This window comes from Mirounga angustirostris, unplaced genomic scaffold (assembly GCF_029215605.1).
Source record: "Mirounga angustirostris isolate CCGP_5_RB_7025 unplaced genomic scaffold, mMirAng1.0.hap1 SCAF_6, whole genome shotgun sequence".
Taxonomy (NCBI): Eukaryota; Metazoa; Chordata; class Mammalia; order Carnivora; family Phocidae; genus Mirounga; species Mirounga angustirostris.
In genome coordinates, this window is record NW_026991714.1 from 1,765,402 (window position 1) to 1,871,180 (window position 105,779).

At 59.1% G+C, this 105,779-nt stretch overlaps 7 protein-coding genes and 2 long non-coding RNA genes across 18 annotated transcripts; 5 read left to right on the forward strand and 4 right to left on the reverse strand.

Moving 5' to 3' along the window:
* Positions 1–11,407: 11,407 nt before the first annotated feature.
* Positions 11,408–17,071, reverse strand: SSR2 (signal sequence receptor subunit 2). Of its 2 annotated transcripts, none has more exons than XM_045876609.3 (6): positions 16,941–17,071; positions 16,341–16,495; positions 15,268–15,366; positions 14,316–14,424; positions 12,539–12,616; positions 11,408–11,952 (listed from the first exon to the last, which is right to left on the reverse strand). In XM_045876609.3, the coding sequence occupies exons 2-6, from the start codon at positions 16,493–16,495 to the stop codon at positions 11,842–11,844; spliced, it is 552 nt and encodes a 183-aa protein (XP_045732565.1). In that variant the 5' UTR covers positions 16,941–17,071; the 3' UTR covers positions 11,408–11,841. The 2 variants fall into 2 exon arrangements, with proteins under 2 accessions (XP_045732565.1, XP_064449805.1); XM_064593735.1 differs by having other exon boundaries at positions 16,341–16,565; positions 16,941–17,063.
* A 5,308-nt stretch (positions 17,072–22,379) lies between these two features.
* On the forward strand, positions 22,380–30,032 carry LOC123845791 (uncharacterized). 7 transcript variants are annotated; one of them, XR_010412124.1, is made up of 5 exons: positions 23,402–23,842; positions 23,964–25,633; positions 26,089–26,406; positions 27,420–27,546; positions 29,168–30,029. It is a non-coding gene; the product is annotated as an uncharacterized LOC123845791 (long non-coding RNA). The 7 variants fall into 7 exon arrangements; XR_010412127.1 differs by having other exon boundaries at positions 27,468–27,546; positions 29,168–30,028; XR_010412125.1 differs by lacking the exon at positions 29,168–30,029 and having other exon boundaries at positions 23,964–24,136; positions 24,692–25,633.
* Positions 30,033–30,374: 342 nt separating this feature from the next.
* On the reverse strand, positions 30,375–43,986 carry UBQLN4 (ubiquilin 4). Of its 2 annotated transcripts, XM_045876612.3 has the most exons (11): positions 43,788–43,980; positions 42,190–42,341; positions 41,540–41,757; positions 40,717–40,979; positions 39,063–39,221; positions 35,220–35,445; positions 34,088–34,227; positions 33,552–33,635; positions 33,310–33,425; positions 32,937–33,123; positions 30,375–31,982 (listed from the first exon to the last, which is right to left on the reverse strand). In XM_045876612.3, exons 1-11 carry the CDS (start codon positions 43,893–43,895, stop codon positions 31,830–31,832), a joined length of 1,806 nt encoding a protein of 601 aa, XP_045732568.1. In that variant the 5' UTR covers positions 43,896–43,980; the 3' UTR covers positions 30,375–31,829. The 2 variants fall into 2 exon arrangements, with proteins under 2 accessions (XP_045732568.1, XP_064449790.1); XM_064593720.1 differs by lacking the exon at positions 39,063–39,221 and having other exon boundaries at positions 43,788–43,986.
* A 705-nt stretch (positions 43,987–44,691) lies between these two features.
* LAMTOR2 (late endosomal/lysosomal adaptor, MAPK and MTOR activator 2) lies at positions 44,692–47,465 on the forward strand. Its single transcript, XM_045876614.3, has 4 exons — positions 44,692–44,899; positions 45,083–45,245; positions 46,977–47,066; positions 47,276–47,465. The coding sequence occupies exons 1-4, from the start codon at positions 44,832–44,834 to the stop codon at positions 47,330–47,332; spliced, it is 378 nt and encodes a 125-aa protein (XP_045732570.1). The 5' UTR covers positions 44,692–44,831; the 3' UTR covers positions 47,333–47,465.
* Positions 47,466–47,596: 131 nt separating this feature from the next.
* Positions 47,597–55,249, forward strand: RAB25 (RAB25, member RAS oncogene family). Of its 2 annotated transcripts, none has more exons than XM_045876038.3 (5): positions 47,597–48,863; positions 51,578–51,773; positions 52,955–53,148; positions 53,742–53,822; positions 54,214–55,249. In XM_045876038.3, exons 1-5 carry the CDS (start codon positions 48,821–48,823, stop codon positions 54,339–54,341), a joined length of 642 nt encoding a protein of 213 aa, XP_045731994.1. In that variant the 5' UTR covers positions 47,597–48,820; the 3' UTR covers positions 54,342–55,249. The 2 variants fall into 2 exon arrangements, with proteins under 2 accessions (XP_045731994.1, XP_064449804.1); XM_064593734.1 differs by having other exon boundaries at positions 48,618–48,863; positions 51,578–51,752.
* A 4,031-nt stretch (positions 55,250–59,280) lies between these two features.
* MEX3A (mex-3 RNA binding family member A) lies at positions 59,281–65,558 on the reverse strand. The gene is made up of 2 exons (XM_045876039.3): positions 64,623–65,558; positions 59,281–61,039 (listed from the first exon to the last, which is right to left on the reverse strand). Exons 1-2 carry the CDS (start codon positions 65,074–65,076, stop codon positions 59,934–59,936), a joined length of 1,560 nt encoding a protein of 519 aa, XP_045731995.1. The 5' UTR covers positions 65,077–65,558; the 3' UTR covers positions 59,281–59,933.
* An 815-nt stretch (positions 65,559–66,373) lies between these two features.
* On the reverse strand, positions 66,374–74,085 carry LOC123845264 (uncharacterized). The gene is made up of 4 exons (XR_006791015.3): positions 73,952–74,085; positions 71,319–71,418; positions 70,424–70,550; positions 66,374–67,324 (listed from the first exon to the last, which is right to left on the reverse strand). It is a non-coding gene; the product is annotated as an uncharacterized LOC123845264 (long non-coding RNA).
* A 13,492-nt stretch (positions 74,086–87,577) lies between these two features.
* LMNA (lamin A/C) lies at positions 87,578–103,882 on the forward strand. Its single transcript, XM_045876616.3, has 12 exons — positions 87,578–88,393; positions 98,286–98,442; positions 99,706–99,831; positions 100,076–100,246; positions 100,353–100,478; positions 100,878–101,098; positions 101,195–101,417; positions 101,698–101,805; positions 101,917–102,036; positions 102,412–102,501; positions 103,172–103,441; positions 103,690–103,882. The coding sequence occupies exons 1-12, from the start codon at positions 88,038–88,040 to the stop codon at positions 103,714–103,716; spliced, it is 1,995 nt and encodes a 664-aa protein (XP_045732572.1). The 5' UTR covers positions 87,578–88,037; the 3' UTR covers positions 103,717–103,882.
* Positions 88,400–98,278, forward strand: LOC129045865 (uncharacterized). Its single transcript, XM_054507859.2, has one exon. The coding sequence runs from the start codon at positions 95,411–95,413 to the stop codon at positions 96,662–96,664; it is 1,254 nt and encodes a 417-aa protein (XP_054363834.1). The 5' UTR covers positions 88,400–95,410; the 3' UTR covers positions 96,665–98,278.
* Positions 103,883–105,779: the final 1,897 nt, after the last annotated feature.

Here is a 105,779-nt window from a genome sequence, read left to right on the forward strand (position 1 = left end):
CTGACACCCTTTATGGGTCAATGAAACCCAGAGTGGGAGGTAGAGGCAATATGGCCCCACTCCGTACCTTCCCCTCCACGGCCTCCCCCACCTGCCCCAGAGACTGGAGGGACGCTGAGGGGAGCCACACTTTGAAAAGCAGGGTCATCCTCCCCAAAGGCCCGAGAGAGGCGGGGTTCAGACTCCCCAGGGAGGGCCCAGGGCCCAGGTGTCCTCCACTCCTGGCATCCCTGCCCAACCACTGTCTCCTGGGTCTGGGACTTGAGGGAAGGAGGGGCAGGGGGTCCCCTAGGGGTTACCTGCTCAGTGGGTCCTGGAGCTCCCTGCCTGGCCCCCAGCTATGTCTTTTGAACGGGTTGTGGTTGTGGCCATGGGCACGGAAAGCCCCTGACCTTCGGAGGGGTACAGCATGGAAGCCATCTCCCTTCTCCGTTTTCCCCTCCGCCTCCTCCTCCTCGTCTTCCTCCAGCTGCTCTCTGGACTCGACCACAGACAGGCAGCGGGGAGTGTGGCCTTGGGGCACCAGGTCTCCACCTGCGAGGAACACCTCCGGGACGTCTCCGTTCATGGGAGGCACACGCAGGCCAGTCTGAGTCAAGAAGACAGAGGGGGTGAGAGGCGTTCTAGAACCCTGGAACTGGGCCGTGTCACAGGCAGCCTCCCTTCCCTGAGGTGCGGAACAGGAGCATGGCTGCCCCAGAGCCCAGAGGAGCAACCAGCTTTGCTGACTCCCGGGGCAGTGCTCTTTCCAGGGCATGAGGACATCCTCATTCACCCGTGATTCTTCCACGTCCTGAGCACCGGTTCAGCAGACAACCCAGCCAAGCAGAGAGAGACAGATACCGTTCCTGTCCTCAAGGAATTCACAGTCTGTGTGCATGTGTGCACTCGTGTGTGCGTGTGCGTCTGTGTGTGTGAGTGCATGTCTGTGCGTGTGCGTGTCTGTGCGTGTCTGTGCGTGTGGGTGCGTGTCTGTGTGTGTGCGGGTGCGTGTCTGTGCGTGTCTGTGTGCGTGTGTCTGTGTGCGCGTGTCTGTGTGTGTGCGTGCGTGTCTGTGTGTGCATGCGTGTCTGTGCGTGTGCGTGTCTGTGCGTGCGTGTCTGCGTGTGCGTGCGTGTCTGTGCGTGTGCGTGTGTGTGTCTGTGAGTGTGCGTGCGTGTCTGTGTGCGTGTGCGTGCGCGTCTGTGTGTGTGCGTGTGTGCGTGCGTGTCTGCGTGTGCGTGTCTGTGTGCGCGGGTGCGTGTCTGTGTGTGTGCGTGCGTGTCTGTGTGCGTGTGCGTGCGTGTCTGTGCGTGTGTGCGTGCGGAGACAAAAGCCCAAATCACAAATGACTACGCGGCCGGAGTGCCCAGGGCCACAGGGAAGATGCACAGAAGGCTGCGTGCTGTCGAAGGACCGAGCGCGCAGCCAGTTGGAAAACTCAGTAAATGGCTCCCGGAGGAAGCGAGCGGCCCTTGAGGGGTCCAGAGGGCTGAGTGGTTAGCATCTGGCCAAGCTGGGGAGGGAGGGGCTAGGCAGACGGAGCAGCAGGGAGGAAAGTTCACGAGAGAGTATTCTGGTTTCTCCCTTGCAAGGCCGGTCATAGGGGAAGGAACAGAGCCGGAAGCCCTCCCTCCAGAAGCAGAGAGAAGGGCACCACCCTTCGCCACATTGAAATCTCTTCTCTCCCCCGCGCGGGCACTGTTCTCGCTGCCCAGCGCTCCCGGCAGCCCTCGGGCCTTCCTCAGTGTGTCTCGGAGTTAAGAACCCTCAGGAGCTCTTCAAGTTGAAAATGAGAAGCCCCACTTCAGAATGAAGTACCAAATACCGAGCACCGAGGTGGTGGAGGGGCGGGCGGGACGGCTCCTTTCCTGCGGGCCTCTGCCCTGCTCGCTCCTAGGCCCTGTCCCTGTAGGCCTCCTGCTGGAAGGAGTCTCCCAGGGCTCCCCCAGCTACAGAGCTGTTGGGAGGGCCTGGGAGGACCAGGAAGCGGTGAGCCAGAGTCCCCCCCCCGCCCCAGGCTCCCTGTGAGGGCGCCGAGCCTCCCCCAGGTCATCTTACTCCCCTGCATCCACACCAGAAGTCCGATGGTTGGAAAGTTGTTCCTTCAAGCTATTCTTCTGACTGTCACCACAACCTGTCCTCAGGCCTCACCCCAGCCAGCACCGCAGAGAGGCGCCTGTGCCGACCCCAGCCACCCAAAGCAAGGAAGGGGGTGAGCGCTCTGGCCCGTGCAGATGTACCTGCGGCCCCACCAATGGCTCTGGGGACAGACAGGGAGAGGCCTGGGCAGCTGGACCATGCTCCTCACGCCCGGGAGCCATGTAGGGGGCCAGCCGCCAGGACAGGTCTGCTCTCTCTGTGTCCACAAACGTGGCCTGGTGCATCTGATGTGCTGGCTAGAAATGGGATGTGCAGCTCCACAGCGAGTGGGATGCCCTCCGAGGGCCAGAGCCTCAGCCTGCCATCCAGTGGTCTCCAGAGCTGATATTCGGGGGCAGGAGGGGGACATGCCCAGAAAGTATTGTGAGAGGCTGGGGTGGAGGCGAGAGGAGGACCCAGGGTGCTCACTGGGGACAGAGAAGCAGAGGTTGGAAACGGGACAGAGACCTCACAAAAGGGGCAGACGGGCTGGAGTTACCAGCCCCAGCTTCCATCTGCTTTTCCTGCCCCAGCGGGGTCTGTGGGGCTGGATTTGGTGGGAAGCCTTTCCTCCCCTCCACCCTGGGGGATGCCACCTGCTGGAGCGGGTGCTTGCTTCCTGGCCTGGTGGACAGAGAGTTCTGGTCCTGAAATCCCGCCCGTCTTCCTCCAGGTCAGGCCAAATGGAATCTGGCCTCTTCTGGGAGACCCACCTTTTCCTAGCACCTGCTCGTTCATTCCTGGCCTCCGCCCTCTGTGCAAATGGAACCAGTGGGGCTCCTTCTCCCTCCTATCTTCTTCCGTTTCTCTCCATTTGTCCTGTTCTCTCAACTCCACCCCTCCACGCCACAATGCTAATAATTTCTATTCTGTCCTTCGAAGAGATGAGGTGTAGCGAGGCGAGCTCAACCCCTCCCAGAGATACTCCTCCTCCACTCTTGGAACCGCAAGCTGGCCCCGTGGGGCATTCACCCCTCTGCTCCACCAGCTCCCGCCAGGCGCCTCCCGTCTCCCTCGGCCTCCTGAGCTCAGGACATGGTGCAGGGCAGTGGCCAGGGCTGGCTCTCATACAATGGTTTTATTTAGCCCCCAAATGAGGTCCCATCATGTCACATCACTGCTTCTGCGGAGCAGAGATAGGAGGTTCTGAAATAGATCTGGGGTCAGATGCTCGAGAGGAAGGCATGAGAGGAAAGCAGGAAGGGGCTCTAAGAAGCCATTCTTGTCTCTGGATGGAACAGTTTCCCCACCAGCACACACCATCAGCGTCTCCTGCCCCTGCTCTGAGTGGGTGCCGTCCACCGACCGCACTGGTCATCAGTGGTTTGCTGGGCACACCGGGGTGCTGGGGTGGGAGCACGCAGTACTTTAACAGAGAGAGAGACCTCCGTTATTCCAAAGTCTGACACTGGGGCGCCTGGGTTGCTCAGTCGGTGAAGCATCTGCCTTCGGCTCAGGTCATGGTCCCGGGGTCCTGGGATCGAGCCCCACGTCAGGCTCCCTGCTCAGCGGGGACTCTGCTTCTCCCTCTGCCTCTGCCCCTCCCCCCTGCTCATGCTCTCTCTCTTGCTCTCTCTCACACTCTCATTCACAAGCGTTCTCTCTCTCTCTCTCTCGAAGAAATAAAAAAAATCTTAAAAAAAAAAAGTCTGAGACTATAATCTCCTGAGGGTGCTCGAGTGGCACCGAAGCTCATCGGGCTGGCCAGCTCTGCCACTTTCGTGAGCCACATGACCCTGGGGACCTACCTGCTCAGCACTTTCGAGCTTCAGAACCATCTGTAAAATGGGAACGATACTGACCCTGCCAGGCTGCTGAGACTCAATGATAACATCATACAGAACGTGACCGACCGTGTGCTCGGCACATGCTAGGTGCTTCCTAAATGCTCGGCCTTGTTTTTATTTAGAGCACAGAGAAGGCCAGACATGGAGAGATGGGGAGCTGGGGACTGGAAGGCCCAGGACAAAAGCAGGAATCAGCATCATAGGATGGACGCCCACACCTCTCTCTTAGAAAAAGGACAGCATGAAGAACTCGGGGCCGACGGTAACACAGCATGATGGGGACTCATGGCCATGAACGACCTCCGATGGAAAGGACAGCAGGTGGCCGGCATCTGGAGCGAGAAGGGCCGGTGGACCCTCGGAGAGAAGGGTGGGGCTGGGTGGTCTGGTCACGGGAGGCGGCGGCCGGCGGACTCTGTGGGCCAAATCTGTCCTGCCATCTTTTTTAAATGGCTGGGGGAAAAAATCCAAAGAAGAACGCTACTTTGTGACACAAAAATTCTATGAAATTCAAATTTCAGTGTTCATAAATAAAGGCTGTTTTGGGACACAGCCATGCTCATTCACTTACATATGGTCTGCGGCCGTGTCTGCATTACGACAGCGAAGTTGTAGCTGCGACAAAGACCATCTGCCCACAAAGCCTAAAATATTTATTATCTGGGTCTTTACAGAAAAAGTTTGCAGACTCCTGATTTAGAGCAACTGGGTCTCCAAATCTCAGGAAGGATGAGAAAGAGACCAAAGAGAGATGTTGAGGCTCAGTGCACACTAAGCAGGCACTGGGCCACAAGCCCGGGGGCAGGGGCGCTGAAGTCCCCAAGTCCAGCGCATTTCCGAAATAGCACCCGGAGCCTGCAGGGGAGGAGCTAACCCGCACCGAGCGCCTACATTACCTGTGGGATCCTCATAGCCGGCTCTTGAAATACATCATCATCCCCATTTTCCACATGAAGAAACAGGTAGCACAGAGAGGGAGAGTGACCTTCTCAAGGTCACAGGGCTGTGGGGGGAGCAGGTGTGTCACACTATAGAGCCAGATTTCTTTCCTAACGTGGAAGGCAAGCTCCCAAAGAGAGCAAGCGCCTAGCTTTGAAAGAAATCTGGAGACACTGGTATTCACGGCCCCCCATGTCTGCCCCTTCACCGACCCAGCCAAAGAAAGGAAGCAATTAGATGGGGGTCCCGGAGAAATCAACTTTGTCCTTTCTACTTCCTCTGTTATCTTAGAAATCTGAGGTGGGGGGCAGGCGGGGCTTCTGCTAAAACCGCGGCCCGCATCTACCCCGCTAGGCAAAGCGGACTGCGGGCAAGCCTGGCGGGCCCTTTCACAGCCTGGGGGGCTTCCTGGGTCTGGCCCTGGGGTCCTGAGTCTCCCAAAGGGGGCAGTCATAAGGAAGACCCCCAAAAGAACCAGATAGTAAAGCATGGGAAGGAAGGGAGAGCCAGATGTCCTGGTCTGCTGGGTTCTCCCAGCCCTGGGGGGACAGGGTCATGGAAAACCCTTTGATGGTTCAAAATTTAACCTGCCGGCTTGTTCTCCACTGGCCAGTAAACCATTAATCCAGCAGTGTCCTCAGATGGGGCCGGAGCTGGGCTTCTCCCAGCCTCAGATCAAGAAAGCCCCAGTAACCACAGTTGCTTCCTGCCCTGCTCCCCAGACACCCCGCTCCATGGCAGGTCGCGAACACCCCCCTCCCCGGACGGACTGTCTCTCAGTGTAAGGCGCATGAGAGTTCACTATGGTGTCCTTTCTGCCGCCAGAGAGTAGTATCCCAATTCCCAAAGGCCAAAGGCCAAGGGTGTATGCAGAGGGCTTTCGTTCATTCAGCGGACATTGCTTTGGCACCTACAGGGGGTCAGGCTGGAGAGGGGGACCTAGCAGGGTCTATGCACAAATACGGGCACCGTCCCTTACTGGGACAGGGGCAAGACAGGCAAAAGCCGTCTATCTGCCCACATCAGCTTCCAGGCTGCTTTTTTTTTTATTTAAAAGTTTTTTTTTAAGATTTTATTTATTTGAGAGGGAGAAGAGAGCACATCAGTGGGAGGGGGGAGGGGCAGAAAGAATCTCCATCCCAGGACCCCAAGATCATGACCTGAGCTGAAGGGAGACACTTAACTGCCTGAGCCCCCCAGGCGCCGCCCCCCAGGTTGATTCTGAGAGGCACCCACCTGCTTACAGGACCCACAGGGCAGAGTTATCGATTTTATTGTTAGGACTTAATTCCGGAAGTCCAAAGCCAGAGAGCCGGCATCCACAGCCCCGGAAGGTAAGCACACCCCCCTCTCCTTAAGACAGCAGTCAGGCATCTACTCAAACACCTGCCCTAAATCAACCCCCCTGCCGCCGATATGCTGAGCTCACGAATCAGTCAGGAATTGTGCGGCTTTGGGCCTCCAAAGTTGACCACTTTTTCTGTTTAATTGGTTTGCAAACTGAAGCCAGGGGCCCACCCTCTTCCTTCCCACTGGGCCTGTGAACGCATCCTACCAGGGGCTCGCGTGACTGGAGAGCCTGGGGCAGGGCCCAGCAGTCCTCGTCCACCTCCGGCGCATTTGCTCCTTGGCATGCATTCAGGGTGCTGTGCCAGAGGGTGGGGCAAGAGAGGGTCTGAGGTTCAGAGGGACACACCTGAGAAGACTTTGGCCACTGCGTCCCAGGGAATTAACCCATCACATCTCAGGGGACAGCCACAGTGGGAGGTGGACTGGAATCTGGGAGTCCCTAGCTCTCAGGTGTGAGTTGGTGGCCCCTGAAATCTCACAATGGATGCCCAAGGATACAGGGAACCGTGTTAGGCCCTGGAGGGAGGGGACCCTGGATAAATGAGGATTTCGGGGCTTCACACTGCACCACCCAGCCTCCCGTACCTCCTGAGTAAGAAAAGGAGACCAGTCAACACCGTAATGGATTTTGGTGTCAGATGGACTTGCGTCTGAACCCCGCTGCTGCCATGTTCTTCTTAGTTGTCTGGCCTTATTTAACTTCTCCAAACCCCATCTTCAGTGCAGGGATGACAGCATATCAGCCCCACCAAATCGTAAGGATTAAGAACGTACATAGAGGGTTTGGCACCACTTGTCATACAAGTAGTAGGTGTGAACTGTTGGCCGCATGTGAGACCCCTATTTACACACTTGCACCCACCCCCAAACACACAATGTTCTCTGATTGAAAATGGGAGCTGAATGCAGGAGCCTGGTGGAGAAGCCACACATGGCCACTTCCTGGTGTTGAGGGGCTCTTGAAGGGCTCTGCCCCCAGGGGGCTCCGGTTCCTGGGGTGAGGACCCAGGGAAAGGGAAGAGGGAAACTCACCGGGCCTGGGAGGTGTCCCAAGGATGGGGGCCCTGCTCCTGCTCTCGGCTGCTGGCTTCCGTACAGGGTAGAGTCCCGCTTCAGGGAGCCCCTCTAAGAACCCAGTCCAGCACCTCAGTGGGGGCGCCTCTGTTGGTCCTTTTCAGGTTACTGCTCATGGTCCAAAAGTTTGCATAGGAGGGGGGGCGCTCCTTCCAACCCAGACCAGCTGCCTCTTCAACTGCTCCAGCCCTTCCCTTCCCCGCCCTACTTCAAACACCCCAGAGGTGCTGTGCCCAGGCCTTTAACCCCTTGGGTGCCGTGGCAGGTCCCGAGGATCCCTGGGTCCCCGGTCCTCAGCACTCCCTGAAGAAAGCAAGGGGCGGCCGCCGGACTCAGGCCCACGTGGAAACAGGGAGAGGAAGCCAAGCTGGGGTTGCCCTGAGACTATGTGGGCACCTTCCCCCTCCCTCCAGCAGGAGAGGGAGTGCTGAGGAGGGGAGAAAGAGGGCATCCCAGGGAAGGCCCACAGCTGGAAACCTACTTGACAACAGGGTCCTCCTGGGGCCAGGGAGGACCTTGGCCCACTCTCAAATTTGGCTGCAAAACTGCTGTTGGTCCCTTTAAGAGGCAGCTTCCAGGGGGGAAGGGCGATTACCAGCCACTGGGAGCCTGGAGGGCGGGCTTCTGCCGGGCTCCCCAGGGCACGGGCTCCCCCACCCCTGTCCCATCACAGCTTGGGGGGGCTGAGTCCCCTCATGGCAGAGGACGTCCTGACCTAACGGCCCTCCCTGCCCTCCTCCTCTCAGGCCCTGTGGCCTGGTGGCCAAGGGCACGTTGCTGTCGAGGACCGTGGCTGGCTCTGCGGGCTCCCCAGGCCGGGGCCTCAGAGCCCCCTGGCAACCTGTCCGTACAGCGGGGACCTGGGGTGACATGTGTGCCCGCGGTGGGACAGGAACGCTGGGCCCACAGCCCTTGTGCAGGAGACATGCCCCTGCCGATCGCTGGGGATCCGAACAAGCCCTGCTCCCAGGGTCTCTCCTGAGCGGGGAAACCAGACGACTGAGTTAGACGACCCACAGTCCGTGGAACCGGCTCCAGAATTCTTCGTCTAGGTGACAGGACAGCGCTGCCACACGTGGAAACCGCGCCCTTTCCTGCTGGCTCGGCCCCAAACCACAGGAGCCACCGGGGCTGTTTCTCACTTCACAAGAACACGTTTAAGGGTAGGGGGTCCTCGGGGATCCTCTTGTTAAACAACCTGCATCCAGAGGAGGACACAGGCTCTGAGGCGGGCGGGCTGTCACAGGGTGAGTCCCAGAGGACCCAGGGGATTAGGCCTTGCCGCTTCCCATCCTGTCGGCTTCTTGGGAATTCCTAGACCCGGGCCCACGGACTTTCTGCAGCCAGAGTCCCAGGGCCTAGTATGTGAAGTGGGTGGAAATCTGGACACCTGGCTCCTCCTGGCACCAGGGCGGGGGTGTGGTGAGCCGGTGCCAGGAGGATAGAGGGCTGGTTTGCGGGGTGGGGAGAGAGGGCTGGTTGGTCGGGGCGGGGGGGAGAGGGCTGGTTTGCGGGGGGGGGGGAGAGGGCTAGTTTGCGGGGGGGGGAGAGAGGGCTGGTTGGTCAGGGGGGGGAGAGAGGGCTGGTTTGCGGGGGGGGGAGAGAGGGCTGGTTGGTTGGGGGGGGGAGAGGGCTGGTTTGCGGGGGGGGAAGAGAGGGCTGGTTGGTCGGGGGGGGGAGAGGGCTGGTTTGCGGGGGGGGGAGAGAGGGCTGGTTTGTCGGGGGGGAGGGAGGGCTGGTTTGCGGGGGGGGGAGAGGGCTAGTTTGCGGGGGGGGGAGAGAGGGCTGGTTGGTCAGGGGGGGGAGAGAGGGCTGGTTGGTCGGGGGGGGAGAGAGGGCTGGTTTGCGGGGGGGGGAGAGAGGGCTGGTTTGTCGGGGGGGAGGGAGGGCTGGTTTGCGGGGGGGGGAGAGGGCTAGTTTGCGGGGGGGGGGAGAGAGGGCTGGTTGGTTGGGGGGGGGAGAGGGCTGGTTTGCGGGGTGGGGAGAGAGGGCTGGTTTGCGGGGTGGGGAGAGAGGGCTGGTTTGCGGGGTGGGGAGAGAGGGCTGGTTTGCGGGGTGGGGAGAGAGGGCTGGTTTGCGGGGTGGGGAGAGAGGGCTGGTTTGCGGGGTGGGGAGAGAGGGCTGGTTTGCGGGGTGGGGAGAGAGGGCTGGTTTGCGGGGTGGGGAGAGAGGGCTGGTTTGCGGGGTGGGGAGAGAGGGCTGGTTTGCGGGGTGGGGAGAGAGGGCTGGTTTGCGGGGGCGGGGAGAGGGCTGGTTTGCGGGGGGGGGGGGACCTGGAACACGGTGATGGCTGGGTCCCTATCTGTACAGCCTGCGGATCACACCTCCCCAGGGTGGTCTCCATGAGGGTGGAGAAGTGCTGTCTGCAGGTCCTCTCCTGTTAGATTTCTTCGAGAAGTTCAAAGGGCTCAGTCCTACAGCCAACTATCCCTGCTAAGTCTGTCTGTAGGTTTCATGGGCTCTTCCAGCCTCCAGTCCGGAGGCTCACATTCCATCCTGACTCCAGGGAACCTGATCTCTCCAGATGAAGTGTCTGGCTTTGGCCTTTGTTCAAGGGGCCTGTGACACTCACTGCTTCCACAGTGCTTTCCTCGTCACCTGTGTCAGACCTGGGTCCCCCCTGCCTCCTCCATCCCTAAGGGCCAGGAGAAGAAGTGCTGAGTTCTCCAGGAAGATGGCCCCAACTGTTGGGAAAGGAGTACCTCCTCGTGTTCAGGCTGGGGAGGAACCTCCCGTGGCACCTTCCAGAGTGAGGAACTCTGTCCAGGCCTCTAAACCACAACCCCTCCCACCACAGGTGAAGTCTTCACTGTTTTCAGCGGAGACTGCACGGACAGAAAGCAGTGTGTTCCCTCCTCCAAACACTAGCATTCTAGTGCTAGGAGGCATGATGCCCGTCCAACCAGCCCCCTGCTCCTTCCCTGCCCTTCTCAACCTCAAGCTTCTGACCTCTTGCTTTCCCCCACTCTCCTAAGTCCCAGGTCTCCCCCAGAACACAACGAACAAAGCCAACATATCGTCCTCGCCCTCTGACCTGGCCAGTCCTGGGGTGTCCGAGCCGCAGCCCCCGAAGGAGGGAGGTGAGCTGGTGGAGGGCTACTCCATTGGGAGCCTCCCTTTGTCTCCACGTCCTTTTCATCCTTCCTGGGGCCCCAGCTCTGTGTGCTGGGCCCAGGAAAGGTTAAACCGGTTGGGCAGTCTCCCCCCCACACCCCCAATAGCATCTAAACTGGGCAACTTGGTGGCAGGAACAAAGCGGGTGTTTGTTGGGCTTCCCTCCTGCCTGGGAGGCTGTTCTCAGACCACGGCATTCCTGGCTTGGACGGAGTCAGCTCACAGCGGCTTCTCCCGGCTGCCGCAGCCAGAACCACGGCCTTTCCACAGGCCATGCCGAGGGCACAGCTCAGGGGCTGCAGGTGCTCGGGAATTAAAATGAATTCAAGTTAAGAAAAGCTAGTTCCGGTGGCACCTGGGTGGCTCAGGAGTTAAGCGTCTGCCTTCGGCTCAGGTCATGATCCCAGGGTCCTGGGATCGAGCCCCGCATCAGGCTTCCTGCTCTGCAGGAGGCCTGCTTCTCCCTCTCCCACTCCCCCTGCTTGTGTTCTCTCTCGTTGTGTATCTCGCTCTGTCAAATAAAAATCTTTAAAAAGAAAAAAGAAAAGCTAGTTCTTGGGGGAGCCCAGTGGGCTCAGTCAGGGAGCATGCAACTCTTGATCTCAGGGTCATGAATTCGAGCCGCACCTCGGGTGTGGAGATTACTTAAATAAAGGCAAAAAAAAAAAGCTAATTCTTAGAGAAAGGGCTAGAACCAGGCGTCAGGAGGTAGCTTTTTCAAGGTCAGTGAGTACATCAGGGCAGAAGGTCTCGTGGGGCATGAGGACCTTCCTTCCTCTCATCCTTCGTCCTCCTGCTGTGGGGAGAGGCTCACAGGCAAGGAAGGGTCAGGGTGATATGAGCTGAGTAGAGAGAGCAGAGAGGGAAGTAAGGGATGGAAGCAAAGGCGTTCAGGGGGGCAGACGTCTCTGCGCAAACAGGACCACAACACCTACAACAAGGAGGCGGGAAGTCAGCTCACTTGCCCGGGAGCTGGGGAGCCCAGGGCCTGAGCTCACCCAGGTGACGAGAAGGCAGATAAGTCAGCGTGGCATCTGTTTTTATTAGAAAACCCCATCTGGTCAGCACTCCCCCGACCCAGAACAGAGACTGGGTAGCCTCTGAGAGTCCCTCAGCCTTCATCTGATCTTCCAGCCTCTTCCGAGAGGGGAGGGCAGGGATGGGGGTCGAGTTGGGCAGTCTCTCGGCAGTCTCCCGAGCGCCCCCTCCTGCGCACCTCCGAGTTCACACTGCAGCGCTGCAGCGGGCACCAAAGGGCCCTCGAGGCTCGTTGCTAGAGGCATTCCTGCCTGTATGGCTTCAGGACGGACTCCGAGGCCTGGTCCTTCACTCTGGTTGAGAGCAGGCAGGATCCAGAAGGTGGCAGGGGCTAGGGGATGAGAGACCGCACTTGAGAGACCCTCTGGAGTCTGGAAAGCACCTGGATCTCCTGGGCGGGGAGGGCCGAGGAAACCCCTCAGTTCTTCTTGGTCTTGGGAGTGTCGTACTTCCGCTTGCTGGAGTACCACAGCAGCAGGGGGATGCCGATGGACGGCAGCGTCATGACTCCGAAGGCCGCCCAGTCCAGCTGTGGAGGACAACAGAGGCCCTGCTTACAAGTCTGGATGAGGGCACGGGAGGGCCGGGAAGGAGGCGGGCACCGAGAGAGGGAGCAGCGCAGCCCAAACGTTCAGCAGAACCTCAGCACAAAGGCCCCTCTGGCCGCTCCCGACAGAAGGGCTCTCTCCACACCAACCTATCTTCCAAGCTATGGTGCCCAAGGCCTCACCTGACCTGACCCAGACTGGAAGAGAATCTTCTCTAGCCCACCATGGTGTTCCCACTCAACCTTCCCAGCACTCTGCAACTCTCCGAATCTAAGCACATATTCTTTTAAACCTCAAAACAGACCCAGGACTCCAAAATGGGGCTCGACTCAGGGCTGCGTAGAGAAAAAGGGCAGTTTTTTGGTTCTGGCCATCATGATCTCATGGCCAAAAATCTCTAATCATGGGTAAATCAGGACATTTAGTGGCAGTCTGTGTCAGACCTGAAAGAACAGATATGGTAAGAACCAACAAACTAAACAAATCTTCTAAGGAGACCAACAACTCCCACAACCAAAAGCGTGTGCTCATCCCAGGGGAAGAGAAAGAGGACACTGCAGAGCTTACAAAATGCGGGGAGAATCTCCTATCAAACTCCCGCTGAGCCAGGATTCCTCCCTGTCCAGGGGCGCTGGTAAAGCCAATCTGAAAGGAAGACAAAAAAGGCATTAAGGCAAATCCAAGTCCTTCTCATGTGAGAAAGGGCAGTCCTGACCGACCCAATCCGAAGCATGACATTCTCGGATCCCAAAGGCGCGAGAGCTTCCAGAAGATGCGGGAAAATAAAGAGCTGCATGATTCTCAGTGTGTTGTCGAGGAGTCAGTCGGGAGCCAGGAGACACATGATGAGCTTTTTCTCAACAAGGCAGGCCAGGCATGCAGCTGAAGTTAAACCAAATCCTCTTTGTTCACCTCAGGCTCTGGAAGAGTGGCTCACACCCCTGACCCCTCTGCAGGACGAGGTGTGTGATGGAAGGACTTGCCCTTGGCAACGGCTGCCCTGTTCCTCCAGTGGAAATGCTCTTCCATACCTCACCAACTGACAGGAGGGTCCAACGACCGAAGGAGCATTTGCGAAAGCACGGAGCCCCACCCAGCGCACACAGGAGAGGAGGGGCCAGGGCCGCAGCATTCCGCCCTGGAGAGCAGGCCGAGAGCTGCAGCCCTCTGCAAACAGCCTCGCTCAGAAGTGGCAGCCGAGCCTTTGATTTTGTGTCTCTTAACCTATCAAATACCAGGTGGAACCAGAGTCCTAAAGCTGCTTCTGAAAGCAGAAAGGACACAAGATGTGAAAACCGAACTAGGATTACAAGAATATGGTTCCATGTGGTTTGTAAAAAAAAATTCACAAAGGGCAGTGAATGTCAGAGACTCTAAGATTTCTTTAAGCCCTACGGTTGACCTGTTGAGTGTTTTCCCTGCTGTGCATTCACTATGCAGCCTTCAGCCCACTTTAACATCTTGTCAGAGGCCTTCATAAACTCACGGCCAGAGTCCCCATCTTCTTGGTAGTCCCCAGATCCTAGCACACTATCGGGGCTCAATAAGTGTCTGCTGACCTGTTTGACAACCGATCAAAGGATTGTTTACTACCGATTTTCTATTATATGTGAGAGAGAGAGACATCGAAGACAAAGTCCCCGGCCTCAAGGAGTTTATGATTAAACTGGGAGGGGGAGTGGGTAAAGACCTACACATAAAAAAAAGCGGTACTGAGATAGCACACAGTTAAATTGAGTGAAGGAGGCCGTCAGGGCTCTAGAAACTTCTATGCAGTCAGCAAACGCTTGCTGAGAGAGCAAGGACAAAACTGTGGGGTGTAAAAGCAAAAACAGAAACAAGGGCATGCAGTCCAAAGCTGGGTCTTGAGAGAAGAGGGAGAAAGAATGAGAATTGGGGGGGGGGGGTTGGAAGGGGCTCGGCCTCCTGAGGGTGGAATGTGCCGGAAAGCTGGAGACAGAGAACAGCTACATGACCAGAGCATCTGCGGCAAGAGCTGTCCAAGCAAGGGAAAGACGGACACAGTGGAGACTGGGAATGAGCGCAGAAGATGGGAGGGAGGGGCATGGGCGACCACACACTGCGTGGCAAGCTGCATGGTCCAGATTAAAAGCAAAGCGGGAGGGAGGATGAGGAGGGGAGGCTATGGTTCTCCTCTCCCAACATCTCAACTGCTTCATTCTGGATCTTTACAATTTGAAACCTCCTTCCTTCCTAAGGGCAGCACCTCAGCTTCTGGTCCTTCTTACCGTCCTCAGAATTTAGTGGTTGCCCTGGAGAGTTTCTGCAAGTTTTCAAAGGCAAGCAGATCTAGGCCCATCCAGCTAAGGTTTGGGCAACTTACCACGACGGGCCCATCCTCCTGGGCCAGGTAAGTAACAGTTGCCGAGGTAAAGTTGAAATAGCCGGCCTTGAGCGGGCGCAGGACCACGGTGTGGGAGACGTTGCTAGCGCTGGCCCGACAGTCAAGGAAGCAAGAAGCAGCAGCTGAAGTTGAAACATCCTTTCAACGTGTGGACTAGATGCACCGTTCACAAAAAGGCTGGCCCACACGTGTGATTTCATGCCTGCAATCCTCTGCGGGAATAATAAATACAGACCTTTCTCTAAGCCTGAAATGTGGGGTATAATAGGATGTCTTCCCAGCCAAATGTAAGGGGTCTCGGAGACACTCAATACACAGGTTCATGCTGTATTCAGTCCTTGGTTTCTGAAGTCAACTTTCAAAGCAACACATATGATGGATGAAAAATCATTCTCACAGAAACTCATTGACTAACTGAAGGAAGACTGAAAATACAAAATAAAAACAAAAAAACCGAAAGAGAACACTTATCCTCCTTGGTAAATCTAAATACTTTCATTCACCGGGGGTGGGGGGTGGGGGGGGTGGGGAGTTAATCTAATTCCACTTGGGAAATAACTGGTGGATGCCGATAAGACACCCACTGAATGAGAAATGTCTTTAGGAGGCCACCTGGGGCCTCCGTGCTAGCAGCCAACCGACTTTCTTCTAAAAGCAGCTTAAATACCCTCGTCCAGCTACAAACGGCCTCCTAAGTGTCTACCTTGTCCCCATACAGTATGTTGTAGTGCCTTATAACCTGAACTCAAGGACCCTCCTTCCTCAGGTCTACCCTCAATCACGCTTGATTTTCTACTGTCCCATCTTTTCTGGAGAGGACACAAAGAACGGCCACACGTAGCCAGACTATGTGAAGTGACGTTGCTGATTCGTTGGCAATGTGTCCGCGTCTTCCCCAACACCAGCCTTCACCACCCAGCGTCAAGGATACGGGGCAATCCGGTCCCATTTGACATTGAGCATTCCGGAGACAATGCCAAAGTCCTCCGGAGGGAAGGAATCATCAGATAACTCCACGTCTAACGCAGCGCTGCAAAATGGAGAGACAAAAGAGGTAAGTAAGTAACGGATACAGAAGTGAAGTAATCAACTGGGGGCGCCTGGCCGGCTCAGTTGGAGGAGCACAGGATTCTTGATCTTGGGGCTCTGAGTTCGAGCCCCTCACTGGGTGGAGAGATTACTTAAAAATAAAATCTTAAGAGAAAAGGTAATAGGCAATTACATCTGCCTGCTTATCCTAAAAAATCAGAACTACAAAAGACAGATGTGAGTCACACAGTAACTTGGGTTGGTTGTACTGAAGAATCAAGGTCTAGGACTGGGTTCTCTGGCTAAGAAGCACCAAGGAAGGGCGCCTGGGTGGCTCAGTTGGTTAAGCGACTGCCTTCGGCTCAGGTCATGATCCTGGAGTCCCTGGATCGAGTCCCGCATCGGGCTCCCTGCTCGGCGAGGAGCCTGCTTCTCCCTCTGACCCTCTCCCCTCTCATGTACTCTCTCTCATTCTCGCTCTCTCAAATAAATAAATAAATCTTAAAAAAAAAAAAAAAAAGCAGCACCAAGGAAGGAATGGGCCCACATTCTCTCTTGCCCCAATTTCTGCGTCTATGTGTGTATATACGTGTGTATATATGTACTCGCTTCCTTCAGACAAGCAAGACACGTATGGAAGAGAGAATTAAGGCAAATAAAATTAAAGAAAGGCAACACACATGCTTACAGGCTAACGAAAGAAAGGAAGCTGAAACCTGCAAGCCCGGAGGTAAGGAAAGATCGGGTCTCATCTTCCTCCCGTTTCACCCTCCTTCTTGCTTCTTCTCCCCTCAGAAACTCTCCCAGCTCCCAAAAGTGGAAGACGGTTTCTGGGAGCTTAGGTGAAGCAGGTCCAGGAGAGCGTTCCCTCGCTCCTGACACCTGGTGCTGCGTGTTCCCCAAAGGTCTCCGTCCCCAGCTGGGAAGTCAAAGAACTTCAAAAGGGCGCAAGCTGCAGCCCCTGGGCCGCCTCACCTCGAGCCGACATTGTAGATGCTGTACTGTAAGGTCAGGTCTCGCCCCTCCACGGCGTATCTGTTCAGCAGTGACTTGGAGGCCAGCAGCCGCGCTCCGTCCTCGGCATGACCGACAGCAAACAGGGCCAACAACACCGATACCAGCAGCCTCATCTTCGGGGGAAACGCCGAGCGGGCGGCAACTCAGGCACGCAGGGCACCGCAATCTTCCCGGCAGCGCCCCCTTACCGAGCCCGGCAAAACTCAGCGTCACCACAGCAGCAGCCCCTCCTCCTCAGCCAGCAGGGCGGACCCACGCGCCGGGATCTCCCACCTGTCCGCCCCGCCGCCCTCTTCCCGTCGCGGGGCCGTCCCTCGCACAGGCCTCCTCCTCCGCCCAGCCCCCCGGGGCCCTCCCCACGCAGCCTGCCCGCGCCCCACCCCTCCGGGCCGCCACAGCCCTTCCGTGGGTCCCTCCGGGGCTCAGCCCGCTCGGCCCTCCCCTTCTCGCCAGGAGGACACGTCCCCCGCCGGCGCGCCCCCCTCGTCCCCGCGCGGCCGGGCGGCCCCTCCGCCGCCGGGCGCCACCCCGCCCGCGCCCCCACGGCTCGGCGCTCACCGTGCGCACCCCACGGGCCTTTCGGGGGCCACCGAGACCGGAAGAGAGCGTCAGCGGCCCAGGGGCCGGAAGTGAGCTGCGGTCGGAAGCCCCGGTGCTCCGCGCGATGGCTCCCGGGAGTTGTAGTTCCCGGCCAGGCCCCGCGGCTGGCTCTGCGGCGCCGGCGCGCGCTCTGGGCCCGAGAGCGCCTGCGCTACCGCGTGCGGCCGCCCGGGCAGGGGCCCTGCAGGCTGGGCCCGCGGTCCGCGGCGTCCAGTGCGCCGCCGGCGAACTGCGAACCGCGGGAGAGCCCCTCCTCTCGGGCTGCCGCCATCCTTCCCGCTTCCAGGCGACAGACGTGGTGCTCCCCGCACCCAGGAAGTCGCCAAGCCCCGAGCGTCTCTGAGACGCCCTTCGCCGTGCCGGCTCTCACCGCCTCGGCCCGTGCTCGCCACCGATGCTGCGTTCGCTGCGGGGCGCGCCCTGCACTCTTCCGTCAGCTGCCGGGCAGATGCCCCCAGCAGCGTTCGGAAAAGGCTGCCTGTGGGGTTCTGCCCTCGAGAATCGGGTCTCCGGTGTGCCGCGCACCGGCAGGTGTCACTTGCGTAAGGCCTCGGGTCTCCGGTCTGTACGAGGAGGTGATACGGCACTCTCCGAGTGGCGGAGGGCAGGCCAGCGCATGTGTGTGACACTGAGCGCGTCGCCCGGCTCAGGTACGAGCTCGCCGAAGGCCAGCCGTCAGCGTTGCTGTTGTTCGTCTGCCTTGCGGCGCCTCTTCGCTCCGCACGCACTGACCGTGCGCCTTTTGTGCCGGCACGTTCCAGGTGGTGAGGCGCAGTGCCGGGGAGGACGGAGGAGATTTCTCCTTGCTGGGACTTCGCGTTCTCGTGGAATGACACCCGTTTCCTGTATTTGTCCTAGCAGGCCCTGCGTTCCGCACCTCCCAGACCAGAGCTCCTTGAGGACAGGTGGTCTGTTTGCATTGCCAGCGCCATGCCTGAGCACGTGGTGGGGACTCCGGGAGCGAATGACAGCTCGTCTACACACAGCCTCCAGTCTGCTGCTCTCTTCTTCTCCAGCCCATGGCTCAGGGCCGCGTGGCAGTCTCATCCCTTGGCTTTGCCAGACTACATTGCTCTTTCACAGTACTGGACTTCAATATGCTTTGTCCCAGTTGTTTCTGGCCTGAAAAAGCCACCTTAATGATTAGATGCTATTTGTCCAGCGCACACTCACCCAAAGGCCCTACAGTGCTGCTGAGCGCAAAGGAGGTGCTCAAAAGTACTTGCTGATCGTGGGAATTTTATTCCTTTCCAAAGCATTGTTTTCATAGCAACTTCTCCAGGCTTGGAAAGATACGAAGTGGTTCTCAGACTCAGCTGCACGCAAAAGGCCTATATCTTCAGCACACACAGTCTAGATACCCTACCAAGAGCCACTCAGGATTCAGGAGAGAAATGTCTCCAGCCTTACTTTGCCCGTCTATGCCCCGACCCTCTGCCTCTGCCCCTTCCAGCTGAGTCCCTTGTTCACTCACTGATACACTGAGCATCCATTTTGGGGGGCACTTGTCATGCACCAGGTGCTGCAATAGTCATTGTGGGAGATACAGAGATAGGGTATGGTGTCTGCCCTCAAGACTTTAGAACCTAGTGATGGGGTGAGATACACTCATGGCCATAGTGAAAAGGCAAATGGAATGTCACGCACCCTTTAAAACACACACACACACACCCCAGCGGCTCGCATTGTCCATGGAATCACATCTCTTTGTCTGACAGTCAAAGCCCTCACTGTCATCCCTACCACTCTCTGCTTTAGCCAAACAGACCACTCCCTCTTGCCCACTTTCTCGCTTTCAGACTTTTGAGTGCAAGTTACTGAGTCAACAATCGCTTTTATTGACTTCTTACTATCACCAGCCCTATGCTAGTTTCCAAGAGAACAAACATATATAATACGCACTTGGAAGAGTTTGAAATGGCGGGGGGCTGGCGGGGATGGGGGACAGATAAACAGATTCATGACGCTGTCCTAAGTGTTCTGAGAGAGGTTAGTATGTAAAGGCCCTGGTCTGCCTTTACATTCTCTTCATTGTCTTTTTGATAAATAAGGGTTCTTCATTTTAATTGTAATGTTCTCTAAAAAAGCAGTTGATACTGCCTGAGAAATCCTGCCTCTGGGTGCTTTGGGTGCACATGTGGACTGCGGACATTTGGGAAGGAAATAGACACCAGGACATTTGGGAAGGAAATAGAACATGACACCTACATCCACCACCGTCAGTGGTGAGCACTGTTCACTAAAGGGACATATATCCAAGTGAGTCTGCTTCACAAACCCCTTGGAATTATAGATTGCTTTTTCCTTTCTTTCTGTAGAACCAGAGAGAACCTTGGAAAATGCTGTGTTAACAGACCATTTCACCCCCAGCACCCTGACACATCCCACTGTGGATGGGAGAGTCTCAGACAAGGCCTGGGTTGGTGAAGACACATCGTCTCTGTCTACAGTCTCCCTATTAGAATCTATTCTGATTAGAGAGAGATTTCAACAATCAATTGCTAAGGGAAATGTTTCTGTTGAAAGACTTTCAAACAAATATGGTTGCTTCCTGCCATCCTCAAAGGAACCCCAAACCAAGAGATTGGGTAGAACCTTGCTAGGCGTGCAGGGAACCGTGTGCCAGGAACAGAGACATGCAGGGCCAGTGTGAGCTGCTCACTGCTTTCCTGCCCTGTTCCCCCAGATAGTCACAACAGAGCCCAGTCTGCCCACTGGCCTCTCTTTCGGGATCTGTAACAAGAAGGCAACCAAGATAGTGTGTGGCTAAGCTGACAAGGAAATGGCTGGCTGCTTTTTGGCTGGTGGCTAGGCGGGCACCCGGGAAGAGCCTCACTGCCAAATCGAGGAGGCTCTGATGGGCATAAGCTAGCTGGAGGGGCATTCTGTAAGAGGTTATGGATTAAAAAGATCATACCACTTTTCAAGAAGCATCCAGAATCACAGCAATGACAGCAAATTCGCAACATTTTTCTTTTTTAGATTCATTTTTTTTTTATTGTGGTAAATATATATCTAACGTGGGATTCGCCATTTTAACCATTTAAAATATATTCAATAGCATTAAGGACATTCACATTGTTTGTTATAGAACCATCATCACCATCTCTCTCCAGAAATTTTTCAACTTCTCAAACTGAAACTCCATATCCACTAAACAATAATGCCCGTCCCCATCTCCCCACCAGCCCTGGCAACCACTACTCTACATCCTGTTTCTATGAATTTGACTACTTTAGGTACTTCATGGAAGTGGAATCACACAATAAACTCATTTTACACAAATAATTCATGCTGATATTCTCAGTGAAACAAAATCAAATACAGAAACAGTGAGTCTAAATGTCTGCATGCAAATTTAGATACCCAAGAAATGTTGACTACCTTATTTTTCTGTAATCAAACCTAGTTTCTGTTTCCAGCCCTTTTTCCATAGAGTAGCAGCAACTTAATCTCTGTTAATGCAGGGACTCCCCGGTCATTTTCTTCAGAGCAGTCTCTAATTTTCTAGAGGGCTCCCGATGTGCCAGATGCATGGTGCTTGGTTATCAATACTTTTTTTTTCCTCTTAGCTATGGGATGTCCTTAGGAATCATCAGGAGAGGTTTTTTTTAAGATTTTATTTTTTTTTAAGTACACATTTCTTTGCCATCTAGTGTTTTATTTTATTTATTTATTTATTTATTTTTTAAGATTTTATTTATTTATTTGAGAGAGAGAGAATGAGAGACAGACAGCACGAGAGGGAAGAGGGTCAGAGGGAGAAGCAGACCCCTCGCTGAGCAGGGAGCCCGATGTGGGACTCGATCCCGGGACTCCAGGATCATGACCTGAGCGGAAGGCAGTCGCTTAACCAACTGAGCCACCCAGGCGCCCTTATTTTATTTTTTTAAAAGGATTTTATTTATTTAAACAGAGAGAGAGCAAACACAAGCAGGGGGAGCCACAGAGGCAGAGGGAGAAGCAGGCTCTCCACTGAGCAGGGAGCCCAATGTGGGGCTCAATCCCAGGAGCCGGAGATCATGACCTGAGCAGAAGGCAGACACTTAACCAACTGAACCACCCAGGTGTCCCTTATTTATTTATTTTAGAGGAGGAGGGGAGAGAAAGAAGAGGGGCAGAGGGAGGAGAGAAACCCAAGCAGGCCCCAAGCTGAGCGTGGAGCCTGATGTGGGACTGGATCTCACCACCCTGAGATCATGACCTGAGCCCAAATCAAATCACTTAACTGACTGGCCCACCCAGGTGCCCCCTGGTTATCAATACTTTTCCTTTCTGGCATCCATTAAGCCATACGATCCTGTCTGCTCTCGGGCTATGGGTTCCATCGGAGCCCAGTCACACCCCCTCAGCCTTATCCAAGGGCTCCCCAGGCATAGTGACCCTCCCCCCTTTCCCTCCCTCTACTTCAGAGACTTGGTTGGTCTCTCCAAGCCCATCACTTCTTCCTTGCTACTCAAGGGCAGTCCTCAGTTCTGCAAGCCGGGCTGAGACTGGGATGAGCAGGAATCTTGAAGCTTGTCTTAGGCCCCCTGCCTGGGCACACCCCAGTGCTGGCCAAGAACAAGAACATTTTCTTCCATAATCACAGTAACATCATTGCACCCACGAAGTTTGACACTGACATAATATTCTATTTTCTGATGTAGAGTCCATATTCAATTTTCTCCAAAATGCCCTCTATGACTTTCAAAGAGAATCTAGGGTCCTACGAAGGGTTACATATCGCAGCATTGCATTTGAGGGAGAGGGGCCCAGGCAGCTCCGGCTCTTGGCACAAACTAAGTCTTTGGATCCCTTGAAAATCTCAGACAAACCTGGCACCTGAAGTTCTCAGTGGACTGTTTTCCGCTTCTTGCCAAATGCTCCTCCAGCACATGTGGATTCCAAGGTGGATTCTGGAGTCTGCATCTGCCTCGTCTTGAAGCCTTTTGAGGGTTTGCGCTATTTTTGGAATTGGACCACAGTCTCTCTAGTTAAGCCTGGTCTTCCTTCTGCTCACCCTGGTAGGTAGGGGTTGGGGAGTGAGCATTTCCAGCCTCCTCCTGCTGAGAAGTGAAGCAGGGCATGTACCCGCATGCCCTCTCAGCCCCACAGAGGAGCACCCCGCCAACCCCTGGGCCTGGAACCCCACCCTCCTATTGCTACAACAACCACTTCTGTGAGGTCATGGAGGCTAAAGAATTGTGAGCGTGTAGTGGGCGGGGAGCGGACACGCCGGAGGCTCATCACATTAGTGATCAGAGAACTTTATGATCCTGAAGAAGAAAGAGAATGTGTCTTTATCTTCCATCCTCAAAGTAAGGGGGCAGGCAGGCGCACAGGCAGGACAAGGCCACTGACCCTGCCGTCCCGCTCGGCGTGAGCTGCTCCCTCCTGACTGGCTCCTTCTCTCCCCCAGGAGACCAAAGAAGCTTGGAGAGCCCCAGGGGCAGAAGATCCCTCCTTTAACACCTTTGCTGTACGCTTGACACCCATCCACAGCTTGGCTGATGACCTCGGCTACCAAGGGAGCCAGGAGCCGGCCAGTGTGAGTGCCCCCCACCCTGCACCCCCCTCCCCTGGGGTCCCGCACCCCCTGCTCGACCACCACATGGGCAATTTCCCTCAGTACTTCCCCCAGGATGTCCTGTGGCAACCTTCCATATCTTCTCTACATCCTTCCAATTCACATCTTCACTAAACATGGCTCAAACTTACGGCTTCCAGAATAAAATACCAACAGCGATAGTAAGCACAGCTTACCTATGCGGCTCTGTGAGGTAGATACTATTATTATCCCTGTTTTCAGATAAAGAAACTGAGGCACAGGCGAGTGAAATAACTCTGCCAAGATGACATGCGTCAGAAGCAGACATGCCAGGTGCCCAGCTGTGTGTCCGACCCCAACCCCCCCACAACTGCTCCCAGTTCATGACCCCCTGTTTACCAGTCCTCCAGGGCTTCCTTTCAACATTTCTGGGCTGGAAACACAGCTGGTAGAGGGCCTTAGCTGTTCGTTGATTGGAGGGGGGGTCTGTCTGTGTCAGCGGTCACTGACACAGTAAATTGCTCACATTTGAAGTGCAGTTGGCCGAGCTGACACGTACTCGGGAGACCACCACGATCACAACAGACGTATCTGTCACCCCCAAGCAGGAACAGCCAGGGTTTCCAGAACAGATCCCTTAGCGGGCCAGGATCTGCCTTTCAGAAGGAGTCTGTATTTACCCACGGTATCTGCGTTCGGATCATCCTGCGTTCAGCATCTGCCTGAGCGCAGAGCGCAGGGGCTGTTTGGGGACTTCCCTGTGGTCCCCTGCGGGGGGGGCAGGCCTTGCTGCCCGGCCCGAGCCTTCCCTCTGACCTCACTTGCCCGCTCAGACGCGAAGTCCCGTGCGTCGCGGGATGGGTCAGTGGAGAGCACGCTTCATTCCTCGCTCTCGGATTCCCCAAGGGGCAAGACCCCGGAGGCGGAAGCGGAGCCCGAGGAAGGACGAGGTGAAGGAGGAGGACGAGGGCGGCAGGGCCGGGCGCGCGGGCTGCCCCCGGCCTGGCGGGCGCGCGGGCGGCGGCTCAAGGAGCGCCCCAGCGCCCCGGGGAGCAGCCCCAGCTCGCTCACGTCCCGGACCGGGGCTTCGCGCCGGAGCCCGGCCGCCTCCCGCCAGTTTGTGTGCGGCGCGGGGGCCGGGGCCGGGCGCGCCGGGGTCGGAGGGAACCGCCAGCGGCCCGGCTAGGCCGACGCGCAGCGCGGGCAGGGGGCTCCGGGGGCGCGCCCAGGAGAGGCGGGGCCCGGAGCCAGGAGCGCCCAGACGACAATCCTTCGTAAATAAAGCCCAGTCTCTTTTTGAGGTTGGCAAGTCCCAGCCCCATGATGGCAGGTTTGTCTCCGGATTGACGGATTGGAAGATGGATGGGTTGATCTGGGGGGACATGCACCCATTTTCTTCCTCCCCTCCCCGCATATGTCTCTGAGCCCTTCCTCATCCTTTGCATCTCTAGGGCCGAGGCCTTGGGACCCTGGGGGCCTGCAGCTCCGAGAAGGGAAAGAGCAAAGGGCCCCACGCGGGGGTGGGGGTGGACCGTTCTTCAGCCCCTCAACCCTCCGAAGCTCTGCGCTCTGCCGAGGACTCACAGCCCAAAGCAAAGCTTGTGGGCTCCCCACTTAGCAAATGGTAAGATGGGAGCAAAAGCTGTTTGCCCGCGTGGGGCTGCAACCAAACCCGCCTGGCCTCCTTCCTCCGCCTGAGTGAGGGGAGAGGGGCCTTGGCCTCCAGGACCCCGGACCCTGCCCCTGCCCCTGCCCCACCCGCTGCTAGCAGGAGGGCAGCTGTGCCGGGGGCAAATGGGGAAGTACAGATGGGCAAGGTGGGGCTCCCTGCAGGTGGCTGAGACGGGGGCTCGCAGGGGAAGGGCAGCGAGGGCGCAGGAACCGCGGGAAGAAGGCTGAGCAGGGCTGTGGCCTCAGGGGGTCCAGTGAGCTCTGTAGCAAGAGCAGCCCCACAAACCCAGTGGCGCTTTTGAGGCCTATTAATCACTGCGAGCTGCCCAGGGTTGGGGGGTGGGTGCCTTCCCCAGCAGGGCAGCCCCCTGTTGATGGAGGGTCCCTGCTGTGAGCTGTTAGCAAGCCCCCCGGAAGGAGCTGGGGGTCGGTGTGCGGCGGGAACAGGGCCCCGCCCAGGTGCCATCCCAGCAGCTCTGATAATTCACTGAGATTTGTTGTTTCCCAGGGCATACTTAATTTTGTAAATGCCCCGTGCATGCTTGAAAAGTGTATTACAGCAATGTGCCTAAAAATAAAAACACAAATAAGGGAGAAAGGACAGCTCTTCCTCCAGAAGGATGGCCACTGACAACACAGGAGGAGTGGGGGGTGTGGGAAACCCCAGCGCAAGCCGGTCGTGAGTGCTGCAGCCGGACCTGCGATCGGGAGCGGAATTATGGATGGATATTTGAGAAACAGGATATCTGCATAGTCTCAAAGCCTCTCCCTCAAGATATTTATTAATTGCAGAGGTAAAATGATACCTTTACAGCGGGATACCCAGCAGGCACCACACCCTTTTCACCAAGTTGTCAAGGCCACAGGAACTCATCGTGAGACACTCGGACGTCGCATCCCCTGCCACGATGTGCTGGAAAGACCCACTGCTTCTGGGGCGTGCTCGTTACAATGCATGACCATCTACCCATGAGAGGACTTCAGACAAACCCGGACTGAGGGACATCATCTAAAGTAATTGAGCGGTACTCTTCAGAATGCCGAGGCTCTACGAGCCTCAGAAGGACCGAGGACTGTCACACGCTATCACACGACAGCCCAGTATTCCGGACTGGATCCTCCAACAGGAAAAGGCTGTCAGTGGACAAAGTGGCAACATTCAAATAACGTGTCTGTAGTTGAGCTAACGTGGTCACACCCATGTTAATCAGTTTGTTAATGGTACTCGTGGTTACGCAAAATACTGACAGTGGAGGAAGCTGGGTGAAGAATGTATGGAGACTGCACTACTTTTGCCAATCCCCTGTAAGCCCCAGCTCCTTCAAAATAAAACTTTGAATAAATGCTCAGTTTAAGAACTTACAGTAACCACTGCTCAGGTTGAGAAATGGGACATTATTATCACTCGTGTGTCTTCCTTCCGAATCACAACTTCTGACTTCTCATACAGGTAACTACTGTGATGACCTTGGTGATAATTACTTCCTTGCTTTGCATAATGGATTTCCCTTCTAGACAGCCGTCCTTAAAAAGTAAAGTTTAATTTTGGGGCCCCTGGGTGGCTCTGTGAATTAAGCGACAGACTCTTGATTTCGGCTCAGGTCATGACCTCAGGGTCCTGAGATGGAGCCCTGTGCTCAGCAGGGAGTCGGCTTGGGATTCTCTCTCCCTCTCCCACTGCCCCTCTCCCTGCTCGAACTCTCTTTCTCAATCAATCAAATCTTTAAAAAAAAGTAAAGTTTAATTTTGCCTGTTTTAGAATTTTATATATGTGAAATCATACAGCATATTCTTTTTTACGCCCCCACCCCGTTTGCTTTGTTGTGTTTTTTATTTCATTAATTAAAAACTTTTTTATTGTGGTAAAATACACAACTTAACATTTACCATCTTACCCATTTTAAGGGCTCACTTCAGGGGTACTAAACATTCACACTGTTGAACGACGACCGTCCCCGTCCGCCTCCCGAACGCTTCATCCTGCAAAACTGAAACTCCATCCCCATCGAACACGAACTCCCCGTTCCTCCTGCCCCAGCCCTGGCGGCCACCACCTGCTTTCTGTCTCTGCGGGTCTGACGATTCTGAGTGCCTCATAGCATCATATAGTGTTTGTCTTTATTGTGACTGGTTATTTCACTCAGTGTAATGTCCTCGAAGCTCATCCATGTTGTAGCACGTGGTGGAATTTCCTTCCTTCTCAAGGCTGAGCAATATCCCATGGTGAGTCTCTACTACATTTGGCTCATCCATTCATCCATCGGTGGACAGCTGGGTTGCTTCACGTTTTAGCTCTTGTGAATAATACCACTATGAATATGGGTGTACAAATATCTCTTTAAGAAAAGAAAAAAAAATTAAGGCGCCCTGAAAAAAAAAATCTGTATCTTAGAATTAATGATATATGTTAGTCCTTATTGTTATTGTTTCTCTGCCTACGGCTATCAATTACAGAGAGCAGTGTATTCAGATCTATGATTGAGGTTTTTTCCAATTCTCTTTGTAGTGCTCTCAATTTTTTCTTTTTTCTTTTATTTTTTTTTAAAGATTTTATTTATTTATTTGACAGAGAGAGACAGCGAGAGAGGGAACACAAGCAGGGGGAGTGGGAGAGGGAGAAGCAGGCTTCCCACTGAGCAAGGAGCCCAAAGTGGGGCTCGATCCCAGGACCCTGGGATCATGACCTGAGCCAAAGGCAGACGCTCAATGACTGAGCCACCCAGGTGCCCCTCTTTATATATATATATAAAATATATGTGTCTCTCTCTGTCAAATAAATAAATAAAATCTTAAAAAAAAAAAGACTTACTTATTTGATAGAGACACAGTTAGAGAAGGAACACAAGCAGGGGCAGAGGGAGAGGGAGAAGCAGGCTTCCCGCTGAGCAGAGAGCCTAATGTGGGGCTTGATCCCAGGACCCTGGGATCATGACCTGAGTCGAAGGCAGTTGCTTAACGTCTGAGCCACCCAGAGGCCCCTTATGCACACTTTCTATTCTGTGTATTCTCTCTCTTGTCTTAAATAAACTTTTTATTGTGAACAATTTTAGATTTATAAAAAAAACTGTTACAGTGAAGAGTGTTCCTATATACCCCACACCCATTTTTAACACCTTACATTACCATAGCACATCTGTTACAGTGAATTAATTGCTACTGATACATTATTATTAAGTAAAGTCCGTACTTCATTTAGATTTCTTTAGTTTTTAGCTAGTATCTTTTTTCTGTTCCAGGCTCCCATCCCAGATGCTACGTTACATTTGATTGTCCCGTCTCCTTAGGCTCCTCTTGACTGTGACAGTTCCTCAGACGTTCCTTGTTTCTGATGACCTTGACAGTTCTGAGGAGTGCGCAGATGGGGTATGCATGGTGTTGTCCTCGTGCTTAGACGGGGGTCGTGCATTTGGGGAAGAAGAGAACAGAGGTCAAATGCTGTTTTTATCACATCATCTCGAGTACATGCTTTCAACCTGATTTATTGTTGACCTTGCCCCCAGGCTGAGGTCGTGTCCCCTCTCTAAAGTCACCCCCGCCCCCCGCCCCCTTTCCAGACTCTGGAAGGGAAGCCTGTGCAGCCCACACCTGAGGGGTGGGGAGTTATGCTATGCCTCCTTTAGGCAGAATATTGACATAAGTTGTTTAGAATTTTTCTGCACACATCTGTCTTTTTTCACCCATGTTTTATTCACTTATTTATTCGTATCAGTAGCTTCATGGGCATGTACTTTACACTCTGGGTTATAATTCTACGCCACACTATTTGTTGGTCACGTTGTTCCAGCTTTGGCCATTGGGAGGTCCTTCAGGGGCTCCTGTGTCCCTCATGCCATGGCCCAGTCACTGTGGGTCTTCCCTTCCTACGGGAGGCTCCTCCCTCCTCTAGCACAACTCCTGTCCCGGCATCAGCCGCTCCTCCAAGGAGCCCTGGGTGCCTTCACTGGAGAATAGAGTTAGAGACCAAGGCCTGGGCACCAGGTGCGCATGAAGCCACCAACTGCCCCGAGGGCCCCCTCTCCACGGGGAGCAAGGACGGACGTGTGCTAACTCGGGCATCTACAGATATTTCCATCTGCATCTGAATTAAGCTAAACACGAGTTCATGCTGATGTCTCCACCTCAAATCCATTAGGACGTGGGTCATTCTAGCCTCATCCCCTCGCTTGTCTATAACTCCGGCTCCCACAGTGAGAACCACGCTCCCCTGGGGACCCACCATTTACTTAGTTGTTCAGTTCTAGCTCCGTCTATTGTGGTATCAGGATTGTTAACAAGACATCCATGGGACACGTCCCAGCCAGAGCACAGCGCTAGGTTTCCTTTGTCTTTGCTTTTACAAATTCCACTCATTTCCGAGTAGCCTGAGTCCGCATCTATGCCTCCTCCGTGAGGTGATTGCATACATTTATAATAGACTTAGATCCTCTGGTTACATTCTACCTCCCGTCCCGGGGTCCTCTGACTTCCCAGATGGCATGTGTGTTTCCAGTTTGCATACCCTAGGGTTTCCTCTGCTGGAAAGTTCTATGGGTTTTGGCAAGTGCACGGTGTCACAGATCCACCAGGGCAGGATCGTGCACGATCGCTTCCCCATCCTGAAAAATCTCCTGGACTTTTTTTTTTTTTTTGTCTTGCTTTTGAGTCCTCACTTTATTTTTCTCCCTCTAGTTGTTTGGTGGGTACACATTGTGCTTATTTGCTGGGTGGGAAAACTTCCATCCTGGGGGCGCCTGGTGGCTCAGTCGGTGAAGTGTCTGCCTTCGGCTCAGGTCATGATCCTGGGGTCCTGGGATCGAGCCCTGTGTCGGGCTCCCTGCTCAGCGGGGAGTCTGCTTCTCCCTCTCCCTCTGCCCACTCTCCACTTGGTCTTTCTGCCATCGTGCCACATCTCGTTTGGTAGTTCCTGGTCTCTGCTGAAACTTCCAAGTTGAGTCTTTAGCTTGAAATGCTAAGCAGCCATTTTCGTCTCTGTCTGTAATTCCAGCCGACGGAATTGCCGTGGGTCCATCCATTGTCCCTCGTTCCTGCTTGGTCTTGCGGGCAGTGCCTTATCTTGTCGGTGCTTCATTCACTTTTACTGTGGTTGACGTTATGTTCCTGGAGATTTCTGCTGCTTCTACCTAGCATCTGGAGACGCCAGCCATCTGGGATCGTCTTATTCCAGGTCTGAGGCTTGAGAACTTCCGGGCCACCCAGAATGGTGCTCCACTGCAGAATCCGTGACTGGTTTGTTCCCAATTCATCCTTCAGGGCCCTGGACCAAGTGCTGGATCTTTACCAGCATCCTCAGACCCCCTTCCTGTCCCCCTAGCTCCAGTCCTTCCAGGCTCTCCAAGCACAACTCAGCCCCTTGGCCATGTTTTCCTGGACAGAAGCCCTGGGTCTGAGGCAGCGTTTCGGGCCTTCCCACCCCCTTGCACTCCGCACCTGTCTTGTTGGCCCTTTGATGCTTTTCCGGTATTTTCTGTTTTTCACCCAGCTTTTAAAACTCGTAGTGAGGGGCGCCTGGGTGGCGTCTGCCTTCGGCTCAGGTCATGGTCCCAGGGTCCTGGGATAGAGCCCCACATCGGGCTCCCTGCTCAGCGGGGAGCCTGCTTCTCCCTCTGCCACTCCCCCTGCTTTTGTGCTCTCTCAAATAAATAAATAAAATCTTGAAAAAAAGAAGTGTAGTGAAAGTGCTGGTGTGGGACGTCCAGTCCACGTTACCCGAAGTGGGGCCTCTCACTGACGGCTCCATCCTGTTGCACGGTGGCCTCGTCTGTAACCTCATGCACGGGACAACCCATCACTAGACTTCCCTCAGTTCACACGAGCCGTGGGACGCGCCGGCCAGGCTTGGTCTTGGAGCTCAAGACCAAAAGCTCCTAGACTTCACTTGCAGAAGGTCTGGACTGCAAGGCTCTCCTGTGTTTTGACCTTTTTCCCTGAGGTGAGGGGAGAACAGTCTTGCCATCGCATCAGAGGGAGGAAGGACCTTTCTACACTCCTCTCCGCCGGGAGCGGGGGATGGGGACTGGCGCTGCGCAGCCCTTCCCGGCTCTGAGCCCCCGACTGAGTTCCACCAGCTCTCCCTTCACCTCTGCCCACTGAACCCAACTGCCACTTCCTCCAGATCCCACTTTATAAAAACCCCCTCGAACCAAGTTGTCGTCAGCCAGCCTCCTCTCCCCCAGAAAACAAACTCCAAGACATCAAAGACCACGTCATTTATTTACAAAGGCCAGTGTGGACTTCGGGGAGTGGGGGAGCCACACAGACATCCTCTCTGGACTGCTCGGGGCCCTTTCCCATCTGGAGAAGATTCTGCTGCTCTCCCTTCCGCACGCTCGGCCGTGGGAACTCCGAGCAGCCGGCCTACGCAGCGGAGAGAAGAGCCTTCTCTGCGCTCCAACAGAGCGACGTCCAACTCCAGATCAAAGGCATGGCTGCCGCCCTCTCCTTTCCTTCCTCAAATAGGCCTGGAAGAAACAGTGAAGACTCCAAAGGCCAGGGACTGCAGGGGAGAGACTGCTGTACTACCCCCAACAGCAAGGAGGGGAGGGGTGGGAGGGGTGCTGCTCACAGCCCTGACAGCTTTGGGAGGGGCAACCGCACTACCCTCGGGTACCCGAGGGGCCTGGCTGGCTGGCCGGCCTGTATGTATTCTCGCCCCAGACTGGCCCTTTCGCCCACTCCTCTGTGGTGGGAGAGAGCTCGGAACCAGCAATCAACAAAGAACCCACCCTCCTGTGCAACTCACGGAGCATGTGTGTGTGCTTCCCCAGCACACACACCCCCTGCTGAGACAGACCCCAAGCCCTTCATGTCTTTTGAGGGGGGCTCAAACCAGTGGTACCTGGGGACACCAGCAGGTCCTGGCCCCGGAGCCGGTAGGACCCCTGTGAGCCCCTTCCTGCAGCTCCAGTTTGTGAGCATCTCTAGGCCTTCTCTGCCAGGCCTGAGCCTGCGCGCTCCCGCCTAAAACAGCTACTAGGGCTTCCGTTCCCCAAGTGTCAATTCCAACTTCTGAGCCTTTGACTTGGGTCCTTCTCCCCCTTCCCTTCCTCTAGCAAATCTCCATGGAGCTGGTCCGGGGCTTGTTAGTTCCTTGTACAGAGAGGGCGGTCGCCTCCCCCTTTAGAGAGGGAGGACAGGCATCTCCTCTCTCGGGACATCCCAACAAAGCCTGGATGAAGGGACCAGGACAGGGGGTGAGGAGGAAAAGGCAGCCTGTCCCCTGCCCCTCCCTCCGGGTGTGTGACCCCAGCTCGGATCAGGCTGCCGGTGGGAGGAGGGGGCGGAGAGAAGGAAGAGTCCCCACAAGGAACCATACAAGCCAAACCCTAGGCCCCGGAGGAACACCCCGTCCCCGCAGAGCAGATGGCAGTCCCCCTGCCAACCCCACGCCACCACCGGGATGTCTGCAGGCTGGCGGCAGGGCCAGGAGCTGGGGCCGGCCCACGACGCTGGAAAACGGCTCACGCAGCCCCGCTCAAGCGGGACCCGGATAGAAGACTCTGTAAGAGATGTGCAAGTAAACCCACAATTCTCAGAGCTCCGGGGCCAGGCCCGCGGCCCTGAAGCCAGCCTGCTGTCTGGAGGGACAGGGAGAAGATGGGGACGGCAGGCACAGAGGGAGGGGGCAGGCGGGTGGTGCGGCCGGGCGGTTAGGAGAGCTGCGAGCCCAGGAGTCTCTCGATGGCCGCGTTGACGTCCCCTCCGGTAGCAATGAGGGCCTGCAGGTTGGCCTCACGGTTGATGAAGCCCATGGAGTGGAGCTGGTCCAGCTGCTGCTGGAACCTCACTTCTGGCGTCTGCACCTGGAGGGACAGGCCTTGTGAGGTGGGGGGGGGAACCCCCCCCCGGGGCCCAGTCGAATCTGAGGTGTGCGGCCGAGGGAAGGGGAGCAGTAGGTCTTCTCGCACATCCTCAGGGTCAACCAGTGGGCAGGGCGGGGTGAGCTGCCAACAGGGGCCAAGGAGGCTGCTCCCCAGGCCACGAAACGACCGTGTAACAGAAGGGGGGTACGTCTTTCCGGACATTTCAAACAGATCAGCCCATGCTCCTAACTCTTTCCATCAGCGCTCTGGACGTGTTCGTGGCACTCTGGGAGCCGAACACTCTGCAGTCAGGAAGACGCACGCTCTACATGTGCTCTGGCCCCGGCCGTGTCCACACACGGAGCCATGAGAGAGGCCAGAGAAAGGTGAAGGGCCTCGCCTGAGGTCTACCCTACTCCTCAGCCAACGCCCTGGCCTTGCCTTTGTGGTCCAGGGCTCTAGGGACCCCATGCCCCAGGACACTCCTCCCCAGCCTCAGAGCCACAGGGCTTCAGTTTCCAGGAGCCCTACGATACCAGCACCAGGGCCGGGGCACGGTGGCTGAGGCGCACATTCCGGAGCCACATGCCGGGGCTGGGATCTCGGCTCCGTTACCGACTTACTGGCTGGGGGACTCTGAGCGAGGCACTTCACCTCTCTGCGCCTCCCTTTTCCCCTTACGACAGAGATGCAGCTCGCTGACAAGGCGTGGTGAGGCTCAGCGCGAACGCGCGCTCCCACGGAGCACTCAGAGCGGTGCCTGGCAGCCAGTGGGACGGTCACTGTTCCCAGCCCCACTCCACGGCTGTGGAAACGGAACTTGGGGATGGCGGCAACCCCCGCAAGGCCAGCAAGTGGCCGCCTAGGACCCGAGGAGCGCGGGGCTGGCTGACCCCGAGCGCTCCGCTGTCTCCATTCTGCTGCTCGGCCCCCTGCGCCGGCCGCCCCGCGTACCTGTGAGCTCCCACCGCCAGCCAACAGCTGGACCATCTGCTGCATGAGCTGCTGCTGGGCACCGGAGGCCCCTGCTGGAGGAGACGTGGCAGGGGGTGCCGGCGAGGAGGTGGGGGCCTCGGGCGCGGCCCCGGTGTTGCTGCCTGCCGGGGGTGCCGGGGTCCGGGACATCCCAAAGGAGCCAAGGCTGCAGGCAGGAGAGACCAAGAGGTGGGAGGCAGCCTCTGAGAAACGGACGGGCGCGTGAGGTGCAGAAGGAAGAGCGGAGGGAGGAGAGCAGACCCTCGGACACACAGTGGCAGCGGGGAGCGCCAGGGGAGGGGGTTGGGAGGAGGAACCCACACCTCGCTGCCCCCCCCCCGGCCCCCCTCACCTGGGTACCAGCCCAGGGGCCTCGGTCTGCAGGGTCTGCAGGCCCTGCTGGATCTGCAGCAGGGCCTGCATGGCGCGGGGGTTGGTGAGGACAGAGAGGGACTCCGGGTTCTGCATCTGGCGGGAAACAGGCACAGGAAGGCGGTGGGAGGTGGCAGGATGCGGGAGGCCACCCAAGCCCGAGGCCAGAGCTCTGCCCTGCCCTTCAACCCCCCCAGCCGCCACTCCTGGCCCCTCACGCACCTGCTGGAGGAAGATGGGGAGCTGAAGGCGCAGCTGCTCCTGGAGCTGGGGGTTCCCCGCAAAGAGCGGCACATTCACCATCATCTGCAGGGGGGAGGGCAGCAGGGGAGGCCTGGGCCCGCCCTCCCCAAGAATCGCCCCCCAGCACCCTCACCACTGCGGGAAGTGTGGGTCTCGGGGTCCCCCGGAGGCCGACGTGGGGCAGCGGGAGGAGATGGAGCCACACTCCGGGCCGCGAGCCAGGGCACCCAGCCCCACCCTGGTGCTGGCAGCAGTTCTGCAAGTTCACGGTGCTCACGCTGCGCCAGCCGCCTTCTGCGCACTTTCCTCGTATGCACTCCCGGAGCCCGCACAACTCCGTGAGGGAGGAGCCACCGCCATGAGCACTCACAGCAAACAAACCAGGAGGGAGGCTCGTAAAGGGCTTAGCTCAGAGGCGGTGGGCCTAAGACGCCCGCCCCGCGGTCTGGCTCGGGACTGACCTGACCAGCGCCAGTCACCGCCCCCAGCGCGCCCCCCTGGAGGCAGCTCCGTACCTGAGCAGCGAAGTCGGGGTTCTGGGCCAGCGTCTGCATCATGCTGCGCATGTAGGGAGCTGAAATCACATTCTGCATCAGCTGGGGGTTTTCCGAGATCTGCTGGAGGAGGGCCTGCATCTCTGGGCTGTTGAACACCCCTGGCACAAGGAGGAAAACAACGGAACAGGAGAAAAGGGGTCCAGATGGAAACCAGATGCTGCCCTTCCGTCTCCCTGCTTGCGACGCTGGGTGGTGACGCAGTTCAGAACGGCAGCGATAACACGGCCCCCAGTACAGGGGTGTGCATCCCTTTCCCTGCTGCGGCTGGGACCTGGGTCTCGGCCACGCCCCCGGCTGTCCCTGACACAGGCTCCGGTCCCCCGGACTCGCGGTTAGCAGACCTGTGCCTAGTGGCAGAGGCCCTTTCCTCAAACCAGATCTCGCTCAAAAACCAAGTATGCCAACGGTCTGCTCAGAGCCTGGCAGGAGGGCTGGAGCCCCTCCCACTCTGTCCTTCCTTCTCCTGGGGCTGGTCCAGACACCCCAGGACTGGAGCACAATTTTAAAGCCATGGATCAGGTTCAAACCCCTGATTTTACAAATAAGGGAGCTGAAGCACAAGGAGGGGAAGGGACTTTTGGATCAAGGTGCGCCCCCCACCCCCCCAGCCCAGGGCAGAGAAATCAGGGCATCTACTAAAGACACCCCCAGGGTCATATGTACGGCCACAGTCCAGATTCATGGGGCATCCCCAAGGATTTGCAGTGCATAACCCCCACTTCTGTCCATGGCAGATCTGCACATGCCTCTCCCCCAGCCTCATACCTGCCTGCCCCAGGTGTGCCCCGAGTCCTCCCCCACCTGCTCCTCCCCAGTCTGACCCACTGATGATGCTGGATGGTTCCAGCAGGGCCGCAGGAGCTTAGGAGGTGGGCCTGCTTTATTCGTGAGCCATTACCCAGGCTGCTCCCAGGGGCAGGAAACACAGCCCACACCACCCCGCAGCCTCCGAGGCTGCAGAGCCCCCTCTGTGGCCTCAACACAGTCTCACCTGTCTGCAATATTCTGGAGCAGTGTGAGCCCCATTCAGTCCTGGGGCAGAGGGACCACCCTGGTGACCCCACTAAGCTCCTTCCACCCTAGGACATACCTGACCCCAGGCTAGCCGCATTGATCCCAAAGGGGTTCGAGACTGTCGGGTGCACCTGGCTGGTCCCCGATCCTCCGGTGCCCTCCCCCCCGGACCCGGGGGCCTGGGAGGTAGGGGGCGAGGGGCTCCAGGGGTTAGGGAGGGGCTCTCGGTTCTCAGTCCGCAGAGGCTGGGAGGATGAGCTGTCGGAGTTCCCGGCCAGGGAAGAGAAGGGATTGTTGCCAAACTGGGAGGAGGGAAAGGTTCTGGGTTAAGGACTGAAACAAAGCAGGGGTAAGGGCCAGGCCCTCTGTGTCCTCTCACCTAACAGCCTCCCCTCCCTGGCAAAGGGACAGGGGCCTCAGACCCCGGAGGGCAGCTCAAAACGGGCAGCGCCCCCCTCATCCTGCAGGGTGGGAACTGGCCAGTGCTGGCCACCCGGTCACAACACCCCTCAGGCAGCTGGAAACTTCCCGCCTCCCCCGGCGCCTCTAAACATTCAGTCTCTAGTCTCCTCTGTGCCCTGTGGGACTTGATGTGCACCCTTCCCGCTGTGTAGCGACGTATTTGTCTTCCTTAGCTCTCAAGGGGCAGAGACAAGGTCCCCTTTGCACCCCTCCCCTGACATTAGAATAAGTGATCGTTGGCTTGGTGGGAGCCTGCTCTGTCTCAGCCCTGATCTGCCTCTAGGCTTCCCCTTTTCCAGCCATCTTGGTCCAGCACCCACTCCCCACCACCCGCCCCCCAGGTGCCCTAAGTGGCATTCTGTCCACCGAGGCGCACACAGCCGAGCCCCTCAGTGGAGCACATCTCTGGCTGAGCATGCCCTCCCTCCGCTGCTTCCCCCACACGGTCTCCTCCTCCTCAGTCTCCTTCCTGCAGCTAAACAGGCCCCCTCGGCTGTGTCACCCACCTCGGGGTCTGTACCCCATCACATAGTGTGCTGCCCGAGGCAGCCCCGAAAGTTCCTCCCTCCAGATCCACCGCACCCAGGAAGGAGCTCTGTGCAGGGGTGGGCTTGCTGACGGAGTCCACACCCTGTGCCCCTGCTCAGGCTCCCTCTCCTGAGGTCCCGGGTGGCCCTCACCTAAGCAGGAGGTACCTGAGCAGCCTCAGCCGCTCCTCACCACGGGGCTTCCTGCTTACTCAAAGTGGGTCGCGGGGACCAGAGCTCACCCAGGACCCTGCGGCCCTGCACTGCGCTTCTTCCACCTGACCAGATGCCTGCTGACAACAGGCCAGCAGGCCAGGGTCCGCACGCCACAGCCTCAGGTGCTGTCCCTGCTTCCGATGTCCTGCCTGGTGACTCGCCCTGCACCCACCACCGCTGGGTTCTGGGCCCCGTTGTTTCCGGCATGCTCTCTGGACCGAACCTCTTTCTGACCTCCCTCTAGCAATGACAGCAGCCATTTATTGAGCACCTACTATGTGCCTGGCACATTTATTCTAATGTTTACAGTAGCCCTCCAAGATACCAGTTCTCAAAGTGTGGTCCTGGGACCCCTGCAAGGCTTAGCACTGTTTTTGTAGTTCTGAGGTGCTATGTGCTTTTTTTCACTTTTGTTGTCTTCATCAGTGTTCAATGGCCTTTTCCAGAGGCTACATGACATGTGACATTGCAACGGACCGAACGCAGAAGCCGAGCTGCGAGTCCAGCCGTTGTGCAGTAAAGAAGTCTGCAAACATTAAAACAAGGCCACTGTCTGCTCAAGTTTTGTTTAGGAAAATGAAGTTATTTTTTAAAAGAACATGCTGTTTATGTGAACGTGTAGCTGATTTACTCTGATTTTAAGATGAATTAATAAACATTCCTTATGTTTCTCAGTCTTAATTTCAGATGCAGTGAATATTGATAGATCTAACCCACAGAAACAAAAGCTCTTTGGGGTCCTCAGTAATTCTTAAGCGTCTAAGGTGGTCCTGAGGCCAAAATGATCAAGAACTGCTGCTTTAATACGTTGCCTCAAGTCTGAAAACATGGAAGCTAAGACTCAGAAAGGTGGAGCAACTCACTTAAACCCATACCACTAAAAATGGTGGCCAGGGATCTGAACCCCAGTTTGCTGACGCCAAATCTCCCTTCTTCCAACTGTTCCAGTGGTTCCTACAGCCTAGTGTGGATCAGAATTAGCCAGAGGGCTTATTAGAAGCCCTTCGCAGCTACTGGATTTTTTTTAACCAGGTGCATGCATTACTTTGATGTATATTTTTAATTAAATACTTAAAAATAATTTAAAATAAATAAGTTCCTTTTTTCTTTATATAACTTTTTATTAAAATAAATTCTTTCAGGGGCGCCTGGGTGGTTCAGTCGGTTAAGCATCTGCCTTCGGCTCAGGTCATGATCCCGGGGCCCTGGGATGGAGCCCCGCGTCAGGCTCCCTGCTCAGTGGGAGTCTGCTTCTCCCTCTGACCCTCCTCCCTCTCGTACTCTCTCTCACTCTCTCAAATAAATAAAATCTTTAAAAAAATTCTTTAAAAAACTCATAGTTGAACCCTATAAGCACTTTCTAAAATTTGAAAGAGCAATGCCAAGAATAACCAAGAAGATGTTGGAAAATAAGGTGGGGGGTTTACTCTACCAGGTACCCAGACTTAATTAAGAAAATGTGGTATCACCGTAGGGACAGACAAACAGACCAGTGGAACTTGTAGAGTCAGCAAGACACACACTTATTTGTGGAGATTTGCTGTAGGCCAGAGACAGCATGAGCAAGGAAATCTGTCGGGATAGCATGAACCACTCAGGATATGGGGCTTTTCTCTTCCACCAGGAAAAAGTAACATGAGACCCCACCCTCCCACCCGGGCACTATTTGGGGGGTGTGTTCAGTGTGACCTTTCTGAAGCCATATTATTCTCCAATAAAACATTTTTTAAACGTTTTGAAAAAGCAAGTTAAAAATTATATGAACAGCAGGCTACCACTTCTATGAGGTTTAAAAATATGCAAATCAATGCTCTAAGTTATTTATGGATACGAACACAGGCCATAAAAGAATTGAAATGGTAAATACCCACTTAAGGGTGCTGGTTCTCTCTGGAGAGCGAAAGGGGTAAAATGGGGCAGGGAACACGTGAAGGCTGCGATTCTATCTGTAACGTCTTGTTTGCAAGTATTAAACATGTCCAGGAAACTCTAAAAAATACTAACATTAGTTATCTCTGGGGTGGAAAAGAGGTGGCTGGGAGATGGAAATAAAAGGATTCCTTTTGTTTACTTTGCATAACTTGGGAACTTTGAAGTGTGTAAATGTATAATGTATTCAGTATACGTTAAACTTAAAAAAAGAGCCAAAAAGCACCGAGGCTCCACGTACGGCAACGCGTTAGGGCAATGTGGATACAAAAGGATGCCGTCTTTTTGTCTGTACTTTTTATGTGGTTGGAAGAATTCATAAGGCACTTTCAAAAGTGCAACTTCCCAAGCCTGATTCCAGAGACTGAATCAATAAATAGCTCAAAGGAGGGGCCCGGGATTATCGACAAGCCCCCTGGGTGATGCTGATGCAGGTGATCCGTGGACTGCACTTGAGACACACTGTGCTGGGGTCGACTGTCTCCCTCCAGATCTGCCCCACCACCTTTGAGCCCCTGGTGCACGAGGCTGTCAGATCCCTTGGACGCTATGCCCCACCCCTCCCCTCGTCTCCAGGGAATTCTGCTACCTTCTGCCCTACTGTCTCCCCCACAGGCAGAGCTGGGCCATCCCTGCCTCTGCCGTGAGAACTGCTTCTAGCCAAGGCCCACTCTCGCAGGGCTAGATCAGAAAGGAGGAGCGGACAGCACCCCAGGCTTGCCTGAGTCTGGGGGAGGGACTCCTGAGCCCCAGCAGCCCTCCCACAGCCTGGCCCCCGGCCCCACCTGTTCCCGGGCAGCACTGAACATCGGCTCCTGGATGTCTGTGTACATGCGGCGGAGGGCATTATACCCCCCAGGGATGCTCTCCAGGTTGCTCAGGGCCCGGTCCTGGTTCCGCATCATTTCTTGCATCATGGCTGGATTCCGAGCCAGTTCCATGGTCTGGTAGAGAAGGGAGAGACAGGAAGAACCCTGGAAACTGGGGGGTACCAAGCTTGGACAAGGGTGGGCCCTGAGGAGGGGGTCTGCATCGGGACTAGGGGCCAGGGCCCAGGAACCACCCCACAGAGGCAGCGGGTCAGCTAAGTTGGACTTCCTTCTGCTACAGCCACCTTGGCTCCAGCCCTGCCTCCCTGTGGGTATCCGGCTTTCTGTATTGTGGTACAGTGATCCCGGACAGGGTGAGGGCCACAGCTCCCCTTCCTCGGGTTCAGGAGGCCCAGGTGTCAGGGAGCAAAAGGAAACCGAGTAAGAAAGGACATGAGAAGGAAGAGGAGGCAGCAGAGGAGATCAACATCTATTGAGCGCCTACGACATACAGACACCAGGCAAAGCCATGTGCACAACTGAAGTCATGGGATCCCCACAATACTTGTCCCAAGGAGGTACTTCTGTCCCTATACTGCGGATGAGAAAATAGGCTGAGACTCCCTGGGGACCCGGAGCCAGTGAGCGGTGAAGCCAGGTTTCGAGGCCAGGTGGGTCTGTCTGCCCAAGATCATACTGTGGTTCCTGGCAGATGGCCACAAGTCGGGGAGGGGAGGCATTCAAGCCAGCACAGCGCTGCCAACACTCTCTAACCCCGGCCCAAGGTCTCTGGCCCAGCCAGAGCATGGGGGCTTTCTCTCTGGAGCCAACAGCTCAGTGTCAGTAAGGGCCGGCCCGCGTCAGCCCCAGGGGACAAGCCCCCACGACACACATGACCGCATAGCTCCTGCCTGTCCGTGCCCGACTGGGGACGCCTTCCCAGTCCTTACTCCCAAGTCCGCTCTGCACTTGCGTCTCTGAAACACCTTTATGTCTAAGGTGGGACCTGACTCCTCACCCCGTGACTCCTGCCCTCACTGTTTGCCAAGGGACCTCCGCACGCCAGGCACCGCTCTGGACAGTGAAGAAAACACTTGCAGATCCTCGCGCTGAAGGAACTGATCTTCCGATGAGCCCGGCCCCGGTGCCCACAGCCCTGCTGCCCTCGTCTTTCCCTGGCCCCCCCTGCCCTGGGCCATAAGACGCAGCTCCTGAAGGCCAACACGGAACTGCCTCTGCGGGGTCTCCGTCAGCCACCGGCCCTGCCCAGCCCCAGGCTCCCCAAGCGCCCCCCGGCCTTTGCACCTGCGGTCCCTCAGCCCTGAACGCTCTCCCCTTTTTCCTCCTCTGGGTCTCAGGGCAGGGTCGGGAGCCCCTCTCTGTGCCCCCGGGGGACCCTGCGACTATATGATAGCACCAACCCCACTGCATTACAGCTGCGTGCCTACGAGTCCCACTTCCCTTTGAGACCCGAAGTTCCCGGAAAGCCAGACCGACACCCCCAGCGTTCACAGCACGGCTGCTGGGTGAGCAAGTACACACACAAGCCGACGCAGGACAAGGCGGCCCGGCCGGTGCCCTCCGGGTTTGTGTCCTGCCCGCCCCCACACCGACCTTCTCTCACACCTACCTGCCTCATGAGCTCCGGGTTGTTGAGCATGTGGCTGATCTCAGGGTTCCGCTCCATCAGCTGCTGCATCTGGGGGTTGGCCATGATCATGTGGCGCATCAGGTCGGGGTTAGACATCATGTCCTGGACCAGGGGGTTCTCCATGATCTGCGACAGCATCTCGGGGTTGGACATCAGCTGCCTCTGCATCCGCTGCTGCAGCTCCATAAAGTTGGCAGAGCCCAGGCCCAGGCTGCCCAGGCCCAGGATGCCCCCAAAGCCAGCTGCGGGGAGGGGCCGGGGTCACAGTGGGCCACAAGCCCCTGCCCCCACCTGGCCACAGCCACTGCGCTCAGGTCTCCCTGAGGAGCCTCGCCTGCTTCTCTCCCCTCCCCTCCCAATCCCTCCCCCGGCCCCAGCCCTGCCCCACTGCAGATGGGAGCCCAGTGGACCGAGACCTCTCTGGAGGCAGAGGCTGAGAGCCGGGCACAGCACAGAGAGGGTGACCAGTGGGGGGCTGCTCAATCAGCAGTAAATATTCCCCAGCTAGCTGCTGCTGGACCCCCCTTGTCCCCAAACTCCAACATCCTCACCCTGCGTTCTCCACATCCCCAACCCCATTCCGCCCCTCCCTCTGAACGCTCATCCACGCTCCCCTCCTCGGGGAGGCCCTGGTAGACTGGCCTCCTCCCCTGCTTTGCCCAAGCACCAGTGTCTGGAACGCCATGTCCAGGGGTCCCCATCCCCATCCGACCAGAAGCAGGGGCCACGTTTCTGCCTCCTCTTGGCTCTCCCCGCCTCCCTAGCCCCAGACAGGACGGTGCCCTCCTCCCTGAGGGCTTACAGAGTATGGATGCAGTAGCACTGGGGGGTCCCTCCCCAGCCCCCGGGGAGGGACCCCCCCCACTGCTCCTCCGGCTGCCGCTGCCGGCATCTGAAGTGGTACTGCCCGAGGTGGAGGGCTGGGCAGGGGTGGCAGGCGAAGCGGGCGTGGTGGAGGGTGCTGAGGCAGGGTCTGGAGTGGAGGGAGAAGAAGCAGTGGCGGCAGCTGGATCTGGAGCCCTGAGGACAGAGGAAGAAAGTCCTGGCTGAAGTGAACAGGAAAGGGAAGACACGCAGTTCCTTTAGGTGCAGCCCCTGCCCTACCGAGTAAGCCAACTCCGAAGGCACCCACAGGCGGGGCTGGGTGGGGAAATCGGGCGGAGGCAGGCGGCGCTGGGTGGGGAACTCGGGCGGAGGCAGGCGGCGCTGGGTGGGGAACTCGGGCGGAGGCCGAGCAAGGACCACCTGCCTGCAGGGCGTTCTGGGAGAGGCAGGTGAGGTTCCTTTCCCCTGTAGGGGAGATGGTTGGGCTGCCTGGCAATCCCTGAGAGCCACCTTCCTGGGTGCTGGCGTGGCCCTCCGCATGCAGGTGAGCGACAGGTGAGAAAGCAAGGACCAGATGGGGAAGACAGGCCCAGTCAGCAGCTGGATCTGCTCCTCTCCTGGACTTACTTCTGAGGGGTCTTGATGACCAGATGGACAGTGAGCCCATCCTTGATCCCATGCTGGTTCAGTGTGTCCCCGTCCTTGAGGATCTTGCCTGCGAAGATCAGGACCAGCTGATCCTGCTGAGCCTTAAACCTCCTGGAGATCTCCTCTTTGAACTGTGGTCAAGAGGCAGAGGTCACTGCAGAGCCTCCCTGGGCTCCACCCACCAGGGACCCTACCTCTGGTCTGGGAAGTCCCTCTGCAGTCTAGACCCCATCCATCCAGTGGCACTGAGCAGCTCCCTTGTTAACCAAAGAGATGGACCAGTGACAGGCTCCTGTCTCGGCTCAACCCCAGGGTCTCCCAGCCTAGAAGGCCCAGCCAGTTCTCCAGACTCCCTCCTCGGTCCCTCCCTCCAGCTCCCCAGGACAAGGGCGCTGCCTGTGGCTCTCTCTGTCCCAACTCCTTCAGCAGCCTTGGACCCAGGCCTGTCTCTCTTCAGCCTTCGGTTCTAGACTCCAGGTTTCTCTGCCTTCCAGCCTTTTCGTAACAACGACAACACACAGACTCCAAAATATCTCTAACAGCAGCAACTACTCAGGAGTTAAGAGTCTCAGTCCCGTGAGATAGATATGAATTATCATCTCCACTTTCAGGATGAGAAAACTGAGGATCAGAGCAGTTACGTGACTTGCCCTGGGCGGACTGGAATTCAGGTCTCGACACCAAAGCCCCAGTTCTTGACCCAACACACGGCCTCTCAGCCAAAGCTGGTTTCAGATTGAGCTCTGCAGGGCAGAGGATGTAAGTTCTGGAATGCAGTCATTTTGTATGGGGGGAGGGGGGGCATGAATGCACTAAAGACTGGCTTGGGGAGATTCAGACTCCCCAAATCCATCAGCTCTCCCCGCAAACCCAAACAAACCAAAACAGGACACTCTCAGTAAAGAGTGCACTTGCTAAGCCAAGGCAGCTTCCAGATCTCCTCCTTCCCACCAGATGGCCTATCTTAAGCCCCGCCCCGCCTATGAGAAATTCTGGAGCTGCCACGGGGGGGGGGGGGGGGCGCCGAACACAGGCAGTGCTCCCTCATTCACTCGTCCAACACACTTTTATTGAGCACCTACTGCACACCGTAAGTCCCGGAGGGGCCGAGGGCCCACTGTAACCGCCTCGATTTGAAAAGGTAGGACGGATACGGGCCGAGGGAAACGCTCGTCCAGCGCCCCGCGCCCCAGCACTCGGGGGCGCCCCCCGCCCGCTCCCCTGGCGCAGCACCGAGGCCGGAGGCCGCCGGGCCGCGGCCCCTCGAATCCCCGACCAGTCCTCGGGGCGCACGCCGCCCTCAGACCCCGAGTCCTTCCCCTCCCCGGTGCAAGGTGCCCCCTCCCAGCTCTCCGCCACGCCCCCAACCCAGGCCACACGGCGAGCCCCGGCCTCGAGTCCGCCGCACGCGCCGCGCCGGCCGGAGCCCCTCGCAGGACGCCCCCCGCCCCGCTCCTCCCCTCCCTCCCCTCCGAGATCCCGCGGGGCCCCCACCCTCCCCGCCCGCCGCCCCACCGCCTCGGAGCCACCCCTCTCTCCGCAGACCCCTCCTCCGCCACCCCCGCCGCTCGTACTACCTCCTTGACGGAGGCTCGGTCGCAGATCACAATTTCCTCCTTGTCCTTGGGGGTCTTGACGGTGACCCGAATGGGGGGCCTGGCCTCGGCCGCGCTCGGCTCCGCCATGCCGCCGCCGCCACCCGGCCGCCCGCCAGCCCGCCCCGGCTCCTCCTCCTCCCCCCCGCCCGGCCGCCCGCCCGGCCGGCTCTGCTCCGGCCTCCGCCCCTCCGCCCTCCCCTGCCCTGCCCTCCCCTCCCCTCCCCTCCCCGCGGCCGCGCCGCCCCCCGGACCAACTGCGCCCACAGCGCCCCGGGCGGCCTGGGGGGGGCACTGCAGCCGGGGCGGGGCGGGCTCCCCGAGACGGCCCGCCGCCGGTCCTGGCCCGCCGCCTCCGCGGTGACTCCCGCTCCGGGACAGAACGCCGCGCCCCTGTCGCCGCCGCCTTGTCCTGGTTCCCGGGCCTCTCCCGACTCGGAGGCTGACCCCCCCACGTCTGGACGTCCACCCAAGGTCTCACCTCTAGGACTGACTATGCCCCCGGAGGTCGTGGCCTGCTCGGAGTCTACTAAGTACGGCTCCAGAGGCCTTTCTGAGCCTTGGTCTCCTGTCACAGGGTCGTGCCTAACGTAGGGAACTGCTCTGAAAAGTAACCAAACGTGTGCCTGACAAATACCGGGATTTCTTTTTTCAGTTTCTGGTCGTGGACTGTCAGGCGGGCATACTCACTCTTCTCTCCCCGAGGTGGCGGGGAGGGGAGTGGGTTGTTAAACGCCCTTCCAGTCCTGCCCCTATCCTTTCGCTCCCGCTCTTTAACCCCCCAACGACCACGTGGTTCCCCGGGAAAGGCGAACTACAGTTCCCAGGGTGCGCCGCGAGGCCACGCGGAACTACAACTCCCGGCGCCCCGCGCGGCGGGGCGGTGTTGCGTCGCCCCCCCAGAGCGCCGGGACCTCCGGGTCGCGCGGAGTTCCGGAGCGGCGGGGAGCTCGGGAAGGTGCCCGCGGAGGCCGCGGGAGGCAGCTCGGGGCCTGGCGCGGAAGCCCGGGCCCGGGAGCCGCAGGCATGCTGCGTCCCAAGGCTTTGACCCAGGTGCTGAGCCAGGCTAACACCGGAGGTGTCCAGAGCACGCTGTGAGTGCGGCCGAGGAGGCGAGCCCGTGGCGCGCTGGGGAAGGGTCTCGGGGAGGGAGGAGGGCAGAGGGGCCGCGGCCGGCGGGAAGGGCCGCGCTCTGCCCAGACCCCTGCTTTCTGGAAGCGCCCCGGCGTTTTCTCGCCGCCCCCAGCACGTCCCTGTCTCCTACCGCCGCTCGCCAGGCTGCTGAATAACGAGGGCTCTCTGCTGGCCTACTCCGGTTACGGGGACACGGACGCCCGGGTCACCGCGGCTATCGCCAGCAACATCTGGGCCGCCTACGACCGCAACGGGAACCAAGCGTTTAACGAAGACAATCTCAAATTCATCCTCATGGACTGCATGGTATGGAGAGGGGAGCCACTCCCTCTGTCCCCCAAGGGGATCCCCATGGGGCTTCCTGGACCCCACTCTGGATGGTTGGAGGGGCAGGGACAGGATCTCTGCGGGCTACCAAGAGTCGGTCTGCTGCAGCATTGTGGTAGGCAGGGCCCTATGCAGCAAGTGGTGATGAGGAGGGGGCTGGGGACCCAGTGTCTGCCTGGGCTTCTGGCCTCAGCTGGCCACTTGTCATTCGTGGAGTCCTAGGTAAGTCACTTGAGCTCTCTGAACTTCCTGACCGCATCTCCAGCGTGGGAACAGTAATACCGCCCAACAGGAGTGCACGCACACAGGCTTGTCATGAAGATCACACGGAAGGATGTAAACTGTACAGTGTTGTCACCCCGGGTCACAGGCTCACAGAAGCACAGCGGAGTCTCCAGATCCTCGGCCCGTCCCTTCAGTTTGCAGAAGAGGGAGCTGCAGCCCAGAAAGGGGAAGTAGCCGTTAGACTGTGAATTTCCGGGAAACAGAAAGGGTCTCACTCACCTTTGTATTTGTTCGGCCAACACATGTTTAGGTCTGTGCAGTGTTCTCAAGGATTAGGGAAAAACTAGCAAACAGGACCAAAACTGCCGCCTTAACTTCTCACAGAAGCTTATGGTTTTATGTGTGCTGTAAAATATATATGTAAGTCAAAACACTAGGATGTGAGATATTGAAAATGTTATGCGAAACGGAAGTGAGGTGGAGCACATATCAGGGACAGTCTCACTGAAAAGGTGACATTTCATTAAAGATCTGAAGGAAGTTGGCCAGCCATATGGCCGTCTAGGGGAAGAGCATTTCTGGCAGAACAGCAAGTGCAAAGGCCCTGAGGCTGATGTAGTTGGAGCAGCATGGGAATAGGGGAGATGAGTAGGAGGTGAGGCCAGAGAGGGAGGGAGTGCAGCACCTGGCTCCCAGCACACAGCAAATGCCCAATGAAAGTTCGCTGAACCAAACTGAAAAGGCCCAAGTGTGAACTTTTCCCAGAGGATTTCCACTGTAACGGGGCTGCCTACATCATCCTCATCCCATGCCCAACCAGGGATGCCATTTCAGTTCAGTTGATGACTCCTGCTGGGTGCCTAACCTAGAGTGGGTGCTGTAGGGCACTAGCTTTCCAACGTCTTGTCCACACCCCAGCCAAAGAAATAGCTGTTAAGTCAGAGCCCACACCCCCCCCCAACTAAAACAAACATGCAGTGCACTCCGTTTCTCTTCTTTTTCATACTGACCCACCTCCTCAATTGATGGAACCCTAGAGTCAGAACTGCAATTTGAAAAACTTTACCATGGGAAAAGAGAATTATGCATTAGGTTAATTGCTCCCACACTCCTTAGAGGGTCTTTGGGGTGAACCCGTAATAATAATATCACCCATTTGGACGGCCCTCTGCAGTTTCAAAACTCCGTCCTGTGTACTGGCATCCTCACCAACTGGGATGAGGCAGGGGTCACAGAGAAACCAAGTTTCTGCGAGGTTGAGTTTCCCGGGGGAGGTTGGTTAGCAGGGGGCTGTGCTGACCCTGGAATCTGAGCTCAGGACCCCACGTCCAGGGCTGTGGCCAGAGCCCCTCGTCTGAAGCCCCTGCCATGCCCAGGGCATGGAAGGAAGAAGATGATAGTCTCCCTGAAGAGGAGCCCTTGGGGAAAGAGAGGGCTAAGGGTGCCAAGCGGAACACTACATCCCACGATATCACCCCCCACCAGGAGGGCCGTGTTGCCATCACCCGGGTGGCCAACCTTCTGCTGTGTATGTACGCCAAGGAGACGGTGGGCTTCGGAATGCTCAAGGCCAAGGTGTGTATGTACCCGTTCCTCTGACTGTGGGCCCAGCCTTTGTGCTCTTCACTGTCCACTCCTACCCCACCACCTTCTTGGAGTCTGCGGTGAGCCGACTCCCAGGAGTGGGTGGGGGCTGGGTGCTCAGCAGCGGGCGTCCGGCCTGGATTGGGGATCCCTCTAGTGGCAGATCCTGTGTGGGCCTGATTTCTCCTCCCCTCTTGCAGGCCCAGGCCTTGGTGCAGTACCTGGAGGAACCCCTTACCCAAGTAGCTGCCTCATAATGAGCCTTGGCTGAAGCTGGGGTCAAAAAAGATAAATGACCATTTGGAGGGGCAGGGCCCCCTGGGGAAGCCTTTCCAGGTGGTGGGGGGAAGGTGAGACTTTGTTTTTTCCAAGAATAAACTTGAACTCCTATCTTGCGTGATGACTGATTTCTTGAATGGGAGGAGCCGAAGGAGGTGGAACAGAGTGAGGACTGCTCAGGAGAGACTCCTGAGGGCCCACCTCTCCCCTTGCCCTCTGACAGCTGGGGCGCCTCAGCAACATGACCATCTCGGCCCTGCCCCTCTGAACGGTTCAGCCACCTGATGGGCACACGTTTGGGAGCGACCTCAGAGAAGCAGCAGGCTGCTGGGGGTGCTGCTGGGGGTCCTGTTGGACAGCAAGAATATAGGGCCCTGCAAGGCCAGTGTCGTTCAGTCCCAACTTTGGGGGGGTGCCTTTTCTGCCCTTGGGGTTGGAAGAGTGCGCACTAGCCACCTACCAGGGCCACCCCACGCTCACACCCTCCGGATCTTGAAGCGCTTTGCAGGCGGTATGGCTTTACCGTGAGACCACCGATCCCAGGGAGGGGGTGTCAGAGGGCCTCAGAGGCATCTCCAGATTCTGCCCTGCGCTCAAACTCCTCCCCCACCCATCTCTCTGCTTACCCTGGGTCCTTAGAGCAGGTGTGGACAGGGAACTACCAGCCCCTAGCCCAGTGCCCAAGGAAGGGACCATCCCAGGGGAGAGAGAGGTAGGCGGCGAGTTTCAGCTCCACCCAGGGTGAGGAACACCGCCCATCCCAGGCCCTGGGCTGTCGGGAGGGGCAGACGTTTCTGTGTCCACAACACCGCTCCCAGAATTCTGCACTGCAGCAAGGTGATGGGCACCCATCAGCCCCAGCCCCTCGCCCCAGCAGCCCTTCCCCTGGTGCCCCCAATCACCCCCCACCAGAGCCTCTGAAGGAAAAGCAGGAGGCCAAGCAGGTTTCTGCTCCCTGAGAGGCTATTTCTCACTCACTGGTGGCTGCCCAGGTAGGTTCCTGGTCCCAGGAGCCCTAGCACCGTGCACTCAGTCCTCAGCTGGCTCTCTGAAGGTCCTGTGCCTGTCCCAGCTCCACCCCCCCCCCCGTGTCCCCCCCCCACCAGCCTGCCCGCCCGCCCCGCGGGAGCACCGGCTGAGAGCAGACACTCAACCTGCCTAACCTGTCTGACGTCATCATCTCTCCACCCACCTGGGCCCCAGGTCTCCACCACCTGCTCTTCCTGTTCTCAGCTTCCGTCCTCTTGGCTTCCTTGCAGCACCCCCACCAGCTAGAGCTGAGCCTCCCAGGCCCTGCCTAACCTCAAGTGGGCCCTCAAGCCCTCTGCCTGCAGAAGTTTCTTTACCCCCAATGAGAGGAGCGGCGGATCCAGGTCTGGAGAGCTGAGAGTAGAGGGTACTGAGCCAACGCGTACACCTGTCACCTCCGTCCCTGAAGCCACTCGTACCCTCCATGCGGAGCCAGGATGGGGAACAGAGCCGAGGAAGATTATAACTTTGTCTTCAAGGGTGAGTTGGGGTCCATAAAGAGAGAGACCGTCAGAGCCAGAGGGCACCCCTCCTGTCTTTTTACCTGTTACCAGGACTGTCCCCGGGTCCATCATTCCCTTGGAGAAGAAAGCAAGCTGCAGGGAGTGGGGGAGGGTCTGGTTACTGGGGCAAAAGTTCTGGAGCTGCTGGAGTGCTCTACTCCTGCAGATAATGATGTTGATCACTCCCCGGTGGGGCCCAAGTTAGACCCCTCTGCTCCATTTGCAAAGGAAGCCCACATCCCTAGGAATTGTCAAGCGCGCAGTGCGAGAGATGGAGGTAAGACTTCAGAGAGGACTTCCCTCCTGAGAAGAGAGGGAATAACCTTGAGAGGAAAAAGCCCTGTTTCTGGGTGGATGTGCAGGAAAGAAGAGAAAGGAGAGCTCTGTCCATTTCGGGGTGAAGACAGGGAAGATGTAATAGATCGAGAGCAGGGTCTTATAGAACCTGGAAGACTCTGAGGGCTGGGGCCTTGTCTGCTGTCCCTTGGCAGCCCCTTTGGGCCCACATACCAGTCACAGGGTTGGCTTGGCTGCTCCTGGAAGTATGCATACATCTTTCCTGCTCCTTGCCCTCAGCCCCTGCATGGGACCCCTGTAGACCCCAGCCCCCGTGCACCCCCACCTCCACGTCTCCTTCAGGGCAGGGTGGACTGCAGAGCTGTGATTCCCAGTGCAGCCACCCCTCCCCACTGCCTCTCCCCGCCTAAGCCCCGCCCTCACTGGGGCTGGGACTCAGGCCACTCCGGTTGTGGAACCAGTACTCTGGGCCTCTGTCCAGGAAGGGGAGGCTGGGGCGGCCCTGTTACTAGTAGCTGCCCTTGCCCAAGCCCTTCTTTGTGCCAGCCCCGAGCTCGTGAGTCTCCATAATGACCCCAAAACGCATGTCTCCTTTTGCAAGCGTAGTGGTCAGGAGCCAGATCTCAGCTCTCTCGATTACCAGTTCGTGCAGGTTGGGGTCTCCAGAAGCAGACGCTGAGAAGTTTGGGGTATAAGGTGTCTATTCTGGCGGAAGGAAGGGAGAGGAGACACAGGGAGAAGCCAAACTGCATCACAGGGTCACAGAGCCTTGGCAAAGGGCGGCGGGTGCTGTCCTGTCCTCACCTCGCGTCGGCCCCAGCTGCGGGCAGCCCCGGAGAGGCAGGGCGAGCTGAGGGAGCGGGGAGCTGGGGGCTCGTCCTTCCTCGAAGGCGGATCAGGGTGGCACACCTCTGTGTTTGCGAAGCCAGCCATGCTGTCTGGTACCAGCCGCTTCTCCACCAAGTGTCTGTTTTTCTCGCCTCTAAAAATGGGATGGTGGTGATCGTGGTACTTGCCTCCTGGCGCTGTGGTGGGGGTCAGAGTCAATACGTGGAAGGCTTTCAGGACGGTGCCTGGCACGTAGTAGGTGCTCAACCACTGTTGACACCTAGTGTCTCCGTTTTACAGACTGACAAATGGTCACAAAGTCAGTACTCAAGCCCAAGTCTCTGGGCCTCCAAAGCCCTTGCCCTGAGCACCTTCTGGGCGTGAAGGCAGGGCTAGGGGCCCAGCCACTGGCAGCGGTGAGCCGGGATGAGGGTCTCGGCAGGGGGGAGGCAGGAATACACACACACCCACGCCCACACTGCTCCCAGCTCCTTCCTTCCCTGCACACCTTCCAGGGGGCTTTATAGATTTTATAACAAGAAAACTGAAACCTAGAAAAGCTAAGCTGCTTGTTCAAGGTCACTAGCCGAGTGAGAGGCCAAGTGGGGACCAGCGCCCAGAATATGTGGCTCCCAGGGCGCCAGCCTAGGGGTCCTCCTGTAATCCTGGGTGTTCGCTCAGGGTTGTGCAATTTGTGGGTCGTCCTTGCATCAGCCCCCCCCTCCCTACTCACCTGTGGTGGGTAAAGCTGGGCCCTGGATGCTGCGCACCAGCCCAGAGGCTCTTCACGCCCCCCACCCCCCATAGATCCCAGTCCTGGAAACCTGGCCATGAAAGAACTGACCTGCCAACAACTATCAGCCTGGGTGATATCTCGTTTACTTCTTGCAACAATCCAAAAAATAGTATTGTTACTCCCATATTTCATGTGAAAACGCATGTCAGGGTAGGCCTGTCCAACACTCAGCCCCGTGTTAACTGTCCCTCCTTGGGGACAGCTGGATCCTAACTTCTTACCCCCCTGAACTTTCCCCCCTCCCCAGATGCGTCACTTGCCAAATGTTCTCCCTGCATTTGTGTTCGCGTGGCGGCTTCCTGCCTGCATGCATGCGTGCACACATACACACGCACGCGCACACACGCATGCACATACACACACGCACACATGCATGCAGACACACATGCATGCATGCACATACACACGCACGCGTGCACGCACACCGAGCCTCCTCGTCCAGACAGGCACAATGCTGTCACGTGGCCTGGTCCAGAAACATGTGCCCTCCCCAGACCTACACCCCGTCCACATCCACACACCCTGCCAACCTCGTAGCCCTCAACCCTGACACCGTAAACAGCCCGCGGATGGCGCCCCATCCCAAGTGCAGGCTGCCCAGACCAAGAACGCTGTTAGGCCTGCAGCCCCAACTCTTGGCCCCTCACCTGGGCAGTCTGGAAGCCTCTGCCAGGAGGCCGGGCTCCTCCCTCAGTTTCCTGGGCTCAGCTCCTGCTCCCGATGGGTGCCCCCCGCCCCCCCAGCTCAGCCCCATCTCTCCTCTCCTGCAGTGGTGCTGATCGGCGAGTCAGGCGTGGGGAAGACCAATCTGCTGTCCCGGTTCACGCGGAACGAGTTCAGCCACGACAGCCGCACCACCATCGGGGTTGAGTTCTCCACCCGCACGGTCATGCTGGGCACGGCCGCTGTCAAGGCTCAGATCTGGGACACGGCTGGCCTGGAGCGGTACCGAGCCATCACCTCCGCGTGAGCCCGGGGCCGGGGGGCACTGGGGAAGCTGGGGAGTGCCTCCGGAGGAGAGGCCGCTGGGCCGTGTGCTCCCTGGGTGGAGCCCAGGACTCCGTGGCCCGGTGAGCCCCAGGGGCTGTGAGCCCCATGGCCTGAGGCCAGATGTGGTAGTACCAGCTGCTAGGGGGACAAGCAGCAGCTGCAGGACCACTTCCCAAGCCTTTGCTACGTGTCCGGGGGGTATGAGGCACTTTCCGTCGAGCATGTGGTGTAATCCTCAAAGTACCGTAGGACTAAGATGTTATAATTAATTCCTGCTTAATACAAGCACCCGAGGCTCAAGGAGGTGATGCCAGGGGGACCCAGGATGGGGGAGGCTGTGGGATCGAGAGTGGCCCCACTTCTGCTTTGCACTTGGTATCCTTTGCCATTTCACCACACACCTGAAGGGCTGGCCCCCGAGCCGCATCTTACTCAGAGGAGGCCGAGGCCACGCCAAACCCAGTCAGCGGCGGGCCAGATGTGAGGAAGGTGGTCTGCGGGTGTGACGGGGGACGGCAGCTGCCGAGGGGCGGCAAGCAGGAGTTCAGGGCTCAGTCACACACACTCTCAGCACTCTTGGACTGTTCACCGGAGCTCTTACGAGCCTCGGCTGACACATCGATAGAATGGGAGGAATCAGACAGCACAGTGTGAAGAAGCCCCACCTACTGCCAGGAGCGAGGCTGGGTGCTTGCAGGGATGGCCTCAGAGGGTCAGCTCGGGGACTGCTGCGTGGGGTGGGCATTTAGCTGGTCCTAGCAAGACATGACCATGGGACAGAAGAGGGCACCATGGCCCAGGAGCCACGTGAGGAACATGCCATGGAAGGTGGGCATCCCGGAGGCCGAGTTGACCGGGGCCCAGGTGCACATGGGTGGACAGCAAGGGCTAATATCAGAACAAAAGACCCAAGGAAGCCGTGGCTAGGAAGGCGGGAGGAGCCAGTGGTTTCAGAGAAGGTGGGGCTGCTTTGGACGCCCCCCCTGCACCCCCCCTACCCCCCAGCTGTACCAGTAGCCCCGGAGGGCTCAACTTCAGGCCCAGAGCCTGGAGTTGCCCTGGCCAGATGTGGGCCCCTGGACCTGAGCTTCATGTTTCTCCATCTCCGGTACTCACCTCTGACCTTGCCTCTGTCGCCCCCCCAACCCCCCACCCAGGTACTATCGTGGTGCGGTGGGGGCCCTGCTGGTGTTTGACCTAACTAAGCACCAGACCTATGCCGTGGTGGAGCGCTGGCTGAAGGAGCTCTATGACCACGCCGAGGCCACGATCGTGGTCATGCTCGTGGGCAACAAGAGTGACCTCCAGCAGGCCCGGGAGGTACCCACTGAAGAGGCCCGAATGTTTGCCGGTGAGAGCCCACCACCACCCCGTCCGGCCCCTCCAGCCTGCCCTGGGCGCTCCAGCTCCCGCCGCCCCAGCCCCAGCTCCTGCCCTGGGGCCCCAGCCTGGACCTCCTCCATGGGGACCCCGACCTGCATCGCTTCTTCCTCGGAGTCTCCCAGCCCTCCTTTTGTCACCCTGTGTCCCTCATCATGTCCCACCACTTGCCCTAAGATTGTCTTTTTGGCCAATTATTTGTCGTTGCCTTTAAGGCAGGCCATTCCGTGATGCTCAGAGATCTGGGGTGCGGCAGGTGTGCCCCCCTGACCTTCTCTGGTCATGCTCCCCCAGGAGGCCTCTGGGGTCAGAGGCAGCAAGATGCAGTGGTTATGGGTATGGGCTCTGTTGTCCCAGGGCCTCACACCCCCTGGCCAGTCCCTTGTTCGGTCTCTCTGTGCTGCTGGGCTTCAGCTTCCTCCTGGGCGAAAAAGGGATCATAGTCAAATCTACCTCACAGGTGGTTTCAGGCATGAAATGAGCTATACGTGCCAAGGGGTTAGCACATTGCAAATGTACACGGTAAACATTAGGTAAATATTATTGTGTTTCCCTTCCTGCCAGAAAACAATGGGCTGCTATTCCTGGAGACCTCAGCCCTGGATTCCACCAATGTCGAGCTGGCCTTCGAGACTGTCCTCAAAGGTTAGAGCCCCTGCCTCCATCTGGGCAGCCCCATTCCATCCCTGAGGCTCTTGTGGGGGTAGGAATGCAGACAGCCAGCCCTTGCCTACCCCAGATGATTCCTTGGCCCCTGTGTGGGCCCCCAGCCTCCTCAGAGCCTCCCCAGTGCCCCCTCCCCACTCCGAGACTGAGGCTTGGGAAGGAACCAGAAGGTCACACTTCCCAGGTAGCTAAGCGTTAGCCCTTCTCCACCCAGGTAAGTAGAAGGGACGCAGATGCCCAAACTCCACTTCCTCCCAGCAAAGTCTCCTTGAAGTGTGGTCACACCCATGCTCGGTGAGTCCGCGCCTTGTGTGTAGGTGGCGTGGGCTCTCGGTCCTCTGACCCCGTCACTGCCCTCCGTTCCCCTCAGAGATCTTCAGCAAAGTGTCCAAGCAGAGGCAGAACAGTAGCCGGACCAACGCCATCACTCTGGGCAGTGCCCAGGCTGGGCAGGAGCCGGGCCCTGGCAAGAAGAGGGCCTGTTGCATCAGCCTCTGACCCTGGCTAGCGCCCGCCCTGCCCCCACTGGCTTTTTGGTGCCCCACTCCCACCCCAGCTCCAGGACCTCTGCCTGTCCTGTGGTTCCAGATGTCAGAGTGGTCCCATGGAGCTCCAAGATCTCCCCGATCCCCCCGCCCATTTCTCTATTACCTGTCGTCCCCCCACCCCAGCCACACAGATTTGGCCTTCAAATAAAGCTGTGTTTTGTACCAATGGCAGGCCAGCCTGCTGCCTGCCATCCGTGCCTCCCCTTCACCTCTGGCCCCTCTGAGCTGGTGTTCCCCTCCCCGCCCCCCATCCTCCCCACCATACCCACTGTCCCCCAGGGCCAGCTGCCTCTGGAGTCCTGTGGTCTGGGGACAGTGCCAAGGGGGAGGGAGGGGCCCAGGCTTCCCTCTGCCAACCCCCAGGGCAGGTGGGGGAGGGAGGACAGCGTGGCCAAGAGGGGGTATCTGGAAGGAGAGACAAAGGAAATCACCCTCAGGCACCATCTGGTGCCTAGGGCCCTGGTGCCAAGAACTGAGGTCACTCCAATGCCAGGGGTGAGGGGAGGAGGCAGGGGGAGGTGTCGGAGAGAAGGGGGAGTCAGGGCCAGCCCTGTCTGTGTGTGCCTGGGAGGTGGGAGGTCGAAGCCTCCTACCCAGTTTGTGGCCTGAACCCCAGGGGGTGTGGGGTGTAGGGACGGACTGAATCTGGTGGGACGAGTGCGGAAGGTCTCCCAGCACACAGCCCTGGAGCTGGCTGGCCAGGGCAGGGTCTCCCACACCGGGCCTGGGCCTGCCGGGCCCCTGCTCTGAGGGACAGGCTGCACCCACACCCCCACCCCAGGAAGACTAGGTGGTAAATGGGGAGGAAAGGAGGGGACTGAAGGCCTGGAGACTCAAGTACGGAGCTGTGGAGAGCAGGTGGGAGCCGGCGTTTCCGGCAAGGGGGCAGGGCCCCCACAAGACTCCCCCCCACCACTCACAATACCCGGGTGGTCCCCTCCTCACTCGCCCCACCACAGGTCAGACCCACATGCAGAGAAAGAGGCCAGAGCCTTAATTAATAATACTTTTAATAAAATTAAGTTCTTAATAGCACATTTAATACATTAACCCTCCCCCTTCTTGGTTTCTCTGCATTTTGTGCAACATCACTTTGACTTGATTATTCATGGGTCCGTTTTGTTTCCCGCCTTTATCTTGCTTTTGAAATATTTTTCCTTGGTGGATTTGTACGTGTCTTCACTAGATGCCTCAAATTAAGTCTGACCACAATCCTACTCTACTTTCTACAGTGGAGAGACCATCCCCCTGCCCCAGGGCTGTCTCCCCTCCCACCCTACCCCACCCGCACCCTCCAGCGGGAAAGGGGAAGCCCTCCCCACCCCAGACTCTACCTTCCCAAACTAGCGGGGTTTCTAGGACAAAAAGAGCAGGGGGAATCTCCCTAGGTGGGGTGAGAAGAGTAAACTGGGGAGAGGGAGATGTGTTTGGGGCCTAGGGCCAGGGAGGGCCACGCCAGAGTCTCAGGTGTGAAGATGCAGGCTCCCCGTGCTCCCCGGGACAGGAGGGCGGCTGGCCCTGAGCTAGGGCTGGTAGAAGGCAAGTGCTAGAAAACATTAGGTGATTTCTCACATGCAAAAGCCATGCTCCCCAGTTTTCTGTGGGGAGGGTGATGTGCCCCCAGGCCAGGGCACCCTGGGTGGCCCCTACACGAACACTTAGAGCTGGAGGGGAGCTGAAGCACAGGACTAGGGGAGCGTCCCCCCAAGTCCCTTCTGCCCGCCCCCTGCCTTCGCACCCCAGAGGGGCCGTTCTCCCAGGCCTTCAAGGACAGTATCTCCGCTGTACCCCAGGGGGTGGGAAGTCATTCTTGGAGTCTAACTTCTGAGACAATAAAGCCTGGAGAGCACATGCAGCAGGAAAGAGACATGACTGAGATTATTAATCCCACCAGGGCCACGGAGGCCAAAAGCTAAGTGGGATACTGGGTGGGAATGAGGACAGAGGACTGAACCCCAGTCCTCGTGAAGCTCTGAGAACGTGGGAAGTGTGTGCGTGTCTGTGTCTAGAATGACCTACCAGGCTCCTGAATCAATCCCTCATGGGGTGGATTGAGGTTACACTTCAAGAAGGACTTCCTCGGGCCTGGGAGAAGCAGGCCCGGGAGGGTCTGAGCTGAGCAGTCTCCACCCTCCCTGAGAGCCCCAAGAGGACACAGCACTTTGGAGTAAGGACTGCTCTGCAGAGACCTGGGGACGGACTGGGTGGCAGGCCCCCAGGGGCAAGGGCACAGGGGAGGGTGCAGGTGAATGCGCTCACCTTCTCCGCTGCCCTGGCCTGGCTCCCATGTGGTTGAAATGATCAATGTCCATCTTTCAAAGACCCTGGGGACTGAGCCCCTTATCTGTTTGTCCTACAATTTAAAAACCCAAGGATTCTCAGAATCAACCCCAGCAGACTGGAAGCTCCAACCTCATCTAGCAACCTGCTCCCACCCTGGTATCTGGAGATGGGGGATTCCTCACATGCAGGGTGGACTTGACCGCTTCCCTCATCTACTTTCCTTTTCGTTACAACTTTTATACATTCTACTGGACCCAGGGGCCCTCGATGCTACTAAACTTTAAGCTATCTGAATATCATCTACTAAGTAACTAGTAATTCTTTCTTTTTCTCTAGGATTATATGAAATAAATTTGAATTATTATTATTATTAATAATTATTATTTTGTAGTATTCTTTTCTTTTAAACCCCTCGGTTTCTTTCTTTTTCTTCTCTCTCTCTCTCTCTCTCTCATTTTTGGTTAAACAAAACAAAACAAAACAAAACTATTTCTCTTAAATCTCGCACCTCTCTGAGGGTTCCCGCAGGCCTGCTAGGCCTCAGCTCTGGACTTCCCCTCCCCACTCGCCCCTGGGACAGGGCAGGGGAAGGGGGGGGCAGCCCAGGATCCTCAGTCCAAGCGCGTCTTCCTTTCTTGTTAATCCTTCTTTGTTTGGCTCTGCCGGCTCCCCGGAGGGGGAGGGGAGAGGGGAGGGGGCCCATGGAGTGAAATCCAATCTACTAGCGGGGGCCCCAGAGGGACCAGGTTCCCCCAGCCCCCCATCTCCACCACATATCCCAGGATGCTCCCCACGAAAAGCAAATGACATTCCTCCCCAAAAAAAAGTGGGGGAAAAAAGGAACGTAAACCCGAACATATATTAAAAACACTTTTTTTTTTAAGATTTAACTCTGAATACAAATGTATTTTTTTTCTTCTTCTCTCCCTACATATATTCTAAACCTTCTAAAGTTTTTTTATTTTTTTTAAGGATCACTTTATCATAAAATAAAATATCCTTTTCATATAATAAATTACCTAATAAAAAGTCTTTTTTTCATATTAGCCCAGGTTCTTTGCTACATTTATACGGTAATAAACGCCTTTATTAAAATAGAATATTAAATTATAAAGAACTGCTTTTTTTTTTTTTTTGCTATTTTTGTTTTGTCTCCTCTGTGTTGTTCGCCTATCTCGCTCCCTCTCGCGCTCTTTCTCTCCTCTGTTTTGTCTCTCACTATGTGTGTTTTGCGTTGGTTTCTAGGTTCGGCTCAGTTAGTAAGGGGGGGACTGAATTTTCTGAGCCCCCTAGCCTAACAGTCTTCTGCCTTTGTGGGTAAGAAGTGGAGAGGGGGAGGGGGATCAACAGACGGACACCCCTTCTTCCCACCCCCCTCCCCACCCTCGGCGAGGCGACCGAGGGCGCCCATTTGGTTTGGTTTCTATTGTACAGACATCTCAGGATGGCTCACATTGGCGGGAAGGAGGGAAGTTGTCACAGGCCACTTTCCTGACTGTGACCTCCTTCCTCTCCCCTCCCTGGCTGGTGGTCTGGAGGGGTAGGCTGAGGAGAGGTGAGTGAATTCACAACAGGAGGAAGGAGAGGAGGAAATCCCCCCTGTACCCCCATCCCTGCACCCCCTCTCCGTCAGATAGAATGGGACTCCCGAGCGTAAGTGCTCAGAGATCACCCAGAACAGTCCCACCCCACTATATACAAGGATCTCCCGGGACCCCCAGGGACCCCCATCCCCCACCCTCTCCTGGCCCGGCCAGCGGAACCAGGAGGGTGGGAGGCTGGTGGCAGCCCCAGGTGAGCCTTGGGAAGCAGTGGAGGAGGGGTGCCAGGCCTGTTAGCAATCCCGGACCGGACGCTGCTGCACGCCAATCCCACCTGACCCAGCACTGAGCTCTCTCTGAAAACCCAGCCTCTCTCCTCAACCACAATGGTTGGGACAGAGACTTCATGATTTGCTCGCTAATAGGGGTTTGGGTCAGGTCCAGAGAGGGGGCACAGGGCGTGGGAGCTGCAGGGGAGGGCAGCCTCCTGTCCACCAGCCTCTCCACCTGCCTCAGGCTCCTTCCTGCCCCTTCAACAGCAGATACGCTACCCTGCCTCTCCTCCGCCTGCCGCCAGAAGACCCAGCCCAAGAATTGTTCCCTAAATACAATGCCCAAAGATGGTAGAGGCAGAGGTTTGACCCTTGATGTACTCCAGTATTAGTCCCCTCCTCAAATTTTCACTGAGAATGGGGATACATTCCATCAAAAATTCGAGGTGTTTCTTTGGAGGAGTGGGGAGGGCCTCCAGATGCCAGAAGAGGAATTAAGGAGGGGGTCATCCAAATGCTCTTCTCCCCTACTTCTCCCCAGGGGGACGGTGAGCCCAAAGCTGGACTAGAAGGGGCAGGAGGGAGGGGGAGAAGGGAAGAAAGAGACAGAGGAGGACAGAGCTGGGAGTGACAGCCATCAGGGGGAAGCAAAGAGGAGAGCTGGTGGAAAGAGCAAAGGGGAGAGGAGGGCCCGACCAGAGGGAAGATGGGGAGGAGAGGGTGAGGGGCAGCCGGAGGGGCCGAGAGGAGCTCCATCTCCAGACCCCTCCACCCAGCTCTGTGGGGAGATGAGCTCTGAGCCCTTTATGGATTGACATGCTTCCCCACCCCCCCAACCCCAGGGAATCTGTGCAGACTTCTGAAAGGGCCCCAACTCCCTTAGACCACTGGAAACCCTGGAGCAGATGCCCAACCAGGCTATGGTGGTGGTGGTGGGGGGGGGTCCAAAGGGTCAGGTGAGGAGGTCAAAGATCAGGGCCAGAGAGGGCTCGAGGGTTGGAAAGAGCATCTCTAGATAGGGATGGTAATTCTCCCCCTCCCTTTCCCCGATCCCCTCCACAGAGGAAGGGGTAGTGGGACGCAGATGGGGGGGTGGACCGAGGGGGTCAGGATGCCTTAAGGGCCACCTCTGGCAAAACAAAAGTTCCTCGTAGCTGCTTCCAGATTGAAGGGTGTGTTGAGGTATCAGAGTTGTAACTCTAGTAAAATTTCCTGCCTGGCCCCCTCCCAACCTTTCCAGGACGGGGTGACCAGAGGCTCTGAAGGTGGCCCAGCCCCCACCCCCCCACCCCCGCCACCGTCGCCTCCCCTCCCCCTCCCCATGGATCGAGTGTCTCTAAGCACCTTGCCCTCAGATCACTGATTTCCAAAAGGCCCCAGTGGAAAACAGATCCAGGGCGCCCCCCCCACCCCCGGGGAGGGAGCCAGGAGGCCGGGGCAGGGGGCTTAGGAGAATATTCGGATGGCTTGCGTGGCCGTGATGTGGCAGACGGGACACTCCGGGTCGGTCCTCTCGCAGATGCGCACTGCACACTCCATGCAGAACAGGTTGTGTCCGCAGGGCACGAGGGCGGCCGTCACCTCGCTCTCGAAGCACACCATGCAGTCCCGCCCGCCGCCGGGGCTCCGCAGGCCGCCCCCCAGTTTGGAGAAGCCCTGCAGCGGCTCTCCCGGCGGGCGTCTGGGCAGTCCGGCCAGCTCAGGCCCCGCCGAGGCAGCGGGAGAGCGGTGCGCCCCCGGCGGCGCGGCGCGGGCCTTGGCGGACGAGGACGACGACGAGGCGGCGGCGGCGAAGAGCACCGAGGTGGGCGCGGCGTTCTCCTGGCCCGCCCAGAGCGGGGGGCTGGTCTCGGCCACGCCGTAGTACACGTCCTGCTTGCCCACGCCGTAGCCCGGGAACAGGTAGCCGCCGTAGCCGAAGTCCCCGCCCTGCTCGCCCAGGCGCGGGGCCTCGAAGCCGGAGTCCACGGCGCACTCGCCGATGCACCCCAGGCTGTTCTGGCGGAAGGTGGAGAGCGGCTTGCAGCCGGGCGGGTGCACCCGCCAGGCCTCCGAGTAGCGGCTGTCCAGGCCGGCGTCGGGGCTCCCCGCCAGGAAGTCGTTCTCGTTGTTGTACTCGAGGATCTTGCCCGTGCGCACCGCGATGTGCGTCTCGATCTCCTCGCGCGCGCGCTCCACGTTCCCCGGCGCACCCGTGATCTCGAACACCGGGTCGCGGTCGCGGCTCGGCGTGATGATGTACGTGTTGGTCTGCTGCTGGATGCGCTTGATGGTTGCCCCCTTGGGGCCCACCACCAGCCCCACCACGCGGTAGGGGACCCGCACGCGGATGGTCACCTGGCCGGGCAGGGCAGGAGCCACGCCAAAGGCGGCGCCCGACTTGTTGCGCGAGGCGCGGATCATGGAGAAGTGCTCGGCCGCCGAGATGATTTCGCGTCGGGCTGTGGCCACGTCCTCCCGCCGCCCGGTCACCATGAACACGGGCTCCTCGCCGCGCACCGGCGTCTTGATGTACGTGTTGGTCTTGGCCCTCAGAGCCTTAATCTTGCAGCCTGGGATGGGGTGGGGGGGGAGTGGAGAGAGAAGGAAACTCACAGGGCAAGGTCTGCGCTGGGGCCAGTCAGCTCCCGATCGCTACTCAGAGACGCCAGCCGCGGGAGCGAACGCACCCTGCCTCCAACAGTCCGCTCTCCGATCTCCCCAACGTCAACCACAGATTTCCAAATGTGCCAGCCTTTCGTCCGGTTCCATGCAGGCCCCTCCCAATTCAATCACTCCCTGAAACCAGAAAATAACCACTGACCCTCCCAGACAAGCTGCTAACCTCAAATCGACCAACTTCTCCCACCCATGCGCCCTTTCCTCAATTTCTCTACTGATTCCTGGCCACTCACAAACTTCCAGATCACTTCATCACACACCCTTCCCTCCCACCACGAAAGTCTGTCACTGACCTTGAGCTTTCCACAGATCCCCAAAGTACTCAGGAACCCCACAATCTACTCCTGACTTGAGCTCCATTCATTAAAAGTGTCCTCCAGTCTACTCGGGGACCACTGACACCCATTTGCTGTATGATCTGTGATTCCCCCCCCATTAATGTCTCTCAGAGGGCCCCACATTCATAGCAAGTTTGCAGCAACTCGCAGAGTGTGGGAGACTGGGAAGGGTCTGAGAATCAGAGTTTCAAGAGGGAAAGAAGACGTATGAAGATGCAAAGAATGATGTGTGAGGGCCAGCCCCTGACCCCATGGACACTCGGGCCACCCTGTCTGCTGGGGGCAGGAGAGCTGAGCCGGGCTGGGGACTGAGGAGGTGAGGGACCCATACTCGTGCTCTGAAGCAGGAGTGGGTTACAGCTGGGAGACTGCAGGGAGAGGCAGGAAGAGAAAGAGGAAAGCCGAGACAAAGAGAGACAAAGAGGGAGAAGGGGAAGAGAAGAGTCAGGGAGACTGGCACGGCCACAGCGTCTCTAAAGGCTACAGTCCTCGGACGGCCGACTGGCCAAGCCTCTCTCCTCCTCTCCCGAGTCCCTCTCCCTGCCCCTCGCTTCACACACAGCCAGGCTCACCCGCTTTCTCGGGGCACACAGGCCACACGTGTGTGAGTCTGCACACACATGGACCTAAGAGCCATGATGCACTGTGTGCCTTTATCTAAACAACACTTGGGGTGCACACCCAGGGTGCACACGCGCGCACACGCACACACACGGATGGCCGGTGTTCGACCTTTCATACACCCCACTCTCCCACCTCCATCAACCCCGGCCCTCAAAGGGCACATTCCTCTGCACACCCCCAACTTTTGCCCCCAGGCACACGCACACACGTTCACACCCCTCTCCAGGTACACACTCCCTGTCCCCTTTCTCATCCCCCCACCACATGACCTCTTCCCCCCAAAACCAATGCCAGCAGTCCTAGCTTCCGACTCTGCCCCAGCCCTCCAGCAACAGGCCTGAGGTGAGCTCATTGGCTTCCTCTCCTTCCTTCACTCCAGATGGCTTCTTCTCCAGCCCCACCAGATTGGCAGGTGGGAGGATGGAGTGGGTTGGGGGCAGTGCTCCTCACCTTCAAGAGGCCTCAGGAAGGAGAATTTGCTCCTCCCTTTTTTGTCTTCAGACCTCTTGGCAGTTGAGAAGTCCTACCTGTTGTCAAGCCCACATCCTTGCTGCTTTAATGTCAGTAAATGTTTGTCCTAAGTGTGAGGCACAGAGGGGTGAGGAACCGTGATTCCTTCTACAACTCTCCACTCCCACGGCCTCTGCTAGGCACCCGGGTGCTGGCTCTAAGTTCTGGGCCCATCAACTTAAGTGAGAGCTGGGTATCTTTGGGGGTTGGGGTTGGGGTTGGGGTGAGGCAGACAGGCTGGGGGCAGGAGAGGAAGAAAGAAAGCTAGAGGCCCGGAGGCGCAGAATGGGTGGACCTCATCCTGGGGTTGGGAACCCTGGAGAAGCATCTCTGGAAGGGAAGACCGCAGGGCTTCACCTTTCTAGAGGTCAGAAAGATGCATGCTGGCACTGCAGCAGGGGAGGGGGGTTAGACAAGAGGGAGGACTTCCGCGTACTTAAGGACCAAGGGGAGGCTTCTCTTCTCTGAATAGGAGAAATGCCCCCACTTGTCTGAGAGACAGGCCCATCTGCTGAGAGGCAGAAGAATGACTCCATGAAATCCTGGGGCCTCCCAAGACCACCCCCACATCCAAGAAAAGATATCAGTGTCCCCGCCCAATTCCAGGGCCCTGGGTCCCTAGTTTCTGGCAACAAGAGGAAACCCAACTTTTTGAACCAGAAATCTCAAGAGATGGAGCGCCCCAGGGGGATGAGGGCTGTGCAGGGGAGTGGCATCTTCCCCTCCTCCATTCTGGATCTCACGGCAAAATGCCCCCAACCCCCAAGCACTTGGGGCAGATGAGGTGGGGTGTGCGGTAGGGGCCCCCCCACCCCGGCTCGCCTCCCCTCTTCCCCCCCCCCCCCCCCCCCCCCCCCGCCGGCAGCAGGCCTCCTCCCTCACTCCCGGGCCCGCCCGGAAGGCAGCTCTTCTATTGTTCCCCACGGTGGGACAGCTCCTCCCCTGCTCCTCCCCCACCCCACACCTCCCCAGCCCAGCCCCCTTGCAATTTCCAAATCCCACCCCCCCACTCCCCTTTGGGAAACCGGGAGAGGGAAGGGTCCCCAAGATCCCGTCTGCTCAATCTGGACCCTCACCAACACTCCCACCCCCGCCCGCCCAGGGATGCTGGAGTGAAGGAGGGTGTGGTATCAGACACACTACACTGGATTAATTCTACACCCCCCCCCCCCAACAACACACCCAGACACACGCCCTCCAACCAGACCTCCACGTGAAGGTTTCGCACCCCCCAGCATGCCCCCTCCTGCCCTGTCCTACTCTCACACTACCAGAGACCCCTCTCCAGGCCTCTGGCCCCTGGCCGTGGCCAGCCCAGAACAAAAGCCTGAGAAGGAGGAGGACAGGTCCACGCCAGGACGTGGCACTTCGTTGGAGGCACCCCTTCCAAAACCCCACAGATCGTTCAACTTTGGTGTGTGGGTGACCACAGGACTCCCTCCTCCCAGCAGCCCCCCTCCCCACCTCTCCCCTGGGCTGGGACCCTCCCATGAGCCACACCCCCTTCCATTCCTGCACTCAGCCCAACAAAGAGACAGATACTCAGTCTGGCTTCCCGGGCCAGGTCTCCCCCAAAGTCTGTAACTCCAGCTGTAGGGGGTCCCAGGGGTGCCCCCTCCCCAACCTACTAGCAGATCCCGGAGCAGGGGCTTCTGAGTAACTCTTTGCACATTCCGCCAGTTTTCCTGGCTAAGAGTGGACATGCCCTCCGGACAGCCTCCCAGGATTGGGAGACCGATCCCCTCCCTTTTCCCTCTCTCCACGAGAGGATATTTCTTTGTCTAAAGGCAGAGCCCTCGGGAAGGAAATATCTGAAGAACAGCCCCGACTGGGGGTAGCAGGGAACTTTGTGGCACTTGGAAATCGGGGGAGGGGGCGGTTCCCCCTTTGTGGGGAAGGGACAGAGCCAGAGGCGGGCAAGGAGAGAGGAAATGAACTTTCCGTGCTGGGATGGGGGTGCCCCCCACTCCAGTCCCTCTCCGCGGCCCCGGCGCCCTCTTACCTTGCCTGCCCACGATCTCGGCCACGTGCTCGGAGGTGGGCACGGGGACACACTCGGTGGTGTTGCTGCTGCCCTTCAGGCGCAGCTCGGCCTCTTTGTAGAGAGCGCAGAGCTTGGCGTCGCTGGCCCCTTTGGGGGCGGTGGGGGGCTGGGGCGTCTGCGCCGCGGGGGCCGCCGGCGGGGCGGCCGGGGGCGCCGCGGGCGGCGGCGGCGGGGCCGGCTGCGGGGGGGCGGCCGGCTGCGCGGGGGCGCCGCCCCCCCCACCTCCCCCGTCCTCGCCCGCCGTGGGGGCGGGGGGCTCCCCCAAACCCAGGAGGCAGAGTTGATCGAGAGCCAGCTGAAGGGCGCGCTCGTCTTCCAGCAGCCCTCGGTCCTTAGCGCTTCCCCCGAAACATCCTAGTTCTCCAAAGCCCCCATTTCTTTCCATTATTCCAGATACCACTAGACTAGGCATGGCGAAACAAAAGCTGGGGGAGAGAGGGAGAGAGGTGGTGGAAGGGAAAAGAGGAGAGAGGAGGGGAGGGGAGAGGAGGGGGGCGTGTGGGGAGGGGGGAACAAAGAACTGGGGAGGGGGGAAGAAAGCGAGATAGAAAGATAGACCCTCCCCCTAAGCCCCCCTCCCCAAACACCCTGTAACCCGACTCCCCTCGCCCCAGCCCCCGGGGTGGGGGTGGGGGGAAAGAGAAGCAAAACCGAGGAAGCAGCTCTCCTTTCCTCTCCGGGGGTGACGGGGGGCGGGGGGCTGCGGGATCTCGGCCCCCACCCCTCCCGCCTCGGACCCGGGCGGCTCTAGGCCCCGCCGTCCAGACGCCCCCCTCAGGCTCCCGCACCGAGCCCCGGTCCGGGAGCGGCGCCCAGTGGCCCCCAGTCGAGCCCAGCCCCTTCCAGCGCTCAAACTCTTTTGTTTTAAATGAACTGGATGGAGCAGCATGGAACTGCGGGGGGGCGCGGGGGCGCTCGGGGCATGCCGGGAGTTGTAGTTTCCCGCCCTCGGGGGCGCGAGCTCGGGCTCCTAGCCCCGCGGAGGATGGGGACGTGCCTTCGGTCTCTAGCCCCGCTCGGAGGCAGAGCGGGGGGCGGGGTGGAAGGCGAGGTCCCTAATTTCTCCGAGGGGCGGGCGCGGGGAGACGGAAACGGAGCGGGTTGGAAAAGGCTAACGGAGCGCCCCCTCCGCAGACGGGCTCCCACCCCCGCCCCACCCCACCCCACCCCGTCCCGGCCGGCCCGGGGTCCCCGCTTTCTTATGGTAATGAGGGGGCCAGGGGGCGGGAGCGGCCTGGCCCGGTCGCCGCGGCCCCCTCCCCGGCCTCGCCCCCTCCCCGCGCGCTGCCTCCCCGCCCCTCCCTCCCCTGAGTCGTCCCGGCTGCGGGCCGCGGGGACAGCCTCCCCGCAGAGCAGACAAAGCCCGCAGCGCGATGCGGGCGCCGCCGGGCCGTGCACGCGGTGGAGGCCAGGATGGGCTGCGGGGCTGGAGGGCGGGACCCCCTGGCAAAGGACGGGGTCTGCTCCCCACCGAGCGGCGGGCCGCCCCCCCATGCCCTCCCGCCCCCCAGCCTCGGAGATCTGAGAGGCACCGACTGGGAGGTGAGTTAGTTCTCGTCCTTCCGAGCGGCAGAGGGGAGCTGGCGGGCTGTGGAGGCTGGGCGGGTGGAGGGAGAGGGGGGAAGCGGAGGGCAGGGAGCGGGGAGGCAGGGGGAGTCTTAAAGGCAAGATGGCACTTAACAGTTTGGGGGGAGAACCCCGAGCTCAGGGCGCGACAGAAGGAGAGAGGAGAGACGGGGTCGACTCGGGCCCCAAACTTCCTTCAGGCCCGGGCCCCGCACACGGCTGGGGGTGGGGTGGGGTTGTCTGTTCTCCGGCCTCCACCATCATTCCCCTTGGCCTCACCCACCTCTCCCCCCACTGAAAACCCGTTAATGCAGCTCCTTTGACTCTGAACATTGGGTGAAAGTAAAAGTAAGTTTTTAAGGCGTGAGTTGGGCAGTCGGGTGCTTCTAGAGGGAGTTCGGGGAAGTCGGAGTGTAATGAGCCTCCTCTCCTCCCCTTCCCCCGCATCTCCAGCCTTTCCTTCGTCACCCTTTTTATGCCCGGGTCTTTCCCAAGACCAGAGAGGATGGCACTGCAGCTTGAGGCCTCGGGGTTGGGCTTTGAGAAGAACTTCCCAAAATAATTGTGTAAGAATGGGTGGGTGAACTGCTGTGGCCAGGTGTCCTTTTCTGGAGTGCCTTGGAAACCAAACATCTGACCTGGTTTGTGAGGTAAAGTCCTGCTTGGAGGCGGGCAGCAGAGGGGGTGGCCTCACAGAGCCCGCACTGTGAGGTCGTGACCGCTGAGCGGCAAAGCCCAGCTCACTAAGTCGGTGCTTGGAAAGAGTGGGTTTGAGCGCCAGTGGGAGGGTGGGGGCCTCAGGAGGGGTCGGCACACTGCAGGGCTGCTGCTCAGCAGAAGGTCTAGGGGAGGGGAGCCCCGGCGAGGAACCTGTGGAGGGCCCCAGAGTGGGGCAGGGGTGCCCCTTGGATGGGGGGGTCCACGTAACATTAACAACAAGCTTTATGGCTTGAGTGGGAGAGGGGGTGGAGAGGTGGGCTCTTGTCACCCGTCCTTCTGCCCCAGGAGCACGGCCTGGGGGGACCGTGCCACCGGGGCCTGGGGCTCTTGCAGGGGGAGGCTCCTCCTCTGTGGCCCAGGTGACTGGTTTTCACCTTAAGAGAAATAGCAAACAGTTGCATAGGACTTATTGTGAGCCAGGCATTTTTGTCACCAGCTGGTCTTAGCCTTCCTGTCCCCACCAAAATGAGATTCCCCCTTGACACCCACCCCTGAATTTGCCCTGCTTCCCCTTTCCTCCCCACTAAGCTAATTAAAGCGGGAGGTTAATGACCAAAGAAGCCTTGGGGATTTGGCCAGGGTGGAAAACAAAGGACAGAAACAAGTGTGTGTGAGTGGGGAGGGAGACAGCTGCTGAATGGGAAGGGGTAGATTAAGGAGTAGGATAGGGAGGCTGAGGTCCCTGCTGGACCCACCTCCCATATCCAACAAAGACACATCAACCCCCTGCTTGCGTTCATGCACCATGTCCATCCTTGGGGTCCCGCTAAGGCTCCAAATACCCAAGGTGGGAGAGGCGAACGTGAAGGTGTGCAACTGGAGGGCAGGCTGGGGGTGTATGAGTGCACGAGTGGGCGTGTGCCTGCAGAGCGTAAGGGGCATGTCCCCCCAGGGCGGGGACAGGTGGCAGAGGAGCCCAGGAGGGGCACTTAAGGAGCCAGGCTCCGTGGGACGGGGTTTCCATGAGTCCTTCCCTGCCTCCCCCGGAGGCTGATGGCCTCCTTTGTTCAGGGGATCCCTTCTTCCGCTGACACTTGTGTTGCCCAAGCTAGGTTTCTGCCCACGGGCCCTCCTCTTCCTCCTCCCATCTGCCTGCCCGATCCGGAATTAAGGCCGAGGGCCTTACTTAAACAGTTGTGCTTGGAAAGAGATGGCTATGCGCACCCCACCCCACCCCTCACTGTCTGCCTTGTGACCAGAAAGGTGTGTGGGTGGCGTATCTCCCCACTTCAGGGCCCCAGAGGACAGGACTGTCTTTCCTCTTTGTCCTCATCCTCCACCCCAGCCTCCCAGTGCCGAGCACACAGCCCTGCCCAGAACTGAAGCTCAGTAAGGGCGTGTTGACCTAACTGCACATTCGAAGCCTCATGCTGTCTGAGACAGAAGCAGGCCTCGGGGGCATACATGCTGCTTGCTGGTTCTGCCCCTCGGGCAATCATTTCCTGCTGAGCCTCGATTTCCTCACCTCTGAAATGGAAAACTAAGTCCCTAGCACAGTGCCTGTCTCCTCTTAGGCCTTCAGTCAGTGTTAGTGCTCTGGCCCTGGTTGCTCTCTCCTTGCAGGACTTTAGCTAGATTGTGGTCCTCGATAATTCATTTTCATTCGTTCATTCTCTCAGGCACTGGAGGAGACCCCGACCCACCATGGGTCACTGGAAGCCAGTTCTAGATCTGGCCTTGCAGGGAAAAGATGATCCCAAACAACTAGCATGTAATTCCAAAAATAATTCCTGTTGAGGACTGGAATGCAGGCAAACTCTGTCTGTCTGGCGTGTGAGTGCGCACGCGGGCCGGCCTCCTAGCCTCAGGCCCAAGGAACAAAGGACCCCGTGGAGTTGTTGCGTCGGCTCTATGTGCAGTGTGTGTCTACACGCAGGTGTATCTGTGTGCAAGTGTGCTTGTCTGCATGTCCACACGGGCACGAACACAGAACACAGGGTTCGTGTGGAGGCTGCAGGACAGGAACGGGGTGGGTGACCCGGACTGTGCTTGTCTGTGCGTGGAGCTGTGTCCCTTCTCTTTCCTGAGCAGATATCATCATCTATGCAAGTACCAAGGATGGGGCACACGCCTAGCATAGACCCCCTAGGGAGCTGCCCACAGCGCTGGCTGGCCCTAACGGAGGGCATCCTAGCGTCTCCCCCTCCGCTCCATCTGTCCGAGGCAGCGGGGCCTCCTCTCCTATGTGTTTCAGGGTCTCCCTTTTCTTGTCTGAATACCCCTCCCTAGGGGAAGTCCACTCAGCTATCTAAACACTGTGTTTCCTGGGGCGCCTGGGGGGCTCAGTCATTAAGCGTCTGCCTTCGGCTCAGGTCGTGATCCCGGGGTCCTGGGATCGAGCCCTGCCTCGGGCTCCCTGCTCCGCGGGAGGCCTGCTTCTCCCTCTCCCACTCGCCCTGCTTGTGTTCCCTCTCTCGCTGTGTCTCTCTCTGTCAAATAAATAAATAAAATCTTTAAAATAAATAAATAAACAAACACCGTGTTTCCTGCCGAGAGTGCGGCCCGTTTGCTCTCCGCTGCTGAAACACACGATCTCATTGATTTCAGCCAATGAGAATGTATTAAGTAAAATTCTGTAGGACACACAGAAGAAATATCAGATTTGATCTCTGTCCTCAGCAAGACACAGAAACTAGCCTATGTGACCCAGAGAATGTGGCCATGTAGGATTAGGCGTGAGGGCAAACGGTCTGTGGGACTTGGAGGCTACAGAGATGGAGGAGCGAGGAGGCCACTACAGGTCCTCCCGCTGTTGTGGACCCGTCACCAAGGGGTCTGAAGCCTGGTCTGAGGTTTGGACCTGGACAGACGACTCTGCCCTTCCCCTGGGCCCACTCCAGCACCCCACCCCCACCGAGTCCCCTGCACTCTCTGATTTCCCTAGGGAGAGCAGCTCAGAGGGGCTGGGGTGGAGCCAGGGTCCCCCAGGACAGCTGGCTGACAGGGCCCCTCTGGGACTCAGGGCTGGACCCTGGCGTCCGGGAGGCGGGTGATACCGGAGCTGTGACAGTTGGTCCCCAGATTCCTCACCCAGTGGCGCCAGCTCTGGTTTCGGGCTGGGGAGAGGGAGGGGGAGGGGCAGCTGGTGCCAGCCCAGGCAGGGTGCTCTCTTGGGGCAGGGAGGCGGAGGCCGTAAACATGCCCTTGCTAGGTTATCGAGGAGGGACTTTTCCAGCACCCTCTCCATGCCAGGCACCAGCTAGAGACCAAAGGGGATACTGACGTGTAAGACACAGGTGAATTAGCAGATGCAAACCACCTGCTGGTTGCAGAGAATGTCATTGGTGGAGTAGAATTTGAATACATGAATGAATGAATGAGCATTCGAACACGTTCATCAGTTACCTAATGGCCTCATTTTACAGAGAAGGAGAACCCAGGTCCTGTAACTCTCTTATGCTTTCTGTTCCACCAGGCTGTCTTTTTTAGAAAAGGGAAGAGGAAGTCAGAGACAGGGGTGGAAAAGGACTCACCATTTCCCTAGTGCCTGTTGACTGCCAGGCTCTCTTGTTGGCCTTTACAGACTTGATCTCATTTCATCCTCTTCACAACTCCGTGAGGCTGGAAATGCCACCTCTGCCTCACATTAGGGACCTACGGCTGAGAGAGGTTGAGGAGCTAGCTCAGGTCACACAGCTGGTAAGCGGACCCTCCGGTGTTGGGAGCTAGAGGAATCGGACCGCCTAGTTTAGGACCCCAGAGGGAAAACGGTGACACCCAGTGAGCGCCTGGAGGCAGGGAGTGATTGCTGAAGCTGGAGCAGTTTGGAGAGGCTTCCAGGATGGAGTGCATCTGGAGTCCCTGAAGGATGAGTGAAGTTACTACGAAGGGAGAGGACTGGAGGGACCACTGGAGGTTGGTGCCAGAGGTGCCCAGGGAGGCCTGCTGGTGGGGCAGGTGGCCAGCTGGCCTGGGTCCTGAGGAGCAGGGCTCAGGTGGAGGACCAGCATCTTTGAGCCTCGACCACGAGGTGGCGCTGCAGGCCGACTGCTGGGAGCGGCTCCAGTCCAGACTGGACACTAGGGCCCAGATGTTTCTACCCCGCCTGCGGGGGCTCTAAGCCCAGCCCTGCCTCCTCGGGGGTCACCTGGAGCTTCCACCTCGCCCTTTGCGGGCAGGGCACCCACACACGGGAGGCCAGTCTGTTCCTGACTCCAGGTGGAAACCCCGGTGGCTGAGGCTGGGCATGCCCCTGGTCACACCAGCTGCCCCGGTCATCCTGAGCCCCCTCCAGTTGCTTAAAATGGCTTCATGTCCAGCTGCCCTCCCGAGTCCCTGGGAGACACTGTTCAAGGGACAGGCTAAGGGAACCGACCTTTGACTCCAACTGACCTGGGTCTGAAGGGGAGTGACGATAGTAATACGTACCTAATAAGGAGTTAATTGTTCTTGTCCAGTTAATCTATGCTGAACACTTGCTGTTGTAGGCTCTGGAGGAACAGCACTGAACCGGGCAGGTGATGGTGTTCTGTGGGGGGACACAGGCAGCAGACAGGGACATCATGTCAGTTCTGGTGGTGGTGGTCACTGCCAGGTGCCCCTCCCCCTCCCTCTCCCCAGCCCGAAACCAGAAGACAAAGAAAGCCGGATGTGGGGTAGAAAGGTGTGAGGTGGTGAGCCCTTCCCCTCCGTCCCCATCCCCTTCCTCTGTCCCACGTCCTCCAGGCCTTCCTCCAGCAGCCCCCAAGGAGGAAACAGGAGCCCTGGGCTGGGAGGACTGGGTCTGCCACCGCAGTCCGGACCTGCTCCTCCCCCAGCTCCCTGCTTCCGGTAGATGGCATCCCACCCACCTGGTGGTTCAAGCCAGGAATCTGGAGTCGGTATGATTCCTGCCTTCCCCTAACTTCCTCCCATCCAGCCCATCAGCCAGGCCTCCCGGCTACACCTCTGGACACTTCCCAAACCCATCGGCTTCCTGCCCCTGCTGCTACCCTCCTGATGAAGCTGGCAGCGTCCCCGGCCTGCAGCCGCCTCCACTCCTGCCTCCCCTCCCCGCAGCTCCATTCCACACCGTGGCCAGAGAGGTCGTTTTAAAAACGAATCGGGTCATGAAACTCCCCTTCTGAAAACCCTGCATTAGCTCCCCATGCCATTAGATTGGACACCAAACTCCTCGGTGTGGTTTAGACTGCCCTTCTGCTCTGGCCCTGCCCACCTGTCCCACTGGCTCTGCCCTCCCTCCCCTTCTCCGCTCCAGCCACCCGGGCCTTCCTTCAGGGCTTTCGAGCACACCCTGTCCTGCTCAGCACCCAGCTGCGGCCTGCGCTGCCCCATCTGCGGTTCCCTGGCCCTTCGCCTGCCTACTGCTGGTTCAATGTCAGTTTCCCTGGGAAATCTCCCTTATCGTTCACTACCTTGTACTATAACCGTCTGTTTACGTTTCTGTCTCCGCAGTCCACTGGGCTCTCCTTGAGCACAGGGACTGGATCTAGCCCACTCCTGTTTCCCAGCTCCAGGCCCAGCGCCCAGCGCACAGGAGGTGCCCAGTCAGTGTCTGCTGTTGGAAGCTGGGCATGCTCATTCATACTCCCCGCCAGCCCGCCAGCCCCACCAAATATTCAACTTGTCCCTCTGCTTTTCCATCTCACCTGCCACCCTCCACACCCAGCTCCATCTCTCTCCTCCCCTCGCCAGCCCCACGCTGGGGCCCTTGTGGCCCTCCCTCTGCTGGTCTCCAAAGGGGTGCTGTCTGCCTGGGCTTGGCATGGACTCGCACCGCTCCTGCTCTCTGGCACCCGGTCCGGAGCTCAGGCACAGCAGAAACGCAGTAATGCGCTGACCGCTGTGACCTCTGGCCCAGAAGGGACCTCTACGCCGTAACCCCCCTCGGTCACTTGCACACAATAGCCGTGAGAGTGCCCAGTGCCCGTGGGTCCCGTGCTTCTGCCGGGCCCCGTCCAGCCCCTGCACCCTTGTGGCTGCTATTCTCTGTGCCTCGAGCCCTGTTTCCCCGACTCGCCCTTCAGAGCCGAGCTCAGGAGCCGTGTCCTCTAGGACATCTTCCTGCCCACGCTGACCACACCGGCGGACCCCTCCTTCAGCACCTGGTCAGCGTGGAGCTCTGTCAAAGCTCATTTACGTGTTCTGGGGGCCGCAGAGCTTGAACCCCCAGGCTGGAATGTGTCTCTCCAAAGCCTTGTGCAGGGGAGGCACTTGGTAAAGGTTTGTTGAGTGAATGACTGAGTGAATGAAAGGAAGAACATTATGATACTGAAGAAGTCAGCCTCTATCGTTGGGCCTCAGTTTCCTCTTCTGTAAAGTGGGGGCAGGAGAGCGTAGAAGGGTGAGGTGCTCATTCATGTTTATCAAAGCCCGGGTTTGTGGCAACTGCCGGTTCCCACGGTGTAAGTTCCGTCGCCGCGGCTGACTTTGGTGGGGACGGTGGGCTAGTGGGGCCGAGCCACCTGCAGCTCAGCCCCGCGGGCGATGGGCTTGGGCCCCAGCGCCTCCACAGCACTCTCTAGCCCCAGCGTCCTTGCACAAGGGCCCCTGTCAGGAGCCCGGGGGCGCTCAGGCTGCTCCCCACTCTCACTGCATCCCCAGCACCCAAGGTGTGGACAGTGACACCCAGCCCCCAGCCTTCGCAGACCCCTCCGGGCCAGGCCCTGACAGCAGACTACTCTGCTGTCCCCGGGCTTCTGTGCCCCCTCCCTCTCACCCACACTGACCGGGGCTGCCGCCACTCGGGCACTGTGTCCAGTCTCAGTTTTTCTCTTGTGTGACCTCTGACCCTGCCGGTCCCGTCCTCCTTCTCCAAACTCTTTACTCCCTCCCTGGCTGCTCCTTTTGCGGCTCTCCTCCAGCGTCACAGGCCGGAGGCTCCCGTGGGGCAGTCCCCTCCTCTGTCACACACTTCTGTGCCCGCGAAAGCCGGGCGTGGCTGTCCTCCAGCCTGGGCGGTGGGCGGTGCAGCTTCCTACCACCTGCCGGCCCTCTGCAAATTCCTTCTCTCTCTGAACCTGTTTCCCCGCCTATAAAATGAAGATCATAGCCGCAATTACCTGTTGGGACTGTTGTGTGATCAGTGGGAAGAGGCGTGTAAACTCACAGGCGTCGGTGCACACAGCAAGTGCTTAATAAGTGTTCGTCTCACCTCCGTCTGCCCTTCCTCCGGGAGGCCTGCTCTGGAGTTGCGGGCTGGCTGCGGGGCTGGTTCTCTGGCCCCTGGCACCCTGAGCTGCCCGCCCCCCTCGCAGTTTCACCGCTTGTTCTGCGAGGGCCCCGGCCCTTTGGGGCGCGGGTGCAGAATACACGGGAAGGGGCGGACGAAGGAGGGGGGACTGGCCGCCCTGGGAGCGAGGACTAGCCCCACACCCCCAGCAGGGGCCCGCCCACCAGTCGCGAGGCCAGCAGGTGGCGCCAGCGCCCGCGGGGCTCGGCCCCTGGCCACCTCCCTGCCCCGGCAGAAGTGCCGCTGGGCGGGGCGGATGGGTCTTCGGGCGACTGGCAGGGACAGATGTTTCCATAGGGGTGCCCAGCCTAACTTGGCGGGAAGGGAGTGAGGGCTGCTGGGGAAGGGGCCTGGCTGAGGGGCTCTGGGCACACAGCCTGGAGCGGCCGTGAAACGAGGCCATGCGGTGAGTCAGAAGCTGAGCTCCAGGAACCAGACCTGCCGTGGGGGACACTGTGGTGAAATCAGTCAGTGAGAGGACGGGGAGGCCCGGTTTCTATGGCAATGGTAGTGTTTGGGGCAGGCTGGGGACTCCTGGGTGCCCAGACCTGTGAGCAGTGATTCACCACAAGAAGGGGAAGGTTTCGGAAGCACTGGGTGCTCCTTCTCAGTGCTCAGCACGTGCTCCCCCGAGAGCCGAGTGCTCCCCCGAGAGCCAACAGCCTCTGCCAGATGCCCGGTGGGGAACTGAGCCCCACCGACCCCCCAACAAGGGGCAGACCCCCTGCTCCTCACTGCACTTGCACAAGGCCCTCTGGAATTACTGTTACTCCGTTTTATAGAAAAGGAGACAGTTGCCCTGGCCAGGATTGGAACCCAGGCGAGTCTGACTCCAGCCATGCTTGTGAAGACCAGAAAGCAAAAAGAGAAGAACAGGGGTGTGGAAGTTAGGTGCGGCCAAGACCCAGGACCAGATGGGAAGGGGCCCTCCATCCTCGGCCTCCTGCCTGCCCTGCCCCACGTGAGCCTAGCACGGACAAGGAGGGAGGCTGGCACAGTGCCTGGCCTGATGTGGGCCAGAGATGGGGCATCAGCCTCCCTCCCTCTCCTCCAAGCCCAAGAAAGTAGTCCAGCCGCATCCCCCATCACTTTCCCTGTCCCCTGGTCCTGGGGGCAGAAGAGAGTGCGTGTGTGTTGGGGGCGGTTCATCATATCTGCCCCTCATTCCCCACTCTCGGCCCCTGCTAGAGCCTGGGAGTTCTCGTCTCTCTGCTGCTGGCAGGACAATTTTGTTCTTGATAAGCCACGGGGCCCCCACAAATTCAGTATGAAAGGGGTATCCCCTCCCACCCCCAGGCCCTTGGTGATGGCACGCAAGAGGGAAACCCAGCCCTTCCCCATCTCTTCCCCCGCAGCAGAAGGGACAGATGTGGGAAGGGCCTTGGGACTCTTTAATCCAGTCCTCCTCTCATCTTGCACAAAGAAAACCAAAGCCCGTAGAAGGAGAGCAAGTTTTCCAAGGTCACAGAGTGAATTAGTGGAAGAGAAAACTAGATCCCCTAACACCTGACTCTACATTCTGTGATCCCAGGAAGAATATTCTTGAATTTGGCACTGGGTTCTCAGAATGGAGTCGGGTGGATGAATGAACAGAGGGAGAGAGCAGATGAGCTGGAATAACCGAGTGTGGTGTAGCACGTGGGAAGAATGTGCACAATTCATGCCCCACCTGTCTACCATGTGACCTCAGGAATGGTGGAGGTGAGATCATTAGAAAGACCACATTTGTCAGGGCTTGTCTGGGGTCAATGAGGACTGTGTGATCTCAGGCACATCACTTACCCTCTCTGAGCCCCAGAGCTAACCCACCTCCAGGGTTGCAGGGAGGATGGATAAGAGGGCAGGCAAGTACATATGAATTACAGGGTGACATGAATGTTCTTGGCTGCCGGGGAAGGCAAGTCATGTCCTGTGGGACTGGGAAACAGAGCTGCCCTGCGGTGCAGAGGTCAGGGAGAAGCCAGGTGCTGATCCTTGACCCTCGGGAGAGCAAGGAAGGAGTATGAATTTTTGCTGTGTTCGATAGGAACAGCAATCCCCTCCCTTGGGGATGGGGGGTGTGTGTGTGGACAGCAGGTTGCTGCAGACCCCGGAGGGTGCCCAGAGGCTGTGGGAAGCTGAGCACTAATTAGCTCTCCCTCCCTAATTGGACTTAATTGCCTCCTTGTGATCAGCAATTAGGAGGCTGCATCGCTTAGCACAGGGAGGGTGACACCTCAGCAGGGATTGGTCAGGGCTCCCCTTCTGGAAGGGAGGGAGGCAGGCGGCCCCCTAGGGAAGTTGCCCCATGCCAGCGCCTTCTGCCCCTGTGAGCCTAGGGCCAGGAGCTTCAAGGTCTCTCATCTGGACTGTGGCTTATCTGGCCTGTTTCCCCACTCTCAGGGGCTATCTGATTTTTCTGCCCAGAGGAGATGTGGGATCTGGGCCTGGAACCACCCCTGGCTTCTGTGTGACTTTGGGGTAGACAGCTATGGGGTCAATGTTGGAGGTATGGGCTTGGAAGCCAGGTCTCTGGGGTTTGAATTCTAGCTCCACCACTTACCATGTGACCTTGGACCCATTGTACTTTGTTTTCTTACCTTCAAAATGGAGCTGATGGGGCACCTGGCTGGCAAGTCGGTAGAGTATGCAACTCTTGATCTCGGGGTCATGAGTTCAAGCCCCACTTTGGGTGTAGAGATTACTTAAAAATAAAATCTTTTTATTTTTTAGTTTTTTTATTTTAAAAAAAGATTTTATTTATTTGAGAGAGAGAGAGCACAAGCAGGGGGGGTGGGGTGGTGGAAGGGCAGAGGGAGAGGGAGAAGCAGGCTCCCCGCTGAGCAGGGAGCCCGATGGGGGCTCGATCCCAGGACCCCGGGATCATGACCCGAGCTGAAGTCAGACACTTAACTGACTGAGCCACCCAGGCGCCCCCAAAAGAAAATCTTTAAAAAATAGAATAGAATAAAATAAAATAAAATAAAATAAAATGGAGCTGATAATAACCATCCCTCCCTCGAAGGATAATGCTGAGGAGCGGGTGGATAGCGGACCCATGCCACTTAGAGCAGGGCCTGGAGCTGCGAGCACAGTGTTAGCCGTTGTTATCATATCCCCACTCCAGACCTCAGCTTCCTCATCTGTACGATGGCAGGCTAAAAATGCCTGGGTCCCACCCCGCACCAAGCACGGAGTCAAAATATCTGAGACTTGGGGCTTGGTGGTTTTGAAAGCCCCCTCTCCCGAGTGATTGTGACGCCCAGTGAGGCTTGAGACCACTGGATGGAAGGGTCCCCCCCAGTCCCGACCCCTGAACACTCTAAAGCACCCTGCCCCCAGGCCCCCTGCCCCACAACAGCACAGCACCCGGCGGCTGCCTGGCCCTGAGTCACCACCGTGCGCCACGGGGAGCAGGTCCCTCCGGCTCACTTGGACAGAGTCCTCCATAAAGTGAGAATAGTGACCCCGCTGTGTCCGCCTCCCAGGGCTGCCTGGGGTGATGTTTCCCTAGTGATCGAGCTATAAAGGTAGGCAGTTATACTGTTCCTTCCGCAATACACATGTAGTGAGGGCCTAGCGTGCACCCCACGTCCTTTAACAGGTGACTACTGAATTATTAGCTCCTGCAGAGATGGGGCTGAGCCATCAGACAGGTCAGGTTCTTGGGCCCCCCTCTTTGGTTAGCTCCGGCTTGGAATCAAAGTAGCCAAAGAATGGAAAGAAGCTAGGGCAGGCCCTGACACCCGAGGGCTCTGTAAAGGGGAGCCGGGAGCCGCGGGGCTGGGTGTGGAGGCGGCCTAGCTAGCGAGCTGCCCAGCCAGAGCTCCTCCGAAGGGAGGCGTGAGGGTGCGGGGTGGAGAGTGGGTGTGTGGAAAAAGCAGAGAGGCTGAGCACTTTGAGGGAGCTGGTTCAGGAGCTGCTCGTTCAACTGTGGGTGGAGCCCTGGCCTGGCCCTGCTCCACGCACTCTGTGCGCGTGTGTGTGCGTGTGTGTGCGTGCGCCTGTGTGTGGGGAGGGGGGGCCCATCCAGCCTCCCCTCAAGGAGGTCCCCTAATCGGGGGCCGAGACAGAGGCGCCCACGGACCGTGGCACTGTGTGACAAGAGATGCTGGGGGCTTCGCGGGGACACCCAGCCCAACCTCAGTGGTACTTTCAGCTGCACCAGGAGGATGAGGAGGGGTTGGTCAGGGGGCAGAGCATGTGCCAAGTTCAGGCAGATTCGTCTTGAGGCACAGAGAGGTCAGGACTGCTGGGATCAAGAGGGCAGGACCGGATGCCCAGGGCCCCAAGGGCCTTCACAACCCAGGCCCCGGAGTTTGGACTTTCTCCTCAGTACTGTGGGGCCCCACCGTTAGTTTGAAGTCTTGTGGAAGCATGCCAAGGTTTACATTTTGGAAAGACGGCAGGAGAAAGGGTCACAGAGGCAAGGGTGGAGGCAGGGAGACTGGCTCGGGGGCTCCAGCAGTTCCTCAGGATGGAGAGAGATTCTAGAGGTAGGGTCCACAGGCCGTGGGGGCTCCCTGGCCAAGGGAGACAAGAAGACCTCTGTCCGGTACCCGCGGCAGGGGGGATGGCAAGTGTGGAAACCCCGGGCCCGCCCCTGGAGTGGGGATGCTTGGAGGGAAGGGCCCAGGGCCAGCCTCTCGGTTTCCCTGGCCTTCCCGGGACACACCGGGCATCCCTGGCCCAGAGACACCCTGTCGGGGCGGGCCTGCCTGGATCTTCCCCAGGTCACAGGGCCAGGAGCTCACGGGAGCTCCACTCCCTCCTCCCAGCCTCTGGCCTGAGTGGTGGCCCCGGGAATGGGTTCCAAAGGGGAGGCCAGAAGGCAAGCTCTCTGGGCATGGGGCACCCGGGGCCATAGGGCCGTTTGGCTGCAGGGCTGCGAACGGCTCCCCCTTCCGCTTGAATTGTACCCCACCCCAGGGCTTCCAGCAGACGGTCACTGCACCCCGGCCCCCGCCGCTCCCTGCCCAGCCCCTCCCAGAGCACCTCTCTGCTTCCTCAGCCTGCTCTTTGCCCTCCCTCATTAAACTTGGCTTCTGGGAGAATATGATTTGAATTAACTCTCAGGAGAAAAATCGCAGAAACCAGGAAAGGGGGGCCATGTGGAGGGGGCAGTGAGTCATGTTTCCATGTGTATTTTTCAAACTTTCCAGTGGGACTTTGGGAAACAACACCCTTCTGGTTACCAGCTTGGACCTGGTCGTCCAGGGGTTCCTGGTTCTGTGTCCAGAGATCTCCCCTCCACGGTCGGCTGCATTTCCTGGGACCCCTGCCCCCTCCGCCGCTGGCCCATGTGTCTCTCAGAGGGGCTCAGAGAAGTCCCTCCTGGGGGCAGCTTCGGTCTGTCCTCTGCTGTCATTGCACGGTGAAAGCCCTGCATGTACCCCATTTCAGGGTGGACCCATGGGACCTGCAGCCACTCTGGCCAACCCTCTGACCCTCAAGAAGGACCATCCCCACCAGGGAGCCTGGGCTCCAGGAACAGCCTCTCTGCCTCAGCAGCTTCCTCTCTGTGCCCTTCCTTCCTGCTTCTGTACCCCGCTTTCCAGAGGGCCTGTGGCTCGGGGTGAGGACCCACCAACTCCCAGGGAGAAGCCTGCAAAGCAGAGACCTCACCCCAAGGAGGTGGGTAAGAAAAAGAATCTACTGCGTGTCTGTCCTGTGCCCTGGGAAGGGGCGTCAGAATTCCTGTTCTGCACACGGACACCCAAGCTCAGCCACGACCAGTCCCCCACCCCACCCCCCCATGCAGGTCCTGAGCCCTCCCAGTCTCCCTGAAAGCACCCATCTGCTTCATGGGGGTCCTGGACTAGCTGTCCCTCTCCCCTCTCCCCTCCAGGCTTCTGACTAATCCTTCCTGGCACGGCTGCATGTCCTGCCCCCACGGCGCCCCATGCCACAGCAACAGCCCACAGCACGTGGGCCACATCTGGCTCCCTTTGAGCATATCTTCCTCTCTTTGTCCCTCCCCCTTCTCTGCCCAGGGCCCTGAGCAGGGAGTGCCCCTGAGGATCCCTCTTTTCTGTCCTGCCCCTTCACGGTCTCTGACAAACTCACTCCTTCCCCTTCTTTCCACCTCCTCATCCTCTCCCAGCCTCCAGCCCCGGACATCTGGACTCCGTCCTTCAGTATCCCCTCACTCACCGGCTCCTGACTCCTTAGACCACCCCCCTTTCTAGTCCTCCTAAATAGCCGATTGGGAAGGGGGCCTTTTGCAAGGTTGGAGCCCCCAGAGTTGTCCCAGGGTGGGGGAAGACCTGGCAGCCCGGGGATTAAATGCCCCCTAGTCCCCCCCCCCCGTTGCCAGCTGGGGTGGGGGGTAGATAGAGGTGACCCCAAGGTATGCGTGCATGGAGGGGTTTGACTGAGCCTGGGCTGGGTGGGGGTGGAGGGCTGAGGGGAGTGGTTTGGCTCACTCTCTCCAAGCTGTCTTTTGTGAGGGAGAAGGAGGAGGCTGAAAGGCCCTCCAGCTACTGGCCTCCCTCCTCCTTCCTCCTTGCTTAGCAACCCTTGTTGCTGGGTAAATATTTGCCCCACCAGGATCTGGGGCTGGAGCGCTGGTATCTGCCCATGCAGCTGCCCCTCTCCTCAATTCCTGGGCCTCTCCTCTGTCCAGCTCCCCTCTCCAAAGCCCCCTGGCCTGGACTCAACATGTGACCCCCCCCCATTGCCTTGGCTCAAAGCTCCGTTCCTCCTCCCTCATGGTAGACCTCCTCCCCAACCTCCTCCCTTCACCCACTCCGACCTCTCCCTATATCCCCACTTGCCCTCTGCGCTCACCTCCTCGGTCCGTCTTCCACCCCTGATACCTGGGTGAGACCCCACCCCTGAGCTAGACTGGTCCCCACCACACCCTACTGGGAGCCCAGCCTGGCTTTGCCTTCTGCTACCTCTTGGTGCTGAGTCCCAGGACCTCACCTCTCTGCTTCAAGAGGAAATATGGCCCCACCCCTAAGCCTCAGCTCAGCTCCCTGAAGCTCCAAGGGGGGAGAGAAGAAGGGATGTGGGATGTTTTGGGGAATACCTGTCCATCCTCCATCCACCATCCCCAGGAAGCTCCTCTTCAGGAAACCAGCACCATTTGCCCCTCCTCTGGGGGGTAGGATTGAGGGAACCATGGCCAAGAGGAAACAGATGCCCCCTCAGCCCCTCCCTGGCAGCCTGAGAGTGCTCTGGCCTCAGCATCCTGTGTCCCCCCGACCCCAGGCAGGCCCCTCCTCCAGTGGTTTCCCCATCCCCTGTCCCTGTGATGATGAACCCTGCTGGGGTCCAGGGTCAAAATGAAGCTGGCTCTCAGGGTGCCCCGAAGCTCTGCTTACTGGGCATATAGAGGCTAGAGCATTGCTCTGGGGCAGGCCTGTGGGCTGGCTTAGGGAGAGTACCACAGGGGAATCTGGGCAGTTGGACCCAGGGAGGTCTAGAACAGAGCGGCTGGCCTGCATGCTGCCCTAGGACTCCTCCCCGCTCTCAAGTTCTGGCTTCTAGGGAATGAGTGATGACGGTGGCCCAAGACAGTCACTTCGCAATCCCCAGGGGCCCTCCCGGAGCTCCTGATCTCCGGCCCATCCACCCGCCCCACCTGCAACCCTGCCACTTCTCCAGAAAGTGCCCCTTGCTCTGCCCCACCCATCGGGAAATCTCCTGCAAATTAACCCCCAGCCTCCCCGCCGGCGCACACCCCACCAGTAGACGCACCCTGGCTTCAGGGCCCCGGCTAGCCTTCCAAGGCCACCCAGGGGGCTGGGGGCGCGGGGACCGGCAGGCTTTACGCTGAAGCTGAGAAGGCGGAGCCTGCCCAGGTGGCCCTAGAGCCGCGAACACTCCGTAAAACAGAGATTTTCATACTCTTAAAAACAGAGCCCCCGCACAACAGCTGGGCGAGCACACAGGGAGCCGGGCTGTCCGGGCGCGCGGGGGGTCAGCGCCGCCAGTCCCGTCCCAGTCGGTGCGGCGCGCCCCGCGAGCCCCCAGCGGGGCCCCCCGCTTCAGGCCCCCACACGATTGGTCGGCTCGGGTGGAGGGGCGCCTGGGAGGGAATCCTCGGCTGCCGCACTTCCTGGAAGCGTGGCGCGGCGTGGGGCCCGGGGACCCTCTCCAGCCCCGGGCCTGGAGTTGTGGCGCTTGTTTGTTGCCCTGGCAACAGGGAGAGGAAAGCCCCGCTCGCGAGGCCGGGGAGGCCCCGGCAACCACACACACACACACACAGACACACGCACACACGCCCACGCGCAGGGCCCGCGTCAGCACCCGCCGCCCGGCCGCCGCCTCGGGGCCGGGGCGGGACCCGGCGGGCGCGGCGGGAGGGCGCCCGGGACGCTCGCCCCCCCTCCCGGTCCCGGGCCCCGCCCCTTCCCACCCGCCTGCCCTCCCCCACCTCCAGCAGGTGCGTGGGGGGGCGGGGCGGCGGGCCGGGCCGAGCTGGGGGCTGGGGAGAGGGAAGGAAAGGGCAGTGCGGGGTTTCTGTCCGCCTGGCTCTAGCCTGGGGTGCGTGCGGTAGGTAGTAAGGCGCACTGCGCTGTGTACTGTGTATTCTGACGCTTCCGGGAGCCTGAGGCTCGCGGGTGGGACGACTACCTGGGCCCAGTCTGGGTTGGAGGGTTGCGGGGGTGTTGTGGAATGTTGGGAAGGAGCTCCGGGTCCGACTCCAGGATCTTGCTGTGGATTGGTCTTCCTGGGGTCTGGGCCGAAAGGAAGTGGGGTGCAGTTAAACTGGAGGCGGGACCCTGGGGTTTGGGGCCTGCTCCTGTCACTTGTCAGCTCTGTAGCCTTGATCAAGGCAGTTAACCCGCCCAAACCTCAGTCTCCTCATGTGGGTATTGAGGGGGATCAGGGTGTTTGCTCTGGGCACCTCAAGGTTTGAGAGGGTTAAGATAGCGATCTTGGTTGTGAAAGGCTTGTCACTGGGGAGACCTTGCCAGGGTGTGAGGGTGAGGGGTTGGCTCTCTCCCTGTTATCCGCTGCCCCTTTGGCCTGGCTGCAGCAGTGAGGGACCATAGCTGGGCTCTGGCTCAGCGCCTCCTCAGGCTGAGGCGAAGAGTAAGTGGGACCCCCTAGCCCAGAGCCTGGTGCCTGGAAGCCACTTAAAGAACAGGCGGGTCCTTCCTTCTTCAAGGTCATACTGATCACCTGTGCGTGACTGACTCAGCAGTTCAACATTTGTTGAGTACCAGGCCCTGTGAGCAAAGGATGAATGACAGGGACCTGCCCTCTAGAACTCACTGTAAAGGGATTCCCTGATGATAGCCTCGAATCCCCAAATCATTCCCCCACCCGACACCACTCCCTAGGCCCTCCTCCAAAGAGCCCTTCCCACCCCTTTGGGGGGAGCACAGGACCCCTTTGAAGCCTCCTCTCCCCCTCCACCTGAGATGATATCCTAAAGGCAAGATCTTAGCTTTCAGAGTCAGGCCAACCTGTGTCAAAATTCCAGTTCTGCTACTAACCACATGACCTTAGTCAAGTAGTGCTCAAGTGGAGGAGATTTTGCCTCACAGGGAACATTTGGCTGAAGGCAGTTTTGATTGGCCTAGCTGGTCATGGAGGTGCTCCTGGCATTTAGTGGGTAAAGGCCAGGGATGCTGCCAAACATCCCACAGTGCACAGAACCTCCCCCCATAACGAAGAAATCTCTGGCCCCAAATGCCCAACTTGACGAAGTTCGGAGACCCTGCCTGAAGTGAAGAATTTAACTTTGCAGGGCTTCGGTTTCCTCATCTGTAAAATAGGGCTACTAATAGTTTCTAGCTTGCAGAGCTATTGTGGAGGCTCAACAAGGTAGCCTCTCGTAATAGCCCTTGCTAAACACACACACACACACACACACACCCGCTCTGCTCATTCAGTATGCTTCTGGAATGCCTCCTGCCGAGCCCGCCCCCTCTAGCTTCCCTGTCTCCCTGCTGTCCTTGACCCCAGCCTGGTCCCCTCACAGCCCATCCCCGCAGCAGGCCTCTGCCTCTGTGCCCCACTTGTCCCACACTCCTGCGCTCTGTGTCTGGGGGCTTTGCTCCGGGCCGCCCGCCAGGCTGAACACCTGCCTCAGGCTTCCCTCCTTCAGCACCTTTGCACAGACTTCCTGTCAGGCACCGGGCCACCCCAGTACCTCCCACGCCTTCCACCAAAGTGGCCTAAGAGAGTGAGGCATGTCCTGGATTTGGACCAGGCTGCTTGGTCCAAGTTCTGAGCTCAGCCTATTACTTATTATCTAGTTTTGGGAAAGTGAGTCTCACCTGTGAAACAGGGACATCTCCAACCACAAGGTGGTTCTGTGGACCAAGTTGAGAATGTGTGAGAAAATGTGCAACTATGAACTTTAGTGGAAAAGTATAAGTTATTTACTGTCGAGCATCATCTCACTGTATATATATATTTTAAGATTTTTTTTTATTATTTGAGAGAGAGAGAATGAGAGAGAGAGAACACATGAGAGGGGATAGGGTCAGAGGACGAAGCAGACTCCCCGCCGAGCAGGGAGCCTGATGCGGGACTCGATCCCGGGACTCCAGGATCATGACCCGAGCCGAAGGCAGTCGCTTAACCAACTGAGCCACCCAGGCGCCCTATTTATTTTTTTAAAAGATTTTTTATTTATTCATTTGAGACACAGAGACAGAGAGAGAGAGCATGAGCAGGGAGAGAGGCAGAGGGAGAGGGAGAAGCAGGCTTCCTGCTGAGCCAGGAGCCCGATGCGGGGCTCGATCCCAGGACCCCAGGATCATGACCTGAGCCGAAGGCAGACGCCTAACCATCTGAGCCACCCAGGCGCCCCAACTGTATATATATTTTAAACATTTATTGATTTAAGTAATCTCTACACCCAACGTGGGGCTCGAACTCATGAGCCCGAGATGGAGTTGCACGCTCTACTGACCACGGAGCCGGCCAGGAGCCCCCGAGTGCATATCACTTAATCTTTGCAGCATCCTTGCTTTATAGACCAGGAAAGTGAGGCCAGAGTCAGTCCCCTGAAAAGCAGGGCCAGCTGCACTTGCTCAGGTAAGAAACACTGAGCACCTCTTGTGAGCCAGGTGTTAGGGACACAGATGACCAAGACTTGGTCCCTCCTGTCTCTCACAGCACTTTTGGGAGGAAGGGTCATAGAGGGAGGGAGGCACCGGCTGCCTTGCGCCTGCCTCCAAGGTCATTGGTCCTCAAGACAAGCGCTACTTCCACTGCCCAAACCGCCCCTTGGACTCAACCCCTATATCCTGATACTACTTGCTAATGCTCCCACTCTCGGGCCTCCGGATTCCATCTATAATTCATTATCCAGAGTCCTATGCTGCTCTTCAACCACTGTGGTTGGTTGTGCCTCTCCCTCGATCTCCCCACCAGTGGGCAGCGCCCTTGAGGGCCGGCACATTAGCCTTGCCCCTTCTAGGCATCCTGCCCAGGTTACAGTTGAGGAATGGCAGCCCCAAGAATTCAGTAGCCCATCTGTCATTGCATTGCAAGTGAAGGCAGGATTGGAACCTGGTCCCCACCCAGCCACAACCCTGCCCCCAACGCCAGTCAGGTTCCCTCCTCTGGACCTGGCCTCCTGTGTTTTCGCCTGCTGCTTCTGGGACTGGGGATCTGTGGCCTAGCAGGGGAAGAGCGGACTGATGGCATTGGGAGTCTGCAGTTAGGATTGAATATTCAGGATCAAGGCCCACTTTGAAGTTTGGATTTAGGATTGAGACCTTCAGTGGTGGTGGTAAGGGAGGGGGGACCCTTTGGAAAGAGCCTAGAGTGAAATTTGGGGTAAGATCCCCCCCTCCTTTCTCCTGCCTCTTTTTCACAAAGATGGGGAGGTCTGGGATAGGAAGGGTTAAGTGTGGTTTTGCTTCCCCTGCCAGGAAGGGAAGCTGGGCCTGTCTGGGACCTGGGGGGGTGGGGGGGCTTGCTGCCAGGGGGGCTGAGGCAGTGGGAACAGCATGAGCCCTGACCCTCACGTTTCACTGGCTAACCCACCCCGCCTCTGCTCCTAGTTTGGGGAACAGAAGAGGGAGAAGCAGAACAAGACTTTTTGTTTTGTCTGGGAAGCTGAGAGTGGGTGCCACGCCCTGGGGAAGAGAGCTGCATGCAGAGAGCCATATCCTGGATCCCTCACTTGGGTGCATCCTGGATGCTCACCACAATGCCCGGTCACCCTCATAGAGATAGGAACCCAAGCATCCCCTGCACAGTTCCCCTCCATAAATACTCAGAGTCCCTGTCCTAACCCCACTCCAACCCCTGTGTACTCTGAGGCCTGGCTCCAGAACCCAGGAAAGAGGGCCGGTCCGGCTCTGCTTCCCTTTCATATTACAGAAACCCTAATATCCTGGACCTGTAGGCGTTAGCAACATAATTGAGTTTTCTGGGTTCTTCACCAGAGAAGAAGCCGTGGGAGGCACAGGGGCAGGACATGAACGCACTTGGGTTCTGGAACCTCGGCCCTGCCACCTCTTAGAGAGGATGGGGTGGCCGGTGGGACCAGGGCCAGGATTAGGGGAGGGGAGTAGAAGGCTGATCAGAGGAGTCCTTGGTGAGGCCTGAGGATGGAGGCTCCGGAGCCTGGGGTGGGGACGCATGGGGACCTGGGTGATCCAGTGGCAAAGCAGACCTGGCCACAGAGGTATGTAGGGATAAGTGCAACCAGAAGGATTGTGGGGTCTTTGCTGTCCCAGCCCCCCAGCACTGCCTCCCTGGTTGAAACCAGGACAGAGACCCCCCACTGGCTGTCCAGCCCCTGCCCTGCTCCCCCTCTCAGGCCCCTCTGGGAACCACAAGAATCTGGGACCTGGTGTCCTGGCAACGTGATGAATGCACACACAGCTCTGGTATCTGTTTTAAATTATCCATTAAAATAAGTACAGTCCTGGAAAAAAAAAATAAGTACAGTCTTGGAGTTGGTGGGGTGGGGTAGAAGGAGTAGAAAGGGACTGAAGGGGGAAGAACCTAGGCAGCCTCTTTTTCCAGTTGTTTGGGTCCAAAGGAAGGGGGCAGGAGATGGGCGCAAGTGCCGGGGTCCTACTGTTGGCTTTCTGTGGGGGTCTGTAGCTTGGTGCTGGGGTCCAAGACCCAATGCTTGGTTTTGAAGGGCAAAGTTGGGGCAGAAGATAGGAAAAGAGGGACCCCAAACTTCTGGTCCTTGCCCCAAATTTGAGGGTTAAAGGAACTCAGGATCCAGAATTTCCCTGCAGCAGGGCGCCCCAGGGAGCCCAGGCATTCCTTCCCAACCCCACCCTGGCACACTGAGATGCTGCTTTGAATGGGCTGCCCACATGTGGAGGGGGGTAGGGGTGACTCACTATTACTATGGGGAGGAAAGGGGGAGCCAGCGGTGGAAGAAGAGTGAGTCACCCTAATGGGCACCAGCCTCAGTCCTCCCCCCACCTTTCCTGGATCTGCCTGCCTGGCCCTCCTCGGCCCCTACAGCCGCTTTCCCTCTTCCTCCTGCCCTTTGCCCACCCACTCTCAGCCTTGGCTCGGCCTTCTACCCGGGAAGGCCGGAGCCGGTGGGGGCGAGCTTGCAGCCGGGAACCCTCGAGCAGGCAGACTCAAGACGGGAGAAGCCCCAGGCCGAGCGGGCGCGCGGGACAGGGTGGAGCCCCGCTCCGCCGCCGCCCCGCGTCCTCGCCCCTCCTCGCCGCCCCCTCACCTCCCGCTGCGGGTGTGCCGCGGCCCCTTTAAGAGCGGCGGCCCCTCCTCCCACTCCCTAGACCTATTAGAGCCTCTGCCCGGCGTCGGTGACTCAGAGTGTCCGCGGGAGCGCCGCAGCCCCAGCAGCGCACCCGGATCCCGAGGTCCGACAGCGCCCGGCCCAGACCCCACGCCTGCCAGGAGCCCGCCGAGAGCCAGCCGGCCCGCGCGCTCCGACCCCGAGCAGTCTCTGCCCTTCGGCCCGAGCCCCGCGCCCTTCCCGGGACCTCTGCCCCGCGGGCAGCGTTGCCACCCTGCCGGCCATGGAGACCCCGTCCCAGCGGCGCGCCACCCGCAGCGGGGCGCAGGCCGGCTCCACCCCGCTGTCGCCCACCCGCATCACCCGGTTGCAGGAGAAGGAGGACCTGCAGGAGCTCAATGACCGCCTGGCGGTCTACATCGACCGTGTGCGCTCGCTGGAGACGGAGAACGCAGGGCTGCGCCTTCGCATCACCGAGTCCGAGGAGGTGGTCAGCCGCGAGGTGTCCGGTATCAAGGCCGCCTACGAGGCCGAGCTCGGGGATGCCCGCAAGACCCTCGACTCGGTGGCCAAGGAGCGCGCCCGCCTGCAGCTGGAGCTGAGCAAAGTGCGCGAGGAGTTCAAGGAGCTCAAAGCGCGGTGAGTGCGGCCAGGTGGCGGCGCGCGGGGCGGGAGCGGAGGGGGTGGGCGGACCGTCGTCGCAGTCCGACTCCAGCGGCCGGCCGATAACTTGGCCTGATAGTCCCCTCCCTGCCCGGAACTGCCCCAGCGGGTGACTGGCCGTGCCAAGGGACATTGTCAAGACAGGACAGAGAAGGGAGGGGTCTCTGGCAGAGGGCGGCCTGTATAGGGAACGGTGGGGGCATCAGGGCCGAGTAAGGGCTGCTGGCAGGCCCCCTCTGTCTGGGTGGGGGTGGCCGGCCACTTGGAGCTAGGGGCAGGGGCTTGGGCAAAGAACAGCGAGCGCGGCCGGGTCTGAGAAATCTGGGCGCTCAGGACACACTGGAGTGGGTGAAAGGGTCCTGTTAGAACTTTCTTGGCTGGCTTGGAACTGTGCCAACTTTGCCCAGCCTGTGTCTGGACACATGATGCCTATTAAGACAGGGCACCCCTGCTGGCAGATGTCCAGTGGTGCTGGAGAGAGGTTAGCCAGGCAGGGACATGGAGGTGACTCCCGCCGCACAACTCTTTCCAGGGTTTGAGGAGTTGGGAAGCTCTCCTCCACTCCCTGAATGTCTGGGACCTTCCCTGGGCTCTGACAGGCCCTCCAAACGGCTCCAGGAGCACGGCTCCCCCGCAGCTCCCACAGCCCTTGGCCTGCTTGGCCCAGGAATGCAGGAGAGGGAGGGAGACAGAGGGCAGAGGCTCCGGCTCAGGAAGTTGTGTTATGCCCAGGTCTGGTGCACTCCCCTGGGCCCTGGGCCTGGTGTCTGGGCCCTTGGGGGCTCTGCTCCTCCCTGCCTCTCTGCTTGGGGTGAGCCCCTTTCATTCCGAGCAGTCTTTGCTGTGCCCTGTCCACTCGGCCCCTGACGGGTTTTGCTCTTTGCCTTATGAAACTGCTGGAATACAGCGACATTTTTGAAATGCGGCCGTTGGGCGCTTCAGGCCACTCCTACCTCACCCATCCCTGCCCCACCCGACCCCACCCTACTTGACTCCACCCTCTTTTCTCAAAAGGCCTTTGGAGCCTGGAAGTTTAGGCCATCCTTTCCTAGCCTCCGAGAATTTGCTTTCCTCCTCCCTGTGCCCCTTTTCTCTATGAACACCCAAGCCAAGGAGCACTAAAGGTGCTTGAGATCCCTGGGGTGGGGGGCCCCACGGCTTGACTTCCCCTCTTTCCCTGTCTTTTGATCCTCTTCTCCAAACTCTTGCCTTCCTCGGAGCCTCTCTCTATCCAGTGCTCTTTCTGCCCTTCACCGGCCAGGCCCCTGGCCTAGTGGGCATGGTGGGTCCATCCCCCCCTGAAGAGTAGGTGGAAACTGGGCACACAGACAGACAGGTTGACTTTGGGGGGGGACTTTTGACAGAGATCACTCCTGTCTTTTGCAGTAGTGACATGAACAACTGAGCTAGCGGGACAGACAGGAGGCAAGCTGGGGGGAGGGGGTGGTGCCCAGAGAATTAGTGTGCTAAAATAGTCCACCGTTGCCCATTCCTGTGAAGGGCATTCTCAGCAGGTCTTTCTGTGGCGAGGACATTGATCGGGAGACAGGATAAGTAGAGTCAGCCATCCCTTGCTAACCCAGCCACGCCAGGCTGTCTCCTCGGCCTCTCGGTGCAGCTGTCCAGGCCTGGGACGGCAGGCGGGTGTGTGTGCACGTGGGGCAGGGGCGGGGGTGGTGTGTGCACTGGTTATATTTAGCCATCTGCCTCTCTTCTCCCCCTCTGATCCTGGCTGGGGAGGCTGGGCTTCCGGAAGAGGGCGGTGGGTTTGCACACCTGGATCTCCGGCTGCTGGGAGGCAGGGTGGAGACAGAGGGGGCTCCGACTGGGGTGTCTGTCCCCTTCTCTGTCCCCAGTGGGAGGAGCCAAGATTGGGTGCTTCTTTTTGTTGCTGTGCCCAGGACAAGGCAGAGAAGAGTAGAATGAAGAATTTGGGAGAGGAAGAAAGGCATTTTCCTAACTCCTCCCACTCAAGCCTAGAGAGAAGGTGTTGTCCGGTTTAATGTTTAATTAGAGCTCAGAGTTCAGGGCCAGGCGTCTGGTTGGGGTGCAGAGCCATCTGCAAGATCCCCTTGGCCCAGCCTGGTACCTTGACCACACCCAGGGCTTTAAGGTGCCCTCTCGTTGGGCTGGGTTATAGGCTCCAAGCAGAAACAAACCCCCCAGTACCCACACACACATTCTGTGTATTCTGGAGTCTGAAGTATTTGGACACCTAAGTGTGGCAAGGACGGGGAGCTGAAAACACCAGGGAAGGCCCCCCTGGGGTCCAGGCTTAGAGCTGGGCCCCATCCCAGGCATGACAGCTGGGTAGATGACTCAGATGCTGCCCCCCTCCCTTCCACCCTGGTGGCTTTACAAGAGACAGCGACACAGGGTGGAGATGGCAGATGTCTTAAAGGGAGGGATGGGGGCCTGAATGCCTGCATCTTCTCCCCCTGCTCCCCATTGCATCCTGGGAGCCTTTCCTGCCTTCTTCCTTGGGACCTCTGCTGGTGGTCTGGAGCCAGGGCCCCGATGGGCAGAGTGCAACAGGTGGTTGGTTCCAGAGCTGAGTCCTGTTACGGGGCTGCAGCTCGGAGCTGGGCCTACGCCTGCCCACATGGGAATGGTGGAGGAAGACTGAGTCAGAAGTGGGGAGATCCTGGGCCCACAAAGCAGAAGTTCCTCTTCCCCCCCGGACGAGGCTGGGTGCTTGACAACTTCCTGTATTGTCTGCCTTCGGGGCAGTGGGGCTGGGCAGGGAAGTGGAGGCCCAGGCTCATCCTAGCGCTCATTCGGCCAGAGAGGTGCAGAGGCTTGTCCTGTGTCACACAGCAAGAGGGTGATGGGTCAGGACTTGAGCACAGGCCTTCTGACTTCCAGATGAGTGCCTGTATCACGAGGCCTGACTTCTTCTGGCTTAGAGGACAGGTGGGGGGGTCCTGAGGGTGGGGCCGGGTGGCCGAGGCTCACTCCTGCCGTCTGGAGGTTCTGCTCTGAGACCAGTGGGACCTGCCAGGGTCTGCTAATACCCAGCCTTAGCTCTACCCTGTACCTGGAAAGACCCATGACCCTGCCAGGCCATGGATCCTCAGAGCTCTGGAAGGCTGGGTATTCCTCTCTTGGGACTTGTCCTTGGGTGTCTACCTGGACCCGAAGGAGGCTGTGCCCTTTGGCAGAGACCTAGGGAACAGGGATGGAGGCCTTTGAGGAAACCTGGGCCCCTGTCCTCACCCGAGGGAGCCCCTGGTGCTATCTCTCGCTGCCACCCCCACCCTGAAGTCAACGTTCTGATTCAAAGGCAGTGAAGGAGGGCACTACTTGAGGAGCCCAAGAGAAACAAAAGAGACAGTAATTCCTGCTCGGCTTCCCGACTGCCTTCCTGTGACCAGTGCCCCTGGCTGGTACCCGTCAGCCTCCATTCTGAGCCTTACTCTTGCAGAGGATATGCCCCTCATCCCCAGTCCTGCCCCCGCCCCCGCTCCCCACCTCCGGGATTCAGTAGTTCAGTGTCAGGGCTGAAGCCAGGGACAGCTGGGGGAGCAACTGGTTGGTGACGCCTTCACCTCCCAGCTGTGCCTCTGCCCACCCCCCCAGCCTTCCTCCCCCAGCTCCCCCAGGTCCAGCTCAGAGGCCTAGCCCCAGGGCAGTGTGCCCCATTCCCGCCTCCTGGAGCCCCAGTGTACTGAAAGTGACTCCGGCCAAGCTCTGGTATTCTTGGGAATGTCCGGAGAACGGCAGCAGGGTCTCCCTTAATGAGGTCGCCCACCAGCAGAATGACAGGTAGTATGAGGTAGTAGAAACGGTCCTGGGCCTCGATGTCCTTAGTCCTAGGCTTGGTCCTGCTGCGACGCTGCTGTGTGACCTTGAGCCAATCGCCTTCCCTCTCTGGATTTCCCCAGCTATGAAATAAAGGGGTTAGAGCAGAAGGTCTCCAGAGATCCCTTAGGTTTCAAAGCAGCACAGTGACCCACAAAGTGAGAAAATAGTCCTCTAAAGTACCAAGCTATAAATGTTAAAATCAAATCCACTTAATGTGAATATAATTAATGGCCAACGCTATTCTCAATAGAAACGTTTCCCACAAGCTGTGGAATGAAAAATACAGGCACGCTTCTTGATTTCTCACAGAAAGTTTGTGCGGACAGTTAATGAAGTTCCTGGTTTATGCTTTGTTTTTATTGCTAGTAAGAAGGGACACTTGGTCGTCACGCGTCTCCTTCCAGGACGGTGGAAAGGGCCGTGTTACGCAGGACGGCCTGAGTGCCACGGGGTGGCAGGGACGCTCTCCCTGGGAAGAGCCACGCCGTTGCCTCAGAGCGGGCCAGCCAGCGGAGGTGCGGCTGACCTTGGGCTGCCTACCCACTTCCCTTCCTGCACCCACTCCGGCTCCCCCAGCCTGAGGTCGGGCTGTGAGGAGGTCCTGGAAGGGGACAGAGTTTGGGAAGGAGGGGGCAGGGCGGGGGTGCTCCCTGCCCCTCTGTGGGAGAGGAAGCCAGGATTCATTCTGGCTGGGATCCCAGGCCTGGCAGAGGAGCTGAGTCACGGTAGAGGGCAGAGTGGAGAGCAGGCGGGAGACCCTGAGCTTGCTCGGTGGGAGAAGGAAGGGCTTGGGGTAACCTTTTATCGAGGAGCACAATGGATGCTCTTGCTCCGTAGCAGCAAGAGGGACGAGGGCAGGACTAGCATGGGGGACAAATGGAGGGGACAGAACACACGTGTCCCTTTAGGGCTGGATCGGAGGAGCTAGAGACCCTCATAACAAGGGGCCCATTTTCTGGGCATTGGAAGGATGGGGATTTCCAAGGCCCCCCCTTCTCCTGAAGCTCTAAGCTGACACCTCTGCCCTGAGAGAAAGTCCCACCTTCCTAGGCTGGAGCTGGAATGCAGTGGGACCAGAACTCCTAGGTCCTCCCACTTCCTTTACTGATCTTGGGGTGTGGCTCCCACCCCCTCTTGCTGTCACGGGGTTAATAAGCATAAGCCACCAGATGGAGAGTTAATGCATCCTAAAGAAGGGACTTCTGAGTCCGCTTCTTGTGGGGATCCCCTAAATGTCCCTCCCTTTGGCTGGTGGCCTCCCTCCCTCTCCCCCCAGGACATTTGACCTCTTCCTAGGCTATCCCCGCCATGCCCCTACTTCTTTTGGTCTGTCGCCAGGCCTCAGCCCTGCATTGCCATGACAACGCGGGCGTGACTTCTGGAGAGATAGGCCAAGAAGAAGGAAAGTGGAGTTGGCAGGGACCTTGAGAGAGCAGTGGGTCAGGAAGCCGGCTGCCTGTTGTGCAGTACCCCAAGGCCCAGCCTCTGGCCGCGGGCCCCCCCTGCCTCGGTACAATGCCACGTGGATACACCCAGCAGCTGTGACTCAGGCCTGGCCCCCTGCCAGCCCTGCCTCTGCTGGAGTTGCGTCTGAACATGTCCACAGGCCTCCCGGCCCTCTTCTCTGCCTCCAGCCCCCGCCCCCGGCCTGGAGCACCACCTGGCTTTGTCCGCAGCGGGGACAGCCGGAGCCCCGTGGCTCTGGACAGGGATCTTAGGGCCTTGAACCCCAGACAGGAGCAGTGGCGTCACACCCAAGAGAGGCACGTGGCAGCAGGGCTGTGCCCATGCCCGTGTGGGGAGGTCGGGCTGGGGTCCACCCTGAGGGGCCCGCCTGTGCTCTCCAGCTGTAAGGCACTCAGAAGGCTCCAGGAAGCACCCGTCCCACCTCAGTTCTCCTCTGAAGGTCTCTTTACCTGCGAACGCTGGTACCTCGAGGCCCACATGTCCCGTCTTCCCACATCCTGCCCAAACCAGAAAGTGGTGGCCGACCCACAGCCCAGCCAGGCAACCAAGTAGTGGGTCCTTTTCGGGGTGGGGAACGTCCAAGCCCATGGCTTCGCACGCGGCTGTGGGAGCGTGTGCATCTGGACGGCATCACCCTGGGGAGGCCGAGGGGGATGCGCCTCCCAGGCTTTGCTTCCTGGGTGCCTGAGCCCCCCCCAGCCCCCCCGTGCCCCCCTGCTTCACCACTGCCATTTTCGGTGCTCTGTCCCTGTCTGCTGTGAGTGTCCTCAGGTGACCCTGTGGGTAAGCCTTCCCTGGTCCAGGGCTTGGTTTCCCCAGCTGTGACCGTGCAGGGGTTGGCCCAGGAGGAGGCCCGGCCAGGAGCCTGGGGCCTGTGAACTGCTCGCCCAAAGGCATTCCAGGCACAGACAGGAAAAGCCCCAGACGTAAGTGGACAGTGTAAACCAGCAGGTAAAAACAGCAGAGCACGTGGTGGGGGAGGGGGCAGAGTGCCAGGGCAGGGCTGAGGCCTTGCAACCATGGGGGTGGACTTGGATGGCCAGAGGGAGGGAAGGACAGATTGCAGGGGAGGGGCTGCTGGAACAAAGAGGCGGCTGGCCAGGGGAGACGCCCCTCACTGGCAGGAAGTCAGCTTGGGCCCGGGTCTGAGTCCTGGGAGGAAAGGGAAGAGCTCCCTGCTGCCTACACACCCACCCTGCCCTGCCCTGCCCTGCCCTGCCCTGCCCTGCCCTGCCCTGCCACAGGGGGCGCCCTTCCCTGTGGGGCTCAGAGATCCTGCTCTCCCCTCCCCTCCCTCCTGTCCTGGGGTCGCCCAGCCATGGGGAACTCCATGTGCCGGTGAGATTGAGGGGCCGGAGGGGGCGGGAGGGAGCCCCTGCGGGGCTGGGCCAGCTCCTCGGAGCCCCCGTGGCCATCTTCCCCTCCCCCTTCTTATTTGGAGGGTGGCCTGAGCTCTGTCCCCCCTGTCTTCCTCAGCCCGCAGAGGAGGAAATGAGGGCCTCCCCCTTGCGGCCTAGCAGGTTGCCCCTAGCAACGGGTCCCAAACAGGCCTGGGCGGCCTGGCTTCCGTATCTGGCGTGGGAGCTGGGCTGAGGAGGGTGACTCAGTGGGCGGGCCAGCACCCGGCCCCTTTGCTGCCCCCGAGGCCTGGCCCACCCGCCACCTCCGCTCTGCAGACCCACAGCCTCCGGCCGTGCCCCGCACCCGCCTGTCCCTCCAGAGATGGGCTGTGGCAGCTGTGGGGGGAGGCAGAAATGGATGCCCAGCCCTGCTGGCCTCACGGGGCCCTGGGGAGCATCCTGCGCTCGGGGGACCTGGACGTACGGACTGGCGCAGGACGTGGGCAGAGTCAGGGTCTCCCCTGTGAGTACTGGAGGATTTCCCGACCGCTGCCTGGGTATTGTCTGCCCGAGGATGAGTCACCTGCAGCCCCGGCCTCGCCCTCCTGGGCGCCCGGCCGCCCCCCCCCACCGCTCCCCACCAGCCCCAGTGGCCCTGGCCCCTGAGGGGCTGACCACCTGGCCAGGGTCAGCTTGGGGTCCCTGCTGGGGGCAGGGTGGGGGCCTAGGCCTAGGCCGGCAAGCCAGGGGAGCAGGCAGGCGAGGCGCGGGGCTCCGCACCACCCCCAGCCGTCTCTCGGGGTGGGTGTGTGGCTCCCTGGCCACAGCTCCTGAGCTGTGGGTGACAGTGGCTTCTTCCGCACGCTGGGAGCTCCCCAGCCTGACCGAGAGAACCGCCAGGGCCCCCCTTCCCCTCCCCGTGTGCTGGCGGTTTCCCGCTGCGGCTGCCCGGAGGGAAACATCGCCCCCTCCTTGCTTTGGAGGCCGCGCTCAGGGCTGGGCTGAGGCTAACCAGCCCTGCTGGCCACTCTGCTGCCGGTTGCCACCGGCCCCTGGACGCGACCCTCTGTGCCTCCTGTCCTCGGTGCCGGGGAGGGCGCCGGGCCACACCATCCGCCCGCGGGCGCGCTTGCTGCCTTCGCGTTCTGGTTCCTGTTGTTACCAACACCACCGTCTGGGCGAGCAGTGGGTGCGAGGAGCTGGCAGAGGGCAGGCGCAGCTCGTCTGCTCTCAGCCCGGGGCCCTGCGCCCTGGCGGGAAGGCCGGTTCCCCGCACGCGCCCTCGGGAGCCCAGGCGGAGGAGGGCAGCGTGGGGAGGGGGGCCCCGGCAGCAGGGCTGACTGTGACCCCAGCCCCGGGCCACCGCCGCCTGCAGGCCGGCACCCGGCCCTTTACTTCTACCTCTGTGAAAGGGGGGGGCCTGCACTGGCCGCCCCGCGGGCTCCTTTCCGAGCTCCCGGTCCCGAGGGCGGCAGCCGCGCAGGCTGCAGGGTGGAGAGGCCTCTGCGGGGCAGGCCCTGCACCTTGGGGCCAGCCCAGGAGCCGCAGTCCGCTCGGCTGCGTGGCTTCACTTTACCAGCGGTTTCTTCTTCTTCGTTCCTCCCCTGCAGCTGGCTCAGCTTCGGAGAAGTTCTGAAGTCATGGAAAGTTGGGGCTGTGCTCCCAGCCAGGGGCCGGGCCGGATGGCAGCCAAAACCTGAGCTGGGTTTTGACTTTATTTTTAGCTTTTCTGGCTGAGACGGAGGAGGGGAGACATCCTCTGGGGCTGGAAGGGCCTCTTTTCGCGGGAGACCACCGCTCTTGTGTCAAATGGCTTGTTCTGATGTTCTGAGGCCTGGCCACGGTCGGCCGGACAAGCGAACCTGTGGGGGGGCACCCCCTCCAGGTCTTAGCGTCCCCCCCCCCCAGCTCTGTGTCACTGTGTCCCCCTCCTGGTGGGGCCCTGCTGGAGACCAGTGACTCCGTTTGACAAGTTCTGAGCTGGTGGCAGGAGAAGCCGCCTGTCTGGGCTGCTCCCTGCAGAGCTTCCTCAAGGCTCCCGCGGCCTCACGGGGCACCGCTGGGTCTCTTGGAGCTGAGGGCTTCTGCGGAGGAAAAAAATGTTGGCGGGGCCACTTTTCTTCCTTCCAGGACAGAAATCCAGAATTCCACCCCCACCCTCCCGCCAACGTTTGGTTTTCCTTTCCCCTCCTGTCATGTGGCTCATGCTCTGGACTGAGGAGTTAGAGAGGGCAGCCGGGCCAGGCCCTGGGCTCCTTCTCCTTCCCTTCATCCCCGGGGCTGCTGCTTTCTCTCACCAGATATTGGTGAAGGGATCATCACATCTGGAAAGTTCTTGGGTTTCCCAGAGGTTTGGACCCCTCTATGTCTCTAGTTCACTATCTGGCAAAAACAGTCAGGGCCCAGAAAGGGAGGGAGGTGGCAGAGGCAAGCCCCGTTTATTTGGTTATTTGGCTAAAGCTTTACCCAGTTTGAGGAGTAGGGAGGCTCCAGGCTGGAGCCCAGATGGACCTGGAGACCCAGGGCCACATCTGGAGCCAGATGCTGAGGCTTGCCGAACGGTAGGGCTTAGTATTCTCTCAAGCTCTGATAAGGCCCAGAGGGAGGGCGGCTGGAACCCTGTGCTGGGCCCCAATCAGGGGACCTAGACTGGGTCTGAGAAAGGGACGGGTGGCTGTCCTCCTCCCTGAGTTTTAACCAGACCGTCCCCGTTGTGTGTAAAAGGGGCTAGGAGAAGTGACCCATACTTTTGGGGCTCCAGCTGTGGTAGGGAGGCATGGACCCCAGGGCTGGGAGCCTGGCTGTCTGGGCCCCTGCAGGGAGGGAGCCTGGCCTAATGGAGGGTAGGTGGAGTCAGGCAGAAGGTTAAGGCCCTGTGTGGGAAGGGGCAGGAGACAAAGGTGGCCCTGTCTCTTTGGGAAGGAATGGGAGGAGAGAGAGGGAAAAGCATTCATCTCATGGGATTGCGCTGTGCCCTTGGCCCGCGGCACGTTCCTGAGCACTGAGTCATGGGAAGGGTAGAGAAGCAGGAAGGGGGTTTGGGGGACCTTGGGGGGAGTGGGAGTCCAGCCCCAGGGGCAGGCGGAGACAAACAAGCCAAGAGGGAGGCTGCCCTCTGCTGGCACTTTGCGGGACAGGCACGCTGGGCTGCGGCTGGGCTGCCTCTGGGAGGGGACTTCTGGCTCCCCCGGGGGGCGCCCTGGTTCTCCCTGGGGACACAGACTCCTCCTAAGCCCACTCTTCCCTTGCTTCCTTAGCAATACCAAGAAGGAGGGCGACTTGATGGCCGCCCAGGCCCGGCTCAAGGACCTGGAAGCTCTGCTCAACTCCAAGGAGGCCGCACTGAGCACTGCACTGAGCGAGAAGCGCACGCTGGAGGGCGAGCTTCATGACCTGCGGGGCCAGGTGGCCAAGGTGAGGCCACCCTCTGGGCCAGCCGTGACCCTGCCTCCCGCCGGACAAATGCCGGCCACCCTACTCAGCCTTTCAGCCCAGTTGCTGTGTGTCCTGCCCCAGGGACACGGCATCAGGGCCGTACCCCTGCCGGCCCCCGGCCCCCCATGCCCACCTTATTGCAGCCCCCTCTGCTCCTGGACATCCAGCACAGGAGCCCGGCCGGCTCAGTGGGTACGGTGTGCGACTCTTGATCTCGGGGCCGTGAGGGGGAGCCCCGCGTCAGGTGTAGAGCTTACGTTCATAAATAAAATAGCCCACAGCCACTTCCACGTAACTTTGCAAGGAATCGTGTGTGGCCAGTCCCTCCTGGTTTGGCTGTGCTGTCAGAGAGCCTGAGTCGGGAGTGGAGGGCTAATCACATTCGGGACGCATGTTCTTAATCCTTGGCACGTACGTGGTTGTCTCTACCTTCAAAACCCTTCACCATCCGTCCTGCCTCCCGTCTCGTATCGCAGGCTTGGGACAGGATCTAGGAAAGCTGGCTTGCTCCCACCGTGCTCAGAGCAGGGTCACGACCCGCGTCAGTTGCCGAGCCCCCATCGTGGGCTCTGTCCCCTCCCAGGCCCTGCTGCCGCTGATGGGAGAGGCCGGCGGGCTGACCAGCTGACTGCAAAGCCTGGGCTGGGCCGGTCTCCTCCAGGCCCCCCGCCTCCAGCTCTGCCCTGCCCCCCAGCAGCCGGGGCTTTCGGAGACCAAAATCTAGGAAAGGTGCTCTGCCTCTCCCACGCCAGAGATCTTTCTGTGGCAGACAAGGGGCACCTCTTCATGGTCCAGCCCCTGCCTTCCGGTGCTCCCCCTCCCCCCCCTTGCTGCCCGGCCCTCCCTGCGGGCTCTGGCATTACTGATCCTCCTGAGGACCCTGCAGGGCACAGTGCACCTTCATACCCCCGGGCTTTGCACGGGCTCTTCTTCCCCGCCCCGAGGTCACCGCAGTGCCCCCCACCCCCCAGGCACACTTTGGTTTCTTGCCTTGTGTTCCTCTGTACTTTTGGACCTCCTTTAGAGCACTTGCTGTGTTGTGCAGAGAGGGACGCAGCACCCGCCCAGAGCGGTTTCTGTGCGCGACGAGACACAGTGACCTCGGTGCCGGCCGAGGCTCTCCGACCCCCGCACTGGTCTCTGCACACGTGAAGGGCTGTGCTGGACGCGGACACTCTCAGCTTCCTTGCAGCTCTGATGTTCTGTGGCCCCTCTCCCTGACCTCGGCCCCCTTCCTCTCAGCTCGAGGCAGCCCTGGGTGAGGCCAAGAAGCAGCTCCAGGACGAGATGCTGCGGCGGGTGGACGCCGAGAACAGGCTGCAGACCCTGAAGGAGGAGCTGGACTTCCAGAAGAACATCTACAGCGAGGTGGGGACGGTGCTCTGAGGGCCAGAGGAGCGGGCTGGGACTCAACTGGGTGCAGGCCTTGCCTGCCTGACTGCCTTGTACTAGTGGATGGGGAGTGGGGGGGGGGCGGTGTCCAGCACCCAGCCCCCAGGTTAAAGGAGGGTGACAGTGGCTTTGCTCAAGCATAGGCTTGGGCAGGGGGCTTGGCCCTCTGAGCCTCATGATCCAAGGACTAGTTGTGATCTTGGCTCTGTGTCCCTCCCAGGAGCTACGTGAGACTAAGCGCCGGCATGAGACCCGGCTGGTGGAGATTGACAACGGGAAGCAGCGTGAGTTTGAGAGCCGGCTGGCGGATGCCCTGCAGGATCTGCGGGCCCAGCATGAGGACCAGGTGGAGCAGTACAAGAAGGAGCTGGAGAAGACCTACTCTGCCAAGGTGCTTGCCCCCTATCCCATCCCCCGCGCCCCAGCCCCCACCTCCTCTGTCCATCCGGGGGAGCGGGGGAGCTCTGGGTGCCCTAACCTGGTGTTCTCCCCTGAAGCTGGACAATGCCAGGCAGTCAGCTGAGAGGAACAGCAACCTGGTGGGGGCTGCGCACGAGGAGCTGCAACAGTCCCGCATCCGCATCGACAGCCTCTCGGCCCAGCTCAGCCAGCTGCAGAAGCAGGTGCTGCCCCCCCACCCCTCCGGGCCAGGGGCCAGGGGTCAGGAGGGATGTAGGGGAGGGCCCAAGGAGGGGAGGGGATGGCTGAGGGACAGAACGTGCCCCCAGGACCACAGACTGAGTGGGGAGCCTAGGATTCAGAGTCCAGTGACCTGGTCTGCCTGGCATGACCCTCGCTCCTCAGAGCCTTGGTGTTCCCGTTTGAAAATGGAGGCCCTCCTTACCCTCCGCAAGGCTCGATGTTCTGGCCAGCTGTGCGTTTGTGGCCGGGGGAGCAGGCAGAGATGTTGGTTAGTTACAGGGGAGGCGGAGAGCCGGGGGGAGGGCCGCACGGCAGGGGCCGTGGCTGGCGCCTCCATCCTGGGCCCTGGGAGCTCACCTGGCCCCGGCTCCCTCGCCCAGCTGGCGGCCAAGGAGGCGAAGCTGCGGGACCTGGAGGACTCGCTGGCCCGCGAGCGCGACACCAGCCGGCGGCTGCTGGCCGAGAAGGAGCGGGAGACGGCGGAGATGCGGGCGAGGATGCAGCAGCAGCTGGACGAGTACCAGGAGCTGCTGGACATCAAGCTGGCCCTGGACATGGAGATCCACGCCTACCGCAAGCTCCTGGAGGGCGAGGAGGAGAGGTGGGGCGGGGAGGGGCCGGGTGGGGGTGGGGGGCTGCCCGCGCCGCCCCGGCCCGCTGCCCGCCTTGACCAGGCCCCTCCGTGTCCCCTCGCCAGGCTGCGCCTGTCCCCCAGCCCCACCTCGCAGCGCAGCCGAGGCCGCACCTCCTCCCACTCCTCGCAGACGCAGGGGTCGGGCAGCGTCACCAAGAAGCGCAAGCTCGAGTCCGCGGAGAGCCGCAGCAGCTTCTCGCAGCATGCGCGCACCAGCGGCCGCGTGGCCGTGGAGGAGGTGGATGAGGAGGGCAAGTTCGTGCGGCTGCGCAACAAGTCCAGCGAGGTGGGCGCCCGGGCTGGGGCTGGGGCTCGGGCTACGGCCAGGCAGGGAGCGAGCCCAGCAGGAGGGGGTGGCGTTGGGACGGAGGGCTGCCCCTCCCAGAGACGGCCCCGGGCTGGGTGGCCCTGCACTGGCCGCCAGACCCCAGCGTGCCCGGTGCCGCCTGGGTGTCCACAGAGCTCAGCTGTTCTCCCTGAGGGACCCTGCCCAGGCCCGCGAGCAGCGTGGCCCTGGGAGCCTGAACGAGCCTCCCCCACCTTCCCCTTCCCTTCCTTCCTGGCAGGACCAGTCCATGGGCAATTGGCAGATCAAGCGCCAGAATGGAGATGACCCCTTGCTGACCTACCGCTTCCCACCGAAGTTCACCCTGAAGGCTGGGCAGGTGGTGACGGTGAGTGGCAGGGTCCCCAGAGGGGACTCTGGGACGGCCTTGGGCGGGGAGGGGTTGGCCTGAGGGTGGGCACGCTGGACTGAGCACCCTCCTTGAACCCTGCCTCCCCAGATCTGGGCTGCAGGCGCCGGGGCCACCCATAGCCCCCCCACCGACCTGGTGTGGAAGGCACAGAACACTTGGGGCTGTGGGAACAGCCTGCGCACGGCTCTCATCAACTCCACTGGGGAAGTGAGTATGCTGCGGGCTGGCCTCTGGCTGGCCTCTGGCTGGCCAGGGCTCCCCCAGGGGACCGGGTCACGGCCACTCTGCCCTAACTCCCTCCGGTGCAGCCCTGGGCCCCAGACTCTCCACCCAGTGGTCAGACCCGGAGATGCCCCCCGCCCCCAGCAGCAGGAGGAGGGGAGGGAGACAGCGGGGATCGTTAAGGGCAGCTGTGCGGTCCTGCCCAGGGAGCCTGACGGCGTCCCGCGGGGGAAGGAAAGCTCGTCCACCCCAGCGCCACGGACAGCAGACCGCAGGTGGTCACTGTGAGTGGAGATGCCCCCCGCCCCTGCCCTGGCTCTGACCCCCTAAACCCTGGGCCTGGTCCCCTGTCCCTGGCAGGAGGTGGCCATGCGCAAGCTGGTGCGCTCAGTGACTGTGGTTGAGGACGACGAGGATGAGGATGGAGATGACCTGCTCCATCACCACCATGTGAGTGGCAGCCGCCGCTGAGGCCGAGCCCACACTCGGGCACCCAGCCAGGCCTCCCCTTGCCAAAAATGTTTTCATTAAAGAATGTTTTGGAACTTCACGCGCTGCCCTGGCTTTTCTTCTCTCCTCCCTGTACCTTGAACAGGGAACCCAGGTGTCTGGGTGCCCTCAGCTGGTCAGGACGGGAGTGGGGACTTCCGATGCCGTGGGGCATTCCCGTGGGAGCGGCGGACAGGGTCTGGATTTGTTTCCCAGGAAGGGGACGGGAGGACAGATGTGGGGCGCCCGGCCCTGCCTCTCTCCCCCCACTCCTGTCGCACGCATTTCCTTTCTCTTCCCGCTCCTGTTGCATGCACGGCTCCCATTTCTCCCCTTGTTTCCTGCAAGAATGTTCTCTTCACACCTCCCGGCCCCATTTATTTTGCACGCCTGCTGCCCTACAAGCTTGCTCGCTCTCCTCTCCCTCTTCAGCTTCCAGTGGCCGGGACACAGTCCCGCCACAGCTCCAGTTCCCAGTCCCCAGTCTTCCGGACCCTCTGCCCTCCTCCCAGCCGGGGGGCCCTCCCTCGGGGCCGCCGGGCACAGAACCCGCCTTCCCGCCTGCTGGCGCGTGCAGGAGCGCGCAGTCCCAGACTCGCCGTGTTGGCCTGAGCCTTGTCTTCCTCCTCAGGGCTCCCACTGCAGCAGCTCGGGGGACCCCGCGGAGTACAACCTGCGCTCACGCACCGTGCTGTGCGGGACGTGCGGGCAGCCCGCGGACAAGGCTGCGGCCAGCGGCCCGGGAGCCCAGGTGGGCGGATCCATCTCCTCTGGCTCATCGGCCTCCAGTGTTACAGTCACCCGCAGCTACCGCAGTGTGGGGGGCAGTGGGGGTGGCGGCTTCGGGGACAGCCTGGTCACCCGCTCCTACCTCCTGGGCAACTCCAGCCCCCGCACCCAGGTGAGTGGTCCTTTGCCTCCACACCCAGGGTTAGGACGAGGGGGCCCCGTTGGGGGGAGGCCTTCTCTTCCGCAGCCCGGGGGAGTGGGAGCCTCCTCCCCAGCCCGACATCCTAGACAGTCGGCTCCTGCATCCTGCCCCTCCTGTCTGAGCCCCAGACTGGAGGGCAGGGGCAGGGCTGGGGGTGCGGGGAGGGCCACGGGCCCGCGCTGCCGCTCACACCTCTCCCTCCCTCCTCTCTCTCTCAGAGCCCCCAGAACTGCAGCATCATGTAACCCAGGACCTGGAGGGCCGGCTGAGGCTGGAGGCCTCCCGCTTCCTCCTCCCCTCACGCCCACCCCACCCTGCACCTCACGGGAGGGGGCTTGAAGCCAAAGAAAATACCCCTTTGGTTTTTTTTCTTCTATGTTGTTTTTTTTTTTTTCTAAGAGAAGTTATTTTCTACAGTGGTTTTATACTGAAGGAAAACACAAGCAAAAAAAAAAAAAAAAAAAAAAGACCTTCTATGTCAATCTCCCCTTGCTTTCCCCTGCCTCCAGGAAACTCCAAATCTGCCTTAAAACCAAAGAGGGCTTCTTCCAGAAGCCAAGGGAAAGGGATGCTTTTACGGAGCCTAGTTTCTGCTTCTTTGCCCCGCCTGCCGCCCCCGCCCCGGGGACCCGTGAACATGGTGCGGGAGAGGCAGGTGTGGAGTCTTCTCTGCCAGCCTCCGAGGGAGGAGGGTTGAGCCAGGCCCCTGGCCGCCCCCATCCGTCCCCTACACCTGGCTGAGGCTCCGCTGCCTGCCCCGCCCCCAGCCCCACCCCTGCCCCGGCCCCGTGGTGACTCGCGCTGCCCACTACCAGCCACACTTGCTTTTTCTGTATTTTATTTAGACAAGAGATGGGAATGAGGTGGGAGAAGGGGGAAGAAAGGTTCTCTGAGCCTGCCTCACCTGGAAGCTCGAAGTGTGGGCTCCGTCCAGGTAGTCAAGGTCAAGTGGCTGCAGGGGAGGAGGGAGAGGGAGGGTGCTAGAAAGGGTGGGAGCCGGCTGTGGCCCCATCCCAGAGGAGGAAGGTGAGAAGGGGGAGAGGGTGTGCGTCCGTGGTTCGGCAAACACTAAAGAGCCCCTTGCCTCCCCATTTCCCATCGGCACCCCTTCTCTCCTCCCCCGATCAATACACTAGTTGTTTCTATCCCTGGCTTCTGTGGTGTCTGTCTTTGTCGATGGGCGTCACCGAGTGTCCTGAGGGGCAGACACACACACAGACCTCACATGGTCCCCCACATCCTCACGCTCACTGCTGCCCAGCCTCACCCCTGCTCTGGGGGAGCCGAGCTGAGGCCCCGAGCACTTCAGGCACACAGAGGACCCTCTGGTGGCTGGCAGGGAGAGGCTTCGGGGTAAGCCGTGCCCTCCCCCTGCAGGACTCTGTCCTCACGGAAGTCCCTCAGAGAGCCAGAGCCTGAAGGACGGCCTGGCCTTCCTGCCTCCCTTCAGCCAGCACGTACCTGACAGCCTTCTGTCCGTGGGGGCCCTGAGCATAGATAGGGATAGGGACCGGGTCTGGGGGTCCTGGGACAAGGATGAGCAGGGAGGAGGGTGTGGGAGCCAGACAGGGCAGCAGGACTGACTTTGCAAGTGAGCAGTTGATGTCCCTTTGTGCTCAGCTCGGGACAGAACGGGCGCCAGGGAGACTCCACTCCAGTGGAAGCCGAACACGGGGCTGCTGTGGACAAAGGGGTGTGTCATCTACGTTTCCGCTACTGCACGATGACACGATGACCACCATCAACATTGTGGGGGGAGGCCTTCAAGCATTTTGTATAGTTTCCGATTTTCCCAAATATATACGTACATTTACAATGTTCTGCGGCTTCTTACAAATAACGCTTCCCAGAGCAGACATCTTTGCAGGCATCTCTGGGCATTTCCATGACATAGATTTCAAGACAGGACTAGCTGAGCCTCTGGGAGGGAATGAGGAGCCTGGAGGGAGGGGGGCCCAAACAGGGACCGTGAGCTCTGGTAAGCAACCTTTCTCTGGCCCGTCATAGATTCCAAAGCATCTCCGCCCTATTTCAGTGGATCCTCATGGTCTTGAGAGGTACTGTCCCCTTTGCCCCTGGGAACGGGGGCTCTGAATTAGCTGCCCACGGCCACACGGCAGGTAGGCGGCCAGGATCCCAGGGCTCTGGCCGCAGCCCCTTCTCCTGTGACATCACACTCCCCTCCGAACAAAAAGCAGCGGTGCTCAAGTGTAAGTGTTCCCTGGGGAAGGGGGTCCAGCTGCAGTGAACAGTCCGGGATGATGGGGACACCGACTGGAAAAAGCAGCGTGAAGAGGGGACAAGCCCT

Excerpts from the sequence above, each read along its gene's own strand:
- SSR2 (XM_045876609.3), bottom strand. The coding sequence starts at position 16,495 with ATGAGGCTGCTGGTATCGGTGTTGTTGGCCCTGTTTGCTGTCGGTCAT. Across the intron at positions 15,367-16,340 it reads ATCTACAATGTCGGCTCGAG|CGCTGCGTTAGACGTGGAGT; the intron begins GTGAGGCGGCCC and ends TCCATTTTGCAG. Across the intron at positions 14,425-15,267 it reads AAATGGGACCGGATTGCCCC|CGCTAGCAACGTCTCCCACA; the intron begins GTATCCTTGACG and ends CTGTCGGGCCAG.
- UBQLN4 (XM_045876612.3), bottom strand. The coding sequence starts at position 43,895 with ATGGCGGAGCCGAGCGCGGCCGAGGCCAGGCCCCCCATTCGGGTCACC. Across the intron at positions 34,228-35,219 it reads TGCGGCTAGCCTGGGGTCAG|GGGTGTTCAACAGCCCAGAG; the intron begins GTATGTCCTAGG and ends TCCTTGTGCCAG. Across the intron at positions 33,124-33,309 it reads GCCCCTGGGCTGGTACCCAG|CCTTGGCTCCTTTGGGATGT; the intron begins GTGAGGGGGGCC and ends TCCTGCCTGCAG.
- LAMTOR2 (XM_045876614.3), top strand. The coding sequence starts at position 44,832 with ATGCTGCGTCCCAAGGCTTTGACCCAGGTGCTGAGCCAGGCTAACACC. Across the intron at positions 44,900-45,082 it reads GGAGGTGTCCAGAGCACGCT|GCTGCTGAATAACGAGGGCT; the intron begins GTGAGTGCGGCC and ends GCCGCTCGCCAG. Across the intron at positions 47,067-47,275 it reads TCGGAATGCTCAAGGCCAAG|GCCCAGGCCTTGGTGCAGTA; the intron begins GTGTGTATGTAC and ends CCCCTCTTGCAG.
- RAB25 (XM_045876038.3), top strand. The coding sequence starts at position 48,821 with ATGGGGAACAGAGCCGAGGAAGATTATAACTTTGTCTTCAAGG. Across the intron at positions 51,774-52,954 it reads TACCGAGCCATCACCTCCGC|GTACTATCGTGGTGCGGTGG; the intron begins GTGAGCCCGGGG and ends CCCCCCACCCAG. Across the intron at positions 53,149-53,741 it reads AGAGGCCCGAATGTTTGCCG|AAAACAATGGGCTGCTATTC; the intron begins GTGAGAGCCCAC and ends CCTTCCTGCCAG.
- MEX3A (XM_045876039.3), bottom strand. The coding sequence starts at position 65,076 with ATGCCTAGTCTAGTGGTATCTGGAATAATGGAAAGAAATGGGGGCTTT. Across the intron at positions 61,040-64,622 it reads CGAGATCGTGGGCAGGCAAG|GCTGCAAGATTAAGGCTCTG; the intron begins GTAAGAGGGCGC and ends ACCCCATCCCAG.
- LMNA (XM_045876616.3), top strand. The coding sequence starts at position 88,038 with ATGGAGACCCCGTCCCAGCGGCGCGCCACCCGCAGCGGGGCGCAGGCC. Across the intron at positions 101,806-101,916 it reads AGGCTGGGCAGGTGGTGACG|ATCTGGGCTGCAGGCGCCGG; the intron begins GTGAGTGGCAGG and ends CTGCCTCCCCAG. Across the intron at positions 102,502-103,171 it reads ACCTGCTCCATCACCACCAT|GGCTCCCACTGCAGCAGCTC; the intron begins GTGAGTGGCAGC and ends CTTCCTCCTCAG.
- LOC129045865 (XM_054507859.2), top strand. The coding sequence starts at position 95,411 with ATGGGCTGTGGCAGCTGTGGGGGGAGGCAGAAATGGATGCCCAGCCCT.